At 48.1% G+C, this 126965-nt stretch overlaps 1 protein-coding gene across 1 annotated transcript; it reads right to left on the bottom strand.

Moving 5' to 3' along the window:
- Positions 1-5523: 5523 nt before the first annotated feature.
- ARK2C (arkadia (RNF111) C-terminal like ring finger ubiquitin ligase 2C) lies at positions 5524-112775 on the bottom strand. Its single transcript, XM_063077543.1, has 8 exons — positions 112715-112775; positions 27117-27432; positions 25250-25360; positions 12836-12965; positions 10806-10910; positions 10432-10527; positions 6148-6254; positions 5524-5641 (listed from the first exon to the last, which is right to left on the bottom strand). Exons 1-8 carry the CDS (start codon positions 112773-112775, stop codon positions 5524-5526), a joined length of 1044 nt encoding a protein of 347 aa, XP_062933613.1.
- Positions 112776-126965: the final 14190 nt, after the last annotated feature.

Genomic DNA, 126965 nt, shown 5'->3' with positions numbered 1-126965 from the left:
GGGCGGTGGCAAATCTAGGCCTCCACTTCCTCCTCCACATCAGCACCATCCCCATGGGGTGTCATGTGGAGGGGAGATATCCCCACTGGGCAAAGGCAGTGATGTCAAGAGGCAAGAGGGAAGCGTGAGATGGAAAGGAGGGGAAGAAGGAGAGGAGGGAGACATGCCAGGGTCCCAGCCTACTCAAAGGCTCCTCTTGGGGGTGGGAACCTCCTCTCTGCCCTTTTGGCTCAAAGGCATCTGGGCTCATGCTGTGCCAGCCTTTGATGCCGCTGCTCCTCTGAGCTCTCCCCTATGACTCCTCTCGGGCAATGAGAATGGAGGCCCCCCACTCCAGCCTCCATAGCAGCCCCTCCTGCCCACAGCCCCCATGCAGCAAAGGCAGAGGGTGAAGGAGGAGATGCTGGGGAGGAGAGACAGTGACTCTAAAACCTATGGCCCATTCTGTTGTCAGTGGGTGGTGTGTCAGCAACAAAGACTCCAGGAGATGATGGGATGGGGTACCAATCCCAAACACCATAGTTTGGAGCTTCTATTCTGCCTCCCCCATCCCCATATCTAAAAAGACATGGATTTCAGTTCATTCTGCAAATGACCACCCAAACCTAGTGAAAGGGCAGGTCTCATATCCAGGGACGTGTCGCCCTCACTTACCCTCCTGCCGCTTGCAGGATGCTGCATACAGTAGGACAAAAACCCTCAGGATGTCTACTCTGAGCAAATCCGCTGAATAAATTCTCTCTATTCTTCTCTTTCTTTCCTCTCCTTTCCTTTCTCCTTCCCTGTCTTCTCTCCTGAGAAGATGAGACAGGCACAGCATGGTGGTTGCCCACTGGATCTGTGCCATATTTTATCCAAATCAGAGGGACCCTAGAGATCTTCCAGCTTACCTCCCTCACCCCAGCCCAGGAAATTGAGACTCAAGGAGGCCAAGTGACTTGCTCGAGGTCACAAGAGAGTCTGCAGTAGAGCTGGTCTGAAAACCCAAGCCTCCTGATCCCCCAGTCCAGGACTCATTCTAATAAATCAGGCTTTTTGACTTTCAGATGCTCCTGCGGATAATATCCAAAGGGCTGCAATTCTGAAACCATAGAGAGTTGGAGCCCAGATGGAGACAGTGATTTCTAGGGTCTGGAGACCTTCCTCAGAGGGTGGAGATCCAATGGGCTGAGGTTGTGGGAAGGGTGAGGGAAGAAGGGAAAGCAGGTCAATGATGGGGGGAGGGGGTGAGGTTGGGGGAGGTGCCAAGGGCAGCAAGTGAAAGGATTACCCCAGTCTGCTGACGAGTGCAAATTATATTTATATATGTGCTAAATACAGTCACTATATTGGAGTTTTTCACTAGGTCACAGCATACAGAATCAAAGGTTTGCATTTCGTATGGAATGTATCCAAAGAGGCCAGCACCACAGTAGGACAGCTTGCAATCACACACCCTGATAGTTTGGACGAAATAAAGTTCGCGGAATTTTATTTAATTTTTTTTTTTGTATTCGTATTTGTCATCGTACCAATGCATGCAAAGCATTCCACTCCCAGAAACAACGCCAAAATGAGGTAATAGGAGTAATAAAAAAAATTAGTATCCTTTCTAAATAAATAAATTATAATTAAAAATGCAAAACAACTATAAAAATAATTAAATAAGAACCCACAATATCTACAAGTTAGTCATAAATTATGATTGTTAAATATAAGGCATTTAAACTCACAAAACCCTGTAAACTAGCAACGTGCCATGTTTTTTGTTTTTTGTGTTTTTTTTTTTTCATTTTTGTTTTTCTATCAGCTGAAATCGCTCTAGCATTTGCTCTATGCGCGCAGGAGATGAAACACGAGGGGACCTGACAGACGTTGCTACAGCCCCACACGGGGAGTGTTTGTCCCGCTGGCAGGCGGGGAGCTTGGGGGATTTCTTCAGGAAAAAAAAAAAAAAGTCAGGTGCTTTTTCTTCACCATTGAAAAAACTGTGCTTGTTCATTAGGCGTAAAGAGTTAAGAATACTTGCACGGAGGCTGGGAACATCTGCAGAAGAGGAGTTTGAGTCCTGCCACCGGTGGTGGGCAAGGGAGCCCGGGTGCTGCAGGAGGTCCCGGCCAGGTGGAGGCGCCTGCGGCCCCTGCCCGCTCTCTGCCTGTGCCCAGCTGGGCTCATGGCAGTGGGCTGATTGATTGGTGTCCTCAGTGGGCTTGTGGTGGCATGGCTGCGGCTGCAGCGAGGAGGCCCAACTTGAATCCTGGGGCCGCTCTCACCCCAGAAGGCACTCATGCGTCTCAGTCAAGAAGGGGTCTGAGTCCCTTGAGTTGAGCAGAAGGAGGACTACCAGTGGTTTCCCCTCCTGGAGATCGTGGATGTGAGATGCTGAGGCCTGACCCTGCCACTTCTCTGTTCTTCCCAGGTTCCAGACCAGTGGGGGACCTTGGAGGAGCACAAGTACAGACCCTGCTTCTCCCTTCCCACCCAAAGGGCTGCCTGGCTGAGGAAATGGGTGCTGGGAGGGTTCTGAGTGCCCACAGCCTCCTATCCCCACCTACAGGGTACAAGGGCCTCAGAGACGGGGAAGGATGGGGGAGCTTCAGGATCTATCCCCAAAGTAAGCAGCTTACCTCTCCCCTCTGGGAGGTCCCTACCACAGTCCCTAATGTCAGCCTGGAGCCGAGAACTGAGAGGGAGGAGAGGACCCAGTTCCACTCTCTCACTCAGCACGAGTGCGCTCAGCCTCTGAAACACAGGGTCGTGCCCACAGAAAGTCCTTTTCAACGGCTTGGTCAGCCAACTTGAAAGAAGATATGTAGATATTAGGGAGGATCACAAAGTGTGCATGCTGTTAGGAAATTTAGCAAGCATCCAATCCAACCTCCTTGTGTCACAGCTGAGGAAACTGAGGCTCAGAGAGTCGAAGCAGGGTTTCTAGCACTGCCCACTTTGTCAGTGAAGAGCCAAGACTGGAACCCGGGTCACCAGCTCTAGTTCCATCCTGGCCTCCCCGCTGACCCCATTCCACCTGCTGGCCTTTCAAACCAGCCTCAGAAGAAAGAACGAAAGACTGAGACTAAGAGAGGAGAGACCTTCCTAGACCACTGCAGCTACCTCCAGATCAAAGCCATCTTCCAATGAATTCTTGGTCTTGACCCAGCCATTGGGGAGGATGGAGAATTCCCAATTTAGTGTGGTTATTAGTAACCGGCTTTCCCTGAAATCTTGACTCAACTGTACTTTCCCCCCTGGTGGGATCTCCAGCCTTTAGCTCTGGAGACATTGTTCACACACTGAGATCACTAAATTAGACAATGTAATGCTCGTTACTGCTAACCCAGAATCTTAGCTTATTCACTATTTTTGCACTATTGGATGTGTCTTGTCCCCTCAGCTAGACTGTAGGCTCCTCAAGGCAGGGACACTTTCTTTCTTACTGTCTTTCCCAGCACCTGCACCAGTAGGCGCTCAATAAAGATTTTATAGAACACCGAGATATTGGCACTGGGAGAGACCTTAGTCTGAACAAGGTTCTTGAGTAACCTCCTGCCAGGAGCCACTTTCCCCACTCTTGGCCTGCAGGAGACAGCACCAGTTGTGCGAGAAGGCTCTACCTCAAGCCAAAATCTGCCTCCCTATCATTTTTACCCATTGGTCCTGTCTTTACCCTTGGTAGCAGCGATACAGACTCAAATTGCCTTAACCGTGTGGAATTGCTTCACATATGTGATACATATACTGTCCCCTTAGTCTTACTGATATGAGGGCACTGAGACTGGGTTGGGGATTGAGGTGAAGGGAGGCTTTGAGAACATTGCAAATTAGGGATGAGGAGGAGGGCAAAGGGCACAGGAAGATCGCAGAATTCCAGCCGACCTGGAATTTGCCATGTATGGATAAAGAAAGTTGAGTTTGGGTTGGAATTTGGTGGACTTTCTCATCTCCATTCTTCTGTCCTCCCATCTCCTTTTGCGATTCAGAAAAATTGTGGGATGGTACAGAAAGACACACTGTACGGTGTCACTCAGAACTTCCAGGTCTGTCTCTCCCAGCACCCGGATCCCCAAACTCCAGAAGGTTCCCAGGAGAGAGCATAGGACGCACCGGACAGAGTATTAATCCCCACAACACCTCGGTGAGGTAGAGGGAGAGGACATGAGCATGCACTGTTGTTTCCCCCCACTCAGAGGAGAAGGAAACTGAGGCACAGAGAAAGAAAGGAACTTGCCTAAGGTTATCAAAGAGTCAAAGAAGAAGCGAGAGGCTAGGGACATGGGGCCTCCCAAACCCAGCCAATGTGGTCTCAGAGCCAGGGCCATTTCTGAGGGACAGTATCAGGACTTGAGACATCCCAGAGGAAGCTCCAGGGTCTCCTCAAGGTCCACTTGACCTCAGACCTGAGTGCTGGCTGAGAGCACTTCGGCCAAAACCCAGTGTCCGTCCCCTATGCTATCCAGTCTGCATCATCTGGTTAAGTTTTTTGCATAGGGAGGCAGTGGCTACCTCACCTCTTTGTGACAGGTCAAGAGTTCAGCCTAAAGAAAGGAGTTGGGGAGCACATGGCCTCCTGGCTCTGGGAGCACAGAGCTGTAGCTGAAAGCCAACCCTCCTTGGGTCAGGGTGGAACCAGGGGGGACAGCTGGAGCCAAGCAAATGAGCCCTGGGACTGGGGAGCCCTCCCTCAAGATGAGCTCCCCGCCTTTGCCGGCTCAAACTTTACCTTCCTCACCTCCCCTGAAACCCTTGGAGCCTGGAGAAGACCCCACTTCTCCTTTTCCAAATGCCCCCTCCACGCTCCGTGCACTGTAAACATGAGAAAAACAGAAGCCAAGGAAAAAACAAAAACAAAAACGAAACGAGCACCCCCTCCCACCTCCCAACCTGGGTGAAAAACATCATCTTTTTTCACCGTAGACAGGATTTGGCTTTTTTTTTTTTTTTTTCACTTTGATTCCTTTTTTCTTTTCTCTCATAAAGACGGGAAGATTGGGGCTGTCGTTGGTTGGTTCAGTCAGGCACCAAAACAAGAAACTCAATGAGGAATATTTGGTGCGGATTCAGTAATAGCGACATGTCCACCACAAGATGACTAGAGCACCACACACGACATTTTTCTTAAGCTAACATGCTCTGGCTGCCATCCACAGAAATAGCTAGAGACCCCTACATGGTTGCTACGTGGTCGAGAGGTATATACACAGTCCTTCAAAGGACAGGATTGAGGGGCCGGTCTATCAGCTAGTACCTTCAGGGTCATACCTAGGTTCTCAGCAGCCTGGGCCCCCCCTTCCCACCCTGCTCTGGGCATGGCCAGCTCCCTCCCTCCAGCGCAGCAAGGCAGACGAGGGCAGTCACCATTCTGCATGGGTGGGTCTTCCCCCCCTCCTTTCCCTCAGACACTGATACCACCAACTCCTCTCTCCACAGAATGTGCTTGCAGGCTTCTCCTCTACGTCAGATGGCTCAGAAGGCAAAGTTTGGCTGCAAGGGCTATGGCCGTGGGGGACCTGGTGAAGGAAATGGGGTGTCCGCTGGCTAATTCCTCCCTCAGCTGTCGGCTCCCAGCTGTGTCTCAATGTCCACTCGGCAGATGGGGCATTTCTTGCTCATGGCGAGCCACTGGTCCACACACAGTTGGTGAAAGAGATGCATACAGGGCAGGCGTCTGCAGGAGAGGAGTGAGGGTCAGGGGACTGGCAGGGAGAAGGACTGGGGCTGTGTCAGGAGCTGAGGAATGCTGAGGGGACCAGGGGACATACACACAGGACCCCTGGGGAAGTGCCAAAGAGGGTTTTAGGAGCCCTGCCACAGAATCAGGCTGTGGCTGAGTTGGGAAACCATGACAGGAAAGAGAGCCTCAAGGCCCACCTCCTCCATGAGGCCCTTTCAGATTAGATGGAAACAAAGCCATGACTCTGTCTTAGGCCTATGCAGGCCAAATATCACACTGTTCTCTAACATTTGCATCCACTCGTCTATACCCATGGGTACCATACATCTAGAACACTTCACACCTCACCTTCCCTGTGCAACCATGAAGCACACTATAGCACTCCTGGCACACTCACATGCACAAGCAAGCAAGCACCTCCACCCCCGGAAGACAGCGCAATGATGGGTCACCAATTCCTGTGAGAGAAGGGAGAGGGAATCAAAGAGGTGCCCCCCTACCTCACATCTTCTCCATCCTCGAGCATAGACAGACAAATTGTGCATTTCTCATCTGTGTCTGACTCCTCCCCCTCGTCCTTCTTGCCCTTGCCGTCCTGGGGTCTTCGCTAGGAGAAGCAAAGAGAGGAGCATTCGTCACCTGGAGCAGACTCACCTGGTGGCCACTGGCTTTGATCCACCATCTCGTCCCTCCCTCGCAGCCTCTCCCTCCCCTGGAGTCAGTCTCTCTGTAAGTTCTTAAGTAATACCCACACCTCCTTCCCAGCCATCCCCCGTCACTACGCGGTGAAAGCCAAGTGAGGAAGAGGCTGAACGGACTTTATTTTTGCTGTCCCACACACTTTCTAGGGGCAAAGAGTTTGGAAAGGAATTGGGTCCCTAATGAATCAGTCCTCTGCAAAGCTATGACGTGTGCATAAACAGCTTCCTCTTTCTGTTCCTTCCTGCTGTCCACTCCTCCTTACACCATTTCCAGCCTAGATCCCTGCCTCCACTTTTAGGTCCAGTATGCTTCATTCATTCATTCGTTTATTCACGCTTTCACTCAACAAATATCCATTCATTATTCACTCATTACTAGATGAAGGGAAAATTCCTCAACCTGGCCCTAACTCCTATAATTTGTACCACACTGTTAAGAGCTATTGTATACATGTGGTCTTCAAAAAGATCATGGAAAGATACATATTATCTTTTAATTCCATTTTCCACTAACTTATCAAAGTACTCTCGTATTGTTGGATTTTGCTTCCTATCCAGAAAGTTCCTTTAAGATAGGCACTAGCTCCAACACGAGATTAGACATCATACAGGATATCTATTTATACTTGTTGATTTTAATATTCCCATTTTTAATTCTGTGCTAGTTGTTTGCAAATAGTTAATGTAGAAAGTTTTAAGTTCATAGATGGCGTGGACAACGGCTTACCCTTCTTTACGTACCACCCTGCACTTGGCCAAGTAAAGGTATATCATTGCTGCTTAATAAATATTCTGGGGAAGAAGGAATCTAATAATCAGTGAATGAATTAGCCTTCCTTTTGTGTTCTCATCTCCCTGCTCTGCAGGGAAACAGTCTGACAATAACCATGGGAAGAAAACTACCCATTATGTCCCTTCTCCAGGGATAAGCAGACTTAAAGGTCATTTTGCAAAGACAAAAATCTGGAGTCACAAGATGAAGACCACCCAGAAAATGACCTTGAGGCCAAGCCTAGACACCAGGTCTCCCTACTCTGGTCCTAAGCTCTGGAGTTCCTTAGTGTCATTTAGTCTAGGAAATACTGTAACCTCACTGGAACATACAAGAAAACCTATTCCTTCCGCTTTCAGGCTTGCTATGCCCTATAAACCTCACAACAAACCATGCTAGGCTTCTGCAGTAAGCTTCCCCTTAGCCAGAACCCAGAAAATCAGAATGACATCCATAGTCCCATATAATTGTCATGAATTTGGGGTATGAACAGAGTCATGGTGATCTATCTGCTGGTTTAGGAGTCCAGCTGTGTTTACTGGAGGAGTGGCCTCCCTTTACTTGGCCCTGCTAGAAAAAGGATGTCCAGTAAAAGATACAATCAAGATTCAACTACTCTTGCCTATTTTCTATTGTTTTTGCCTATCATTATTCAAATTTTCCTTTTTATAGTTAATAATTTTAGTTTAATATTACCTTGTTTTACTGTCTAATCTATATTCCTTTAAATTAGTTTCTCTTTTCAAACCTTATCTTATTTCCTATTTTGTATTTTTAACCTTTTAGATTTCCCAGTTTTTGTTTTCTCTTCATTATTGACATAACTTATTTTAACTAACTTTTTTCAGTATTTATTTATATTAATATTTATTTTATCCCTTTGCCCTTACCTTCTTATTTCATTAACATTCCTTTTTAACTTTGATGTTATTGATTTTAATTTTATATGTTGCTTTCATATCTTCTCCTACTTCTTATTTTTTCATATTTTTCTACTTTTGACTCTATATTTTCTATATTTTGTGGGGGTTGGGGGGCAGCTGACCTGTTAGCTCACTTGGAAAAGCATAGTGCTGATAACACCAAGGTCAAGGGTTCGGATCCCTGTACCAGCCAGCTGCCCAAAAAAAAATTAATTAAATAAAATGTATTTTTTGTTTTGTATTATTTTACTTTAAGTTTAAATTTCTTAAGGTTTTTTTTTTTTTTTCATATTTTATTTGGGCCCTAACCATTGTCATTTCTCATTTTTAATTCTTATTCTTTTTTATATTTTTATTCCCTTAATTCTCCCTTTCTTCTCCTAACTTTTTACCTGAGCCCTTTTTCTCACTGATTAGTCCATTTTCCCTTTTCATTCTTAGTGTTGATTCTTTTCCCTGTTTCCCTGTGGCTATTGAAATGATGGCAGGTGAGGTGTGTAGTCTTGGCAGGAGCGAACACTCTACTCCTTTCCTTCCATCTTCTTCTCCAATAGCTTAAAGCTCACTTTCCAGAGAATGATTATTTTCCCCTTGCCAATGACACCCTTAATTACTGAACTGGTAATTTCCTCTAGTGGTACACTATCTGGTGTCTAACAAGTGGTAGCTACTCAATAAAATGTGGTTGAAATCATTTATGAATAAATTCAATGCCTCTGTGAGGAACTGCATATACCAAGATGCTTGGTCTTTGACATTGACTCTACTGGCACAGGGGCAAGCCCAGAAAGGAGCATGACTCATGTCAAGGTAACAGCAGCTGAACATTCCTGAGCACTCAGTAGGTACCAGGCACTGCATGAAGCTGTTGATGTGCATCAACCCACTGAACCTTGTAGCACCCATTATGGTAACTACTAATATGATCATTCCTATTTCACATTAAAAAGGGCAGGGGAGGGCCCAGAAAAGCCAAACAGATTGGCCAAAGTCATGCAGCTACAGGTGGTAGAGCTAAAATTCAGAACTGGAATTCAAAACTGCTCTGTCTGACTCCAACACTTAAGTGCTCTCAATCATGTGCCCTAGGTCTCTGGCTTGACCACAATGAGCATGGTTCTGCTCTAAGTTTCTCAACATTTGACAAGCTTTTAACTCCCCCCAGAATGGGGAGATCTTTAAAAAATCATTTATTTATTTATTTTTGTAATAGATTTTATTTTGTAGAGCAGTTCTAGTTTACATAAAAATTAAGAAAATAGTACAGTATGTTCCCATATACCCTCCCCCTCCCCCTAACACACACAGCTTCCCCTATTATTAACATCTTGCATTAGTGTGGTACCCTTGTTACAACTGATGAACCAATATTTACAGGCTATTACTAACTGAGGTCTATTAGATTATATTAGCGTCACTCATTGTGCTGTACCTTTCTGTTTTGACAAATGTGTAATGTCATGTGTCCACCATTACAGTATCATACCAAATAATTTCACTGCCCTAAAACTCCCCTGTGTTCCATCTGTTCATTCTTTGTCCCTCCCCATGGTAACCACTGATCTTTTTATGGTTTTTATAATTTTGCCTTTTCCAGAATGTCACATAGTGAGAAGCATATAGTATGCAGCCTTTTCAGGCTGACTTCTTTCACTTAGTAACGTGCATTTAAGGTTCCTCCATGTCTTTTCATGGCTTAATAGCTTATTTTTTAAATTGCATTATAATATTCCATCATATGGATATATCACAGTTTGTTTATTCATTCACTTATTGAAAGACATCTTAGTTGCTTCCACACTTTTTTACTTATTTTAGTTAAAAAATGTTTCAAAAACTCAGATCCCTGAGCTATACTCCTACCCCAGATTCCTGGGCAATAATCCTGGAGATTCTACCTCTATAGGCTTAAGGTAGAACCTGTGGCTCTGTGGCTTTAAAAGCTCCCCAGTTGATCTTGATGCTCAGTGAGGTTTGGAAACCCCTGTTCAGATGCCTTAGGTGTCCATTTGTTCACATGTATGATTGGACTTGGTTTATTTTCTTAGACAAATCTTAGCCTTCCATGTAGAAGCCCCCTTTCCCCACCTCATTCAGATACAAATATTTATATGCCTGTACACCTACATGTGTACACATACACCCACTCACAAGTTCACATGCATACACACATGCCCAGCCCTTCTCCTCTACTGATGAGAGGTCCCCCCTTCTCCCCTCCTGATGACATCTGGCACAGGCAAGTGAGAAAACCCTAAGAAAGTATTACAGCTTCCATCTAACTAGAGTAAAGCCTTCTGAATTTTGGACAGTGCCCTTCTGTGGGCAATTAGACAAACCTTCCCTCCCATTCCCTGCTTCTGCAGAATGGCCTGCTGGCAGATTCACCTTCTTGTACTTGTGGGGGAAGGTGAACCTCTCAATGGTATTCTGTACAGCTCCCCGAGTCACATTTCCCAACCTGTCCTCAAGCTGCAGCAGCTCCTGCAAAGAGAAAAATATAAATGTGTGTACTCAACATGTACAAACGCACACATACACACGTTATACAGATGAAGCATTCACATAACCAACAGGAAGAACTTGTCTGATGTTGAAAGGCTGTGCTATCTCTACTCACTCTCTCTTTTTCTCTCCCTTACTCTCGACCCTGGGTCTTTCTGCCACCCATGCCCTATCCACCAGCAGTGGGCAGGGAGAAGGGATGTTGAATGATAATGGTTTCTCTACCAACCCAGTTGGTGCCAGACAGAGTGACATACCTCATAGCTCTCCCGCACAGCAGAAGTGTGTCTGCTGGGATTTAGTCCCTGGAGAGCAAGGAAGTGAAGCTGAGGGTAAGGGTAGTTTCGGATTTCATGGACGACCTGTTGGGGAGAAAATGCCTTGGATAGAGCAAGGACTAAGGCTTCTTGAAGAGCCCAGCGTGCAACTCCTCCTCCCAAAGCCACCAGTTAGCACCCCTCTGCGATGTGTGCGCAGGAGTGCTGTCTTTCCCACCCTTGGGTCCCTCTCTCTTCATCAAAACCCAAGCTTGTGCCTGTACCAGCCCCAGAAGGAATAACAAAATCAATAAAGTGACAACTAACCCTGATTGGTCATTTACTTCAAGGTAAGCACTTATCTAAGCACTTCACATGACTGACTAATTATCTCACCTATCTAAAGGTGCAACTACTATCCCCATGTTACTGATGGGGTAAGTGAGGCACAGATAGGTTAAGTAATTAATTGGCCTAAGTTATGCAACCAAGTGACAGAACCAGGATTTCAAATCCAGGCAGTTGGCTGGCAGAGTCAATTCCCTTCACCTCTACTCTGCCCTGCCTCAGAGAGCTACATGATGGTTAAGGACTTGGGCCAGGACCAGAGTAAAGGCACAAAATTTAAAAGACTCAGGGTATTAAAAGATTCAGTAATCGAGATAAATAACACTGTAATGTAATCTTTTTTAAAAAATCAAAATGAATGCAAAAGAAGTCCATGCTAAGCAAAATATCAATATCTTAAAGACAGACAGACTCTGACCCTGAACTTGTATGGCCCAGACTCACTCACCTGACCCTAACCCTGCCTATGAGTCAGAAGGGCCAGGTTTCCATCAGGGCTCTTCAACTTACTGTGCATCCCAGGGCCAGTTGCTTAACCTCTCTATGCCTCAGTTTGCCAATCTGTAAAATAGGGACAATATCATTTTGTGTGGGGTTACTGACAGGTTTAAATGAGATAATTTATGTAAAGTGCTTAGAACAGTGCCTGATATGCGGTAAGTACTCCATAGATGTTCACTTCTTTTCTTCTTAGGAGATGATGCTTCATACCATGAAACCTCAGAGCTGACAAGGACTTCAGACATTACTTGTCCAAGCCCCTTATTATACAAATAAGGAGACTGAGAAGCTAAGAGGTTGAATGACAGAGATAAGGATTGAAGGGTGGAATTATGTTTTAGAGCAGCAACATGAAGCTGACTGGAAATAAGAATTTCAATCAGTTTTTTGCTGCTTTCATGGAATATGTTCATTTTAATTTTGTGCAGCTTGCAATGCAAAAAAAAAAAAAAAAAAAAAAAAAAAAAAAATCAAAGGCCCCCAAACCCAATCCAATCCTTCTGCAATGTTCAGCACTCTGCAGTCTGCAAAAGGCCTGCCCCCTACAGAAGGCAGAACTGAATCTGCAGGCCAGGCCCAAGGGCTCCCTCTGTGATCTTTTTGACCCTCACTCCAGCCCTGTGAGATGGGCAAGACAGGCATCTTCATTCCCTTTTCACAGAGAAGTAGAAACAAACCCAGGGAGGTGCTGACCACAAGAAATTAACTAAATGAAGTCATATGAGATATGGAATCTAATCTGCCTTATCTTAGCCCTGAGCCTTTTCCCCACAGACCACAGACTGTCACACTGTCCCTTTTCACTCCTCCAGTGCCCACTCCCACTCCCTCCAGCAGTACTAGCCTCTATTCCAGCAGGTTCCTTTGCTTTCCCCTCAAGCCAGAGTGGAAACAGGAGCTGGGAGGGGAGGAGAGCCATCAGTGTACCTGAGAGCCAGAACACAGGGGACCTAGGGCACAGGGGAGCCAAGACACAGGGAAACTAGGGCATGGGGTACACAGGGGAGTCAAGACACAGGAGAGCCAGGACACAGCAGAGCCGGAAGACGGGAGCAGGGAAGCAGGCGAGCTAGGACAGAGTCAGGGGAGCTGGGACAAAGGGGCATCACAGGCCTCAGCCCACCACTGGCACTCCATGGGCAGCAAGGGAGTGAACGTGCTGGCTGAGCCCTTTCACTTACCATCTGTGTGGAGGAGGAGCTTCTGGGAAAGTGGTGCATTCGAGGAGTCGCTAGGTAATGCTGATAGTGCTGAGGGATGGGCCGCACCTGGAACTGAGTGGGACTCAAGCCGGCATCCACACTGAGATCCCTGCAGGGACACAGCCTCAGTGAGCCACAGGGTGGTGTGATTCAGCCATCAAGCTACAGAAGGAACCTCACACATCAAGCTCATGGAGTAGAGTCAGAGTCACACACTACCAGCTCAGTGAGGGGCTTCACATGACCCAGCACTTCCCCTCTCTTTAGAGGGAAAGAAGGCTCTGCAAAGTCTGAAGGAGCTAGAGCTTCCCAAGCCCCATAAACATCTTGAAACTAGGGGACCAACGCACCCTCCCAAGACAAAGCCCATCCCTAAGAGAAACGTTGAAAGAAGAATCCAAACAGAGCAGGTCAGGATACAGAGCAAAGGAAAGACAAGGTCAAGACAAACATGTAGGAGGGAGCAGAGGCCATAGTTTTACCACTTTGAGAAAACAAGGGAAGGGGGCAGGGGATAGAGAGTAACTGGGTATAGAGAGTAACTGGGTAAGGGACACAAAGAATAATCGCAATTTGTAATGATGAACATGCTAATAGTATTGATGTGATCATCACATACTGTAACAAAACTGATAGCCAACTCTGTACCCCAGAAATATGTATAATCAATTATGTTTCAATTCTAAAAATCAATCCATTAATTAAAAAAGAAAACAACAAAAGAAGGATCTCTACATTAGCTCTGTAGACTAGAAAAGCTATCCTGGCCCCCCACCTCCCACTCCTAACAGTACAGGAAAACTCATTTCACATTAAACTTAATTAATTAATTAATTAATTACACTGAAGAGAAACCAATGGATAATTTAGGAAATGGCTAATTTCAGATCTGAGGAGAAAATGTGCAAGGTGAGATCAAAACATCTGGACGTAACTGAAAGCAAGATAGCTACCCAAACACTACGAAGGTCATGGCAAAAGAGCTCAGGAATCATCCTGAAGAGGCTCCCACTGGCCACAGCTAAGATAATTTGCATATCAGTAACCATAACTGCAATAGAGATGTACACACAACAAACAGGTTTAAATCCATGAGTGAAATGACGCCAAAAAAAAAAAAAAAGTTGATCATCTTTGCAGGATGCTAAGTAACCAAGTCTTCATTTTGAAAGCTAGTAAGTGAAAGGATAAAACCAAGCATTTATTCTGCCTTTCCTTTATTAACTGTTCTTCAGGGTAACCAACTATCTGATCAGGGGAATCTTCTCCTTATCTAAGTTTTCCAGTTAATAGATGAATAAGGAATGATTGAATTATTTGTAACAATTTTGTATCCCCTAAAGAAATAAAGGATCTAGGCAAAGATCATCAATTATGCTAACAACGCAAAAGGAGAGACAATCAGACTTTACGTTCTCTCTGGCTGAAGGACATAATACCATCTATGAAGTATTTTTGCCAAGAAATCAGAATTGAATGTGAATCTGTTCAAGCCTTGAGCTAAGTGCCAATGTGTAAGGAATACAGGAAACTGAGGAATATCTTAAATGCTACCACGAGAGTGTAACTAGAATAATCCAGATAAGGGGAAACTACAGGAAGAACAGCCTGGTTTCATTAATAAATACATTTTTTAAAAAAGAAAAGAAAAAAGACGTGTAGGGGCACTAAAGGAATTTCTGCCTCCAGCTATGTTGGGATAATGGGAATTAAATTTACCCTCGCACTGTAAACCACTAGAAAACTGGACAGAATACATTTAGTATCTGTTTTCAGACACTGGAAATAAGCCTTGTAGAGTTGTGATCCATGAAAGGGAAACAAATGAGGTAAGCTTTATAATTCCCTGGTGTTTTGCATGAAGGTGCATTACAGATCATGAGCAGGGAGGGGAACCCTAGGCAGAGCACCGTGGTCTTGATGACCTGAGGATTCAGAGATCTTATTTCAGGGAGGCTGAGGTCTCTGAAAGTTGTGGTGCAGTATTTTGAAGAGGAGGGAGCTGCATAGAATTAGAGCTCCAGAAACCTGCAGGAGTCTTTACTGAATACTAAGATAGGCATGCATGGGGTGAAATTCCACCATGTTGTGCAAAGAGAGCAACTGAGGAATAGTGAGTGGTTCCCAGAAGTTAGACAGGGTTTAGGAAGCATTTGTGTTCCAACAAGCTAGTGTGAAGGGTCCTTGTTGATCACTCAGGGCATTCAGTAGAGACCCCAGGAGAGCCTTTTAAAGCTCGTTTATAAGCTTTATTAGGGCAGGTCTAGACTAATCTCAGCTCTAGAGATGCTATAGACCTGCTGTGATAAGACACAAAAACAAGTCTTAAAATGATCAAATTGAACTGCAAGTGCTGCTCCAACACTCTTTAAATGAATAAAATAAACCTAGTTACTCAATAATGTATAATTTATGATATCCCTCATTCAATAAAACAATTACTGGACATACCAAGAAGGAGGATAATATGTCCCATAATCAGGAGAAAATCAGACAATATAAACACCCTAAGACTCAGAGATGACAGAGATGATGGAATTAGCAGACACGGATGCTCAATGGCTATTATAGTCATGTCTGAGTGTGTAAAAGAAAACATGAATATAGGGAGGAGAAAAATGGAGACTATTTATTAAACGACCTAAATGGAACTTCTCGAGATGAAAAATGCAAACATCTGAAATGGAAAATTCACTGTGTTGGATTAACACCAGACTAGATACTACAGAAGAAAAGATTAGTGACTTGGAGACATACCAATAAAAATAATCTAAAATGAAGCATACAGATGAGACTAAAAAATTAACAGTCTCAATGACGATATCAAGTGGTTAGCCATATGGGTAAGCAAAGACCCAAAAAGAGAGGATGGTGGGTAGAGGACAGAAAAATATTTTAGAGGGCCGGCCCCATGGCTCACTTGGGAGAGTGCAGCGCTGGTAGCGCCGAGGCCGCAGGTTCGGATCCTATATAGGGATGGCTGGTGCACTCGCTGGCTGAGCATGGTGCAGACCACACCTTGCCAAGGGTTACGCTCCCCTTACCAGTCAAAAAAAAAGAAAGAAAGAAAGAAAAAAAAGAAAAATATTTTAGGGAAAAAATGGCTGAAAAAAATTCCAAATTTGATAAAACCTATAAACCCATAGATCCAAAAAGCTCAATAAACTTCAGGCAAGATAACACAGAAAAATCACCCCAAGGCACATAATAACCAAATTCCTGGAAAAAAATAGTAAAGATAAAATCTTAAAAGTAGCCAAAGAAAAAAAGACACATTAGATAAGGAAGAACATAGATAATAATTATCATAGACTACCCATTAGAAACAAAGCAAGCCAGAAGACACCAGAATGACATCTTTAAACCGCTGAAGGAAAAAACTGTCAACTTAGAAGTCCATACTCAACAAAAAATCTTTCAAAATGAAGGTGAAATAAAGACTTTTTCAAACAAACAAAAGTTGAGAGAATGTGCTTCCAGCAGACCAGTGCTACAAGAAATGTTAAAGGAAGTTTTCTAGACAAAAGAAAAATTACACCAGATAGAAACTTACATCTAGACAAAGGAATAAAGTACACCAGAAATGATAATCATGAGGGAAATATAAAAGATTTTTTCCCATTTTAAAAATGTCTTTAAAGTTTAATTGATTGTTTAAAGTAAAATTGGCAAACTTTTTCTGTAAAGGATCAGATAGTAAATATTTTAGTCTTCAAAGGCCATTTAGTCTCTGTCACAGCTATTCTGATGTCCTTTGTAGTGCAAAAGCAGCCATAAGCAATACATAAACAAAAGGGGTGCCAGTGTTTCAATAAAACTTTATTTATAAGAATGAGGAGCTGACCAGATGTGACCCACAGGCCATCGTTTGAAACTATGGTTTAGAGAAAAAATGATGGCAATGTACTGTGGTGATTATTTTTTAAGTAGAGATAAAACCTGCAAAAGGAATACAGAATGGGAAAAGAATAAAGGAAGTGTACTGTTGCAAGAACTTTACATTACAGACAAAGTGGTATAATTCTGTTTTAGGGTAGAGTGTGATAAACAAAATATGTATATTGTAAATCAAGTGCATTCACAAAAGAAAAGAAAAGAAAATGGTATGACTATTAAGCCAATATTTAATCCTAAAAAATACTCAAATGATTCAAAAGAAGACATAAAATAGACAAAAAGTAATTTTTAAAAGATGGGATAAATAGAAAACAAAAAGCAAGATGGTTGATTCAGTCCCAACCAAATAGATAATTCCATTAAATTTAAATGGTCTGAAAACTCCAATTAACAGCCAGAGATTGTCAACTGGAAAACCATGCTGTCTATAAAAAAACCCATTTTAAATAAAAAGACATAGATAAGTAAAAGAAGGAAAGAGATACACCATGGAAGCACTAATTCAAAGAAAGCTGGAATGGCTGTGTTAATATCAGGCTAAGTAGACTTTGAACCAAGGGTTGTGATCAAGGATAAAGAAGGACATTTAGTAATGAGAAAGGGGCCTATTCATCTTGATGACATAACAATTCTTATATGTGTCCTAATATATGTAGGAAATATATATTCTAATATATATAAATCAAAACAAGTGAAGCAAAAGCTGACAGAACAGAAAGAATAGACAAATTCACAATTGTAGTTGTAGACTTCAAACATCCTCCCTTATAATTCATAGAACAAGCAGACAAAAAATTCAATAACGATATAGAAGAACTGAAAATGCTTTAAACCAACTTGATCTAATTGACATTGATAGAACACTCCACTCAATAAAAGCAGAATATATATTCTTTTAAATATATATAGAACATTTACTAAGATAGAATATATGCAGAACCATACAACAAATCTCGATAAATTTAAAAGGATTAGAATTATACAGAGTATGTTTTCTAATCACACTGATATTAAGTTAGAAGTCAATAACAAAAAGATTTCTGGGATATCCCAAGTATTCAAAAATTAAATAATATACTTCTAAATAACCCACGGTCAAAAGTAAATCATAATGGAAATTAGAAGATTCTCAGTTTTTAAAGAAAAATTCATAGTTTTATATGTTTATATTAGAAAAGAAGAAAGATCCAAATTCATGATCTAAAGTTCCACTTTAAGAAGCTAGAAAGAAAAAAAGAAAAAAAAAGAAACCAAAGTAAGTAGAAGGGAGAAAATAATTTTTAAAAACATCAGAAATTATTGGAATAGAAAAATAAATAATAGAATGAAAGGGTGTTTTCTAAAGATCAATAAAATTGATAAAACTCTAGTTAGACTGACCAAGAACAAAAGAGAAAAGAAACAAATTTCCAGTATTAGGAATGTAAGAGGGAACATCACTACAGATTATACAAATGTTAAAGAGAGAATAAGGAAATATTATAAGCATCTTTATGATAAGGAAATATTATGAGCATCTTTATGCCAATAAATTCAATGAAATAGGAAAATTTCTTGAAATACATAAATTACCAAAATTAACTCATGAAAATATACCAAAGCTGCATAGTATTATAAGAGCATTTATAAGAGAAATTAAATGTGTAATGTAAAACTTTCACACCGATAGGCAATTAAAGCAAAAATACACAAATGGGACTACATGTAATTAAAAAGTCTCTGTACATCAAGGGACACTATCAACAAAGTGAAGAGACAACCTACAGAATGGGAGAAAGTGTTTACAAACTACACATCAGACAAGGGGCTAATATCCAGAATATATAAGGAACTCAAACAACTCAACAGCAAAAAACCAAATAACCCAATGAAAAAAATGGGCAAAGAACCTGAACAGACATTTCTCAAAGAAGACATACAAATGGCCAGCAAGCACATGAAAAAATGCTCAAAACCACTAATAATCAGGGTAATGAAAAATTAAGACCACAGTGAGATATCATCTCATCCCAGTTAGAACAGCCATTATCAACAAGAGAGAAAATAACAAATGCTGGCGAGAATGCAGAGAAAAGGGAACCTTCCTACATTGTTGGTGGGAATGTAAATTGGTACAACCATAGTGGGAAACAGTGTGGAGATTCCTCAGAGAACTAAAAACAGACCTATCTTATGACCCAGCTATCCCACTACTGAGTATATACCAACTAAAAATAGGTCTGCCTTATGATCCAGCTATCCCACTATTGGGTATAGACCCAAAGGAAATGAAATCAATATATCAAAAAGACACCTGCACTCCCACGTTCACTACAGCACTATTCACAATAACCAAGAGAGGGAATCATCCTAAATGCCCATCAGTTGATGAATGGATGAAAAAACTGTGGTGTATATGTACTCAATGGAATACTATTCAGCTTTAAGAAGAAATGATGTCCTATTATTTGCAGCAACATGAATGGAACTGGAAACCATCACGTTAAGTGAAGTAAGTCAGGCACAGAAAGACAAATACTGCATGATCTCGCTCATATATAGAATCTTTAAAAAAAGAAAAACAGTGGTTCTCATTAAAGTAGAGAGTAGAATAATGGTTAACAGAGGAGGGGAGGAGAGGAAGGTGGGAAGGAGGAAAAGGGGTGGACTGATGGGTACAAAACTATGCTATCTTCCCTAAGTGAATCGTTGTGCAGTATGTGCATGTATTGAAAGAACACACTGTACCCCACAAATATGTACATGTAAATGTTAAAATAAAAAATAAAACATTCACTCCAAGAAACCTCCAGGCTCAGATGGTTTCACTAGTGGATTCTATAAAATATTAAGAGAAAAATAATGTTAATCTTACGCAAACTTTTTCAGAAAATAGATGAGAAGGCACTTCCCAACTCATTTAATGAGGCAAGCATTGCACTGATTAAAAAAACAAACAAACAAAAAAGACATTTAAAGAGAAAAAAACCTCCCAAACAACAGACCAATATTATTCATGAACAAAGACACAAAAGTTCCTTATCAACATTTTTGCAATTTGAATCCAGCGACACACAGATTAAATAAGACTTAAGTGATTTATCAATCAGTCACAATGTATAAACCTTATTTGGAACTTGATTGGTACAAACTGTAACAATCAGAGAAATTTGAACACTGACTGGATATTTGATTATATTTAAAAATTATTGTTAATTTTCTTTAGGTTTAATAGTGGTATCGCAGTAAAGATTTTGGAAAGTAAGGTATCTTGAGATATATGTGAAATATGAGGGTATTTTAAATAGTTCTTGAAAAGATTTGTATTATCTTTCAATTCTATTTTCCCACAAACTTTTTGAAGTACCTTCATATTTACAGATGAAATGATATGATGTCTGGATTTGTTTCCAAATTGTAGCAAGGATGGGAGAGTGAGGAAGGGTAAAGATGAAGCAAAAGCGGCTGTGAGGTCAGCTCTCTGCCCCATGAATATGTGCAAATTAAAAAAAAAAAAGAAAGTAGCCACGAGTGGATGTCAAAGCTGGATGATGGATATACGAGGGTTCATTATACTATTCTCTTATTTTTTGTTATTTGACATTGTCTGCAATAAAAACGGGTTTTGTTTGTTTGTTATTTTTGTTTTTTCTAAGTTTCTTTATTGTGGAAAGGTAATATCCACTATCTCCAAGCTACATATCTGTGGGCATTCAACTTCAGAAATACAGAAGAACCAAAAATCGTACATGGAAACTTCTCACACATATAACAGAAAGTTTTGTGGCTGGCACTCACTTTTTGCAGTGTGCTGTGTAGGTCTGCATGTGAAGTGGGCCCTGGTGAGTAAGATATGGCTTCCCCTTAAGAAAGTGCAGCCAAGCCGTAAAAGCATCCCTGAGAGGAAGCTCAGGGCCTCAGAAGGTACCACCTCAGGTCCTACAGAGGCCAGAGGGCAGGTGGCATTGGGACTTGCAGACTTCCCTTCCTCATCTTGCCTGGGCAGGCCCTGACCACTAACTTCCTATGCTCCCACCTGCCTGCTGCTGCCGAGCCTGGTTCCCATGCAGCCTGGGTTTGGCTACACCTCGCCCTGGACAGTGTCTTCTGAGATAATTCTGAGGGTGAAAACCCAATAAAGTCATCAGCCTTCAAGGGGGTGGGTCTGAACCTTATTCCCTGCATCACGCTCATGAGGGTGTGATCACTAGAGAACCAAGAGGAGCTCTCTGATGGCTCCTGGCATCCAGCCCCACCCTCTTCTCTCCACAGCCCAGGTCCAGCTGTGTGGGCAGGACTGCCCATCACTCTCATTGGCACTGCACATACCACTGCCAGAGTCAGGAGGCCTGGGTCCTTGTCCCAGGTCCACCCCTCTGTGAGACCCTCTCTAGTTCATTCACCTCTTTGAGCCTAAGTTCTAAAATGAGATAGCAGTAGCTGCTCATGATGATACTGGGAAAGTCAAACAAGAAAATGGAAGAGAAAGCCATTTGCAGAGCACTGTACACATGCAAGGGGCCATCGTCAGCCCTAATCCCCAGAGTAACTCATAACAGGCCAGTCACTTGGGAAGGGAGCTGCACTCTTGGAGCCAGTTGGAAGCAAACTTGGAAATCCACTAGCCCAGCCCCTCACTTTTACAGATCCATCTGAGGCCTGGAGAAGACCAGCGTCTTATCCATGGCCCTTGGCTGGCCAGTTAGGGCCCCCAGGGTTTTAGACCCTTGCTTGGGCTCATCCCATTGCACTGCCTCCGGGATAGGAGTTCCATGGGGCACCCTTACATGGCTGCTGTGGATTGATTGAATTGTGTCCCCCAAGGTTCATTTATTGGAAGCTTAATCCCTACTATAAATGCTGAGGGTGAGAAATACTGTTAAAGTCATTGAAAGGTGGTGCTTTGAAGAGTTGATTAGATTGTAGGACCATGCTGTAGTGAATGGATTAAAAATGGTGGTCAGGGGTGCGATTCAGAGAGTTTTAAAAGAAATGAGAGGAGAGTCTGTCTCTGCTTTCTCTGCTCCACTATTTTTCCAATGTGATACTTTGCTATCATTCTTGCCACCACCAAGGCTCTCAGCAGATGTGTTCTCTGGATTTTGGACTTCCTAGCCTCAGAAACTGTAAGCAATAAATTTCGTTTTCTTTATAAATCACCCAGTTTCAAGTATTTTGTTATAAACAACAGAAATGGACTAATAGAATGGCAGAAGCTCCGATTTTTTGCATTTACTCAGCAGTCTTAGGGAACCCAGCAAATTCAAAGCAGCAAAGAGGTGTTCAGGGAATTCTACCAAAAGCGAAGTCCCAACAAAGTTGGAACAGAGTCCCCCCCAACTCCCAGAGCACTAACTACAGAAGCAAAAGGCACCTTGACCCTCAGACAGGTGGGATGGTCTGCCCTGGGTGGGCTCTGGGACTCCCCCCTTATCGTCTCATCAGAAAGTTTCCTCCTAACATTCCTAGGGCTACAAATTGGAGTTGAGGGGAGAAGGGGAAGGGGAGGGAGGTTGGGGGATGATTGGAGGGGACAAAGGGTACAAAAGTAATTTCTGGTAATAGATATGCCCTCAGTATGAATCTGGCCCTCACATCATGGACAGGAGGGGGGACAATCAGCTTTGTATCTCATGAATATTTGTAATAAATATAAATAAATAAATACATAAATAAATAAAAAAGAAAGTTCCCTTCTGGATCCAGCTCACTCAACAGGGGATGTAGTCCATGGACCCTAAAGAAATCTGGATTTGAACTTGCCCTGAGGAGAAAGCCCCTAGAGACACAGTGTCTCCTGTTTCTGTTGTCGCAAGCCTGTCACAACCTGCTAAGTTTTGAAAGGAGTCACAGAAATATCTCACAGACCTAAAGCCATGGAGTTAACCCAGAACTGTGTTTTGGAGATTTCCTGCCGACATTGTTTCAATGTGTAATTTTTGTTCGTTGTATCTGCACATCACACTGAACTTTCTCATTGTGAATATTTTTGAACATGGTATGGTCTGGTTGCTGTGCAGACCCTTTAGTTCCTCCCAGGGAGTTAGCTCCAAAAGTGCCAGCACCATCTGTGGGCAAGTCCAGACTCTGGGGGCTCCAGAGGCTCTGCTGTGGCAGGACTACCTGCAGAGGGAAGGACTGCAGGAGTATCTCATCCTCCACCCACGCTCTGCCCACAGGGTCCAGGTGCCTAAAGACCTCTACCTGGTGAGGTAGTGAGATGCTGTCCACACTGGGGGTCACAGTTGACATGAGAAGCTGGTACTGAGTCACAGAAGGAGCATGAAAAGGACATTGCCCATGAGAGGTATGGGGGCTATGGCTCAAGGTCAGGGTCAGCTAACCAGGCATGGGCCAAATAGGGGAGTGTTTGGGATTTATGCCCAGGGCCCGCTGCTGCTACACACTCTCAGACCAGGATGCCCAGCTGAGAGAAGCTGTTTGGGTAGGGTTAAGATATCCTAAGTAAGGGGGGAAAGCCAGGGAAGTCTCAGGCCTGGGGCTGGACAACGGCCTGCCTCCCAATTCCTGGAATGACTACGGTGGAAGTCAATGGTTTCTGATGGTTCTCTAAAGGGAGAGACAGACAAGCTTCCCTCTGCCCCCTGGGCTCCTTGCAGAGGGTGAGAGTAGCCCCTCCTATAATGCATTTCCTGTAATCCAATTACCAGGCTGCCCATCTCCTGGCAGAAGAGGCCTCTCTGGAAAAGAAGGTTGGGATGCAGTTAGCACAGTCACAATTACAAAAACCCCTTGTCACCACTAGGCTGGCCCTCGCTGGAGCAGAGCTAATTACAAGGGAGGAGAAACTGTCATCTCCTCCGCTGGAAACATCTTCCTGCTTGGGAAGTGGGGGCAGGACAGGCAGGAAAAGCCCAGGGGTGGGCCCAGCATCCCCTGCTGGGGAATCGACCGGCTCCCAGGGCTTCATTCTTCATGTTTCTTGGGGCAAGCAGGAGCCAGGAGGACTCTGAGAGGCTGAAATGAGTGAAAAGGACCAGGGGTTTGGCTAAATAAGGAAAGCTGGGGACTGGGCTAACACCTGCACTGTTCCTCCCGACATCTCTCCAGGACAGTTCCCACCTGTCACCTGTCCAGTCCCACTTGCCTCATCGTGTGTGTTTAAATCACTCCACCGTGCGCCAGGGCCCTCGATGCTCCATGTGTGTTGAATTGAATTGAATTGACTAGACTGCTGAGGGACAGAATTTCATCCAAACTACAATTAAATCTTCCTAATTTGAATCTGCTAATTAGAAAAAGGCTGGGCTGAAGCTGACAGCAGTGCAATCTACCTTTTAAGGAATTGTTGAATTTCAGGGGAGAGTGTTCCTGAGAATGAGCAGAGAGCTGGAGACGATAAGACATGTTACAACCACTGTTTCCTGCACCTAGAAGTACCGTTAGCCTTCAATTAACTGAAACTGTCCTTTTGAATCATTCCCACGTGTTCATGGAAAGGGCTCCCAAAGAGATCCTTGACAGGCCAGTTTGCCTGACCAAATGGCTGAAAAATGACAAAATGGCACATCAGATTTTTTAAACAGCCCATCCTTTTCCACTGAGGAATTTTTTTTCAACATTCTTTAAAAAAACGTTTTTGACCTAAAAGTTGCAGAAATAGCATAAAAAATTTCTGGATACCCTTCATCTCATAAGATTGCCCATTTTACTGTTTTACTGCATTTCTATCTCCTTTTCTGTCTCTTCCTCTCTCTCCCCACCATGTGTATATACACGCATACATATATATATACACACACACACCCCTCTGTGGAGATAAATAGTTTTTTCCCCCTGAACTCTTTAAAAATAAGTTGCAAGCATGATGCCCTTAACTTCTAAACACTCAGTGAACTGTACATCTTTTTAAAGTATTTGATGGTTAAGATCAACCCCTTTCTGAGCTAGAACCAGAGAGTTGGGTAGGACCCAGCATCCAGAACCAAGCAACCCTGCATCCAGGCCAACAAACACACAAAAACAAAACCCCCACCTCTCTCCCAGCCTCTCTCCCCAGACCTTACCTCCAACCCGGCTGGCTCTTCAGGTGTGATGTGAGCCTGGACTTACACCACCCAATCCTGCACTGCCTTACTGCATGCCCTGGCAGTTCTCTGTGTATTGCTCAAGACCCAGCTCCTCCAGAAAGCCTTCCCTGACCACCCCAGCTCCTCCGAATTCTCCTTTCTGCCCTCCCCCCAGGGACCGCCAGTTCATAGCCCTCATTGAGCTTAGGAAATGTTTTGTATCCCTGGCTCCCTCCTCCGCTGCAGGACCAGACACACTGAGCCCCAGGCTGGGCACCTGATAGTACCCAGTTACATCTGAGCTAACTGCTGGAACCAGGCACAGGTGGGGGCCATCTGGCTCTGAGGGTGGCTGGGAGCAGGGGGAAAGGCTGGGGACGGAGGACCAGGCCTCCTGCACCCTTCAAAGTGAAGGAAAACAGGAACGCCATGGATCTGGCAAGTCCTCAGTCCTTCCCTATCTCCCCCAGGGATGCTGAAGACTCACCAGTCAGTGCCCTCAGCCAAATATCTGGGCTGAGGCGTCTGCAGTTGGTGGCCGAAGTCGAAGCTGGGGTGGAGGCGGTGGGGGTGGACAGACACACGCTCCTGACTCCGCCTACACCAGAAAGAAAGGAGGGCCCATGATGTCAGGGGTTGCCAGGCCAGCGTAGCTCCCAGAAGATTTGAGTGACCCTAACTGGCCTGAAGATGTCTCGCTCCTGCAACCCCCCCCCCCCCACACACACACACAGAGCCCACGGCCTACAGAGCAGTGGGCTTCACCCCTCTTCTGGAACTTCAAGGAAGCTTCCCAGATGAGCAGCAGTCAGTAACTCAGACATTCCGGTATCTCTGGTCTGCCCACTGTACTGAGGTTTCTCCCTAGGTGTGTCTGCTTGCAGGTCACGTGGCCCCACCCAAACTCTCTCACCTCTTCTACTCCTTGCCTACCACTCTCTCTCTGCCCTTGGTGGGCGTCTTCAAGATACACAGACCTGTCTCCTGCTGATCTTCCACTTCTGTGCACCCCTCTGCTCCTGCCATGCTCATCTCTCCTCTACCCTTCTCCACACTCTCTTCCCAGCTTCCATGGCCCAGGGCAAAGCCCATCTCCTCCAGGAAGACCTCCCTGAACATCCCAGATCAAGATGACCTCTCCTCCCTCTGACCTCCAACAACACTCACTCTCTGTCCCAGGCACCCCTACCCCTACAGTCATGGATGCTTAGGCCCTAAGAGATGATCTAGTCCAGCCGTTCTCATAGAGTGTTCCTTGGGAATCCCTGAAACCCGTTCAGGTGGTTTGAGAGGCCAAAACTATTTTCCTGATAATACTATGATGTTATTTGCCTTTCATTCTCGTTCTCTCACAAAGGAACAGTGGGGTTTTCCAGAAACTACATGACATGCGATTCTGCATGTAAAAGCGGACATGAGAACACAGCTGGCTTCTGTTAGGCCATGCACTAAAGAGATTTGCAAATATGTAAAAAAAAAGTCACTCTTCTTACTAAATTTACATATAGTTATTTTTCACAAAATATATTATTGATGTTACTATATGAGTGTGTTATCACTTTTAAATACATTAATAAATATTTTAAAATTTGTTTTGGTTTCTAATATGTTAAACATCAATAGTCATAACCTACATAAACGGAAGGTCTTTGTAGACCTCATTAATTTTTAAGAGTGTAAAACTGGTCCTGAGACCAGAAAGTTTGAGAACCACTGATACAGTCCAACTCCTTCTCTTGACAGTTGCTCAGAGAGGTGTGGTGACTTACCCAGGGTCCCCAACCACTTCAGACCCATGTGATTAGCACTGACTAATTTCATTCTCTACTTGTTTCATGGGTCTTTAGCTGGACTCTCCAACTAGACCGTGGGCACTTTGAGGGCAGGGCTGGAACCAGCCATTTCCTTCAGTTTTCTTTAGAGTTCTCGGGTGTTAGAATCACTTGATCATGAAGCTGGAGGGGAGATGAGGGGTCCCCTAGTCAAATATCCTCCCACACCGTGCAAGTCCACTGTGAGCCTCATGGACCACCAGTTACCCAGCCCCTGTCCCCGCACCTGAGTGATGTGACAGGAACACACACTGGCTTCTGAGGGAGCCTGCGTCGGCTCAGGGTAGCGCGCACTGCCTGAAATGAACGCCTCTAACTGAGGCAAGAGCTACCTCCGGCAGCCACCCTCTTGGTGACTTCTGGCCAAGCCGGGCCGGGGGTGAAGCCGGATGTCCCAGCCCTCGGCCCTGCGCCGGCCCCGCCCCCTCGAAGGCCCCGCCCCCGCCCCGCCCCGGCCATAATCCTGTTCCCTCCTCCCACCTCCCCCCTTGACCCCGCCCCCCGGCCCCCGCCGGCACCCACCTGGGGTGCGAGACCAGCCTGCGGTGCTGGGCTTCCAGGAGCTGCTGCTGCAGGAGGTATTGCTGGTGCAGGGCCTGAGGTAGGAAGGAGGGACCTGTGACGTCCTGGAACTGCAGGGTGGGCAGCGGGGTCAGCGACTGGTGCAGGGCGCCGCTGTGCTGGTGGGCCGGGGCCATGTGGGCGCTGAGGCCCGGCTGCGACTGCACGGGGTGTGCCAGCGGGAAGTCGGGGGCGAGCTGCTGCGGCTGTGGGGGGCCCAGGTGGAAGTGGCGGCAGGAGGTAGCGTGAGGATGCTGAGACCTTTGAAAGGGGGCACCTGGTGGGGGCAAAGACAGAGAAGTCTCCATGAGGACCAGCACAGCCATCCCCACAATGACCCTGGTCCCTACCCAGGGGGCAGCCTGGAGCTGGTGAAACTCAACACCTCATTAGAACACAGCAGTTTCATCACCTTTATATACATACGGTTATCTTTAATGCTGCCAAGTAAAGCGTCTGGACGTGTATGTGTTGTGGGGAGGGGAGTGTTTTCTTTAATGAACAGATAAGCATCCTTTATATAATTAACATGCTTATTAAAGGAGTTTTAAGGTCCCTAAAGCTGTTTAGCTTTCTTGATTTAGAGTCCCCCTGTGAAATCTTATTGACCCTACCTTTTTAAATAGATGCCACATGTAGAAAATTTAGTCCAGTCCAGCCAAGTTCTGAATTTCATTGACACTTTGGCTAGCCAGGACCCAACCCACAGAAAGTCCTAATTTCCAGAGACAAAGCAGCCAAAAGTCGTTTTGCATGCACTTTTAAGAAAAAAAATTACGCAAATATTTTTTATTTTAAATAATAATTAAATAATTTATTAGAACATTATAATTTATTTAAAAGCAAACATATCCGGGTAAGAGCTCAGGCTACATTTAATTTAGGCTCCAGTACGTTTCTAAATAAAATTGAGCTTGATGACAAGAAAGCCTTACTAATTCTCCATCAGCAAAAATCCAGCTCTAGGCACTGGAGAGAATCCTTTAATGAGGGAAAGAAGTAGACCCAGCACTTCAGAAAGATTTGCAGAGAATTTCCTGCTAAACATGACAGATTCAACCCATGTCCACTCCTTCCCCAACCTGATTAAAATGAGAGCAAAAGAATAAAGAAGATAACAGACAAGGACAGAGAGAACAGGAGAGGTGACATCAGCAGGCAACAGGCATCAACAGATTTTTGGAAGATGGAAAGCAGATGGAAAAATTAGCAGAGCTGAGAAATCAGAAATCAAGTGCCTACCAAAGGGTGGTCAACAAGAAGTAGACAAATCTTACCACCCAGTGCTGGAAGGGTCAGGAATTGCAGGCAGTGGCTACTTTGGAAGACAGGAGAGAGGGTAGAGCTGAGAACAGGGAGGCTGATTACAAGTCGGTATAAGGAGCACTTACTCCCAGGGCTCCTCCCCTTTCCCCGTGTAGAGCAGAGACTACCACTCCCAGAGAGGCTCCAATGTAGGGGATGAGGGGGTGACCCTACGCAGAGGAGAGCAGGACAGCACTGTGCTAAAGCAGGAGGATTAAATGAAAGTTTAGGGAACTTTGGAACCCTCTGCCCCTTGAATGCCACTTGGTTCCAAAGCAGTGTCACCCAGGCATGTACCCCTTCCCTGCACCCTCCATAGACCCAGGCTAGAAATTGGGGGTGCCTCTCTAAGGAAAATCATTGGTCCCAGAAAGAGTTCTAAGGTACTTTGTTCAGTTAAGAGCACCCCCAATAAAATGGTTGGGTCCCCAACTGGCCACTCAATAATGAGGCCCATTAGTGGGAAAGTCCATTCTCATGCACAGGTGCACAGACCTTCTGGACAGCTTTTAGTGACCTACTCTTCAAGATGAACAGACAGCCCAAGGGTGACCAGTCTCTTGAGGAAGATGACAAAGTGAAAAGAGAGAGAATGTGCCAAATTTTTAAAAAAGAAAAATGAACTCTGAGAAACAGAGGTAATGGAAGGACAAAAAAAAAAAACCCTTCAGAACACTCTAATTAATATCCCTAGAGAAATAAGGTGTTCGATCCATGAAACAACAGGAAGCTCTTTAAAAAGGAACAATGAGAAAACAAGAGAGAGAGCTCTTGGAAATTAAAAATATATCAGGTGAAATCTGAAATTTAATAGCAGGGTTGGAAGATAAAGCTGGGGACATTTCCCGGGAAGTAGAATGAGAAGAGAAGGAACTGAGAAATAGTAGAAAAAAGATGCAAACGTGGAAGGATTCAGTCAGAAGATTCCTCATTTTACTAGCAAGAGAGAAAGAATGGAGGAAACAATGGAGAGGTAATTATGAAAAAAATTACAAAAATATTTCCCAAAACTGAAGGTCTGCGTTTCTAGATAGAAAAGGCCCTCTGAGTGCCCAGTAAAATTGGTGGGGGAAAGAACCCCAGGCCGAGGCATCTCACGGTGAAATGTGCAAACACCGAGGACAAAGAGGTGATCTAACATCTTCCAGAGAGAAAGCAGACAGGTCCCATGCGAAGGGTCAGAAATCAGAAGAGCGTGACAGTTTTCAACAGCAACACTGGAAGCTTGAAAACAGTGGAGCGACTGCCTTCAAGACACTGAGGGGAAAAAAGATTTTCAATGGAGAATTCTAACGAGATCGGGCGCGTTCGGGGTGGTATGGCGGTAGACTCGATCCAGAATTCTATGCCCAGCCAAACCATTAACCAAGTGTCAGAATAGAATATAGCCATTTTAAAACAGGCAGGGTCTCCAGAAAAATTAACCTTCTCCATAGTCTTTCTCAAAGACGAACTAATGCAAACCAAGAAAGAGGAAAAAGAAAACAGGAGCTTCACTCCTAGGAGGTGAGGGGATTTGCAAGCACACGGCTGTGCGGGGCTCCAGCAGCCATTCCACGGGGGAACAGGACAGTGGAGGCTCCGACGGGTATTGGGGGGAGGTGGCAACAATAGGGTTATCTATAAATTTGGTCACATGGAAATAGTATTGGATGGAATTTTACAATTTGGTAGAGAATTTGGTAAGAATTTATCAAAAAAAAAAAAAAAAAGAGGCAGTTATTACCACCAGGAAAAGAAAAGGAAAGTATAATTATTTACTACTTGGCTCAGTGGTAAACAATATTTATCTATTAATGATAAAACAAATAATTAATAAACTCTATTAAAACAAAAAAGGACATTTCTTCCATAATGTGAAGAACATAGACAATATTAGAAATTAGAAAATGAACAAATAGCAGTCTAGTGGTTTATTTAGAATTTTACATAGTAATTTATGTGTTTTAGGAAGTGCCTGAAGGAAAGTTGAAAGTGTTAGGTTAAGGGAGTTTGACCCTGGTGGGGAGGGCAAGGGTCACACAATAACTGTCGTACTAAATGTGTCTTGTATCCGTCTATTCAGCTTTGTAAATGAGGTGCATGTCATTGATAGATTTTCTTAAATCTTTTTAAAATAAATATTTGCAAAAAGAAATGGACATAAAATGAATTTCTGACCTGGATGTGCCAGGAAAGAATTATCTAGAACCTTGATTCTCACAAGTATCCCAAATAAGCAGTGCTTCTCTGCCTTATGATTTCTGGCTTTGATGAGTCTAGCCCAGGGGCTGTGGCAATGAGCAAGCCCCGGGTCCCCCCAGTCCCCGCCCTCACTCTACCGTCTGTCACCACACAATGAAAAGAGGAGAGGACCAAAATGACAGAGGGAAAGAGGGCGAGAAGAGGAAAGAAAAGCTGTGGGAAGATAAAGAAAAGTAGAAGACACACATGACTACAGAGGAAGGGATGGAGTGATAAAAGGATATTGCAGAGACTCTAAACCAGCACTGTCTGATAGAAAAATAATATGAGCCACGTAGGTCATTTTAAATTTTCTAGTAGTCACCTTTAAAAAAGTAAAAAAGAGATAGGTGAAATTAATTTTAAAAATATATGTTATATAATTCAACATATCCAAAATGTTATTTCAACATGTACTCAATATAAAGTTATTTTGCATTCTTTTTTTTTCCATATTAAGTCCTCAAAATCCTGTGTATATTATGTACTTACAACACATCTCGATTAGGACTAGCCATGTTCCAAGTCCCCAATAGCCCCTTGTGGCTTCCATATTGGACTGTGCAGCCCTAAAGGAAGAAAGCTAACTTCATACACAGAGCAAAGCCAAGTTTTAGCCAAGTTTCCTAACTGGCCTGACTTCAAGTGGGGAGCACCCCACTGCTTACCAGTGAAATCCAAACCCCCTAGCCTGATACTGAAGTTCAATCCCGCTTATTTCCCACTGACTCCACCAGCCCTCCCTGCAGCCATCCACTCTGGTCTACTCAAAATCCCAGGCAGTCCACGCACACTCCCCCTGAGGGGCCTTTGCTTCCATCCTGCCGGCTGCCTTCTCCATCTTCACAGGTCCACGTCACCTCTCAGCGCCTCCAAAACTGCCTCCCCTGCCCACCAGCCCCCAGGGACGCCTGCCTCTTCAGAGTTCTGTGGAACACCCAGTCTCTCCCACTCACTGGCACCTGGTCGTGGCCACCTTGAGCTGTCTTCACACTGCCGCCCCCACCACACTGAGCTTCGTGTCTTTACTGCTTCTGAACCCCCACGCACCTCACTTGGAGCTGGTGTTCAGTAAACACCTGAGGGTCTGACTGACGGAGGAAGTGAGGGAGAAACAGTAGCTCAAAGGGGCTGAGGGCTGAGGCTGGTCGAAGGCAGACTGGTTTGAAATTGAGTGGGACAGAGAGTGGCAAGTAGGGCATGGTGAGTGCCGGGTTTTGATGCTGCTGCATGGCAGGGATGGGTCAGGAGGGGCTGGCCAGCGTCCTTCCCCTCGGGCCCTGGTGGAGTCTTTCCTGCTCCCTCCCTCCTGCAAGCCCCTCCTGCCATAAGGATGCCCACTCTGCACAACCCAGCCTAGAGTGGCTTCCACTCTCCAGCAACCTGTGCCCTCCAGCTGATGCACTGGAAGTGAGGGCAGATGCCTTTTCCCCAGGATGGCAGCAAGACAAAGGTGGACAAAAGTACCTATCTCTCCCATAATATGTAAGACGGCTGACTTCAACCTGCAAAGGTCCTTTGACTTTTGCTCTAGGACTTTGTGCTCCTCCCAGGTCATCTCCATCCCCAGAGGGGTTCTCAGTCTCATCACCTTGCCTGGAAGGGAATGAAGGCAGGAGACACTGTCCTGGACACACTGGGCCTCCTCAGCCCCATGCCAGGTAGGGTCTGTAAAAATGCCAGGCAACAGCTGCTCTGTGTGGTCTCTAAGACCAAAGGAATGAAGCTCTCAGGGTCAATTATCAGGGCCCATGACAAGCCAGTGATCAGTGATGTCTGAACAACATTGACAACCTGAAATGCCCCCGACCCTGTTAGTAGAACACCTGCAATTTTTACTATTAGAATTACTCTTCTAGGTTAAAAAATAATCTCCAGATGTCCCTGATTATACTGTACGTTTATCATATTTCCCCAGGACTAAAATGCCGTGCATTGAAATCTTCATCATGAGCTAAACAACATTTTCAGGGAGTGGGCAGAGAGAAGTGTCTCCCAGAAACAGACAAACAAACAAAGCACCGTATTAAATAACCACATCAATTGCATGAAACAGGGACTGGACCCTGAGCAAGGTGGGCACAGGCTGAGGGTGGGAGGCCCAGGTCTAGGCCTGCACAGCTGGGAAAAGGGAAGCCCATGGGTGTGGGTCTCACCTGATGCCCACCTGACATGCACAGGACACACAACAGTTTCTCCAAAATGCCTGGGGACTGGTGGATGCTTTGTGCCTCATGGGCAAGGAGCCTATTATGCTGGCATCTGGAGAGTGGGTGGATTGGAGGACAGAAGAAGCCACACAGCCCCAGCGGAGAGGGAAAGGAATGGGAGAAGCAAAGAATGCAGGGCCGGGGGCTGTGGGGAACGTGCGTGGAGATAACAGTGATGAGGTCCCGAGACTCTAAAAGGCCCCTTGACTTCCAGGACACTCATCTGGTAAGTGACAGAGTGGAGATTTGAACCAAGGTGTTTCTTGGAAGAGAAGTGCTGCCAGGAGGGAGGGGGCAGCACACAGGGAGCTTGACAGAGCGAGAGGTGGCAGCGAGGGAGCACTGTGGTCTCAATGTGTGTCCCCAACTCCACATGCTTACCCTGAGGTGATGGTATACGGAGGTGGGGCCCTGGAAAGTGATTAGGTTGTGGGAGCAGAGTCCTCATGAATGGGGTTTGTTTCCTTAAAAGAGCAGCCCCTGAGAGCTGCCTTGGCCCCTCTGCCTTGTGAGGACATACAGAAGACGCCATCTATGAGGAATGACCCTCACCAGACACAGAATGTGGCAATGCCTCGATCTTAGACTTCCCAGCCTCCAGAACTGTGAGCAATAAGTTTCTGTTGTTTATAAGCCACCCGGTCTATGGGAATTTGTTATAACAGCCTCAATGGACTAAAATAGCAGGCCTCCCAAGGAGGAGGGTGGGTGGTACAGGAACTGGGCCAGGACAGCCAGGGGACACACGGCAGTCTGGGATCTCTGGCCTGTGGATGAGGGCAGTGGAGTTAGGGCTGGGCCTGGGCAGGAGGAGAGAGGAGCCAGGCCAAGCAGACAGATGACAGAGACTGTGGAACCAAACCCTCCCAGGCTTCCCTGGAGTCCCCGCTCAAGTTCCCTCCTCCCCAGGCCGGTTCTCAGGGTGTCAGCTTTCCCTCACTGGCCTGGGTCACTCTCCCTCAGCACTGGGGCAGAACAGAGAGGGGGCTGGAGGCAGAGTCGGAAGGGAGCAGAAGGCCAAAGAGACTCCCTCCCCAAAGGCACGAGGGTGGCATAGGGAGTACGAGGACAGAGGACAGCCAGCAGCAGGGATGGGGAAGGATTGGCCTCAGCAGCTGGAGCTCAGGTTTTCTCCTCTTTGAAAAGCCCAGACAAGGAGCCGAGAAAACCAGTCTTTTGAAAAGAAGATTTCTGCCCACAAGAGGCCAGTGAGGAAGGCCTCGCTACCTGGAAGTTTTCAAAGCCAGCCAGAGTTCTGTGGTGTGAGGGCTCCTCCCAACAGGTCTAACAGTCAGACCTGGGCCACCCAGTGGACTTCTCTGGGCCTTAGTTTCCTAGGCTTGTGACCCACAGTGATGACGCTGGTCCCACACCTGCTACACACCCCTGCCGGCAGGGCCTGCAGGTATCTTCTGACTAGGCCTCCCATCTTACTCACAGGGTAACCACGTAGAAAGTAAGGGAAGATGTCCGTGAACTGGATATTGTGACCACGCCCAGGGTCCCACAGCTGAAAGACCAGTCCCCATCTCCTGCCCTGCCCCTGCTGAGATGAGCCTGTGAGTGCTGTGATGTGCTGTCCTGCATTTGAAGGGGGCCAGAAGTGGTGACAGGCAGGCAGACCGGAGCTGACCTTTGAAATCCATCTTCCAAATGGCTGCACGCTAATATTCCTAAAGCCTGATTCTGAGCATGCCATCCCCCACACAATCCCCTCCTAGCCCCCCACCTCTCTCTCTCTCTCTCTCTCTCTCTCTCTCTCGCTCGCTCTCTTGCTGCCCTATGTGACGACCTTCCTTCTCCTCTCTCCCAGTCTCCAGAGTCCTTGACTACCATTCTCCGCACCCTGGCATTGCCACCCTGCCTCACCAGACTGTCATATCCTGTCCAAACTTGACCACCCCGGGCAGATGTTAACTTCCTTGGAGGCCTCCAAGTCCTGGCTGGCCAGATGAAATCCACTCTCCATTCGACTTATAGCATTTGCCTGTTATACTTGGCATTTTATTTGTATACAAATTTTTCTCTCCAGTAATAAACTATGAAGCGAGTGTTTTCAGGGCAAATACCATGAAGTAATTGGCCTTTGTTCTCAGAAGGGGCTTAAGAATATTCCAAGAGGGGAGGGGAAATGAGAGAATGAAGGAGAGATGAAAAGAGAGAAAGAGAGAGGAAGGTGGGAAGAAGAGGGGGAAGGAAGGAAAGAAGGGAGAAAGACCTTCAAAAGTTGAGTATTAAATTATTATCTAGTAAGGAGATATGGTTCTTTGGGGAATCAATCAAATAGTCAAGCTAAATGACACTCAGAGATCGTGTAGCCCTCATTCTACTGATGAGAGCCTCGAGGCCAGGAAATCTGGGGTGGCTTGTCCAAAGGCTTTCAGGTAATTATGGCTGATTTGGAACCAGAGTCCAGGACTCCTGAGTCCCAGTGCAGTGATCTCCCACCCTGCCATGTCACAGAGTCCCGTTCTCCAGCACACGGATCCTCATACACCCATCCTTGTTTGTACTTGGTAATCCCAGAGAGGAACCCTCTGGCCTAGGTGGGCTGCTGAATGGGAATTGATGTGCCATGGCCCTGGTGGTCCCACCTCCCCTCCCCATCCCCTCTCTCCTTCCCGAGCTCTCTTAGGAGTAAGCCTGTTCCTGCCTAAGGAAGTCACCATGCGAAGGCAGGGCTCCAGCTGCTGGCATCTATGGGGAACGATTTTGAGCCTCTTCTGCAGGAGATGCTGAGGAAAGGCCGTTATGAGTGAGAGGCTTAGGTGCAGCCCAGTCTGCCTTGTCCAAAAGTCCCAGGTCTCCTCCCTGTCCTAAGAAAATGCCCAGGACAAACCCCAGCTTTATAGAGCAGGCCACAGTGTTTCCAACCTGGAGGTGCTTCTGTAGCGAGACAAATCCTGTAGGATTCTGGAAATCCCCACATGAAAGGCTTTAGGCCTGGAGTTTCACAGGTTTTAACTCATGGAAAAGGACGGAGGGAACTTCCATGGTACTGGCTTCTGCAGAGCCAGTTATGGACACCTCGTATCAAGATGACCATTGATGAACTGGCTTCTGATGACAGAGAGCCATTGTGAGCGGCTCATGACATCTGATCTGAGGGACAGTTGGAGAGTCTGGGTGTGAGCAGGGAGGAGGAAACTCTGGGTCAGGGAACAAATGCAGTCAAAGGGATCAGACTGTTTCTGGTCAGCAGATTCAAGTCAACATAAGGAAGACATTTCCTCATGTTATAGCCCTTATACCATTTTATATTCCCTATGTTCTGTTATGTTATTGTTTTGTCCCCCAATGTTCTTCATCACTGCAGATGTCCACACAGAGGCCAAACAACTGTCCAGCAGAGGAGCGTGGACACTAGCAGGGGAGATGGCCTGCAGCACCTCCAGGGCCCTCCTAGGGCCACCAGAGGTGGTACAAATTCCCTGCAATATCCATCCCCATTCTCTCCTTTTTGCACATGATCATTAGTTAAAGTTGCCAATCAGACAGACTGTCATACGCAGTGGGGGACAGAGGGAGGTGCGTGGCAGCAGGGAGAGTGCTAGCCTGGAGTCCTGAGGGAGCAGCCTGGAGGCCTGAGCCAGGACGAGGCAGGTGTCCAAAGACAGATTTCACGTTCTACTCAAAACACCCCCGAGGAGCCTTCTCTTCCCTCTGCACTGATCCAGCTCAGAATTCCATTTCCTGCATCTCCTGAGTCTCCCAGTGGCCCACACTGACTTCCCCAGCCTGGGAGACATTCAAATTCCACGTGACTAGGTAATGCATCCTTTGTGATTCATTCAGATGCAGGATGCTCGGGGAGGTGACAGGAAAGATGGGAGAGGCGCACATTATGGGGAAGCTTGACTGGCAGGACTGGAGTCTAGGGTGCAATTCATGAGCTAACTACGTGCCTACAAACCAGATAAATCAGAGATGAAGAACAGAATTGGGCCATCTGCCCAGAACCCAGCTTCATAGACCGTTCTTCCTGGTTTCCTCATCTGCTCCAGGTAAATCAGTTTAACCTCTTTTGCTCCAGTCTGACCAACCCCAAGAGGCCTATTCCCTTGTTCACCCCTTGGGTTGCCAGAGGTCTGCTTTCCTCCCTCTCTTATTCTGGTTTCCCACCCAATGGAGGATGCTGGGACCTAGAGAGAAAGTGATATGCCCAAAGGGATCTTTTAGCCAAGCACAGCTTTGTGATGCTACCCCAGGGCCAGTGTTTGATCTCTAGTGAAAAGCTCAGCTTCTTCCAAGGAACCGAATTCCAGCTCTCACAACACTGATGGGAGGGTCCTCTGCACTCTGCATCCTAAGGAAGCTACTTGCCTATGGGTCTGAGACAATTAAACAGCAAACTGACAGCGATCAGCAAAGAGCCAGTTTTTAGCTCCGGTTGACCTCCTGGACCAGGAGTAAGGAAAGGAAGCCCAGCAGGGGGAATTGGTTACAGACAGGATGCAATTATAGAAGAAAACCCCTGTGGGTAATGGGACAGTCTTCCAGGCATCATCCATTCCAGAAGATACCTTTTCTCCATCTACAGCCAACAAGGCCTATGAAAACATTCCCACTCTAGTTATGACAGGGCATTTTGTGGATAACACCTATAGTCAGAAGACTGCAGGCTCCGTGAGGGCGGGACCTGGGTCTCTCTCATTCACCTCTACCCCTAGTGCCTGGTGCGCATCCTAATACATAGTAAGAACTCACTGAATGAATGAATGAATGAATGAATGAATGAATGAATGAATGATAACAAACTATTGAACATGTAGGAAGCAGCATTCTGCTAAAAACCTTAGTAGTGTGCAAGCAGCTGCCTCCCAGCATCGCAGCACTGCACGAATTTACGTGGTGTCAGCAAAACAGATGTAACTGAAGCAGCTAAAGTAGAAAGACTAGCCTGGGAGAATTGCATAGAGTCTGAGAAGCCTCTGGCATGAGTATAGGGGCCCAGTTGCAAGTCCCACATGAATGGGGGAGGCCCAACCCGTGAGGTGGTCACTGTGAATCACAACCAACTAATCCAGAAGAAGGGATTTCGGCCCCAGAACAGAAGCCCTTCTCCTGCCATTCCTGGATAAGGAAGAGGGGTCTGCACTGTGGCTGGCATCAGTTAGCTTTGTAAACCATGTGTAGTTCCTCTTAGGTCAGGAGTTCAGAGATTCTCCTAATATTGCATTCTGGATACAGACTCAAGTAAAGAAAAACAAAAGCAAAACCCCAAACCCCAACAAATTTCAGGCAGTGCTAGGGCAGCTGCCTGGGTCCATTTTGCATAAACATGGCCTTGTGTCCAAAGCAGGTGAGCTGCTTCGGGACCCTTCCTATGGAGGTTTGCAGAATGCACATTAGACTTACGTGGGCCTGGCCCGAGGAATGCTGCAGCCAGGACTGGAAGTAACTTCATTCCTCCACCCCACCCCACACCAGGAGAATTCTGTTTCTTCTGAGGACACTTTCTCCTGTGCCCTCTGCTTTGCTGCATGCCTGCTCCCAGTGCCATCACTCTGAAGTGCAGTGACGGAGGAGAGTTTAGCAGAAGAGTTTAGACTGTAGCTTTTCTCCGGAGCAGTTAACATTTTAAGGACATCATGTTATGAAGTTCCAATGGTGGAGTTTCAGACAGCAGCCGGTGAGTCGAGGCAGTGTGGGAGCTCCCTGGCCTCCCCATACCCCTGAAATCAAATCGCATCAGTGGGTGGGTGTCTGCTGGCTTTCAGAAGGAGCCGGAGTCACTAAATTAGATTCCCAACTATTACTGCTCATGGGGCACCCCTGTCTAGCACCCCAGGGTGTGGTGGTGGTGGTGGTGGTGGTGGTGGTGGTGTGTGTGTGTGTGTGTGTGTGTGTGTGTGTGTGTGTGTGTGTGAGAGAGAGAGAGAGAGAGAGAAAGACAGGGAAAAGGGAGTGAGGGAGGATGTTGGTGGAAATATAAGAGAGAGGACAAAGGATGGCAGGAGAGAGATAAGGTTGTAAGAGGGAACAGGAAGGGAATAACAAAAGAGAGAGAAGTGGGGGCAGGGAAGGAGAGAATGCCTGGGAAAGAAAGAGCTATAGGTTTCTCAGAGCTGGCAGGTCCCAGATGCTTAACAAGCCTCAGAGGTCTATCTCAAGTCACCTCAAGTGACTCCATCAGCCCTTTGGGTGCCCCTGGCTTGGCATCTGACTGCCCTCGCCTCCGTCCACCCCATCTGCCTTCCCCAGGCAGGCCTGGTCCAGCTGTGCCCTGAACATTTGGCTCATTGCTTAGTATCCTGCGTAGTTATTTCAGGCCAGTGTCCCTTCAACCAGGTCACCCAGCTGGACCAAGAGGCCCTGCAGGCCAAAACTGTGCTCCCATGGAGAAGAGCCCAGGCCAGCTCTCAGGGGAGCAGCTGGGGCACGGCACTCCCTACCTCTGGGCTTCAGCTTTCTGATCTGCAAAGTGAGCACAGAACATCTCACCTGCCCACTTGACAGGGGAAATACTATGAAGTACCCCCTGGGAAAGTGCCTTGCAAAGTAAAAACACTTCTCACCCTCCACTGGGCCGGGCCCAGGACTGGCTGCAGAGAATGGGCTCAGCAATTTTCTTGAATTGGAGACACTCCTGAATTCTGAGAACGCCTACTCCTCCCAAGTCCCCACTCTTCCCGTCAAGCCCAGCTTGGTTTGTAGTGAAACACCGGGCAGGGGAGAGTAGCCAGAGCACCCAGCAACAGGCCACCCAAGGGCAGCCTGCCAACAGAAGCACCCTGGCTGGCATCCTACATCCCTGATGAACCCAGGGACACCAGAAAGATTCATGATCTAATAATAGCATTCCCACTGGAGCCAAAAATTCTCCAGAGGGGAGTCATTGCTTTGGATTAAACATTGCTCTCTCTTCTTCTTTTAAAGTGCAAATGCCCAAAGCAGGGCAACACGTTGTCTTTAATGTTCAGTGTGGATGGACTTACAAGGATTTCTGTCTGTCCAGAAAGAATGGAAAATCATGGAGATGTTAAATGCCATGACTGGGAGAGAAAGACTAACCTGAGTGCTGCCCCTGTAGTCCAGGGAATGAACATAGCCAGACAACAGCTCTTTTCCTGGTCTGAGACTATCTTGCCACATAATTGCATTTGATTTAGAACTTGACTTATTCCTTCATCAAATAGTCACTGCATGCCTGCTAAGTGCCAGGCACTGTTCTAGGGTGCTAGGAATGCAGCTGTGAATGAAAGTCAAAACTCCTTGCCCTCGTGGAACTGTAGTCTAGTTCTACCCTGTCCAATGTAGTCACCACATGTGAAATGTGCCTAGTCCAAATTGATATATGCTATCAGTGTAAAATATACACCAGACTTCAGAGACTTCATATAAACAAAACACTGTAAAAAATTAATAACTTTTGGAATTAATTAAATGTTGAAATGATAATATTTGATTGGTTAAATAATATACATTATTAAAATAAATTTTGAATGTTTCTTCTTACTTTTTTAATGTGGCTTCTAGAAAAAATTAAATTACATATGTGTCTTACATCTTTTATCAGATAGCACTGGTCCAGACAAGTAGATATAAAAGAAAATATGTCATTTATTAATGATGATGATAACAGAACTATGGAGAAAACTGAAGCAGAGAAGAATGAGTGGGGGTCAATGTTTTCATTTTAAATAGATAGCCAGGAGAGCCATCACTGAGAAGGTAAGTTGTGTGTAAAGAGTTGAAGGAGGTGAAGGACTGAGCAGGCAGACATCCAAGCCATCCCTATACCACCTTTTTTCTGACAACGTCAGAAGAGCTTTAACTGCCTCCTCTCTCTCTGCCCACAGCTCCCTCAAGAGTTTGCAGTTGAACCTTGATTTCCTAGAGCTTTCACCAGCAACAGCGACAGAGAATTGAAAAAACCCACAGATCTGTGTTTCCTTGAGAACATGAAGCACTGATTTTTAGCATCAATTTTGACCTCCCACACCCAGCCTTTCCCCAGATGTGCTGGCAAATAGACAAATCAATTGTTTTGAGGTTTTTCTTCCTCTCCACCCTCATGACATGTTAATTAGCAGTGAAAATGCCAGCAGCAAAATCAAGAAGGCTGAGGACAAACCCCAGCCCTGAGTAGCCAGCTGGTGCAGCACTGGGCGTCCTGACTCTTCCATCCATAGCTGGTTTCCGTCTCTAGGGCTACAGGCACTGTTTTCTGCCTCCTGCTTATCTTTCCTCCCTCCTGGGGTGCTCCAATTTCCTTATGATCTGTGCTTCCATCCCTCTGTGATGGCCACAGTAATGTCAGTGTACCACTTCACCTCTTACAAAACTTTTCCCAAATTCAGCCCCACACCTATCCAGTGCAGTGAATTATGGAGATTATCCCCATTTTAGAGATGAAGAAACTGATGTTCAGAGGGTTAGGAAAACTTGCTCAATGTCTCTTGGCCCAGGTTGGGGATTTGGAGCCTGTTTTTCTGATTCCAAGTCTGTCTTTCTTTCACTGTCAGCAACATCAAAACATGTTCTCAGTCAAGGGCCAAGTACACTGAGGAGGCGGGTCCCTTAAACAAATTACTGGTAGGATTACCATCTTAGGTCTCTCATGGGCATTTACCTTTCAACAGGCGTCAAACTCTGGCCAAGGTCATCTAGGCCCAGAGAGGGGACACTCTGAAGAGACACAGGGACTTTCCCAGGCCCTGAAGCTGCTGCTGCCCAAAGGCTGATTTGGCTTCTGCTTCCTCCCCTGCCCCCATCACCAGGGCTTTGGCTCCAGATGTCATCTGAAGCTAGTGGGGTGTTCATGAGCCGAGAACAATAGCCCAGCAGGACTTGCAGCTCAGATCAGGCCCTGTTGCCACACACAGTCTCCTGCAGTCCCAGGTGGAAGTCCATGCTCCCCATTTGCAATGCTGTGATGGTACAAAATTAAGATGTTTAGTGGGGGCAAAATGGCCCTCAACAAATCAAATATGGCCTCTCCATGGCTCTTCCCAGCTACCACTGCACCCTGCCCTCTGCCCAGGGCAAGGGAAGCCCTGAAGATGAGGATTCCACATGCCGTGGAATCTGAGTGTGTGAATGTACCCTGATGGAGTCTGTATGTGTATATATGTGCATGTGAGTATGTGCATGTGTGTGTGTGCAATGTGAGCATGAATGTGTGTGTGGTGCTCATATGCATTGTGTGTGCATGTGTGTGTAGTGTGTGTGAGAGTGTATGTGAGTGCATTTGTGTGGGGGTGTATCTGCGCACATGTGCGCTTATGTGAGTGTGTATGTGTGTGTGTGTGTGCGAGTGTATGTGAGTGCATTTGTGTGGGGGTGTATCTGTGCACATGTGCGCTTATGTGAGTGTGTGTGTGTGTGTGCGCGCACACACATAGAGGGCATCTCTGGTCTGAGCGTCTACAGCCTGCCCTATGACCTGCTAAGATTAGTTAGGCCTGACTGTTGATGGTGCCTACACAGAGCCCTGGTTTGCCAGGCCAATGATTTTTTTATTAAATACCTGCCATACACCAACACAATATAGAAGGAGTGAAGTATTTTCCCTCAAGGAAGCAGTGGGATACATCTGCCTGGGGAGTCAGGCAAGTTGCATTCAAATCCAGTCTTAACCACTCACTCATTGTGCAACCTTAGGCAAGTAGCCTAGCCTCTCTGAGCCTCAATTGCTTGACCTGCAACATGAGCATAAGGATATTGTCATCTCTACCTGCAGGTCTGCCATGGATTCAGATGAGAGATGCTGGGGTAAAGTGCTTTGAAAATGGTAAAGCTACTTACACAAATGAGGCCTGGTATTAAGGATGTTACAAAACATTTATAAGAGAGGAACAGAGACTGCTGCATTAGCTTGAATTAAATTGTGTGGTTTTACATTGTGTAATGTTAAATACACTAATTACCCTGAATCGAGCATCACATATTGCACACAGGTACTGATATTCAATGCTGTACCCCACAGATATGTACAATCAGTTATGTTTCAATTTTAAAAAATTAATTTTTAATTGTGTGGTTTAAATTACAGTGTATGTGCAGTAAAAGTAAACATGCAGATGATTTCTGGAAGGACCCGTGAGATCTGACAAGAGTGGTCCCCATGAGGCGAGAACCTGGGTGGCTGGGGGAGGGGAGAGAAGGGAACATGGTTTTCTCTGTGTGTATCTCCTTTTGTACTACATGAACTTTGTACTACATGCATATATTATGTGATTTTAAAATTACACTGTAAGTACAGCAAAATGGAAAAGGGGGTGTTCCTCTGCCCTCTTTCATCCTCCCACTCCTTTACCCCAGGTTCCCCCCTACTGTCTCCCACTCCTGTCCTTGAATTTCAGCTCTCCCTCTCTCCCCGGTTAAGAGATACATAAACTGAGACTCAAAGAAAGTAGATAACCTGCCATCACATATCCCACGTCACAGGGCCAAGAATGCAAAGTGGATGTGGATTCCACACTATAGGACTCTGCAGGACTCCAAAGCCTGAGTGTCCTCCTTCCCCATGCAGAACTGACTATGAAGCTAAAGGAAGGCCCTTGCAGAGGTGTAGGTTCAGGCACCATGGGACAGGCTAGAGCAGATAGGTTTTGGGGTGGAGTGCATCTTCCCAGGGCCCCTGGGATGTCACCACATATCCACTTTTGGCAAGGGCTAGGCTTGAGCCATGCTACTTTATAAAACTTGAGACTCAGTACTCTTGGAAATGGTCAGGGCAGCCTGCCTTATTCTAATTCCACTTGAGAGGGGAGAGGTCCTGGCAGCGTTCCCAGCTTGCAATGGTTTAACCAAACAATTTTGAAAACTGAGTTCAAGATCTGTCACCCAAAGCAACATACTTGAACAAAGTGTCACAGAGACTAGTTCCCCTGGGCTAAAGCAGGAAGACTCCTGGATCACCTCCAGCTTCTTAGAGGGCAGGGGGTGGGGGGTGTTGAGGGTCTTGGTCAGGGAGAGAGGGAGGATCTACCCTTTGGGTCTCTGTGTCCTCATTTGTAATGAGCTATCGTGTCACCTGGCCCACAGGTGTGCCATCTGAAGCATGGATGGTGGCTGTTAACAGCATCTCCACTTGCATGACAGCCCCTGCCTGAGGTGGTCTTGTCCTTCCTCAAGAGTGGGGAGAGGTGGGGAGGACCACCCAGCACTCCCCTTCCTGTGCGCCCAGCACCCTGTGGAGCGGGAGCACTCACAGCCAGCTACCTGCCCGGGAGGGAGTGGGGAGAAGGTACGACATGTGAGAAGGAACAGACAAACCAGGCAGCCTGGTTCACAGCGTGACAGAACATCAGCATCCCTGGGCCCCCTCCACCACCCTGGCAGCACTTAGTATGAGGCTCGGCTCCCAGCGGGACATTTGACAAGAGGGTGGCTGCCCTCTGCTCTGTCTTCAGAGCCTGACAGGCAGCTGTGAGCTGCTACCAAGTGTCAAAAACAGTGGTAGACAGGCAGGGACATGTTTGCCCCCAGGCTCAGTGGTGAGCCTCCGGGGCTGCCAAGCAACCAAGAGCCCCAGGCTGGGGGCCTGTTTCCAGCCAGCTGGGCAGCAGGCCCAAACCAAGATATGCCCCCCGACCACATGGCCCCTGTAGTCTACCTTTCCCCAAACCAGAACATGTGCTCATGGCAAGATTCACGGGCAGTTGTCCAATTCAAGATCTGATTTGGAAGGATGGGAGAGGGAGAACTGCCATCTTGGGGGGAGGGGTCAGCGCTTTGATTCCTGGGGCTCTGAGATGAGCTGTTCTTTCCCGCTGAGCTCAAGACCCACACTTGGGGAAGAGAGGGCATTTAAAAATAGCACTGACTGACTTGAATACCTCTGCTCCCTGCCTGCTGCAAGTCAGATCCAATTACTCTGCTGACAAGAAGCTTTTAGTCCAGGGAGCCTGGCATCAGCGATGCCACTCCAGGGAGCTGGGCTCTATGGTGACCCAGCCCCTCCTTCTCCTACTGGGCATCCAAGGGTCCAAGGGAAAGGAACAGAGCGGATGCAAAGATCACATACACACACGTGGCCAAGCCCCAGGCCATAGTTCTGCACATCCGGCTACTTGGCAGCATCTGGTCTCCTTGGTATTTCCCCCATCCCCACCAACAGGCTTTTGTTCACTTGGGTGAGCAGTTCCAAACATCTGACCCATGCCTGAGATTTCACTGTAGAGCCTCACCCCTTTGGAATGTAAAGACTTTTTCAAGGTCCCCCACTAAGATCCAAGTGCCTCCCCCTGGGATGGGTTCCTGGTCACAGCTGGGGACACAAAACTAGCATGCACATAGAATGTCAACTCCATGATGCAGGACCTCTACTGTCTGACTCACCAATGGCACGTAGTAGGAACTTACCAATGTGTGTGGAAATGAAGGGGACTTGGCAAGAAAGTGCAAATGGGTTCATGCAACCCCCTTCTCAACTGTGAAGGTGGAAAATAATCAACTGACCAGAAGCATGTGTCCTATTAATGATGGTCACATGGCATCAGCTCCTCAACGAAGGCCAAGTACAGAGGCCCCTAGGAAACTTCTCTTTCCTTTCTCCAGCCAATGCCACTGTAGTTTCCTTCCAGCAAACTTGCCCAGCCCAAAGCCACTTGCCAGTGACCCTATTAAACCGGCAAATGCCTGGAGCTGAAGCTCCTCCTGCAAGGCCTCACCCTGCCCTCTCCATGGGGCTGTCCTCTCCTTTCTATGCTGACTCTCCCCCTTCATTAAGCTCTCAAAATGCCAATGCTCAGGGAATGCAAACTAAGAGAGCTGTAATTAGGAGACTGCCTGAATCCATCAGGCATGTTTTACCTGCCTTGTCAATGACACATCACTTTCTACTCTGGGAGCTTTGTCTTAGTAACTTCCCCAGGGTGGAGGCAGTGTCTTGGCCGTCTGCCGCCCACGCATGACCAGCATCTTGTACACACCAGTGCCCAGGAGATGTTGGGTTAATGAATAAGGGTGTGTGTTGGGGGTGAGAGGCTGTAAACTTTACAAAGGCACGTGTGAAGAGTCCAGGGATGACTTGCTCACCATTTGCACAAGGCTGAGTGGTTGAGGAAATGATGCCTAAAGCGAGTCTAGCTATGTCAATGACAGAGCAGGGGGCACAGCAGCACTGGCATTCACTGGGCATGTTCGCACTTCCTTTGTGAAGATTTCCATTTGTTTGCTGGTCAGGGAGGCCCTCTCCCTCAGCTAAGCCCATGCACAACTATTGGTGATAGATTTGAGTGTTTCTGGGTATGGGCCAAGATCTAGGCCCTGCCAGTACCTTCCTGGGGTGGAACCACCAGCACGTATCAGGAGCCTTGCTTAAGCTTGCTGCTGGTGAACCCTCAGCTGAAGGCTGGAAGCAGAACCCCAGGTGGTGAGTTTGCCCCTCAGTCTTGCTGCCTGAGAAGTTCTGCCCCTCACTGTAACACACACTGTCTCCCGCACACCAACTGTGTGAAGCCAGGTGTGAGGATGCAGAAGCTGGAATGATGACAGTTGCAGGCACAGCACTGGTAAGACAATGAGCACCTAGAACTCTCTCTCTCAAATGAGGGGTGACAGGAGGGCAGAACAGCAAGGGTTAGAGGAAGCAGCAGAGCTGAGGTGCAAGGACAGGAGCAAGGAGCTATGCCTGGCCAAGCATCTGGGGTCTTAGGGGTCAGGAGCAGGGCCCTGAGGTCGTGGGACCTTAGAGGTGGAAGGTGTATTGGAGCAATCACCAAGACAGCCCACCCACCACTCCTCACCACATAAAGACAGCAGGGCCCACAACTTGCAGTAGGATTATAATTTGGAGCAGTCTTGAAGAGTGATTTGTCAATGGCCATGGGAATCATAAAGGCACACCCTTGTCAACTGGCAACTCCACTGGGCATCCTCACAATAGATGCCTATAACTCCATACAGGCACATGTACAAATGTGCATGGTAGCTAGTAAGTGCAAAAGACTGGAAACAAGCAAATGTCCATCAATAGGGGAAACGTGCATTCAGGGAATACTTTGCAGCTGTGAGAAAAAAAATGACCATGGTCACCAGGACACCTGAAGTGAAGAAAGCAAGGAGTCTGAGGGTCCCATCTACTCCAAGTCCTCCATTTCACAAAAGGGGAGCCTAAGACTCTGAGTGAGGGATCAGTGGCAGAAAGCCACACTTCTGCTACTCAGAGGCAAGTTCAATACCAGGACCGAGGCTGCCAGACTCTCAGTCCAGAAGTCCCTCCTTCCACAATTTCCACCTTGGTCAGAGATGGCCAGAAGCCCACAGCCTTTTAGCATCCCCATCCCAGGGCTTGATACCCAGAGTCAGGCAATTCTTCCTTGGCCAAGTCCAGACCCTTAGTGTCACTGCTGTCCTCCATTTCCTCCTGCTCTGTCCTTGGCTAGACTAAGGAAGAGTGTGTCACCACCTTTAGCCCGCAGATGTGCCAAACCTCAAATGATCCTTGGCCTCTCTTCCTTCCCTCTTTCCCAGAAGATAATATCAATAAAACAGGTCATGTTTATTCCAGATCACAGTGGCTGCACCCTAGGACAGTGGCCTGTCCTGGTCAAGGTATCTCGTATTGCTCTTCCCCTTTCCCCTAAGTGGAAAGTGACTTGCAGACTATCTTCTTTCATGGCATCAACATTCTTTTTGTTGATCTTAAAGGCTTGTAGTTATAACAATGGCTGACATTTATACTACACCCATTATATGCCAGATAGGTGCTTCACGTATATTAACTCATTTAATCTTAGAACTCCATGGTGTGGCTACTGTTATTATCTCCACTTAACCAATGAGGAGAACAAGTCAGAGAGGTCAAGTAACTTTCTCAAGGACAAACTTTACGTGGAAAATGGCCCTATGGGCAGCAAGACAATGAATAGGGAACAGAGACTTGAAACAAGACCACAACTTGCAGAAAGGCTGATGCAGTGACTCACAGAACAGATAAGCACTACGCAAACTGTTCATGGCACACTATCCAAGCTCAGACTCTTTGACACTAGCTCATTCACACCCATTTGTTCCAAGATAAGACCACAGACAAAGTGATCTGACAGCAATTCCCTATGGGCTGTCGTGTTCTAAAGATTTGACTTCTGACTGTTCCAGCAAGGCCCTGGTCTACAAACTCTGACCAAGACTACGCTCTAATTACCCCAGCCCCCAAGCTCTGGAAGTGTTCCTTCTCCAATGCTGTCTTAGAGATGCGCCCACAGTTCCCTGGGATGAGGGATGTGTGCTCATTCTTGCTGCTGTTTGTCTACAGGTGTGTTCCCAATGGCTTTTGGCTGGAGGCCTTTAATGGGATGGACCTGGATTTTGAGGCTAGGAATCTGGTGCTAGCTGTTGAGTGTTTGGCCTCGGTGGACTTTCTACTGCCTCCAGACTGTCATCAGGTGCATGTATGAAGCTGACACCTTTCAGGTCAGCCTGAGGACATTTCTGGCTCTGGGTAGAAGGAAGACAAGGCCAAGAGATGCATGGCAAGGCTGCTCCTTGGCAGAGGCCCCCACCTTCTCAGTAGCCCCTTCACTGTTCTTTAAAGCAGACCAGAGATACCTCATGCTCACCTTCCCCTGAGTCAGTAGCCTCAGTCACAGCACCTTTACCAGCTGCCTCCATGGTTCTCTGCTTCCTCCAGGACAGATTCTCAGCTGAGCAGTCACTCCGGACTCTAGCCCACTACCCCTGCCTAACTGAGCTACCTCCACGCTTCCAGACATGCTGGGGCTTTTCCACCTCCCAATATCTTCTCAGGCTTTTTCTCCAATTGAAAATACCCTCCCACCCCTGTACATCTTGCCCAACCTGACTCAGACTTCAAAGCTGACCACTGTGCCACCTCCCCTAGGAAGGCTTCTCTGACCACCCCAATGGATCATTGATGCCTGGAATTCTTGAAGATGCCATAAATCTCTATGCTTCTGAATAAGCCAGGCTCCCAAGACATTTGTGATAGTATAATACCTGTGATGTCACCCAACTTTTCAAATGGATGGATCTTGTCACCCCAACTGGAATGTAAGCTCCTTATAGGTAAGAGTTACCTGATATGCCTCAGGCATGGAGCCCAGTGCAGCTCCCAGCAAGGGCTTCCCTGCTCTTCATTTTAAAAATCCAACTATGAATAACAGCCATGACTTATTTGCTCCCGTGCAAGCCACTGCTGGATCCTCAGGTCTGGAAATGTCTTCTTCATTAGAAGTAATTAGTCTACAACTTCAGAAAAAAAAGGCCCTCAGCTGCCTATGATCTAGAAAGAAGAACATCAACAGGTTAACTTGGTCCTGTTGGGTAATGGAATTAGGAATGATATTTTCCAAATTTCTCATTTTATGATTTTATAATGGGGGAAGAAATAATGCCATATAATAATAATGAAGACGGTATGTCCCAGAGAGAGAAAGCACTTATGAGCAAACAAGCCAGAGCCAATCCCCATGCCAGCCATGGGCAGCATCATTCTGTGGGATCAGAGACTGGTTAGGAGGAGGAAATGTGGTACCTCCAAAAGACTGGGGGGTGCTGGAGCTGGGCACTCTGGCCAGAGCTAGTCTCCCACTCTGTGGGGTGCAGACTGTACGGGCCCCGGAGGAAGGAAGGAGCCTGGGCCACTGATCCCAGTACTCAAATCTTAAATGCAGGAGAATTCAAGGCAAATCAAAGGAAGCCCAACTCTGTGCAGCAGGATGCAATTTATAGTATTCATTTCCCCCCAAGAGATGGTAGAGGCAGGGGCGAAAGTCGAGTTCAAGAAGGTTTCAGATAACTCTTAAACAAGAGCTTCATAAGTATTCATTTTTAAAGGTAAACTAGGCTGTTCAGGGACATGATGAGGGTGATGTCAGGGGAGACTGCCACCCTATCCTTTGTCTACCCTAGCCTCGTGTGTCCTGTCAGGGTTGGGATTCTGGGCTGGGGGGCCAGAGCCTGGATCTGCCTGATGCCTGCCTTTGCTATCCACTTCCAGCCACCAGCCAGGCCCAGGGAGGGCAGCTCCCTGAGGGGCAGGATGGGGAGTAGAGGGGCCTCACAGCCCAGCCCATGGCTGTACTGCTGTGTATGGGCTCGCATCTGATCCCTCTGTGCTCAGGCTGTCTGCTGGGGCCTACTGAGAGCCCCTGCCCTGGATAGTCAGCCAGCACTCGAGTCCCCATCCTGCCACCTCCTGGCAGGGGACCCTGGGCAAGTCAGAGTCTCTGAGCCTCAGGTTTCTCATCTGTACAACAGGCCAGATGAGAGGTGCTCTAGGAGCTCTTCTGGTTCCCACAGCTGATCCAGTCCAAGGACAACCCAGCCTTGTGTTTCCTGGAGGCCTGGTATTAAGAAGACCAGAAGGCTTCAAGTCCTTCAAGGGCTCCAGACACACCCACAGGGTCAATGCAGTGAGGGGCGGGGAGCTATCCCAAGCAGGGCCACCTGGTTGTGGCTCTGTGTGGTTGCCGTGTCTGCCTCTGCACTTTCATTCTCCTGCTAGTGGCCCCTCTCTGCAGAGGCCGAGAAGGGCTGACTTCATGGAGCAAGAGCTGTTTAGCGGTGGGTATGTGTTACAGGTACGGACGCACGTGAGTGAAGGTGTGTGTGGGGGGTGTGAGTGAGCGAGTCTCTGAATGTGCACAAGTGCATGAGTGAGTGTATGTATGTGAGGGTAGCACGGGAGTGGGTACAGGTGTACACAAGGTCGGTGTGTGACTGTGTGTGTGTAGGAGGGGAGCGTTACATGGTTGTGTAAAGGCGTACACACGTGTATAGGTGTGTACGTATGTGTGTGAGGGGAGGGTGTGCTGTGCGTGTGAATGAGTGTGTAAGGGTGTACATGTGTGCACACACCCAGGGAGATTCTCACTCTGGTGGGAGAAAGGGAACATCAGTCCCACAGGCAGGTTTGTCACAGGGATGACTTACATGCCAGTATCTCTAGAAAACGGCTCCCCTCACAGCAATGACCCCAAAAGCTCTCTTGCCTTCCCTGGGGGCCCTTAGAAACTCTTAGCAGGGTGTCTTGCGTACACATCAGACTCAACTCATCCAAATAAAATTGATTTCCCCCTCCCACCTGCTTCTTCCTCTGTCTTATCCCTTGGGGTGTGTAGAACTGTCATGGACCCCGTGGCCCAGGTCGGCGTCCTGGGACCTTCCTAGCATTTTCTTTCTTGCTCTCTCTCTCCTTCACCCTTTCTGTCCAACCATTACCCACTTCTGTTTTTTCCACCACCTCCTACAACCACTCTCATCCTTCATTCTATCTCTCTGCCTTGGCTGTGTCTATGGCCCTCAATTTCCCCACCCTCTCTCTACCTGGCCTATGCTGCCCAGCACACTCCAGCCAGGTTAACTTCCAAGTGCCAGCCCTGTCACCTTACAGAGCTTCCCTGGCTCCCAGCAGCTGCATGAACAATGAACCACCTCTCTGGACACAGGCATCTCCCACAGACCCTGCTATTTCTGGGGAGCCCTCAGAGCTGAAGAATTGCTGATCCCTGAGCTAAAAATTCTGCTGCGGGATACTCAACAAGTCATTTGACATTCCTGTGTCCAGAGAGCAACATCTCCAATCTACCATGCTATACACAACAGATGTATTCAAAAATAATCAATTGTCATTTTATGAATCAAATCCTGCATAAAATTAATTGTGTGATGAGCCTCTCCAAAAACACGGGGGAGGTGCCACCATATCATACATACTTGCTTAAGGTTATGCTCAGCTCTGTTGTACAATGAAAAAAACAGAGCCTTTGGAGCCAAACAGAACTGAATATGAGTTCTGCATGATCTTGAGCACCTCACTTAACTTCTCTGAACTTCCTCAGCCTCAGTTTCTCTAACTCTAAAATGGGACTAATAATCTCTACTTCACTGAGTTCTATGAGAGTGAAATCATCTACGAATACTGAATGCATTGCATATCTGACACTAAATAAATGCTTAATACCTGTTAATGTCTGTCACCCTTCCTTCTGTCCTTAACCTACATCTATCAAAATTACTTTGTAAAAATTCATTAGGTTAAGTTAAAATGAGTAAGAGAGCCATTCAGCACATTAACTGCACCCACATCTTCCAACATTAAACCGCATTGCAGCAACGGGAAAGAACTTGCAGACGTGACCTAGAGCTACTGAGCAATTTTTGAGGAATCAAGAATCACAGCCGAGTAGTTTCAGAAAGTAAGTTGTGTTTAAATTTTCCTACAAGGAAAAAGGATGAAATCCAAAAACACTCCATAGGCATATAGAACGCCTTGACAAACTTGTAATGGATTTTAAGCAGTTTGCTATCACTTAAAAAGGGAAGGGGAAGAGGGAGGGGACCAGTAATCACCAGTAGAGCTCCCTGAAGAATGAGCCTTGGTGATGGGGTCACCTCGGTTGGTAGAAGAAAACAGAGTGTAATGGATCTGATTTTCACCAGGTACCTGGCACATTGCATAAGGAAGCATTCAATAAACACTCACTGAGATGAATGAATTGGAAAATTGCAGAAGACTGTTATGAAATGTTTGTGGATAGCAATGAGAAATGTAATCTGAGTAATAGATACTACACTTAGGTGAGTTGGACAAATGAGTGTTGGTTGATGTCAACATAGAGGGAGGGATGGCGGGAGGGAGGGTTCTCTCCAGAAGCATACCATGGTCTTCTGTGCTTAGCCTTAGTCTGGTCCACATTTCCAGCAGTTACGCAACTAAAGATCTACAAGTTTGGCATATCAGGTCTGAATGTATTCAAGTCTGGGAGGGATGAACATTTTGCTATGTGGCAGACCCTGGCTTCCCAACGGCCTGGGAACATGGACCAACCAACAAGATGAAATCTCACAGGCGTAGATGGAGAAGCTAAGGCTTAGTACAAAAACTCTGCTGATGGGCTGCCTATGGGCAGGAGGGGAAGGCCCACCTGAGAGCAGCCCAAGTGAAAGTGAGTCGTGGGTTTTGAGAGCAACAAGCTAAACAGGATCCATGGGACATGGTTCCAATAGGCTAACACAATCGAAACATCATTGATTAAACTCATGGCATTGAGGCCAGAGGAGGTGCTGGCACCCTGAAACACCAGGAAAGTTCAGAACACTAGAGGCACTGAGACCTATCCCCAAACACCAGAAGGGCTATCCCTCAGCAGAGGGAATACATGAATCCTATACAGTTCGAGAGGGTGAGTTTAGGATTGCCAGAGTTAGCAAATAAAAACACAGGATGCCCAGTTAAACTGGAATTTTACATCAACAATGAACAATGTTTTTAGTATAAATATGTCCCAGGCAATATTTGGGACATACTTGTACCAAAATAATCATTTATTGTTTATTTAAAATTAAAATTTAACTGGGCATCTTGTATTTTATCTGGCAACCCTTTTGGACTGAATTTAGAGAGAAGTAGGTTTTAACTGAACATAAGATTGTAACAGCCCCTAGCATATAGTATGTGCTCAATAAGTAACTGATCTGATAAAAGAATTAATAAATGGGCAAGAAGAGAGTTAACCAACAGGGAATAGATGCATATGTATATACATATGTCAAAACTCATTGAATTGTACGCTTTAAATATGTGCAGTTTATCAAGCATTAACTATGCATCAACAAATCTATAAAACAAAACAAAACAGAAATGGGAGGAATAGATTGCCTCAAAACAGTGTGTGAGACTTCTCCAGAGACAGTTTGGTGCAAGGACTGTGAGAGGAGGAGAGGTTTTTCTGAGGTTGCATCAGATTTGTAATTTCAATTTCTTTTCTGCATAAATAAATCTTACTGAAAGTGCTACTGTATAGAAGCTAATGGTTCCCCCCACAGCATAAAGCCCCCTGAACTTTGGCAGGAGATATGGGCTGTCAGCTAGACTCTCAGCCCCTGGATGTGCCTTCCTGTCCTGTTTGGGGACCACCAAAGGGGACAACTCCAAGACCTCCTCAACTCTAAGGTCCCATGACTCAAGGGAGCTCCATGGAGAAGCTTAAGCCTCAAGGGCTGGCTTGAGGGTTTGTATTCACTTAACGAGCATCCCGCAGCAGCAGACTGAAATTTGTTCAAGCGGGTTTAGTGGGGAGATCACAGGGTGGAGTGAGATCCAGCTCCATTCATGTTCTTTTGCTCTGTCCTCTGACCTGGGTGTGGTTCAAGCACAGCCAGGCCCCGAGTAGCAGGGCGACCAGGGCAAGTCCCTTTACCTCTCCAGAGGAGGAGGAAGCACATGCTAAGGTCCTTTTGGTGCCTCGTGCTCTTACATTCATTGTAGAACTTAAATACAAGGAACCTTCCTTCTCAACTGAATGACACTGAGAAATCTGAAAAATTCCACAATAAGAAAAAAAATGTCCTTGAGTGACAGTGGTGGTGAGAGAACTGGGGAGCCGGGTGGTGAAATGCACATGACCCCCTCTAAATTGGCTGGAATGTGATCTACTGATTCTTGAATTTGGTGTGGGCTACAGAACCCCTGTGGGCCTGGGTGGAGCAGGCTTTGCTGTTGCCTCTGAGCAGGACCAAGCAGAGCCCTGGGGACGCAAGGCACAGAATTTCTGTGCTTTCACCTCCTCCTGGGTTCCAAGTGTGTGTCCATGGCTCTGTGGACTCTCTGCCTGGCATGTATTTCCCTTGCTCCCTTGTGGGAGGGTCTGGCCTCCCCAGCATTTCCAGAGGCAATCTTCGCCTCTCCCATCTTCAGCGTCCCTGTCTCCCATCCCCCGCCCCTTCCACCTGCCCAGTGAAAACCTGGTAAACTGGGAGGGGGTGAGTCATAAAGGCCTCCAAGAGACCTAACCCTGAGTCGTTTACCAGGATATTTCATTCTAAAGGAAGACCAAAGAGGAAATTCAAATGGTGGAGTAGCAGGATGTAGCCATTAGGAGCACAGTGGCAGAGCTGCTGGAAGGTGACACGATTTAGTCTGTGTTCAGACCCAGGGAGACGACAGCATTCCTGACCTCCTGTCTGACTCCGGCCACCACACTAAGAGGCACACTGACATACCAGGGAGTGCTGGGAACACCTGGAGACCCATGGGAACAGGGAGCATTCTGACCGCCTAGACACGACATTCTATGGGCGGTGTTGCTCCTGTTCCTCATTCTCCTTCTCTGTCCTTAGCACTTAACACAGGTCCCACAGTCTTAAAAACCACCCATTGCAGACTGAGGGTCCTCATCTGATCTCAGCTGGGGAGGAAACAGGGGCCACAGCAGCAGACTCTTAACAGGCCAGGAAGGAGGCATTGGTGCTCTTAGTAAAGCCACATCTACTCACAGGGAACCTGCTGGGTGCCCGGTTCCTCTTCTGGGGACACAGAAAACTGAGGTCCCTTCCTCGATTCAGAAACTGGCCATGCCCAAGTAACAATACAGTACTTAGGGACTGCCCGTGTGGCCAGAGTGTGAGGCACAGAGAAGGGCACAGGAGAGGAGCTGATGAGAGGGACCATCAGCATGAGGGTCGGGAAGTGTCCAGCCAGTTCTTAGAAATAAGGCCTAGAGCTAAAGAAGAAGCCATGACACCCCCAGCCACAAGAAATGAAACCAAGTGAGGGGTAGGAGATAGGGGAGGGTCCGGGCCTCTCCGAGAGTCAAGGGCCCAGCACCCAGGGGCCTGGAGATCAGAACACCCAAGTCTGGTCCCATCTTGCTCCTCGTGAAGCCTGAGCCTCAGTTTCTTCATCTGTTAAATGAAATCAGACCACTCTCCCCAATCACCTTTCAGAGTTCTGTGGCCACATGTGATGGTGAGCACTGAAGTGCCAACAGCAGTGGGGAATGAGGGGTCGTTATCAGGGGATTAGAGAGAAAACCAGAGAAACAGTGACGAGGAAGAAGAGCAAGGGCAGGGCCTGCCAGGGCAGGACAGTGCGCAGGTGCTTAATGAACAGCCGCGAGTGGGAAACCCAAAATCTGTGGGCAAGCCGAGTCGCTCAAGGAAGAGCATCATGGCCTGGGGCAACGTATTCCCCGTCTCTGCCCCAGTTTCCTACCTACAAAGTGAGGTGTCTTCCCCTCAGTGGACTATGGCTCCCAGCTCTAGGGAGGGAAGAAGTCGACACTCGCCTCCAGGACTGGGCATGGCAGCCCTGGACACTGTCATTGCCAGCTGACCCTTCCTTCCATCGCCTCCCCTTCTCCTCCTGTCAAAGCCCACCCGTCCTTGTCCCAGTCCCCCAGGACTCTGTTCTTCACCACTGGTCAGTAACGACAGCCACATGAGCAAATCAGATAAAACAGGCTCTTCCCAGGAAGGCTTCACCCAGCTCAAACACACACATTCCCAGGAGGCCCCCTGCCAAGCCCGGTCTAATGGGAGACATTTGATGAAGAAAAGGAGCAGAGACCCCAACATCCTTGGACTTCAGCAGGTGCACAGCCCCTGCATAAGGGTGGCCCTTTCTGCCTAAGCTGCTGAAAGCAGCCCTGGAGGGAAGTCAAGAGTCCACCTCTCGGTCCAAGTTCCTCCCCTACTGCCTGTGTGACCCTGAGCAAGCCCTTCTCCTTGCAGGCTCCACTGTCCTCATCCAGAAAATGGGCACAGCTACCCCTGCTTGGCCAAGCTCCCAGGGCATCAGTGGATGCTGAGGAATACCCTGTAGTTGAAGGTATTTTGTCCATCATAAAACATTTGCAGATGTACTATGCTTCTTTTTTTTTTTTTTTTTTTTTTCGTGACCGGCGCTCAGCCAGGGAGTGCACCAGTCATTCTTATATAGGATCCAAACCCGCGGCGGGAGCGTCGCCGCGCTGCTAGCGCAGAACGCTACTGAGTGCGCCACGGGCTCAGCCCATCCATCATAAAACATGATGCCGTTTCTCATGACCTCCTGGGGACCTGGGTCCTGTGCTAAACTCATTGGACAGGGATCTCTGGTGGCTGACCCAAGTCTGCCCTTTAACAAGTGCCACCTGGGAATTCTTAGGCACAGTGAAGTTTCAGAACCACCGCCCTACATGTGTATCATAGGCAGTGACTAGGTATCGGTGACATGGCTTATTTGAGATGGGGACCAGAGGAGGAAGGATAGAAGTTAGGGGGCAAAGGACAGTAACTATCCATCCATGCAGGAGCACTGAGCCAGAAGACAGAGAAATCACGATATTTGGGATATTTTGGCTCTCTTGCTGCTGGTGTCAGATCCCTGGATGTCAGCAGCTTTAAGGCCACTGGTCTCCATCAGAGCCTCTGGAGGCTGGACTGTGTGCTCTCAGCTCAGTAGCGGGTGACCCATGCCAGACCTACAGCAATTTAAGACCCACCAACCCTTCGGTGTCAGCCCAGGTCCAAACCCCTTCTTCAAACTTTCCCTGACCCCCCCCCCCTCTGTGTTCCTCTAGCCCTAGAGTCCCAGCCACACCATCTGATACTTCATGGATCACTGACCAGCATGGCTAGCTAGTGGTCTCAACTGTGTCAGATTTGTGTCCCGACCAGCAGACACCTTTGGGCAAAGAGCTGGGTTTCTTCTGCTGGACCACCCATAGCTTCTGACAAAGGCTCAGGGCACCCAGTTCACACCAGACATTTGATACCTGGTCTCATGGTATTTGCTCTTTCTTCCTACCTGCTTCCTTCTTCCCACCTGCCGCCTCGCCATGGCCACCCACACAGCTTCACCTCACCATGGACACACACATGCATGCACACACACACACGTTCCCACCTCACCGTGACCACACCACACACACGTACCACACCACACACACACACACACACACACACACACACACACACACACACACACACACACCCGTCCCAAGTGACTGGCATAGTGACCTCTGTTCTGTCACCTACTGAGAAACCACACATACTGGTCTGATATTTCCTGATCTGGAAGGAATCTCACTTCACCTCCCACATCCAGTCCCCACTCCTGACCCTAGAAAAGGCTGAAGGTGGAGATGAGAGAGAGGAATGACATCTAATGAAGGCCTTTCTCTCCTCCTCCACGCTGGAGCGCAGGAAGAAGGGACGCCTCCAGCACAGGCCCTGCTGGCCAGCACCGAGCCTGGATTCCAGGCCTGGCCCCAGGGAGGCAAACCTCATTGACTCCTGGCAGAAGGCAGCTTCCTGTTTCTAAGAATCTGGGGCTTTGAAAGGCTTCTCGGCGACCCGGCTGCCCTTACACAGACAGCATTGTGGTGACTCTCAAGCGCAGTCTCAGATTTCCCTTCCATAGCTCTCAGGCTTTCAAAGGCATAGGGAAACCAGCAGGCTGCCCGAGACTCCCGCCGGAGTTGGCTGAACTGAGCCAGTTGGAAAATCAGCAGAAAACCCACCCAACCCACATCATGCCAAGAACTTTGGAAGAGTTTCCAGAGATGTGGGCCCCTGTCATGCTCTTCTTTGGCTGGCTCTGGCTGGCTCAGGCTGTCCCGGTGCAGGTGTGGTTTGCAAGGCCAGCACTACGAAGGCTGTCTGAATCCTTTCTCTGCGGTCCCCTATAAATCAGGCCTACTCTTTGGCTGCTGGTCCTGACAGCCAGGCTGAGAATGGAACAAAGTCTTCCAACTCTCTTGCATTACATAGGGCTGAGCTCAGTGGACAGTAGGTACTTAACAAAGACCACTGAACTCCAGTTACATTGAGTTGAGTTGAAGTGAATGAATTGAATTGATTTCACATTTAGCAACAATTAACTGAACACCTACTGCGTGCCAGGCATATGCAACGTTTTAAGACTTAGGGATGAACAAGGTCCATACCCTCATGAAGGTCCCCATCCTGAGAGGTGACAGGACACCTGCTCTGCATTGGTGCAGCTAGAATTTCTCTGCAGAAGCTTGGACCTGCTCCCATTTCCCTTTCTTCTCTCACTGATGGGCCCTGGGAGTCCAGTGGCTAAGCCAGGCCAGATGACCACTGTGAGAGAATGAATACAAAAAATGGCCTCAATTTCCCCTCTCTGAGGCCACTCCCTTGCAATGTGGTTTTGTGGCTCCCCTCGGTCAAGAGGTAGAGTCTGTTTCCCCACCCTGAAATCAGGGTTGGCTTTGTGATACCCATGGTCAAGTGAATACAGCAGAGGTGACTGGTAGTTCTGAGCCTAGGCCTCAGAGCACCTTGCACATTCCTATCTGTCTCTGTCTGTCAGGTTCCTGCAGTGAGAGAACTCAGCTGAGAGCACAACCCCACATACAGGAGTGAGCTCTGCTGAGCCTAAAGGAGGCCAGAAGAACTCCTGGGCTTTCCTGTGGAACAGTGAGCAATGGTAAATGATCTTAGCTCCTGGGAGGTGGGTGGTTTATTACAGAGCATTATTGTGACAATAGATAATCAATACAAGCCACAAAGCCAGCCCACCTAGTGCAGTAGGAAACAGGTTTACCACTCAACTACTTCTTCCTATCTCCATCTGAGCCTGGAGTATCCAGGCTGAGAACAGAACAAAGTCTTCCGACTCTCTTACGTTACATAGGGCTGAGCTCAGTGGACAGTAGGTACTTAACAAAGACCACTTTGGAGGAGAATTTACAGGTTGGGACCCTTGCATTGGACGTCGCCTATGAGCTCATTTCTCCCAAACCCAAGCTTAGGCATTTTTCCAGCTGAACACCAGCTAAGAGCCCAGCCTCCTTGAGGCTTCAGAAAGTGAATGAGATTTTATACCCTGCAGCAGGAATTATGGTTAAAATCATGGACTTTGGGGTCAGATAGACTCAGATTTGAGTTCCAGCTCTGCCATTTACTAACTGTAGATGAGTAGCTTAAACTCATTCACTCTAGTGAATTAATCTGTAAAGCAGCAATGACAATAAATATGATCCCTCCAAGGGCTGCTATGAGGATCACGGGTGATAATATATGCAAACCAGTAGTTCTCAAGTTGGGGTGATTTAGTCTCCCAGGAAACATCTGGCAATATCTGGAGACATTTTTGGCTGTCACAATTGGGGCAGGGTGATGCTATTGACATTGAGTGGGGAAAAGCGAGGGACGCTGCTGAACTTGCTATGATGCACAGGACAGCACCCCACGATAAAGAATTATCCAGCCCAAAATGTCAGTAGTGCCAAAGGAAAGACACCCACTCTCTGGCCTAGTCCCTGGCACACAGCAAGAAGCAGCAGAGATGGTCAGACAGTCCCCTCCCGGGAGGTTCAGGGAAAAGTGCTAATAGCAAAGTTGGTGCTGAAAATAACTGACTCACCTACCACCTTTTAATCCATTCACCCCATAGCTCTGTAAAATGGAAGTCCAGCTAGTCAGGACTGATTTTAGGTGGAAGCTTGAGTTCCAGCCGGGGGATGGATTGTGTGACACCTTTGAGTATCTAGCAGCCGAGATTCTCTGGTACAAAGGTAACCACCTTCATAAGCTAAGCAAGGCTTTGTGTGGAATTTATAGCATATTTGGAGCAAAGTCCCACACATGGAAAAGTTCACATTAATTGGATGTTCCAGGTTCCCAGAGTTACCCTGCATCCCCCAGCAGGGCATCTGCTTTCAAAGACCTGGCCCATAATGAAATACATTGGAACTTTGTTGATTTGGAAAGCCTTTGGCTCCTGCAGAAACACCTGGGGCCATCACTAGAATCCATGGTTGTCCCTGCACGGTGCTGGGGACATGAAGGGAGTTCTGGATTTCCTGCATGTTTGGATTTGGGGTGATGTGTGGAGGGTGTATTAGAGCCACTTTAGAAGTAACCCCACCAGGGTCGTTAGTTTGTTATGAGTGTACTTCAAACCAGTTGAAACTGCATTGCATTTAATCAATCTGGGCCTCAGCTGAAACTTCCTGCTCTATAGCCACGTGAGCAGAGATGAGCTGAGAGTTAAATGAGAATGAGTGCCAGGCCTGGCCTGGAGGGAGGTGGAGGATGGAGACTCAGGACCCCAGAAGCAGAAGTCTCCAAGGATCACTTGGGCGTCAGGCACAGAACTGTTTGGGAGGGAGGGGAGAGATGTAGCATCTCTTGGAGTGAACCTGGTCACAATTTGATTTCAGGCATGGCTGGCAGGCTAGAAGGAGGGAGCTTTCTCAGTGTTGGGCAGGGATGTGACCACTGAGCCGGTGCAAGGCCGGGACGCAGCTAGGTTCCCAGGCTGGGCTCTAGCTGTTGCCCCAGAATGATTCCGCTCCCATGGTAAGATTGGGACATGCACTTTGTCACTCCAGGTCCATGTTTTCATCCTGTGTAAAGTCTGTCTCTCTGCAAGAGCCGCCTCTCTGTCTTGCCATCCCTAATCACTTGCATCTAACTAAGAAGAAGGTTTTGGAGGAAGGAAATTAGAGACAGTCTCATTTGCAGTGGGGTGTGCACCACCCAAGGCAGCAGAAAGCTAATGGGGAAGGTTGGAGTCCCCACAGCAAGCTCTCCCTGCTTACCATTATGCCAGAAGCCAGCCCCACTGTAGCTCCCCTCCCAGCGCCTCCTGGATCCCCACCAGGCAGTGGGCACCTGGGCTCTTCTATGCCTCACATCAACTAAGATTCAGAAAGGTTAAGTAACCATACAGCTCTTAGTGGCGCAGTCTCCAAACCCAGGTCTGTCAGACTCCAGAGCTCAGCTGAGCAAAAAGAGCCCTCATAACCTGCCAGAGACTTCTCCAGAATGTGAGCCCATAGTCTTTTCTACTTCCTGGACCATCTCCCTGCTGGCCTCTGCAGAGTAGCTGATGGTCCTGAGGAGTGGGAATTAGCTTCCCTGGGCAGAAGTTCTGAGACCCCTGAGGACCCATCAAGGTTTGAGAAGCACCTGGAGTGGGGTGACAATGGGTTTAACAGCTCACACTTCGATGCCTGAAACAGCATAAGGGCCAGCTTCTGTCCTGCCAGGAGAGAAGAGGGCTACTGCCCAGGCAGGACTGGATCTCTGGAAGAAAGAAAAGGGAGCTTCCCAGCTGCATCTCTAAAGCCCTGGGGGAGAAGGGAGAAAAATTCAATCTTCTGGGGTCTGCCTTCTGGAAGGCCCTGTTTAGGCAGCCTTCCTCCTACACAGAGCTCTTGGCTGGGAGGAAGCCTTGTCAGATGGGGCCTGGCCAAATGCCCCCTCTCACCTGGGGACTGCCCTCCACCAGCCCAGAACAGGAGCTGGGAATATTCACACAGCACAGTCCTCCTCAAACCTAACTGGATGTTGTCAGGATGAAACTAGTAGACACAGCCTCTCGGCAAATATTAGAATTCATAGCACAATGCCCTTTCTTGGTGCTGCTTTTAAATGCAGAGCCACGATTTAAGCAGATCTGACCCATGAAAATCAGAATTTGTGAAGCTGCTACAGCAGGACATGACTCCCTGCATTTGCAAGGGCTCATCCTGCCACTGAGTGGCTGTGTGACTGCGGGCGAGTCCCTGGGCCCCTCTGGTCTCTGCACCAATGAAGTGAAGAGGCTGCCTTAGAGGCTCTGACTTCCCTCCCAGCTCCCACATGGTGTTTTGGGTTCCTGAAGGCTGGACCCAGAGGGAAGCAGGATTAGGAGTCACTCCCTAGAGGTCAGGAGTGTGTCATCTCACTGTCGGTTCAATTCCATGAAGGCCTATTGTCCTCCAGGATGTGGGAGCAGTAGCACTGTGTGCCTTTTCCTCGCATACGCCCAATCTGAAGCCATGTACCTGATAGGGACGCATTGAAGCCCTGACTTGAGAGCCCTAGTGCTCAGAAGGGGAAAGAGAAACTGAAGAGGCAGAGGATGGTGTCACGATCAGCCCTGAGGCTAGTCCAGCATCCTCCAGCCTTCACCTCTCTTGGTGGGTTTTCCCCAGTGGACTGACCCATCACCCCATATGGAGCCTCCCTGAAACGACACCTCCTAAGTCTGTGTCCACAGGCCCAGCAGGATAGGGACACTAGCCACAGGCAGCCTTCAAAGACTCTGGGAGTGTCTCTCAAGAGCTAGCAAACAGTAAAATACTCTGAGTCCTTGTCCACTCCCACCAAATATGGTCAGCAAGTAACTGAAAGAGAGCACTGGGTGCCTTAGCCTAGAGGAGCTAATGCGGTGGACACATAGGACCGTTCCAGGCAGCAAGGAGCCCTGAGCTAAATCTCATCAAATGCACCATTGAACATTCAGGAGGGAGGCAGGTGACATGGGCTGGAGCAATCCAAGCATCTTTTGGGGAGAGGTAGATTTAAGGTGAAGGCCAGGCAAGGTGGGGGGTGAGAGGGGAGAGGTATGGGGATGAGTATGGAGGCAGGAATGAATGTGGGGTTCATGAACCCTAATCTCCCACTTCAAGACTAAATGAGGTCATCATGTGAGGAAATGCTCTGTGAACCATACACTGTAAATAACGGATGAAGAAGTGGACCCCCGCTTATGGAGACATGACCAGTGCCCTTTCGTCCTCAGCCCTGGGAGGCAGGACTCTCGTCCACAACCACCCAGCTGCCAAAAGCAGGGCCAGACTCAAGCCCTGTCAGTTGGACTTTCAGACCATTATGAAGTGCAAAGAAATTCCATTTCACTTACTGTTTTCAAGAATTACAAATACTACTCTTTCATAGATGGTGGACGTGCACAAGAAATATCCCCTTTAGTAGAATAATCACTCCCACTTACTGAGTGCTGCCTAAGTGATTTATATTCATTGTTTGATCCAATCCTCATACCCCTATGAAGCACTGACATCCCCATTTTACAGATGAGAGAAATTAAGTACCAAGACCAAGGGCGCTGGCTCAGAAGTGGTTCGACTGGAACCCGAGCCACCACCTTCCCAATTTCCTTTACATCTCCTTATCTTCTGGTCCACACACCAGAAGTGCTGATGAATGGGGGCTGATGGACAAAGGAAAGGAAAAAAAGAAACTGGCCTATTTCCATCAATCACTCAGAGAAGGATTAGTGCTCCATGTTACAGAAAGCTGGAACTTCACAAGCTTTAAATTTGAGTTCCATAAGAAATAGATAGGTTAATACTCGTATCTGTCAAAGTTTCTATAAAACCAGCCCATCACGTGAGGACACTGAAGCAATGACCCATTTCTAATCACCGTCATTTGCTGTCAGGCCAGGGATGGCTGATAGAGCAAAGCTTCCTGCAAGACCCCTACCCTGGCTTAATCTCCCCAATGCTCCATTCTGGCACCAACCCAGCCCCACCCAGACCCAGCCTGCTTGGCTCACCCCCCAGGGAGGAGTTGGGGGAAGTCTGATGGGAACAGGAGCAGCTTGGCAGAGGGCAGGGGAGCCAGAGTGGCTTCTGAAGACCCAGGGGGAGAAATAGGAAACAGAGTGGTCACTGGTTAGAAATGGCAATTTCATTTCTTGGAGAGGGCTGCTCTGGCTTGAATAAAATCTAAGGAGAGCCCAAGATAGCCCCTGGGTGGGCCCAAGTCCCTGCAGCCTGGAAGTCTATGTTTGAGGGGCATGGAGGGGTGGTCTGGGGCAGGTGTAATAATCCACGCCCATGGTTGCTCTTGGCAATTGCAAATGCTGGACCAGGAGTGGGGGACTGTTCCTGTCCCCGTCAGTTGTGGGCTTTTATCTGGGTGGCTGCCTCCCACCCCTACAGGACTTTTCTACAAAATTAAGGGGCTGAACCAGATGACCGTGACATCTTCGTATCCTATAACATAGTATGTGTCTGTCCCATGGGAATTTATCTAGTGCATTTAGAACGTAGAGTCATGTTTTATTTATTGGTATTGTGGGAAAGATTCACATAAATGAATTTTCCCCATAACAGAAACATATCCATTTAACCCCATCACTCAGTATGGGGATTAAACCTTTCCTAAATGCTCACGCCTTCATTTTCCTGGCTCCTTAAATGGTGACTAAATGCAGTGTCTCCTTCCTTCTTTCCTTGGGGTCCTAATTACTTAATGGTGAGTTGTGATACAGGATGATCATGTACCCATTCCTATCGGTTATCAGTTCTGTGGTCCCTAAGCCTGTCCTTCCTCTCCCGATTAATTTGTCCCAATCAATGTGGGCCAAGAGCCAAGATAGAACGCTGATTTCTGCTAGAGCTCTTCGTGAACTAATAGTCAATAAACTGTTAAAGAAATCCAATAAATTGCCGGAGAGTTAAGTACATGAACTTCGCGATGACTATTTCAATATTTTGTGTCTTTATTTTTTTTAACCTCTGCACCCTTAGCCCTGTTTCTGACTGCCCTGAGTGGGGTGTTAAGTTTCACTCGTGCCCACCTCTCACACAAACACACCTCTCAGAGTTCTCTAGGTTCACTCCTGGGCAATGGAACTTTCTTTGATCTATCCTAAAACCACCTTCCAAAAGAGCCTCTTTTTCTTGTTGACTAGGATTGGTGAGCAAGTCCATGCTCACTTCCAAACCCCTTCCCCCAACCTGAGAAGCCTAAACTGCCAGAAGGAAATGAAACCATAAAGATCCATTACTCCCCAGATCCCGACTAAGGGCAGCTTTATTTAACACCGACCCCGTGTGTTTCCCATGGTCTTGGTCATGGCCGAGGTAGACCCTGAAAAAGAGTGAGGGTGTCTTGCCTCTTGATCTCGTGCTAACCTGCAGGTCCCAGCAAGTGTTTCAGGGACGAATTGTTCTGCAAGATTGAGCAGCTTCTGTGCCACTCAAGGGTCCCAGCACCAAATGCATCTGGGAAGCACCTGGAAGTTTAAGCACTTGCAAACATTAGGAAGTTTAAAAAGTTAAATAGGTTTTCCTCCTGCCAACTTTCCCAAGACTTTAATCTACTAGGTGAGGGGTGAATCTTCAAGATAGGTGTGATGTTACGTGCAGAATTTGATTTTTCAAATTTACCTAGCCAGGGAACCCAAGTACCCTTGAAGACATCACCTCATTACCTCCTTCCACTCTCAGCTCTAGTTCTAAATAACCATGTGACCTTGCACAAGTCACTTTCCTTCTCTCAGCTTCATATTCTTCATGTGTCAGATGAGGGAGTTCATCTAGCTCAGGAATGGCAAAGAGGTTGGTAATGGAACTCATGCACCAACTTGAAACTTGGAAATTCCCAGCCTGTGGGGCTATGTGAAGAAGAATCCTAATGCTACCTGTGGGCTTGCGGCAGGGAGCTGCCATGGTTGATGAGGCATATCTGCCCCTATCCCAACAGCCAGGCTGGCAGTCTGTGTGCCCCACATTGGCTGTCCCTGTAACTAGATGACCCCTAAGGTCACATTCTGCTTCAAGAGTCTGCTTTGGGTGCACTCAGATCCCCAACCTGGCCCTGGGATTTCAGAAATCACCCATGATGGAGACTGCAAATCTCTCCTTCCTGGTGGTAGTCTCTGCAACTGAAGCTGGCTAGCATTTCTGGTCTGTCCCCGTTCAGTGGGCCCTTGCACCCCTCAGTTGGCTGGCTTGCTTGACTCTAGACCTCCTCCAGTCTGAGGAAGTTGTCCTTCCTTCCTACACTCCAGACCTATACGCAGGTGGTGCTGAGAAGCACAGGAGTTTCCACTTTTTGCACAGCCTTGAAAGAAATTTAGCACCCAAATTTGGACAAGTTTCTCCCCCACAAGTCCTGGAATGTTACAAGTTCTGTACATACTCCTTATCCCCAGAGATAAGTGCTGTTTTCTTACTGGATTCACTGCCAAAGGCCTCCACTGTCCTGAGGAAAAGCTGAGTTCCCTACTTTAGAGTGGTTCCCGGGCCCTGCATCAGAATCACGGAGGGGGCACTTGGTTTATTGTGGATCCCCGCCTCTCAAGCCCACCTGCTGAATGGGACTCTCTGGAGGTGGGGCCTGGCTATGCTTTTTTTCACATGCCTCCATTGGACACTGAAGTTTGAGAATCACAAGTCATCAAGAGATTTGTCTTCTGAACTGTCCAGACCAAAGTCCTGTGCTAACAAAGCACGTAAGGATCTCACTGCGGTGAGACCACCAGAAATCATGGTTTCCTTGACCTAGCCCACTCTCCCAGGTCACCTCACCACCCATCCTGTCTGCTGCTCCTCAGGCTGTTGTGGGAATGAATTAGATGAGATGCATTTGCAAAGTGCCTGATCCAGCACCAGAATCCAGCAGTGCCCGAAAACATCAGTGTCCTTACTCCCTTCTGCTAGTATGCAGCTATTCCTCAGCCTCCTAAAGCCTGCTCACCATGTCAAAGGTTCTAGATATCAGAAGGTGGAGGGCTCCTAAAATGACCTAAATCCAGTCTGCTGTGGGCAGAAGGAAGTGGTGGGAGGTGAAAACAAAATGTTCCTCTGAGAGCTTCATGTCCAGGCTTCCATTCCACACCCTGACCCTTCCTACCTATAGAGATATCTCCACTGAACTGACAGCTTCTAGGAGCAGTTAAAGGGTCTTTTTTTGTTCGCTATTCTACTACTGCCTGCATGGTTGGCATGAAATAGGCACTTAATAATTAACTGTTGGATGGATGGCTGGATGAATGGATGGACATGGGGTCAAGACATAAGATAACCTAGAAAGCGATCTGGATTCTAGTTCTGGCCCCAGTACTTACTGGCTTAGAAGAAAATTTATATAACCCCTCTAAGGCTCTGCTTCCTATAAAACAATAATAGCTTTACCTGCCCCAACTCCATCAAAGAGGGAGTTCGTGTCTCAAATAGAATGGCTTATGTGTATGGCAGTATTTGGTAAACCATCAGACTGCACAAATGTCATAGGTGATGGTGATGATAATGACAATACTGATGATTAAAGAGGAGCCAGGGTGTCAGAGTCTACAGATCTGTATACGTGGATGGGGATGCCTTTCATTCAGCCTGTCATGCCAATGTAAGCAAGGAGGCAGCCAGAAGAAGGAAGATAAACCCTAGCACAGTGGGTACCCAACAGCATTCCCCTTTCATCCATGAGAACATTCCTTCTGAATTGATGGGCCATGGCATTTACTGCCAAGGCCACACGAAGCTATGGGTGGACCCTAATACCCTCTTTTTGGCAAAACAACTGAGAAACAGGCCCAGATGTCCTGGAAACTACTCCCTCCTGCAGACAAGGGGTCCATGGAGCCAGAGCATCAGGAATGGCAGGTACTACCATGAGGTCACCAAGCCCCATCCCCTCATTTTACAGAGACAGTATTACAGTATTAATAAAAGCAACTCCACCAACCCCAAACACCTCGCCGGGCTCAGCTGAAACACTTATCACTTACAGAGAGGAAAAAAATCACTTTTCCAAGAGGGGAGCAAACACTGATTTATTAATTAATTACCTTATGGGGGTTCTGCCAAAACTGTAGGCATGGAGCAAGAGGTTGGAGGAGGGGCAGAGAAGGTCTGGGAGGAGGGTCTCAGTTCACACTCTAGAAGGTGAGAGCTGGCACGTACACATCAGGGGCTGGGGGCTTGTGTCAAGATTTTCTCTTCGTGCATTTTAAAACAAGGCTTGTTCCTGCTTTCTCCCATCAGCAGAGAGGAGCAGAGTCTGGGGAATTTGGAGGCTCCAGAAGCTGTTCTGTGTCCATGAGAGTCAGCAGAGCCGCCATGGAGAAGCTCCCGGTTTCAGCCTCGATGTCCTTGTGCATCACCTTCCTCTTCAGAGCCCCTCCCTACACACACACACACACACACACACACACACACACACACGCAGTCTTTCTAATGTCCAGAGCCCTCCAGATAAGAATCTGTTGTCAGTCATTTTCACCCAATTGTGAAGATGAGTCTCCACCTTCATTTCCCAGTAGAATTTATAATGTAACTCATTTCTGTGCAATTTGATTTGGGGCCCAGGAAGCAGCCCTGTGATTGCTAAGACAGGATGGCCCCTAACATCACACCACCCAGGCAATCATATTCTCCAACCAGAGACAAAAGCTGGCACAATGTGGTGAGCAGGATCTCTGAGAACATGTGGCAGTGCTGGATGGATCATCTCGCATTGGGACTTCAAAAGGGTTGCCAACCAAAAGGTTGAAGGGAGCCCTGGAGGCCACTCGGGAAATCTCTGAGGGGAAGGGAACAGGGCCACCACGTATAGGTGTGCTGTCTGTGCTGGGCACAAAGGTGTGCAGCAAGGGGTGAGGGGGACTGAACCAGTGGTGTGTGTGCCACGGCTCTGGGCTGCATCTGCCAAGAGAAAGATGGGTATTTTCTAATTCATGCAAAGGTACAGAATGGGCTAGGCATGATCCCAAGTGGGAGGAGGTGGGAGGTAGGGATGAGCCCACTTTCTGCTGGGAGGCTCTGCTGCTTCTGCAGGGCATTTGAGTGAGTGGGTTTACGTATATGGAAGGTGTTGGGTGTGTGCCGTGTGGCAGGAGTGGAGGCGAGGGGGATGCATATCCATGGGGAAATTCAAGGGAAAAGCAAGAGATTTGGGAGAGGATAGAAAATAGGGGCCAGAGGTATTTCAAGAAAGAGAGGGCCCCCAAGCCCCAGCTCTGGGCAGAACCCTGAAGGAGAGAATCCCTGTGATAAAAAGTGAGAAATGAAATCTCTCTGCCTCTCTCTCTCTGCCTCTCTCTCTCTCTCTCTCTCTCTCTCTCACACACACACACACACACACACACACACACCATGCCCCAGCCTGCAGGATGCTGGGAAGACTGGACACCTATAGGGAGCCCCAAATGAGGCCTTGGGCATCCCAGCCCTCTGGAACTCATGCCCATCATAAAGCTCCCAGGCCGTTGTAATAACCAGAGTAGAATTCTAGGTGGAGAGAAGGGTGGACCAAGTAGGTGGGGTAGAGCTGGAAGTGAGGCCAGGGGCTGTGGCTCTATGGTAGAAGCACTGATATATTGACTCTGTCTTGACCATCTCTGTCTTGAGCTCTCACTGGCTGGAATCCCTCAGTGTCACCCCCTGACTGCTTTTGCCTGCTGTTAATAAAAAATATTCAAAACTTTCAAATAAGGCAAAAAGAGGACTGTGCATCCTTTCAGAATCATGCTAGAACATTGTCTGAGTAACTAAGAGTCGTCTAGCCTTCCAGGGCAATACCACTTCATCTGACTTACTACTGAGTGGAGCTCAGACTCTATAGAGTTAGATGTTATCATTAGAAAACTGATATGGCACCAGTGATTTTTGTCCAATGAAGAATATAACACCAAAGTTGTGATTTTATTGTTCTGCTGAACATTAACGAGATTTGTGTCTAATTCCAGCATTCTTTTTTCATTAACATATATATGTATATATAAATTTTTTTTTTCTTCTCATATCCTCTTTTTGAACAGCCGGTATATCCTTCTGCTGTTTCCCTCTTTATCAACTTAAATAAATCACTATATATTTGTAAGAGAATTATGATTTTTACATTTTGAAATTTTGACTTTAATGCTCTCTTGGACTGACCCTCTGTCTTCAGCCCCAGCACCTACTGCCTCTCCCTGCTGGATCGGATCTGATGGCATCTCCCTCCTGGAAAGCCATCATCTGGCCATGTCCCCCTCACCCAACCAGCATTGATCCCGGCTGGCTGAGCCCTCGGCCTGATCCTGGTCTAGCGCAGTGAGAGGAAGGAAGGTTCCAGGTGGGTTCTCGGACCAGGCCATGCTGGCAGGCAGGCTGGGGTGTACACAAGGCTCCAGACCTGGGGGCGGGGAGAGGGAGGCACTCAGGCTCTGCCCGGTTCTGCCACCTTTTCACCAGGAGGGGAGCCTCAGACCAGCACAGAAGCTCTGCGTGCCTCTTTCTTGCCCTGCACACAGAGGAGATCCCACCGGTGCAAACTCATGGGGCTGTAGTGGACCTCAGAGGAGATGGACAATGAATGGAGGATGCTTGGAAAAGCAGGAAACTTAAGATGTGCAAGCATCCAGAGCCCACCGGGATTCGTGGGGCTGGCAGGATTTTGCCTTCAGTAGTAGGTAAAAGAAACAGTGGGAAAAGAAGAAACTGATCCTAGACGATTGTATTAATTTTTAAAACCTTAAATGTATACGAGGGGAGAGATTCTTCTTTGTAAAAGAATTTTTTAAAAAAGAAGAAGATGAAGAAGAATAAATAAGCTCGTCTCTAAAAGCCACAGGTTTGCAGACCCAAACCCAGTGAGGGCCCAGCCCAGGGCTCTGAGCCCTGCAGTAAACCTGGAGCCAGATTGAGCCTGGAGGCCATGAGGTCCTGACAGCACCAGCCCAGCGCGGGCTCCTGTGGCACTAGCTGCTGGCCTGAGCAACCCCTGCCTCAGGGTCTGTCCTTCTCAGGCAGAGGGGAAGACAGCGGTCTAGAAAGGAATGTGCTGCCAGGGACCAAGCTGCCCAGACGCCAGAACTTGCCATGTTTGTAACCCCCATAGTCACTCATTTAAAAACCAAGCCCCCCAAAGCCATCCCCGGCTGTACAAGATGCACAGGCTAATACAGCCTGGAGGAGAGCCGTTCGTTCTGCTCTTCTCCACCTCACACCAAGGCCTAAGGGAAGGGGAGGCTCTGTGCCCAAGCGGAATCCTGGGCCAGAGAGCAACACGCAGCTAGCCAAAAACACCATCTCACTGTGACGCCTGGAATCCCACCATGGGCGTTTTGTTCCTGAGGCTTGAAGGTTGTTTTCCCCCTTCAGGAGGCTTCTCTGGAAACAGGAGGACCCTGAGAGGGGCTACACACTGATGCAGCTGATACCCCGGGAGCATTAGGCTAGGCGCAGCCTGTGACCAGCTGGGACAGACATGGGCTCTGTGATCAGAGACAAAAGGGCCAGGAGAGAGGAAGGTGGGTGTAGAAGCTCACAATTATCTTGTCGCAGGTCACTGTTTCCTGGACCTGTGGCCCAATGGGAGAGCCTGACTCCTCAGACATGGTGGAAGGAAAAGCGAATCTGGATGGAAACCTGGCTTTGGCTGCAGGTGACAGAGGACATGCCCGGTCTCATCTCCAACTCTGGCTGGCAGTAATGGCAATCCCGCCTCACTACAGAACAGCTCTGCTTCCTTTTCCCAAGTTCCACAAGGAGGGCAGACTGATAGTATTGTCCCTGTCTTACAAATGAGGAAACTGAGACCCAGTGGAGTGCCATGTCCAGAGCTTCACCCCACTCCCACAGGCAGCGAGAGGATGGGAGGTGTGTTTTCTACCCAAGAGTCAAAGACATTCTCTACGACAGATTTGTTTCCTAAGGAGTGAGAGACTCAAGCCAGGTTGGGTTTGTTTCTGTGTGAGTCTCCCTCTGTCCTTTCCCCTCCTTCCCCACTATGGGGCTGGCTCTGGGGTTTCCCTGAGACTTGGGGAAGGAGGGGTGGGGACAGTGTGACAGACACTTGCAGAAGGGTGCCCATCCTGACCAGGGAGTGGAGCACATGACTTCCAGCTTCTCTTTGCCCTTAGCTAGTGGGCCACTCTCAAGCATCCAGCCAGGCCACCCAGGCTGGGCTCAGAGCGCCAAAATCTCAGACATGGGGGGTGACTCAGAAGTCACCAGCCCACAGGTCCCACCCATATGAGCTTCTCCAGCACCCCAGCAATGAGCACAGTGTCTCCCTGAGTCAGCAGGTTCAGGAGCTGGGGAAAGACAGGTCCTGGGCCAGAGCTCACACTGTAAAGCTCTGAGAGCAGGGCCTGGCACTCTGCAGGTGCTATGCAAGTGTCACCTTCGTAGCACTGCTGCTGTTCCTGATGTTGTCATCATTACTATCACTTTCTTCCCAATGAAGCCTTAAACAAGCTCCTCTGGGCCTCTTCAGACCAGTGGATGCCTCCCGAACACCCCTCCACAAGCCAATAGAGGAGAAAGAAGGCAGCCTGGGGGACACGATCCTCCAAGGCCCCCCTCTAGGCCCCCAGCCCAGACAGAGTGGCTCTACACAGCTGCATCAAACTGTCCTCAGCAGAGGAGACTGGCCGAGCTGAAAGGCAGTGGAGAGATCTTCCAGCCCCAGTGGTCCCATTTTATAGTGGAGGAAACCGACGCAGAGGCAGGCAGGTGGAGAGGGGGGCAGAGGTTCAAGGCCCCCCACTTGGCCCTTGCCCCGTGAGCAGTTTTTAGAAAGCTGTAGCAAACAGATCGCTGACCCCACAGCACAGCTCATTGCTGGGGAGATTTTGAGACCACTGTCAGGGGGGATCTAGGCAGGGGGTGGCCTTTGACTTCAAAGCCTCATCTCTTCTCTCACATTCCATTTCCACCTGAGAGGAGGTCAGCAAGCAGAGCCAGTAGTAGGAACTTCCCAGGGGACCAAGGACCCCTGGGGCAGGATGGCTACCACACAGCTTCTGCAGGTAGGAGTTTAGTGACAGGTCCTCACAGGGCAGCCTCTGAGCAGCTCCTGAAGGGACCCTGAAACAGAGGTTTTGCATCAAACTCCTCTTCCCCCGTCTGTGTCACGAAGTCACAAGTTGCTTCAGATCTATAAAGCTCATTAGCTCTCAGGGTGGCTGGTGAAGCTGTGGCCACCCCTGGAGTGGCCACACCATCACGGTTAGCAGGGAGGACCCTGCCCAGGGGGGCAGAGAGAATTCTGAAGATGGCTCACAGGAGGAACTTGGCCATGGGGCTGGTGGAAAGAGAAGGGTCAGGAGAAAGAGATAAGGGCGGTGTTGTTGGCCAGACCCGGAGGCCAAATCACTGTGTGACCTTGTGTAAGTCACTTAACCTCTCTGGGCTTATTCCTTCATCTGTAAAGTGGATGCGGGAGGGGGGACGGTGGGTGTGGACATAAGTAGAGGCCTCTGAAATCTGGAGAGATGAGGTATAAGCCCTGAAAAGAAACCAGCACTTTGTAGTGTGAGATTGATATGCTCTTTTAATTTCAAGTTAAGTTGAAGGAGAGGGTTTTGTGTTTGTCAAAGTGGACACCAGTGGGTAGACAAGCTTAAAAACCTCTGGAGGTTTAATAATTGGAGGGTTGGGGGCCTGGGGGCTCCCAGCAGGAACAAGGAGGCCCCCAAGCCTTCCTTTTCCTTCTGCCTCCCCAACATCCATGCATCCTGGGGACCAGATGCTGGGGGCTACCCTTTGGTGCCCCCTCCCCTCCCTCCTCCAGTCCTATTTGGGAGCAGGTGAGCCCCGTACAGGACATCAACATCAGGGTCCCTCTCTTTGTCGTGTGGTTGTGTTCAGCTGCTTGTTCACCTGAGCTGTGCTGGGGAAGGGGAAGGGTGGTAGGTTAGACATCCTGAAGCAAAGACATCTCAGAGCTTCACCGCAAACTCCCTGAAGCCTTTCCAATTTTGGTGGCAATTTATAGAAAGAGGTGCAAAGGCCCAACACTTCTCAGCCAGCCCCTTCCACGGAGCGTTCAGAGGGATGAATGTCCTAGAGGATGTGTCTCAGGCTGAAAAGTCCAGGAGCCTGGCTTCTAGCCCTGGTACTGACCCTAACTGCTATGTGGTCTTCAGCAGCCAGCCAGCCTCTGTTTTCTCACCCGTCGTATGGGCAAAGGGACAAACTATTACGTGGTACTGTGCAGAGGAGAGCTAAGCCAATGGAATTCCCAAGGGAATGCGTGGGGTCCTTATCTCGCTTTTGAACACCATGGCCTTGAGCTTGCTCCCCCAGTGCAATAGGCTGGGGGTCCCTTTGAGCATTAACAGAATCTGCATTAGGATCTGGCAGATCAGTTCGCTCAAATGCAAACCCCAAGGCTCTGTTCCACTGGCCTCATCTCTTAACTACTTCAACTGACCCACTGCCTGATGCCTCTTGAATCCACCCCTCCTGTCCATTCCTGCACTACCACCATTGTGCAGCCCACCATCCTCCACAGCAGTCCTCCTGCCCCAGGACTTTCTCTTGATCATGCCAGGTCCTACGCTCTGTATCCTTTTCTCTAGACATGGTGACCCGGACATCACACCCTAAATAAACCATCCATTTATTGGCTTATGCCACTCCCTCTGCCCAGAATGCTCTCAACCTTTGCTCACCAAACGCCTACTCATCCCACAATGCCCCAGTCAAACAGTAACTTCTTCCCGAAGCTTTAGCCCCCATGCCTCTGCCCTCAAGCAAAACTAATTACACCCTCTGAGCTCTGCTATGTTTGGTCACAGAGCCTTCGCACGTGCTTTCCTGCTACCTGCTCCTACCTCCCCAGCTCCTACCTCCACCTCCACCCCTTCACCTGACAAAATCCTGCTGTCCTTCTAGTCACTCTCTTACGCTGCTCCTTCCCAGAAACCTTCCTCCAGCCACCCCCTGCCCCAGATCTGGGCAAAGCACCCTCCTGGGGGTTCTTGCGACACTCCCTGCATAGCCATTTTGAAGCTATGTTGACCTTGCCTTTTATCTGCCCTGGTCACCTCACTGAAGGACACACACACATAGCACCATGCCTGGCACAGAGCGGGTTCCAATAAATGTGTGTTCAAGGAAGGGAGGGAAAGAGAGAGGGAGGGAGGGATGACATGAATGGTAAGCCTCACATTTCCAGTCTCAGTTTTATAAAACATCCTTTTCATTAAAGGCTATTTACTAAGGATGTAAAATTAAATGAGATACATTTTGTACCTTCTTAAGATCTTTCACATGAATATATTCACAATTTAAAATAATCCATGGTCAGGTCAGGCCACGCACTGACTTGGAGTTAAGACACGGTCACCACAGCTGAACTTCTCTTATGCACACATAATGCTTTGCTGTCTCCTCTCAGTAGCCTGTATGCTCCCCAGGGCCAGAGACTGGGTTTTGCCTCTTTGAATATCACTCAATCCCCGCACATAAAAGATTCCTAACCAGTGCTTGCTGAATCAGCTTCAACTGAACTGAATTGAGGGACCAAAAGAAATTCCTTTGTAAGTCAAAGGAGAATGATTTGCAACATCCCACAAAATCCAATCTAACAGTCCATTGCACAGGTGAGGTCTGAGGTCCCGTCAGGGGTCTCGAAAAGATCTCCCCAGGGGGCTGCATCTTCTGTTTCCTTTATACCTACACTCCTCCTCATCACCAGCCAGGAACAAAGTTCAATACTGGGCAGGCCAGGGCCAAGATGTGGCCTCTACCATGTCCTGATTGAGTTGTCCTGGGCATGCTCCTTAACCACCCTAAACCTCAGTTTTCTTGTCTGTAGATTGGGCATGCTAACACCTCACAGAGATTCTTGACACAAGGAGAAGGTACTCAACTAACGTCAGTTTCCTCCACATTATATACTGATTTTAGAGAGGAATTAAAGTGGATAGAGGGACAGGTGACCACTTTGCTGCAGGCAAAAAAAGCCAGGGGTGTAAGAGCAGGTGCACAGAGGAGCCTGTTGGCCCCTCGGCCACAGGTGAGGGGAACACTCAGAGCAGCCAGCTACTGCTATGACTGACTCAGGGCTGGACCCTGTCCTAAGCACTGTATACTCACCATCATTTAATCCTCAGACCACCCTCGGAGACATTAACATCTTACTTTACAGATGAGAAAACAGAAGCAGAGGAAGATGAAGTAACTCACCCAAAATGACACAGTCTCACCAAAGGCAGGGACTAAGTCTATTTTGCTGTTTCCTCAGCCCTTAGCCCAGGGCCTGGAACTGTGATCAACACAATTGTTTGATGTAAGCAGAGTCAGTGTTGCCATGATGGATTTGAGGGACACCCAAAAAGTACTCTGCCCCACATGCTACTCCATCCCCAAATATTGTCCCCATCTTGCCTGTCATGGGGTCTGAAATTCTACATGTGCTATGGACCTACACATAAAATTTGTGGGATGAATAAACCCACACAGCAACTCATATAACAGTGCCATTAATACAAGGCGCTCAGGAAATGGAGCTCAGGACAAGTGATTCTGGATGAAAGGGAAAGGAACTTTATAGAGTCAATATATAGATGGGGCCAGTGAGAGCAGAGGAGAATGGGGCCAGGGCACCCTGGAAGGAGGCCGGAGGCTGAGGCAGGGAGGGTTGGGAGTGAGGGACCATGTGGAGGGGAGGCAAGAGGCTTCCATCAGGTCCCAGGAGAGATTTGGACAAATGCAGATAAAGCCAGCCTGGGAGGTGTTTGCATGAAGAAACCTCAAGCCCTCCAGGCAAAGCACATTTGTACCTTTCTCTGGACCTCTACTGGTGTTAGTTGGGCCTGGGGTCTGGCTAGGGCCCAGAGACCTGAAGAGGAAATTTAGCAGGGAAATCAAGCAGGCAGTAGGGAGGTACCAAGATTGAGAGAGGCCAGGGCCCTCGGTGCCACCACAGGGACTAAATGGACTTCTCACCCATAGCCACTGTCCATCAAATCACACCCCTGTCTCTGGGACATGTAGGTCTACTGGGGATGGGAGCCCAGGAGGTCCCAGGAAAGTCCCCAGGGATGCCAAGTTTGAGGTGTGGGGTCCCCAGTTGCCCAGTTCAGCCAGAGCACTTCTGCTTTTGTGTGCCCCATTTATTGGGCCTCCATATAAGATGGTTTTGGGGCAAAAAAGCTGGGAGAGGGTTCCATTGCCTTTTTTTTTTTTTTTTTAAGTTTAAAGATGAAAGAATGAGCAAAAAAAGGAGGCAAAAGCTACCTGGCTGGGGAATGAAATTCTGACACACGCCACAACACGGATGAACCTTGAAGACCTTATGCTGAATGAAAGAAGCCAGACACAAGAAGACAAATACCACATGATTCCACTTATATGAGATTCCTAGAGTAGTCAGATTCACAGAGACAGAAAGGAGGACGGTGCTTGCCAGGGGCTGGGGGGAGGGGACAATGGGGAGCTCGTGTTTAATGGGGACAGTTTCAGTTTGGGAAGATGAAAAAGTTCTGAAGTGGGTGGTGGTGATAATAGGACAACAGTGTGAATGTATTTAAGAGCACTGAATTGTGGCACTTAAAAATGGTTAAAATGGTAAATTATACATTACACATATTTTACCACAATAAAGGTTAATTAATTAATTTCATAAAACTGTTTTAATAGAAACTAAGCCTCCTGGCTGGGCCCCAATGCTCTTAGTGACTCGTGCAAGCTGCCTGGCCCCAGTGGTCCTGTTTGTGAGAAGGGCCATAAGGGGACCCTCGGCAGGGAGGGGAGGTGGGGGACGGGGAGGACAAGAATGGCCCAGCGTGGGTGCAGGGAGAAAAGAACACCAGGAGTAATTAGAAACCTGCGGGGCCTGGGCTCACCATGGGAACCGCAGCACGGGCACCACACTGCCGCTTTGTCGGAGCAACTGTCCATCTGCTTCTGGGAGAACAGGCAGCTGCCGAGGGCTCGAGGGCACCAGGCAGGTTCTGAGGCCGAGGAGCCCAACGCTGCCTCCCTCAGCTGCAGGACGCAGCCCAGGCCCAGGCCGCTGGCAGCTCAGCCTCCCGACATGTGTGCTGTACTCCCCCGCTTCCTCGGTGACCCGGGGGAGGGCAGGTCCTGGGAAGAGCCATAAAAGGCCACTGACACAGTGTCGGCCTCTGGTGGAGTGCTGTGCTTGGAGCCCGTGGTGCCCGGAGGGATGGTCAGCCCCCATCCATGGAGTCAGTGGGGGCTCTCAGCCCTCAGTGTCCAGGTGCTGTGCTCTGTCTCATCACCACTTTCAACTGGGTCATCAGTGGCACAAGAGACCACCACAGTGACCTGCTCTGTGGAATGCACCCCACTAGGACATCCTTCCACTCAGAACACGGTGGGGCACCGGGGCTTAGGAGGGCTGGAGGGAGATCACTCCTCCCCAGAACATTCTCGCCCAGTCCCCCACTACCCCCTCTGGGCCAGCCACCTTCCTGGTGATGGTCAGAGGAATGACAGAAATGGAACCTTAGGAAGCACTGGGTAAGCTGTGTGGAGATGTGATTGTCATTTTCTCTAGCCTTGGGCTGAGCATTAGCTGTGCTAGACCAAGAGCCGGGTACCAAGCTCAAGGTCCCAGAGGCCCTTGGAGGAGACAACGCCCTTGCAAGGGCTGAAGGAACAGGGCAGGAAGCTCTTCTGCTCACCTTGGGTATGTAATGAGAAGTAGGAGGAGCCCTCTATCCACTCGTTACCTTTGGAGTTTTTAGTCCACCCTTTGGCACATCCTACACACACACACACACACACGCATACACACGCGCGCACACACGCACACACACGCACACACACGCACGCAGTGGGGCTGGTTATGGTGCCATTAGGAGGCTGTGGGAACAGGAGGGAGACCTGGAGAGCACTATGGAGAGAAAGCCCATTTTCCTGTGCCCCAGGAGGCCTCCTGGACACCAGGCAGCCTTACATAACAGCACTGCAGTGTGCTTAGGATGAAGAAAACACATGGACTTTGGCCTCCAAAATGTACACGGTCTAACAAGTAGGGATCAAACAGCCTGGCCAGAGGCAACAGAAGCTTTTTGTTCCTGTAGCCAGAAAAGGGGAAGTCTCAGATCCCTCCCCCTGCTCGACCTCCCCCAAGTCCTGACAGGAGACCCCCCCCAACTCCTCAGGCCAGCCCCTCCAGAGACCCCACCTGGGCTTGGAATCCAGACACCTGCCTGTTACCATGGAAACATGGACTTCAGTTCTGCCTATGGTATCCCTCTCTTCCAGGCCTGAGCCTCATGAGGTGGCCCCACATAGGGGGTAACAGAGATGACAGTGATGCTCTTTATGTCACAGAGCACTGTTTCCAGGCTCCCAGGCACTATTTCACAGGGCCTTCACATGGGCCTCTGAGAGGAGTGGTGGCAGGTTTACTGCTCCCAGCTGCACGATGGTGACCGGGGCAGGAGGGAGTGGCATGGCTCACCTAAGGACACACAGCGAGTGAATGGCTGGGTCAGCACAGCAACCTCAACCAGGCTCTCTCCAGAAAACTGTGCTGCTGCCCTGATCAGCACCCTCCAAAGGGCCCCGTGCCTGGGAAGCTGGCATTGCTGAGGCACCCACAGTCCACATGCACAGTCCAGCCTTGAGGACCTGCTGGCAACCCCCAGCCACAAGCACAGCTGTTGGGGGCACTTCTGTTTTATCCTAAAGGAACTATGCCTCGCTCCCTGACATGGTCCGCCCAGGACTCTACACTCAGCTCTCAGTCATGACAAGTGGCCAAGTCCAGTCCATTGTGAGTCAGTATTTAATACGCAGCTGTGGGCTGAGTGGGTGTAAGTAACCAGTGAACAAATGTTTGCCAAGCCCACCTCCAAAAGCCCACCTGAACAACGAGGACGCTGCGGTGTCGTGGGAAGGACCTAGACACAGGCAAACTCGTCCACCGCTTTCCCACTGCTTGACTTTAGCCCAGCCATCGGCCTCTTCAATCCTCAGTTTCCTCATCTGTATCCCTGGAAAAGAAACCCTACCTAAAGCTGGGAAACAGCTTTGGAGTGAACACCAGTGCTTCTTGGAGCGGTCCCCAAACCATTATTTCAGCTCTCATTTCCCACAGAAGTTCATCATTAATGCTAATAGCTGCCATCTGCTGAGTACCAGGTGCTGGATGGGCGCTTGCTGCCCATGACATCATCCAACCCTCATAAAGACCGTTTGCTCAAAACTCTCTTTTGGCTGGAAATCTTTCTAAAATATCTAATCTCCTTTAACTTCTCCCTTAACCAGAGAACATCACTGAGTCTTATCTGGGTGACATCTTGGGCCAGCAAGGGCCTGGGTCACCCCTTGGATGGAGTTTCATTGTCAGGTCTCCCTATCTGGCCCAGCCTGGGTTACTCCTCCTCATTGGACCCTAAGAAACATTTACTAAGCAATTCCTACATGGCATGCGCTGTTCTAAACTCTACATGTATTAATTCATCTAAGTTCTCCCAACAGTCCTATAAAGTAGATATGATCTTCATCCCATTTTACACACAAGGACATTGAGGTTCAAAGAGGTTACATGACTTGCCTAAGGTCACATGGCTAGTGAGCAGCACAGCTGGGGTTTGAACTCAGGCATTCTCACTCCGGGCTATAATCCCAATTGCTATGGGTCGAATGTATCCCCCAAAAGGTCATGCATTCGAAACCTGATCTCCATGGTAACAGTGTGAAGAGGGTGGGAAATGCAATCATGGCATTTGAAAGTGGTGCCTTTAAGAGATGATTAGATTATGAGAACTGTGTCCTTGTGAATGGATCAGTCCATTCATGGAGTAATGGGAGTGGTTCTGATGGCTTTAAAAGGAGAGCAAGTGAGTTTAACTCTCTTGCTAAGACTATTTCTCACCATGTGACACCCTGGTCACCATGGGACCCTGTAGAGAGTTCTCACCCAGAAGAAGGCCCTCAACAGTTGTGTTCCCTGAACCAGTCTCCAAACTATACGAAATAAATTTTGTTTCTTTATAAATTTCCCGGTTTCAGGTATTCTGTCATAAGCAACAGAAACAGACTAATACTCCAACCGTTATGCTAGACTGTCAGCACATGCTGCCCTATTTTATCCACAGCCAGGCTTTGGTATACAGTAAGTGCTTCGTGATCCCCTGTGCAACTACAACTCAACTTCATGGAGTCGCCCCAAAAAGAACAAAAATGAGTTGGCTTATGAGAAAGTCCAGCTGGTTTCTTTCAGCTGGCCGATGGAACCAGGGACAAAGCCCAGGGCAAACTTTGACCAAGGTGACCTGGGTACCCCTGGCCCACAGGGAAGCCAGGGGCATTCAAGGGCTTCTTTCTGCTCTTCTATCCCATGACCAGGCCCTGTCCTAGAAGTCTTGGTTTCCCACCCAATGGCCCTGGGGCGCTATGGTGGTGATGTAAGCAGAGAGTGAAAGTGGGTGGGGAGGTAGATGGGCAAAGAGTGAATGATTTAACCAACACATTTTATCCTTTGTTTAAGTCCCCATGCCCCAAACCAATCTCAGCCAACACGGGGCAGGCCCAACCTACATCTCTAGGCATGAACTCACTTAGCGAATTTTTAATAAACTTATCCTGGGGAGAAGTTCTTTGCTCGAGCACAAGAGTTCATGGAGATCCAAGGATGCAGACAAGGTCTAGAGCAGTGGATCCCAACATTAGTGTACATCAAAATTACCCACGTGGATTCTCAAGCCAAACCCCAGAGATTCTATCTCAGTTGCTCTGGGGAGAGGCTCAGGAATCTGCATGTTTAACAGCTCCCCAGGTGAGGGTGCTGCCTAAGGGACCACACATGGACACTCACTGGCCTCAGGTTCTCAACCCTAAGTGGGCATCAAAACCATGTAGAGAGGTGTTAAAAATACAGATGCCTATTCCCACCCCAGACCAGCCCAAGTGAATATCAAGGAGTGTAGCCCAGCCATATGAACTGTTGAAGGCACTGAATAGATTCTGATGCTCAAGAAGGCTTGAGAACCATACCTCCAACCTGATATTCAGGGGAGCTGGGCTCTAGTCTTGACTACAACACAAAGTCACAGACTGCCAGTGGGGAACTAGGACCAGTTTGGTAGAGTATGTTGCAGTAGGTCATACAAACACAATGTGCTCTGTGCCAGAAGCTTTATGCAGTGTGTGTTTTAAGGCCCTTTTCACTGAAGTTGCCTGATTATGAGGACAACAGGCAATGGGTCCAGTAAACCCAACTTTCATTGAGTAACCAATTTTACTCTGCCTCAGAGAATGCCAGTGCAAGGTTTGGGCACAGATGAACAGAACCAGCCACTTTTTTTCTAAGCAGAAGCCCACTTCCTTCCCAGGTCACTGCTATGGACAAACTGTTTCCCTCCACCCACACTGAACATTAATGCAATCCTCCAATTTGAGCTCAGATCCTAGAGTAAACTGAAAAGTCCCAAATTGTTGAATTTTAAAGCAGAAACCTCAGGGGTCATCTGGCCACCCAACATCTGGAGAGACAGGTCTGAGAGCCAAGATGGGAGAAAAAGCAGGATTGAACCAGTTGAATAAGAAGCTACATACCCCATAAGGCCCTTGGAAAACTCCCAAAACTCTGCATCTATAAGAAGAGATCCCACTTCCCACAGCAGATGGGCAGCCTGGCAGGAGCCTTTCATCCCCCCAAACCCAGTGTCTTCCTGTTGTGTTTGCTTTATAAGGTCCACAGTGTTGTTTTGCTTGGTGATTTATTTCTTTTTTCTTGGAAATTAAGTATATGATGAATTTCCTCTTGGTGTGAATCCCAGAAGCCCAATGGGAGGACTGGGCTCTAAGCCAGTGTTAGAAAATCCATTCCTTGCAGAGGGACACAGAAGGCCTTTTGCTAGACTTAGGTTTTCACTCCAAGATTGTTTTGGTGTTTCTCTAGCACCTAGCACAGTGCCTCACTTATGTTAGACAGTCCATACCTGTGTGTTCAGTAAATAAATGAACGAGTGAATGAATACATGACTAGGAAGGGTCCTACAGGAAGCTGCCTAGAGAGGACATGGCAGGAGAAGCAGGGAAAGCTGAGAAAGCAAGAAAGTTGAGAGAACCAGAGACTCATAGAGCATTAGAAGGAAGGGAAGTCTCAGAGATCCTCAACCCACCCTCCTTCTTTTGTCACAGAGAAAGAAACAGACCCTGAAGACCAGAGGGCCCAGCTCTTCTGAATCCTGGGTCAGGCCCTTTTGCCCCCTGAAGTTCCAGGGAACCTGGCCAACCAGTCAGCCACATGCTAGGGCCTCAAGCCTCCAGCCCAGAGAGGCGGAGCTCGAGGGAATCTATTGCACCTGGCTCTGCTAGTACTTCCATGTGCTCAGTGGCCATGTGGGCCTCAGAAAAGTCCACCACCAGTCTGGGAGTGCAGATTGTCCAAGGGATCCTAGTGGCAGAGCTGGCCCAAGCAAACTTGTGAAATCACCGAAGGAGATGCACAATGCCTCCAGCCTTTCCTGTGGCCAGCTCTGAAGAACACAACATCCAATTGTCAACCAGTCCTAACATCTAGGCATCAAGCATCAGATGGAGGAGGTTTCCTACAATTAGGGGCAGGGGGTGGCCTGAAACCACATGCTTGTGTGTCAGGCAGCAGTATGAAGGGTCCCCTGGGAAGCCCCACAAAATGAGCCCCTCTCCAGTTACTGGAGAGTGCATGCTCTATGTCTCTGGAGCTTTTTCTTTGAAGTTATTAGGCCACACCAAAACGCATTTTGTCTTACGTTGTTCACTTTTGTGCGTTTTTGACCCAAGCAAACTTCTGCTTGGGGAGGAAGTGCACAAGTGGGGGTGGGGAGTGCAAGAAAGTCTCAGAAGACCTTACAGCCGAGCCTGGGCCCTCTCAGGCCCTCTGAGAGGGGAGTCTGGAGGTCACACTCCCAGTGGTAGTCCCACTATTTCATGTGACCTTCTCAATTCTGCTCAGAAAGTCCAAGGAGACCCAAGCCAAGGAGGCATGTTCCCTGCCTTCAAGGAGCTTGCCATCAGGATGGGGAGACAAGGCCAGCTCACTACACAATGAGACTCTGAGCTCCTCACCAGCTCACACATCCCCCACAGGCAGGGCTGCGATTTGACCTCCGGCTTTCCCCACATCCCCTCCCCTGGGCCAGCACAAGGGAGGGGTAAGACTCAAAGGGGCAAGACCCAGAGACCACAGGGCATATCCTGATGCAAGGAGGCCTCAACTGGAGGAGCAGCGGAGGCCTCAGAGGTGGGCCAGGCACCACTACCAGCAAACAATGGCAGATCTGGCTGGGGGCACTGTGGTGGGTTCCTTTCAATATTTTTAACACCTAGAATACAGCCATCTGTTCTGCAGGGTGGAAGATGTGGCTTTTGCTTCCTCTACAGCAAAGGAGGTAGAAGAATTAAGAGTGCTCATCTGTAGGGCCACGTTCAAAGCCCAGAGAAGGAAAGGGGTTCCTGGTTAACGGCACAGCAAAGTCACGTTTATTCAGACTCCGCTGATTTAGACTGTGTTGTAATTCCCATCCATTCATCCGCAAACATTTATAGAGCATGTACTACATGCTCTATATGAGGATACAGCAGTAAATCAATCAGCAAAACCCTGCCCTCGTGAGCTTCCATTCTGGTAGAAGGAGAGGCCAGCCTCAGTTTGACTCTACACTCTTTCTACAGGTGTGGAAAGAATGCTGTGGACTCCACAAAAGCCCTAGGGTCTGGCTTTCCCTTTGCCACTGTCTTGTGATTTTTTTCCCTTTCGGACTCAATTTCCAGTTCTGCAAAATGGAAGGGCTGTGTGAACACATCTCTAAGGTTCCTCTTAGCTCTAGTGTGCTGAGTTTCTATAATTTTAAAGAAAAGGACCAGAAGGGACTATTAAAAAGAAAAACTTGTCAAGTACTTTAAATATGTCTACATAAGTACACTTGAACTTGGTGTGGTTATCACAGGTCACAGATTTGTTCACTGAAGCGAACTTCATTGGCCAAGACTGAGATACCCTATGCCTGTGGATCATAAAGTTCTGAGGCTTGCATGAGTCCAAGCCAGTGAGGCTTGTCTGTGCCGCCATCCTTTTGGGTGACTTCCATGCTGCTCTTCAGGGGTTTCAAGAACAGAAAGGCTTCGAGTCAAAAGGAGGATCTCTGGGATGGAATTCCAGGCTCTGCTATTAAGTGGGCCAGACCCGTTGGGGCCTGCCAGACCTCTCCGCACACACTCGGCCCCACAGTGCACTCCTGCAAGGCGAGCATCTTGTGAAAAGTCTGTCATTCCCTATAGGAGTGCCCTGAAGGATTCAGCTAGCTGGGTCTAAGGCAGTAAACTCAGGCATAAGAAATTCCAGGTAGAAAGTAGGTTTCTCAAAATACTTTGAAGGGAATCCATCCTGCTGGGCTCACCTCTCAGCCTGGTGGAGAAAAGACTGGCCTTGGAGGGGAAACGTACTACCTCTGACCCACTTGTCACCTTGGAACTGCCGCTGAGCTCTCAGGGCTCCCTATTACAACCCCATATGAGTGGGGATAGGAGTGGAAGGGGTGTCTTTAGCAGGCCAACTACAGCTGAATTTGAGCTCCATTTTGCTTGCAATATGTAAATACCTTGAAAACCCTTCGGGGACATAAATGAGCTATTATCTTCAATGCTGTCCTATTTCTTAATTTCTTTAAGTGGGGAAACAGGGCATGAAGTAGATAATAGGATCATGTAAATTTGAGCTAAAAGGGATCTTTGAGAGCATATCACCCAACCACCTCATTTGCTAGTGCAGGAGACTAAGGTCCAGGGAAGGTCAGATCCGTTCACCCAGGAGCACACAGCCAGCAGAAGCGGGGTGAGCAATGGTCCTGAGCATGTCCTGGGGAGCCCCTGGGGAGGGGACGAGCCTTGGCACCTAGGCTAGCACCCTACACCCTGAGTGGGACAGGCTCTTTCCCAGACAGGCAACTTGCTTCACTCTCCTTCCATAATCATCTATATTTAATGACAATACTGAGCATAACATTAACAAGGATCAAGAGGTCTAAATAGAAGGAACTTGACAATCTTTGAAAGGGTCCAGAAGAAACTGTGGAGGGCACCTGAGTGGCCGGGCAAGGACTCCTTGCTTTGTACTGTGTGTAGTCTCCTTTCAGGTAGGTCATGTGCCTATAATACCGAGTCAAATATCAATATACACACACATTTATATATTGCATACAAACCCATACCGATACAAAGGTCTTTTGAAAAGTTTATGGGAAAATAGAATTAAAAGATAATACAAATCTTTCCACAAGCTTTTTGAAGTACACTTGTCTAATGATGTATATCATTATAAATATAAATATATATATAATTTTTTGCTTCTATTTTTAGAAGAGCAAGTCTACAGGGATTGAGTTGAAATTGCAATTTGGAGAGCAAGGTTGAGAGTCCATCCTTGTCTTTCGTTTTCCCATCTGGAGCTGGGGTGAACCCCAGCTTCGGGCACCCAAGGGCTCTAATGATCTAATCCAACTAGAGTCATTATGGTGTAGAGTGGTATTAAACCCTTCACACTGGTCATCAGGAAAATGTGCTCACACCCAGCTTCACCACCAGCTAACGGTGTGATCTTCGGCAGGTTGCTCTTCTCTCTCCAGCCCACGTCCCATCAGCTGCTCACTGAGAGGTTGGCTGGAGTCTTCAACTCTTTCTATTGCAGAGACCTCCCTTCAAATGCAGTGTTTCACTTTGAAAGCTAATGGAAAGTCTCCTGCTGTGGGGCTGAAGGCCTGCCCCTGGGCCACTACTCCACAGCTCTGCAGTCCCCAGGGGTTCCCAAGAGCAGCTTGCACACACCAAGCCTGGACAGCACTTAGCTCCCTCCTAGTCTTAGCGCCCTGGGACCAGCCTGACTCCTCCAGGGTGGTTCTGTGACTCTGCCTGGTGCTACCCCAGGTAGAATTCCACACCCACACCTCATGTGCCCAGGTGTATCAGAGGGAATGTGGGCCTGTGGGAGGCAGGTGGTGAAGGCAGTCCTGGGCCAGGGCAGGGTTTCCCACAGCACCCCATCTCCTGGACCCCTAATTCAGGGGTCTTCTGCCTGGTGCTTCCTGGTGCTTCGGTCCAGAAAGAGAGGAGAGGAGGGAAAAAGAGGAGGAACAGGCTGGAAAGCAGAGGTTGCCATGGAAATGTCTTTGAGAAAAGGACACATGGAACCTGGGTCTCAAGGGTTTGTTTGTAAATGAGGTGTTTGGAATTCCAACCTCATTGTCCTCAGGAACCCTGGGTTCCCAGGTCAACCCAGGGAAGCATAAGACTGCTTTTCCTGCTGAGCCTGACCTCTCATCTAGTCCACTGGCTCTGTGTTCCTCCATGGTCAGCCACAAACACATTACCCCTGTCCTCCCATCCTTGCAGCAGGAGTGGAGACACCTCCTCAACACCATCAGCACCCTCGGCGGAGAATGAAGGTTCCACAGAGGAGAGGCAGAGAGCCCTTGAGTGAACCACACTGGCAGGAGAGGCCCGCTCTCTTTGGAGGAGTGAACTGGGAGGCCCCCAGTAAAGCCAGCACACGGACTTGTGGTACATCTCATGGTCTTCTGGACCTAGCGAACCCCTCAACAGTTGAAATACTAAACATGATGACTACAGAAGAGACCTTGAGTTGTCCCATAATATCCTTCTTCTCCTCGCTCCATAGTAATAGAACCCCTCTTTCTTAGCTGGCACATGTAGGGCTGGAACAAAGGCACGTTTTCAGCTTCCTTTACAGCTAAGTGTGACCATGTGACTAAAATCTGTCCATTCACATGTAAGTGGAAATGGTACATGCAATTTCTAGGAAGAGCCTTAATTTCAGAAGGTGTCCTCATCCCTTCCTCCCTTGTATTTGCTGGAATGCAGGCACAAGGACTGGAGCTTTAGCAGCCATCTTGGGCCATAAGTGACTTTGGAAATGGAAGTGACAAATGGCAAAGTAATAAGTGGAAGGAGCCTAGGTCCCTGCCTCTAGGGGCACCACATCAGCTCTGGATTGCTACCTACAGACTTCTTCCTAAGCAGGTGACAGAAATAAACTGTAGATTTTAAACAAAATCGAATACTAGCTAATACAATGGCCTTTCAGATGGAGTCCATCGAGCCACTCTGGCCTCAGTCCTCACGTCCCCTCTGCTCTCTATGCTCCAACCACACCAGACAGACTGCTGCCTTTTTCTTGACAGGCCATGAGCTCGAGTCTTTAAGATGCTACTCCCCCTGCTGAGAACTCTGCTCCCACTCTTTGCCTGGCTAGCTCCTCCTCATTGGCCAGGTCCCCTCTAATATGCCATCTCCTCAGGAGGGCTTTGCCTGACCTCCAAATCAGCGGGAATCCCACCTATGCCATCCTGGGGCTGCCTGCACTCCCCTTTGCAGCATTCACCATTTTGTAAAATTCTTACAGAAGGTCCGTCTTCCCAGCAGACAGGCCGTAACCCCGTGGGCTGGAGCAGCCTGCCTTGCCCCTAAATCCCTGGGCCTGGCAGAGCCCTGAAATTGTTCAGCAGGACTGAGATGGTCGGACTGAATGAATCGCATGGTTCTAGCTTCTCGACAGTTGTTCGTACTTTCTCTCACGTAAGCCCTATGAAGTGAGTGATGCCACTACCTCCACTTACAGAGGACAACTGAGGCCTGGAAGGGGAAGTGACTTGCCCAAGCTTCCTGTTACCTCAGTGCAGGACTCCAGCCCAGTTCTCCTGACCGCATGGTTTGGACAAAGCAGTGGGGGACCTGGGGCTCTGCAGAGACAAGATTCTGCTGTGTGACTAATGGAACCTTCTCATCTCGCTGTGTTTTTTCTTCAAGTCAAAAGCATAAGTCTTGTGAGCCTGCTCTGAGCAGGCCCTTCTCTGGCATCAGGAATACAGTAATAAACAAGGTTATGTCATCCCACCCATGGGTTTCTCCCTGAGCATGTGAGAAGGGAAGGAACCAGAAGAGAAGGGAGTCAGTGACAAGAAGGAGAGGAAGAGACAGTCCTGGGTGTTTAGAGCATGTCATCAAAGGCCAGAAGCTCTGGGCTTTGGGGAAGCATGTTAACTCATCCCATGAGTCCAGATGATAGTCAGTCTATCTTCCTCTGCAGTCAGCGGGAGGTGGGAAAAGTTGTGGAGGAAGGATGAGACTACCCACAGAGCCCCACTGCCCCCTCCAGGGCAGGAACAAATGGGTTACCTTTAGGACGCGCTGCAGGCTTCGTAATGGCTGTGGCCCATTCCACCGGATTCACAGTTCTAGAAGGCAGCTCTGAGAAGCTCTGTGGAGCTCCTGTGGCCTCATGTGCTTTGTGTGCTCCGTGTGCTCCAACCTCTACCGTCTTTCATCCTTCACTTGCTCACTCCCCACCCTCCTCTTGGGCACCTGGTTCCTCCTAAACCGTGGGGGCCTCGCCTTCCTGGAGCCTGCTGCTTGCCCACCCCAGCTTGCAGGGACCCACGCCCTGAGTCCTTGCAGCCCTCACAGGCTGTCCTGCTCCCTGGGCCTGCTTGATTCTTCCTTGTCGTAAGTTAAGTTGTGTCCCCCAAAAAGATATGTTGAAGTCCTGACCCTTAGTACCTGTGAATATGACCTTATTTGGAAATAGGGTCTTTGCAGATATAATCAAGTTAAGACAAGGTCATATTGGATTAGGGTGGGTCCTAATGCAATGACTGGTGGTATTATAAGGCCATGTGGAGACACTGAGACACACAGAGGAAACATCCTGTGATGACAGAGGCAGAGGCTGGAGTGATGCATCTACAAGCCAAGGAACCCCAAGGGCTGCCGGCAAACACCAGAAGAGAGAAGAGGCGAGGAGGGATCCTCCCTGGTGCCCCCAGAGAGAGCACAGCCCTGCTGACACCTTGATTTCACACTCCTGGCCTCCAGAACCGTGGAAGGATATATTTCTGTTGTCTTAAGCCACCCAGTTTGTGGTATTTTATAACAGCAGCCCCAGAAAACCAACAGTTCTCATGATGAATGATGTGCTGTCTCCTTAACTAGGTGGTGACTCCCAAGCATCGGGAGGAGGCTTGCTCCCCTCTGTACCCTAAGCATCGAAACCAGTGTCCCTCAGTGAGAAGTGAGTGGAGAGGGACTAGTGGCTTAACCAAGGGTCCTGAGTCCCCCAGTGTTTCCTTCATAATCACCTGGGATTCTGGAAAGGGGGTTAGGAAATCCCCATCCCATCCACTGCCACCTCCTCCAAAATTAGGTCATCCCTGCTGTCGTCTCTCCTGATACCTGTTCTTCTCATTCCTGATCCTCATCACATTTCACAGTCATATATTTATTCGTGGGTCATTTATTCACTCTCAGTCACCTCCACTAGATTCTAAGCTCCAGGAGGTTAGACATGGGCTCTGTTCACTGCATCATACTTGGTGTCTAGTGCAGGCTTGGCACTTAATGTTACGAGTACTGACAATTATATCCTCCAGGGAGGGACCTCCCACGTGCGAAGGTGAGGTGGGAGCAGGAGAGAAATCTACATACTGTTTATATTTTTCCTATGTGTATTTCTCTCTTTAATGACAAAACAACTAGTTCATATTTAAAATTCACAGATGCATAAAAATGCAGATTGCCACCTCAGAAAGGTATATCTGGTGTGGGACCTGGGAATGAGGTTCTTACAGGCTCCCCATGGAACTCTAATGACAGGTATGAGAGCTGGTCACCGCTGCAGCTCTGGGCTCAGAAGGCTGCCTTTCCTGCTAGGGCTCTATCGGGCTCCAGAGGAAGCCTCTTTAATCTCTGGAGTCTCAGATTTCCCTGAGTGTGAAACTTCTGTCACCTGCACCATGACTGGACATGACAAGGTCTAGAACTGAGGCAGGGAGTCGGGGAAAAGAGGCACCATGGTGAGAGGAGCACACAGCAGTGCCGGGAGGAGGGTCTGGCAGGCGGAGCCCTCTCAACCCGCACCTGCCGTGCCCTGGGCTAACTCAGGGGAGTCTGTGATGGAATCTGACTTCTCCCTTCAGTGCGTTGAATGAGTACTCTGAGTGTCCTGATCGGGAGACAGGACATCCATACCACGCCCCATACACGACAAGGGAGGCGAGATTCAATCCCTGGCATCTGCTGGCCTCCTTCTCTCATCACCCTTAAGTTCAGGGCTCTGGTAAATATCACATTAACGACAGGCTTTTTCTGAGCATCAGACTTAAAATAAGGACCCCCCAACACACACACTCAGCTTCACCATCCCGCTTACCCTGCACTGTTTGCCCGATAGCCTGAGTCACCTCTGACATGCTGCCTGGTGACCTGCTTACTTCTCTTCTGTCTGCCTTCCCATGAGAACATAAGCTCCATAAAGTCAGGTTGGCCATTCCCTGCTGCATCCCCAGCACACAGAACCCGTCTGGGACAGGGTTGACTGGCCCCTCAACAACACCTGCAGAATGAGTGAGTGAATGGACGGTGAGTGGACAATCAGGCAGTTTCTCCTTCAGCTGCAGCATAGTTCCTGGCACAGAGTAGTAACCTCGTACAGATTTAAGTCATAAAAGGAGGAGAGAATCTGGAGGAACGGTGGAGATTTGGACCAGGGGCCTGCATTGCGCCAAGCTCGTCCTGGCCTAGGGCCAAAAGCCACGGGAACCTGCCAAAAACCAGACTGGTGCCCTGGCCCAGCAGCCCATCATGTGGCCATGCCTACACACACCACAGAAGCCCTCTGCATCATCATCCTCTTTGTCGTCATCATTGTCACCATCATCCATGGCTGTCCTATACCCAATGTGGCAGGACCATACTGAATATTTAGGTGTGGAGGTCCTGCAGGCACAGTGGGCCATGTAAGACTTTGGATCACATGTGCAAAGCTGGGTTTAGGGCAGGTCTTGAGGGGGCAGCTATGCTCATCACAGGTGGAGAGTGCAGGAGGAGCTAGGGACCCAGAGCCCTGCCAGGAGGCCAAGCAGGCACTGAACGCAGGGGGCAGCAATGGCCCTGGGAAGGGACATGTCAGGGTCCTTGAAGACCATGGCTGCTGGAGGGACAAGAGAAGGAGGGGTCAGCATTCCTGAAGGTCACCTAAGTGTCTGGAAGATTCATGGTCATCAGACAGGCATAGGGAAGGGGCTTGGACAGCTGGTTTGTGGAGATGGAAGGTTAAGGAAGTTAGTGTTTCCTAAAATGTGAACACTGGGGCACTTCCGTCCTTTCCAAATCTTTTTAGACAGCAAGTATCTCCTGTGATCCTTACCAGGGCCTGGAGAGGTAAGCAGAAAGAGGATCCTCATCCCATTTGGCCAGTGAGGAGACTGAGGCCCTGACAGAGGAGAACCAGGCTGGTCATCATCAGAGGGACCCCAGGACCCCAGTCTCCCAATTCGCTGACTCCTGGTCCTCTAGCATATTCATCCTTTTGAGTCCTTGGGTGTGAGTGCTTATGTTAAAAATGTTAAAAACAAGATGAAGACAAATGTCTATGAGAAAGAAACCTAGATCTTATAAATCACAAACTTGACACTGATGTTTGTCTTTGAAGATTCTATAGATTTATTTGTGGCCCCCAAAGCTTTGTGTATGGAGCGCATAAAAAAAGAATGCCAAATGCTGTTAACCCCAAGAGGCCATCAACTTCACTTTATGAACACTAAAAGATTTTTTAAGAGGCAATCAAACGAAGACACACTGCCATTTATAAGGCACATCCCAATCTCTAAGACGTGAAATGTGCAGGTGTGTGCATTAGAACTGCACGGACGCTGTGGCTGATGGAGTGGTACGTTCTTTGAAAACCCTGAAGAGGATCAGGTAGAGTCTGGAGATATCCTAACAACTCTCAAGTCTCTTGTAAAGGTTTCTGTAGTTGGTCTCAAAGATAGAGAGAACTCCACCTTGTCAATAGCACTTGGATCTCGGTACCTGCAGACCCTGATCACACGTGCTTCTATCCTGGGCTTCATGTATGTGGCCCCTCATCTTTACAACCTAGATGTTAGAATGGTCCTTGATGACCTACAAACCTACATGGCTTAATTTCCACCCTAACTGTGGGAGGTGTGTCCGATTTTGCCCACTTTGGCCCTCAGCACACACCAGTGAGCCGTGGAGCTGGCATCTGAGCCTGGGCTCTCAACCCCTGACCCCACAAGACTCCTGCTCCATCACAGCTGCCCCCTCAAGAGGTGGTCCCTGCTCCTCTGCTGGTACCTCTGCTAATGTGCACGCTCCTCTCTGGGCCTTCCCCAGACTCTGACTGCAGCATCACCAAGTAATAATTCATAATTTCAGACAGAAGAAAGAGGAGAGAAGTGGGGAGCATGGTGAATTTGTAGCTTCTGCCCTTCTGGTTCATGAGTGAGAGTGGAGACTGAGAATGTGGGGACCTGGGTCTTCACCCCAGCCTAATGATCTTGGCCAAATCTCTTCCTCTCCCTGTAAAATGAAAGGGTGGGTGAAGAGGTCTCTTCCAGGCTTCCAATAAAAACAGTGAGAGCTGAGTCTTGGTGGGTGGAGAGACAGAATTAGCTGGGGCCCAGCCAGGCCACCCCACCAGGGTAGGGGCCCCTGCTACACCATCCTCCAGCCTCAGGTCTCTGGGCTCTCACCACGGATGCCTGTATCTGGTTACTTCTCCTGGAGAGCACATCTCACTTCCCTCAGCAGAGGGAGGACCTGAGACGGGAGCATGGGGTGGTAGGCACAAGGCTGCCCTGATCTTGGTCCTCTCCCTCCAGTGGCTGTGTCTTCTGGGTGCCATCACTCATGCTTTCTGATTCTCAGAGTCCTCCCCCATGCTTCCTCTGCAGAGGGACGGAGTGGGATTAATGGATTTTCAAGTAATGTCCCTTAGCAGTGGCAATGGGGAAGGGGACAGGGAGCAAACTAGCAATCATTGAATGCCTGAGACTTGCTGGGCACCAATGCTGAAAGCTATATGTGTCCATTTCATTCTCACACTCTCCCAGGAGGTTACAGACTCTCACTCTTACCCAGAGCCTGACTCAGATCCAGACTTTGCACCAGGTGTTTCCTGTGGACTCTCACAGAATCTCCTCAACAGCCCAAGGGGAAGGTTGCGGTCACATCCCATTTCTCAGATGAGAAAACTGAGGCACCAAGAGGCTAAATACTCTGCCCAAGAATGTGCAGATTTTACTGAGGGTCTACTGCACACCATGCCAGGGGCTGGGTACTTCAAGTCATCATTTCACACTTAGCTCTAATGTTCTACTATAGCCTTATGGACGAGATGGAAAATGCAAGCCAGTTGCAAGGACGAGGAGAACTTGTAATCAAATGGGTGAGGACGTCCAGTCAATACAGGTCAGTGGGTTGACTCTAACATGGAGGGTGGTTACTCACCTCCTGCCTCAAGGTTCTTTCTTCTCCTATTTGGATGAGGCCATGGAGGGCATGCTAGTCCCATCCATTGTGCCACTAAGAGGAGTGGACACAGGATGATCTTTAGCCAGGATCAATGTAAGGCCCAACATGTGGGTCCAAAGAAACAATTGAGGAAGAGACAACTAGTTGCCCCCCAATATCTGTTCTCTCCTTCCATGGTAATAGAACCTCTGAATTTAGCTGGGCACAGGACCTTCCAGAATAGACTACACTTCTCAGCCTCCTTTGCAGCTAAGTATAGTCATGTGACCTAGTTCTGGCCAATGAGGTGCAAGTATGGTTGACTCGTGCAACATCATGTCATGCTCTTCCCCCACTTCCCCATCATCCTCCATCCTGCTGCTTAGAAAATGGACATGGAGCAAACTGTCCTGGGCCAGGCCCAAAGGGCCATATCCCGGGGAGGGTGGAACAATGAGGAACGAGGCACCTGAGTCCCTGCCACCAAGCACCTGCCCGCCAGCCTGCCCAGAACCACCAACTCTAGCTGTTGATGTCCCTTTATGCCACCTTTATTTTGAGTCTGTTTCTAGAGCCAAACTTACATCCTACCCAATAAACCTACTCCACTAGGCTAGGACATAAGAGTCTCTGTAGCAGTGCTATCAGACTTGAGAGTACTGGTCCACGAAGATTAAGCTCAACAACAGTGTGATGTGTGCCCAAAGCATTGGTGACAAACTCAGGCCATGTTAGTGGAAGTGTGTGAGTAGATTCTAGGTGATGGAAGGGAGTCTGATGGAGTCCACACTGGCTTCCTTCCCATTTTATAGGCTTTGGTCAGCTCGAGTTCATCAAGACGAGCCTCCTGGATGGGACCCAAGCCCCCTGAGGAGAAGGAGCCTGGAGGGTTACCTAGTCAGCCCAGAGGGTTCTCAAGTGTCTCCAGCAGAGCCCTGCCAAAGCTGCTGAGGGCCAGTTGTAGGGAAGGGAAGACCAAGGCCTGGGAGTTGAGGACAGAGAGCTGCCATCCTGGGCGACAGGCCAACAATGCAGGAAAATGGGCAAGGGGCAAGGTCGCCACCTATGGGCCACTGACCTCCCTCAGGGCAGAACAGGGGGTTACACGTGTGAGTCAAACAGGCCCTCCTCCTCCCACAGACATCTCCCCCACTGAGCTGCAATGACAGTGTCTGCCCGGCCACCAGGGGAAAGATTCCATTGCGTTCTGAAGGCTACTCACTCCAGAGGCCCCCAGGAAAAGACTGCCAGGTGCATGGAGCAGGAGGACCCTTCAACACCTTGCATTCTTGGGACCCTTCCCCAGCTCACATGGGTAGTTTTACTGTCTGCTGAGGGATGCAATGTCTGTGTGCAGTGAATTCATGGTGGGGCCCTGCCCCCAGGTTGGGATCACTGCCTCAGGTCATGGGAGAGGCATGAGCTTGGGGTCTGAGCTGGATTTAAACCCCACCCTCAGTTCCCAGGCCGAGTAGCTGAGAACCGCTTCTTGCAATATGTCTGTCATCTTATCTTTCAGGTGGGTTTAATAAAGACTAACCGGGCCAAACCCGTGGCACACTCAGGAGTGCGGCGCTGGGAGTGCAGCGACGCTCCCGCCGCGGGTTCGGATCCTATATATTAATGGCCGGTGCACTCACTGGCTGAGTGCCGGTCACGAAAAAGACAAAAAAAAAAAAAAAAAAAAAGACTAACCCCAGATCAGCATCAGAGGACCAAGATATGGTGTCTGTAAAGCTCACAGCATGCCGAGCATGAACCAATGCTTCTCTCCTGCTTGGCGGGAGGTGCTGGCAGCCAGCTGGCGGTGAGAATGGCGGAAAGCCCCACAGGTGGAAAGAGACAGCCTTTGCAAACTTTCCCATTCTACTCAAGGACCTAACCTCCTTAGCTTTTTTGCTCCAGGTCTATTCTTTGCCAGCCCTTCCTCCTGTACCTTTCTGCTCAGATATTCAGGGAAGGCAGGCCTTAATCCCTGTCCCCAACCCTCCACAGGACAAGCCTCATGGAGGCAGGGGTGCACTGGGCAGGGGTCCCCTAAGAAAACTCCAGACTCAGAGTAAGACTCAAGCCCCACCTCCAGAGGTGGTGACTTTATAGGGCTGGTGGCGATCTGTATTTTAACAAACTTCCAGATGATTCTTACTTGGTGTGGAGTCTAGAATTGAAGGTTCCTGGCCAAATGATCTCCCAGGGCGCCTCTCCCAGCATAGATAGTGGTGCATCTCTGCCTACCTCCCTGGCTCTGAAGATCAGCACCCCCTTCCAGGACACCCCTCTCCCACACAGGAGCTCTGGGGTCTGCATGATTTATGGCTGCCACTCCCACACACTCTCCAAGGGCAGAGGGACCCAGTGCACTGTTCACAAATTAAATCCAGCCCTCTTCTCCTCCCAAGTAATGCGACCATCTGATGATAGAAGAGTTTATGAGCAGCTATCGTCAAATTAATCTCAATGTCAGACAAATAATAGCAGCTGTAAATAAGACTGAGTGTGCCTGGTTCGCCAGCTTGTTAGGACACTTTATAAAATGAGGCAGCAACATTAATATCATACATTCTCTTTCATTCCCCCAGCCACCTAGTGACAGAAACTGAGCTCTAGCAGAGCAGTCTGCCAGCTAGTGGTGACCTCACCCAGATGTTATGGCCACTGCCCAGAGCAGCAAGAGGAAACAGCAGCAGAGAGGAGCTGCTGGCCCTTTACAGGCTCTGCCACTTACTCTTCCACTGCTGCCCAAACTGTCCCCATAACTGCTGCTGGGGTTCTTAGGGTTGGGGGAACATGCTCACTCCTCTTGATGCCCCTCATGCAGCCTCTGCACCTCAGTGCCCCCCTCTCTCACTCCCTCTTGACATGGGTTCACAATCCCATCAATCCCAACTCAAGACCTGCCTCCTCCAGGAAGCCCTCCCAGGCCACATGGCATCCAAAATGGGCTTTGTGATATTTGTCTTATCCACCATAGCAGAGACCACACCAAATCAGCTGTGCCTCCTTCATTAGCCCTCTCACGGGCCACTGCCCCTCCTGAGCCTCACCAAGGGCCCATGGAGACAGCAGAGCCCTGAGGACGTGACAAGTCAGTGCTGCAGCTCAGACTGTGCAGCTGGCCTGGACATGTGGGCACACTCACACCTCATGGTGTTATCTTGCTGAAGGCCTCCGTCTCCTTACTGGAATATTTGTTGTGTGAATTCAGTAACGGTCAGGTAGGAGCTCCACAGGAGCATAGGTGACACATCAGAGAAAAGAAGGGGAAGGGAATATCATCTGGAGACGTTTAAGCTTGTATTTCTGTGGGATAAAGTGTGTAAGCATCATGGTGTGTACATGTGTGTGCACGTGCATGCAAGTAACAAGCGGTGTCTGTGTGCTTATTCATATTTGTGAATGAATTCATATGCGCACTGCATGTTCTAATCTAGTACAGATACTTATGTGTAAGTGAGTGTATGCTGCCGGCATTATGTGGACTGTGTATGAATGTGTGTGTATTACACGGGGGTTGGGGGGTGTAGGGAGTGAGCATCTGGGTGCACTATGATGTGAGTATCCAGTGCTGTGTGGATTGTGATTGTGTGCAGTGTGTCAGATGCAGGTGCAGGTTACGGGGTAGGGGGTGCCCAGCTGGGCAGGGGAAAGTCCACCTGGAATCTGGACAATGTCATAAATGTCAGATAGAAGGTGGGAGGGAAGTCCTGAGCTGAGTGGAGCTTTGGTACAAGGCCAGTCCCCCCAGTGGCCAAGAGCTCCTCCCATGGCAACCTGGGCTCCTGGTGGAGGCAGCATCCCCTAGCTGGCAGCAAGAGGGCCACTGAAAAGGAGCGGCTGGTTCTCCATGGACTTCTCAATCTTAGAGTCTTCTCTTGAGGGTCTGAATATTTGTGTCCCTCCCCAAATTCATATGTTGAATCTTAACCCCGAAGGTGATGGTATATGGAGGTGAGGCCTTTGGGAGGTGATTAGGTCACGGGGGCACAGCCCAAACAGACGGGATCTGTGTCCTTATAAAAGAGGCTCCAGAGAGCTCTCTCTCCCCTTCTGCTGTGTGAGGTTACAGCAAAAAGATAGCCATCTAGGGAGTGGGCCTTCCCCAGACATCAAATCTGCTGGTGTCTTGATCTTGAACTTCCCAGCCTCCAGAACAGTGAGAAATAAATTTCTGGTTTTTATAAGTCACTCAGCCTATGGCATTTTGTTATAGCAGAACAAACAGACCAAGAGAGTAGGTAATGATGGCACTCCTGGGAGGGAGGCTGGGGTGGGGGGCACTTTGAGATAGGCAGTCACCCATCGGTGAGCCACCTTCTGTTTCCTTTTTCTGTCTCCCTTCCCTCTCAGTATAAGGGAGTTGCTTTTGACTAGTCAAGCTAGATGACCCACTTAACAGGCTAACACTTCCCAAACTGTTCCATGCACCAAGTTCAAGTGATGTCCCTCTTATCACACACACACACACACACACACACACACACACACACACACACACACACACACACACACGAGTTCTGTGGTCAGATAGTTTTGAGAAATGCTACTGAAGCAAAACTAAAAGGCTCTCTTTATTGCAGGGCTTATCAGAGCCTTTAATGCATTGGGACTCTCCAAGACAGGGGTGTAGTGTATAGCATTTCCAAATTGTTACAGCAATTGTTGTAACTCTTTCACAGAAACAACTTTTAATAGCTCAAGGGGCTCTGGCATTTGGTTGAACAGTATGGGAAATTCTGCCCCAAGCCCCTACTTCAAGGGCCCAATCCACCCCCATGTCCTCTGGGGGGTCTCCCAGGCATCACATCTCAGCTCTTCCTCTCCTCTGAACTTCTCCCATCCTCTCAACAGTAGCCCCTGATAACCCTTTTACGATGAAGGTTACTGGCCCATCATTGCTTCATGGGAGTCTATTGGGATTTCTGCTTCATTTTCTAAGTCTTCAAGGGCAGCACCCAAGTCTCAATGTTCAGGATATACTGGAGGCTCTAAGTAGATTGTGCGCACTTTATTCTTGATAAAAGCCAATCAACCATCAGCAATGCTGACCAGTAGACAATGTTGCTATGTTGACATTAGGGATGGCAAAGTCCCAGGTCCCTCACAGTACTTTAGCCTTCTGGCTCATTGGTCCCCTGGCCCCTCTGCAGTACTGTTCCTCAGCCTGCCCTCTGCCCTGATGTCCCTTTGCCTGTAACACCCTTCCCCACCTTTTCTCCTGGTCAAACCCACTTATCTTCTAAGAGTCACTCAGGTACCACTCTTACAGGCATCACCTTCCCCAGGAAGTCTCCCCCCCAGGCTAAGAGAGCACCCTGCACGTACCTTAGGGCTGTACCTTCAGACCGTTCAAGCATCTATTTCCCACGAGGCTCAGTTTCCTTGGGCAGCTAAAGTGCTTAGGAGAATGGCTGGCACAGAGTAAGTGCTCCATGAGCATCTGCTACTGCTCCTACCATTGTTATTAATATCCATGTGCCCCCAGTGCCTGGCACGGTGCCTGTCCAGTGCAGGCACTCATGCACATCTGGTAGATGAGCTGAACAAGTCCACTACAACCCTTTTGGGGGATTACTGATTGTTCCCATTTTACAGGTAAAAACACTGAGGCTGAGAAGTTTTTCCCCTACACTTTGTTTCCCTTAGCAAATTCAAGGTGCCTCCTAGGAGCAGGCAGGGAGATTCCGCATGTGACAATTCCCTAGCAGAGAGTCACATATAACAAGAGCAGCCCGTACTCTGTGCCAGGTGTCACAGTCGGGGCCCTACATCCACAGTCTCATTTAATCCTCATTCAATCTGGCAGGTAAAAATGAGTACCCCAGTGTGCAGAGAGTGGAAGCAATGCCCCCAGAAGGTTGCCCACTTCAGAGGGAGGCCACGAAGCCCCCAGCTCCCTCAGGCAGCCTTGCCACTCCACATGGCTCTCTTTTGAGGGACAGCGTGGCCACCCGTTGGAGCACTCAGGCAGTTCAGCTGGGCAGAGGGGCAGGAGAGGAGGCAGAGAATTACAGTGGAAACAGCCAGGGCCAGGGGAGATGGCAGGGAGGAAGAGGACTGGAATGGGTGCGATGACAATGAAATGAGAGGACCCAATGCTCCAGAAAATAAAAAGAAAATTGAGACAAGGGTGACAGCCACAGGACTCTTGACATTCACCTCTTGGATGAGGTCTGGGCCTTTGTGGGATAGGGGGAAGGGGGAAAGGTGGACCTGATAGCTTCCCTAGGCAGTGGAGCTACAAATCTCGCTCCTCAAGAAAGAGCTCCAGTTCTGCCTCCTCCGGGAGATGTTCCTGATTTCTCCAGGCCTAGGTGACCTCTCCCTGTCCTATATGCCAAGATGCCTCCAGCTAGGCCACTCTTTCTGGCCAGCACGACCATTGACTTGGCCCTTGGTATAGCCTCATCTGTGCATTCACTACCCATTTCAGGAATGTGCCGGGGTCCCCCCAGCTAGGCTGTAAGCCAGATGCTGCTGTCTGTGCCTTGGTTCCCTACAGCCTTATGAAATTAAGCTGAAACATGCCCGGCCTTTTCCTGTCTGCCCAGGGTCCCCTTTGCACTCCCTTAAGACCCTTAGACTGTTCCAGGCTGAACAAGCAAAGATGTGTGTTTGCAGAGGGGAAGAGGGGGTAGGTGGGCAGGAGTTGGGAAATGACCATCTTCAGCTAAGTACTTCCAGGATTTTGTGTGCCTCGTACTTCACATACATCATAACTCTCTGCCCTCCTCACCTCCATGTGACACCGGTATTAACATCAATTATCTCCATTTTTTCTGAGGAAGAGACTGAGGCTCAGAGAGGTCCAAAGTCATCCAGCTAACAGGTGGTAAAGCCAAAGACAGCTTGATGGAAAAACCGTGCATTTTTTGCTACCATTGCTTTCCCCTACCCCCCACACTTCCTCCAGGAGACCCAGCAAACCTGGCCCTTGCCCTGCCTGAGAGCAGGTCCCAAAGTCAAAGGAGCATTTAGTTTCTGTTTGGGGTGATAAAAAAGTTTTGGAAAAAGAAAGTGGTGATGGTTACACAACATTGTGAATACACTTAATGCCACTGAATTGTACACTTTAAAATGGTTAAAACGGCAGATTTTATGCTATATATATTTTACCACAATGAAAAAAGAGTCCTTAGCTGGGCAGCACCCTCAGGAAGTCCTCAGTCACACCCTGTTCACGGGGTCACCTCCACCTCCTGACCTCCCCACGCAGGGTCTGGCTCCCAGTCCTAACTCTCCAGACCAGGAGTGTGTGAGCATCTGCCACCACGTTGAAACGCCATCCCTTCTCCCTCTGCCTGGTTAACCCTGCACTGTCTTCAAGTCATGCTTCCCCATGAAGTATCTCACGACCACCCAGCTGGAGTGCCAGAGCCTGTGCCACTTCTGCGTGGCCTTGAGAGAAGCCCCAAGAAGCCCGCAGGCCTCAGAGCCAAGAGCACTGGGTTCTTTCCTGACAGGGGCTCCCGAGAGCCACCTCTGCAAGTCCAGCCATGGACAGCCTGGGTCTCCAGCTCTGGGAAGGCGAGGCCTTGGGGCAACCCCAAAGTGTTCCTCTCATGCTCCCCCAGATATGCCCAAATGTCGGACAATAGTAAGTTCTATACTCCCACTCAAAAGTTCATGTAAAATTTGTGACTGGAGGCTGTGTTCCTTTTTCAGTTTAGTATAAAAATCACCTTTTCCCCAAATATAGAAATAGCACTCCCACCTCACCTGCGCAGGTAGGACCACGCCGAGAATTGCTGGCTGTTGCTCCTTACCCCAGATCACCTCTCTGCCCCTCGTCCCCTCCTACAGTCCCATTCCTGGGTTCCTCAGGTTCCTTCCCTCCTGACACCTCTTGCTGCCCTTCCCCTCTGGCTCCATGGCAAGTGGCAGCCCTGTATGGCGGGCACCTCTGCCCTCAGGACAGTATCACTCGGCCAAAGGAAGTCAGGCAGCAGCTGCCTCCCAAGCCCCACTGTCCTCCTCACCCAGCCCCAACTGGGCCCCTCTTCAGGCCTGACTTGTCCCTATGCCCCGAGGGACACGAGCCCAGCACAGGTGAGACCCAGGCCATGGCCTACCCACCCTGGAGTCCAACACGAGGGCTCTGGTGAATGCTGTGCCATCTGCCTCTGTCATCTCCCTCCCTCAGCACTTCTGGGCTGTGGGGTGACCAGCAAGGCAGAGAGCCTCTAAGAAGGGGCCTAGCTCTCCGCTCTCACTCCCTCACCTTCCCCAGAATCAGGTTTTTCAGCTCTGGTCAGCAGGACCACGCCTCATGGGAGGAGGGGGTTCCATTCCCACACCCCCTCCAGAAAACGAGCCCTGCCATCGAGGTTGAGGTCCCTGGGGGTAGGGCCATGCTTTGGCTTAAGGAAGGCCAGTGTCTCCAGCACTAAAGGTGGGAATGGGCACATTAATCCATTGGCTCCCACAGGACTTGGGAGCAGCAGCAGTTGTTCTAGAAGGTGGGTGGTCCTGGGGGGCAGGCAGTCCAGAGGAGGCCCTGAGCTCTCGGGGAGGAGGTGGCATGGGGACTCTGGCAGCTGGAGGAGGAGAGCTGGAGCTAAGCAAGCTGGCTGGCTGGGGGAGGGCATGTAAAGTGCCTCCGCCCCCTCCCTCCCACTCAGCCCCAGAGTGGGAGCAGCAGCTGTTCCAAAGCTTCCTGCCCTTCCTCAGACAGGTGCTGGCTGAATTCTCACTTCCTCCCAGCCCCAGAGCTCCTCCACCCCCTCTCCACCCGCAGGCTGGTGCTGACTCAGCAGCCTCTGCTTCCTCGCCCAGGCTTGGCGAGGCCAGCGCTGAGATTGGGGGACATGGCAACCATGGGGTGGCCGTCACCACCCCTAGCTAGCTGGGAGAACTTCCTGGAGGGGCATGTTTAAAGGAAAGGATGCACGAGATAACAACGATGTCCCAGGGAACTTCCTGTGCAGTGGCTGCACAGGAGCCGCAGCACCAGAAGCACGACCAACTCTAAGCTTGGGGTCAGGAGCCCTGGATGGGCCGCTAGCCAGGTGGGACCTATTACTGCTCCCTTCCCACAAGAGTGGAGTTACTGGCCCCTGGAAGGCCACATGCCTGTTCAGTGCTAAATGGCAGGTGGCTGCCTCCCTGATGAAAAGGCAAAAAGGCAGTAGAAATGGAAGTTATTCTCATCAGGAAGAAATCACAGTTTTTTAGAGCAGGAAGGGACAATTAGACCAATTATCTCTGCTGGCAGATAGGAAGTGAAGTTGCAGAGCAGTCAGCCCTGGCCAAGAGATCACACGGTAGTTATTGATAGAGCAGGACTCGAAGCCAGGACTACTCCCACTGCACTGTGTGGCCCATCAGCGAACCACCACTGTGCATAATGCTGGTAATTATTGCTGCCTGTTGCCTTGGGCTGGCTTCTTGGTTTGTTTCATGTGCATTACTTCACGTGACAAGTCCTGTAAAGTACAAACAGTGGACCTATCCGTTTGACTGCTGGGGAAACTGAGAACTGATGGAAGGAATCGGACTTGCTCAAGATCAGAGTGGAAATTTATGGCAGAACAAGGACCAGAAGCCAAGTCTCGGAACAGTTTATCCAAATCTTAGATTCCTTCCCCCAGCCATCTCTTATCTGCTCCCCTCCTCCAACTATTTAGCCTGTTGATGGAAGGGGCTGAGGGTGGGTAGAGAGGCTTGGGAGCTGTCAGACCTGCTAACCACCTCCTCCCCCCATGGCTAAACACCAGCTTGAGGGAGGTGGTGTGTAGACCAGATAGAGTGGGCCTGTAACCCATGGCCACTCAGTGCATCAGAAGCCATCAAACCTGATGGGAGGGTCACCACTCAAGTGGAACATTTATGCAGCCATTGAAAGTGTGGAAATGCTTGTGATATAATGTTAAATAAAAAATGGAGAATGCAGAATTGTGTACTGTGTTCAACAGCTCTACCAAAAAACAAACACAAAGTGGGAGCTGGGGAAAAAAAAAGAGAGAGAAAGAAAAAAGATATAACAATCACAATAACTCCTTGAATATTCAGAAGGAGAGAATAGAACTGAGGCCAGCTGAGGTGAGAAAGAAGGGTTATGGAGAAACTGGTAAAGGGCCATAAAAAATATTTACATTGTGTAATGATAAAATAAAAAAAATTAAAACAAACAAAAACAAAACTGTGGAAGGTATTTTTCTAACATGATCACAGAGGGGACTCCTAAGAGACTTCTTTTCCTTTTTTTATTTTCTAAACTTTCCAAGATGTGATTCTATTACCTCCATGATATAGCATAGATGTAATCTGTGAAGGCATCACGATGACCTAAGAAAGGAGGGAAACCATACCCACAACTTGGGAGTCAAAGCCTCAGGAAGGGGACACCTATTATTTCTGTGGAAATCCAAGCACAGATGCCAGTCCCCTCAAGTCCCCTGCGTGAGCCAGCCAGGCCCCCTCTGAGCAGGCATGTGATGGTTAAAGGACTCAGCATGAGGGTTCTGACACCTGCTTCTTTTCTTCTCGGGGGTTCTCTGTCAACCAGGACATCCTCCCTGTCTCTCAGAGTCCCCTTCTGGCATGTGTGGGGCTCAGTGTCGAGGACTTAGGCCCCTTGTAGCTTGGCAGCTAGAAAGGAGCCTCTCCTAGTGTGGACACGGACCCTAGCATTCTGAATTGGTCCCTCAAGATATGGTCTTATCAAGGTTCCTGACAGCATGCAGGCCTTGGAGGACAGCACAGAGCATGTGACCAGGCACCCAGTCCCCGAGGCTCCACTTCTGGCTCAGCCATTTACTAGCTAGCGGGGAGGGTAGCAAAGGCTTTCACCACTCTTGGCCTCAGTTTCCTCATCAGTTTCCCAAATCACCTCCTACAGGCTGTGCCAAGGATGAAATAAGATAATGCAAAGAGCTTCAAATTGGGGGAGATCTTCCTCTGCAGACAGAACCGGCCTTACGATCAGAGCCCATGCCCTACGTTCTGCCCCCTGCCCTGAAATCCCCCTACTCTGCTATCCTGGGGGGCTCCCTCCAGCTCCTCCTTCTCCTGGGGGGAGAGATGACCTTTCTGCAAACCTGTGGAGGCAATAATCCTGGCACTCGGCTGCCTTGGGTGTCCCTTCTCAGGAAGGGTAAGATTTGCTAAAACTTGCACAAGCTGATATACGGGGACATAGAGTGAGCATGCAGCTCCCGAGTTAAGATTACAAAGAAGGTTTCTCAGAAGGTAACCTGTGCAACTAAAAGTACATGTGAATAACCCAACAAGGGGATTTCTGCTATGAGGACAGAGTTTTTTGAGGGGGTGTCATGTAAATATAAGGAGTTTTTATTACTAAAAGTCATTTCCTACTCCAACCAGGAACCTGTATTTAAAAGTGCTAGAAGTCTCAGCCCCCACACATTACCATGTTGCCCTTCCCTCGGCCATGCTGGCATTGCTACTTCTGTATGTTTATCTATACATTGAACTCATTTCTTTCCAGAATGCACTGTGCCTCCCCCCTCATGTAAGGCCTCTCATGTGAGCCTTCTTCCCATTGCCCAGGCCCTGGGTTTGGGCCGCCATCACCCCTGGAAGTGTGCCACAACCTCCTCCCTGGCCTCGGTCCCCTAGTCTCACCCCCCTGTGATCAGCTGCCAGAATAAGTTTAAACACCACATCCCCAGAGAGATCCCAATGGCCAAAGGAGCAAGTCCGAACTCTTCCAGAGGCCCTCAGAACCTGGCTTCTAAATCCCTTCCAGCCTTTCTCCCACGTTCTCCAGACCTCATGCTGTGGAACTCCTGGAGCTGTGTGCTAGAGAGAGCCATTCAAAGGCAGGACAATGATCCCGTGTCCCCTGTATCTGTGTAAGGCAACAGGCCTGCACACATGTCCTTAAACACAAACACACCCACACACATACACCCTTCCTTCCTCATATGCACTTTCTGTTCTTGCCAAACCAGCAGAGCCACTGGCCTTGGCCAAAATCTTATTCAGCCCCCACCCAGAATGCTCTCTCTCCTCTCCCTCCCTCCTGTATACCACTCTCTGAAGCACATCACAACCGCACCTCCTCAGCAAGCTCCTCTCTGACTTTAATGCTCAGGCCAGGAAACTCCTGCAGTTGTAAAGAAAAGTGGTAGCCATCCAGCATGTCCTAGGCATCTGCTGTGTGCCAAGTACCTTCAAATAGTGTAGGCAAACCCTATCAAGTAGGTTTTATGACAGTCATCATTGGTCATCATGCAGGTGATACTCAGAGTGGTGACCTAAGTTCACCCTTCTAGGTCGAGACTGAGCTAGGATCCAACCCTGGACTGCTCCAAGCTCTTTCTACTGCAGCAAGTCGATGTTGGGCACTTTGGCACCAAACATCTTTGACAGCATCTCGTTTCCTGAGGATTCGCCTCTCAGCCTGAGCATAAGGCACCCAGGTCTCACTTCTTCTATATTCCCCTTAGCACAGGGCCTGGCCCCAAGTAGGCATTCACTGAACACTCATTAACTAAATAAACACATCAGTGCCTGAGTGGATGAATGAATGAATGAACACACGAGGGACAGGCATTGCGAGTGGTTCAGCTGTGAGGTTATAATGTTTGCTTTTCTTTCTTAAATCATCCCGAAAATCTGAGTCTCTCAGGTAAGCCCTCCCCTCAATTTTCTTAGAAATGTATTGGTTCATCTGTGGCTAAACCATATCAGAAACTAATAAGTACTAATTCACATTCATACAATGTTAAGCCATGAATCTTTTAAAAGCTATTTAGATCCATAGAGAAACTAAGGCACAAATGTCTTGCACATTTTTGCAACAATGGTAAGGTAGGATTGATTGAGAGAAACGAAGTCATGCCCTGAATCAGAGTCAAAGGTCTGTTGTGTCCTGCCCTTTGCTCTAGGAAAGAGCTCCATACTATACTCAGATCCAACACAGAGCTTTTGCTTCCTTAGCCTAGAAACCATGAAGCTTCCCAATGTGACACTGCAGGATGCTTATTGAAAGATGGAAAGGTCATGGCGAAAGGGTGGGGCAGGAGATGAGAAAAATGCAAAAGGAAGAGAGCTAGCCCAGTCTGTCATCTGCATATTAGGGTATCAACACTCTTGGTGGCTATTCGCCCAACCTTGAATGATTAATAGTATTTGCTAGTTTATAGGAAATTATTATTTAAGAAAACTCATTAATTAAGTGGGCCTTATCTGATGCTAGTTTCAAGAGAGAAGTTCTCTTGCTCAGAAAGAACAGTAAACAAGAGCCGTGTTCCATCTTATCACAAAATCTGTGGTATAGGATCTACTTAGATGGCTTTTCTGAAAGCCTGGAGTCAAAAGTTACTAAAACAGCAATGTGTCAGATCGTTGTGAGAGTAAATATAAAATACAATGGCCTTTTAATTCTTGAATCGTCCAGTCAGGGGGAAAGTCTTCTTAATATGTAAGTGTTTAGTTCTGACAATCCGGGTCAAATATAGTATGCACTTGTTAAATTGCTAAAACATGATTTTCCATTAACACAATAGCTTTCTATACTATTACTAGGTTTCTAAACCATCCTTGAAATGGCTTGTTAAACAATTCTGGCATACTTAACACTAATAATATAGAAAAATAAAACGGAGTTGGTTAATGTGATCTAATGAGCCACAGCTCTCTAGGACAAAAATGAGGGAGATCACCTGATTTAGAATAGTTTTACTATTGTTGAGATTGGGTTAGGGGGTGGTTTATTTTGCTTTCTCAAGCTAGGAACAAAATTAAAAGTCTCATGTAAACAAAAAATTTTTTTAAAAAAAGAAAATACAGAGTCCTCGAAGGACTAGGCTTGTAGATCTGCATGACCCCTCTAGCACAAACTACAGCATGAGCCTCCGCTGGGAACATCCATGTGTGTCCATGTGTCACAGTAAATCAGCTCAGCTTTCCCACCCGGCCTGGGAAGAGCACGAGAACAAAGGGCCAGAGCAGAGAGGGCAGTCATGGGGGAAGAGGAGAGTCGCACGAAGCCACAAAGAAGGCGAGGAAGCACTGTGGTCAGGCAGGGGGTGTCTGCCAGAGAAGGCACATAGGCAACAGTAAGCCCAGAAGACAGCCCAGATACGCAAGGTCAAGTATGTCTCCCAAAGAGGAGTGGCTCCAAAATGATGGTCCTTTGAAGGAATCATAAATTTCTTTAATCAACTGATTTCCTTGGTGTCTAAAATGCCTCATTTAGCAAGGCTTGTTCTGGGCTGAAATTGAGTAGGTGTAATTGACAATTGCTTGAATTTGGGTTCCACTCTGGGAAAAAAAATACCTCCCCACTGGCTTCTCCAATCCAATTATGGAAAAAAGACACATTTTAAGGGTTCTTCTTCCAATTCAATTTGGGGATAGGTCTTGACTTCCTTCCTGATCTCCCCCACCCCAAAACACATATACACATATACACACCCTTCAACAATGGCAGAGATCTGGCTCTCTTTCTCCTAAGAGAGGCCCTAGGACCACAGATGAAGCAGCTGTCAGGCATCTAGGCTATAATCAGCTTTAACTGGCTCACAGCCTGCAGAGGGCACAGACCCTCTTATTCCTACAGTAACAACAGGTCAGGCTGCTGGCCCTGGGATGAGGGTGGGAGTGATCTGAGTCGGTTTCTGTTTAAAACATCTTCCTTACCCAGGATCTTAATGCAAAACTGACATTGAAGGTCCCAAGAATCTAAATATGCACAAAGAGGGTACTTTAAAATCCCATTCATGGCTTCAACTACATGTAACATGTCACCCCCGGAATGATTTATAAGAACAGTAAATCAATGAGACAGTAAACGGAAAAGTTAAAACACAACTCAAAATGGGTTTTTCAAGCAAGTCTGAAATGCTACAAGATTGCTAATTAAGAACAGTATCCCTTTTCTCAACCTAAGTGTTATATCCCCTTTTTGTCACAAGCATTATAAATCAAGTGCCCATGTAACCTGGAAACTAAGATGAAATATGGAGGCTACTGAGTACACAGGTGACCAAAGATAGGGGTTCTCACTATACAGCTGAGTGGTTTCAGTGTGACAGGACAAATGACCCCTCCTATTGCCCCAGATGTCTATTGTAAAAAGATATGGACTAGATGAGATTAAAGTCACCATATCTGTACCACAAAAAAAAAAAAAAAAGTAAAAAGAAAAGGCATTCACTCAAATCTTACAATGGGAGGTGGGGGTGGTGGGTGGGTGAGGGTAGGGATAGAAAAGCAAGGGGGAAAATCTAAACAGCAGGATACGACAATAAATGGGAAAACAGCAAGAGAAAAAGCACACTAGGTTAATATAGGAAAACTAGTTCTTTATTGAGAGATTGTATATTAGTATTAGTGGATTCTGTGTGTAACAATGTTGTCATGCACACGATACAAAAAAAAAGGCTGGGCCCACCATGCTTCAGAAGGGCGACAAAACAAAAGCAGCGTACAATGAGCAGATGGCCCGGGCTACACGACCACAGGACGTTTCAGCAGGGTCACATCTCTAACCGAGCGCTGTACATTGTCAACTGGGGGATGTAAAAAAATACAGACCATGCTTTAGTTTTAGTACAAGAAAAGGTGAAAAAGATACACAACCAAAAGGATATTTGATACAGAAAAAATTACCCACAAAATAAGAACAGGAAGTAATTCAGCACAGCAGAACACGCTACCCCTGTTTAATGGAAAACCATTTTGCTGGAATTCTTTTTTTTCTTTTCTTTTCCTTTTCTTTTTTCTCTTTCTTTTCAGATTGCCAAATAGCAGTCTGGGGAAGCTACTTGGACTTTATTTTGGAAAGGCCCTTGAAGTAGGGGCCTTATTCTTTCATTATTGCTGCTGTTTTGTTTCAGTTTTCAAGCAGGTCTGGCTGGCGAGGCAGCAGAAGGGAGCAGGCTGTTAAAGGGGCAGCTCTGAGGGCCAGGGCGGATGTCCAAAGATGCTCTTGACATTGTACAATTAGACAATTAAGACACTATGGCCATAGCTCCCCCTTAAGCCAGGGACCTTAGTGCACCAAATTTTCAGAGGCTATGGAATAGCAGCAACTGTCATTTTATCAAAGATTTTCTTTATATATATATTTAATGTTTTGCCTCCTACTAAATGTAATCCTCAGTTATACCTGGGTGCTGCTACGAAGCCAACTGATGGCCACCCATATAACTGGAAAATGGGGTGCTGCAGCCTCTAAGCCAAGGCAAAAGGAATCCACTTAACAGGGATTTACAGAGCAATGTACTTGGCTAAACAAGATGAAGATACAAAAATGGTTATTTCTCTACATCTAATCTGAAATGGCCTACATCCTACACTACTACAATGGAAACTAAAAAGAACAGATTTAAGCTGGCAGACTATCTAATAGTTTTACAAGAAGATTGTGGTTTAGGACCTTGTTGAGTTAAGCATTAGTATCCTCTATCGGAAGGTCATGAATTCTTATCACATTGTGCTAAATTTTACCCACAGCCCAACTCACCCCTCAGCCCTTCAATTTCCTGTGGGCGTATTTGCCATGAAAGTAAACTTTGACTGACAGGCAGAATTTGTTTTGTTGGATTGGTGGGTAAGGGGAGAGTATTAAAAATAAAATTTAAAGGCAGCTGAGCAATTTGAATTTCAAAACATGGAATCAGCATCCTGCAATGGTATTTAGAGATTGGTGGTATTAATGAGAATGATAATGATTTAATCAGGATAATTATACTTTCAGGCTCAACATCCTTCTTAATCATTTTTTAATTTCTGCCTAGTGTAATGTTCCACACCCGTTTTAAGAGGAAATGCCAAGTAATAAGAGATAATTGTGTATTGGGGAGGGGGTGGCATTTCAGGGAGATCTCACCCAGTCCCCCTTTTCTTCTTCCTCACACACCCACTCCCCCCCACCCCCATGGCTAAGCTGGCCTGAGATAGGGGATACTGCCGCTTAAATAGCAATGCCTTCCTCTGATGGAGACAGGAAATGGTTAAGAGGGGTGTCACAATACAGCTAAATGCGGAGGCAGAAGGGTCACAGCGCACACAGCAGCGAGTTGACCATTCACTGAGCTACACAATGAAGAAAAAAAAAGATTTGATAAATGCAGAATGTCATCACTCTATCATCACACAAAAAAAACTGCGGTTTAAACAGGCCTAAGGGGCTAACCTTGCCTTTTAGGTTTGGGGGGAGGCGCGGGGCAGGGGACGGGTGGGCTGGAAGAAAAGGGGATGGGCTTTCCTTTTCTTGCCCAGTCGGGCCCCTGGGGCACGCCAAAGCGCTGGCCCGGCGACCCCAGCCCCAACCCTGACTGTAGAGGAGCCCTGGTCGGAAGAGGGAAGACATCATTCTGTGTGTGAGGGAGGGGGACGGGGGGGAGGGGACCTTAGCCAGCAGGGATTTAAGCAGACGTGGAGTGGGAGAGGATAGAAGAAACATTTCCAAGATGAGAAATGTGAGTCCAGAGGCAGAATACAAAAAGGAAAAAAAAAAAAAATGAATCTAAATGCATCTCGGATTTGCTTTGGGAGGTGGGAATTTTTGATTAAAAGAAAATGGCAGAAATGTAGGGTGGGGGGAGAAGAGGGGAGAATCAAGCTATTGTTTTAGCAGAATGTAAGGGAAGGGGGATGTAGGGTAACGGGACCGTGCAAACACACCCCATATATCACAGTTAAAAACAAAGCCCGCGCCGGCCTGCTGCTTGGTCAACCGCTGCCTGGGGCAAAGGCCTGGCGTGGGGGCAGCTTCCCACCTCATCCTCACACACAGCGCAGCACCCAAGGGCCAGGCACCCCACTCCGGCCGGACCCAGGGGTGCCCAGCAGCGCACATCTGACTCTCCAAGGCGCGCGCACACACTCACATACATGTACACACACTCACATACACACACACACCCCCAAGCACCTTGAACCCATAAATGCAACTGTCATCCAAAGACAATTGCGGGGGGTTGGGGTGAACAGGGCCATAGCACAAGGGCGATACACAAAAAGGGTTAAAGGAAAGAAAAGGATGAGACGGGAAATCGTGCAAGTGCCCACGAGGGGGTGGGGGCTGGGGCATGGGACAAGGCAGATACTCAAATCCCAGCTAACCAGTCATCGGCATTAATGACCAAAAAATGAAGAAATACAAAACACAGAGAAGACAAAACACACACATATCTAAAAAAATAAATAAATAAAAAAATAAAGCAGATCACAGAAAGCCAAGCATATTCTCTCTCTCTCTCTCTCTCTCTCTCACACACACACACACACACACACACACACACACGCACACGCACACGCACACACGCACACACAGCATCATGTATCTCTCTCTCCGATCACACAGGGCTAGGTATTAGGGGAATGGACTGTGATTTGGGGGAATCACGTCCGCCGCAAGAATAAAAAATGGGGCTAGGGAGGGAGGGACCCAAATTCGCCAAACCCTAACTTCACTACAAAAGCTCCCACGAGGGGGGCCACCCCCACACTCGGGGGTGCCCCCAGAAGGGGGTGGGGAGAAGTCACCGCTCGTCCTGCGTCCTCGCGGGTGTGCCCTGAGCCCCCGGCCGCCCGCGGCTCCCGCCCCCGCCCCGGTGCCTGCGGCGATCCACGCTCCGAAGCAGACCCCGAAAGGAAAAAGCGATACCTCTGTTTCGCACAGAGCCAAACACTGGAAGCACGAGATAGCCGACGTGGACCAGGACCATCCTGGCTCCTCGCGCGGCGGCGGCGGCGGCGGCGGCGGCTGCGCGCGGGCCCTTTGTGGCGCGGCTCCGGGGCGCGGGCGCGGGCGGCGACGGGGCTGCGGGAGCCGCCGGGGCGGGAGGCGGAGCGCGGGGCGCGGGCGGTGGTGGGGCGGCGGCTGGCGGGGAGACAGATGGCCCATGGAAAGGCTCCCTTCCCGGCCCCTCTCGACATTCAAAGGCGCTGGGGCCGCAGCTGCCGCCACACAAAGGCGCGCGCAGCCAATGGGAGCGGAGCGCAGCGCGGCGCGGCCTCGCCGGAACCGCGGGGGACAGCGGGGACCGCGGGCGCGCGGGTGGCGGGGGAAGGGAGGGGTGACGGCTGGGAGGGAGCGGGCGGCCAATCGCTGCGGCCCGCTGCGGGGCGCGGGGGTAGGAGGGGTTAGCCCCACGGGGCGCGTGAAGCCCAGCGCGGGTCCCTGGCCGCCCGCGGGCTGGAGCGCGCGCTCGTGAAAGGCCCCAGCACACAGACACGAGCGGCGTGCACACGGAACGTGCACACATGGAGAGGGACGTGCACCCAGACATGTGGAGGTGCGTTCATTAGTGCAGAGACAGGCACGAGCGCACAAAATGCACACGACCTGGAGGTCCCTGCACACCGCGCACGGGTCACTCGGGGACGTGCGCATGGAGGCTGGCGCACGTGCAGAGCCTGACTGCGGGCACAATTAAAGCTGGAATACAAGCAAGCAGCCGCAAACAGGACCCAGGCACTGTCACAGACATGCACACACCGAACGCCTTGTCAACGCAAGACACGTGCCAAGAACGCATTTCCAAAGACACGCAGAGGGAACACACAATGCAGACACAGGTAAGACATGCACACCCCAGGCTCCCTGCCTGTAGGACTGTGATACTGCTCTTGCAGAGCACAAAGATCACAATAATTATTTGCTGAATTGAAAACCACTCATTCAGGGAGGTACGCGCATAGTCTATACAGAGACACACTGTCCAGAAAACCTAGGGCCACTCCTCCACCATTTGCTGGCTCTGACACAGGTACACCCAGCCATGTGCACAGACACGCCCACTTCCACAGCGGGCAGGCAGATATGTGACATCAGGGCTCCACGACTCCTGCAGATTCACACATGAAGGAAGAGCCACCGTGTCACGTGTGGCCTGTGGCTGGCCATCTGGGTGCAAGCAAGATAGAAGCAAAGAACCTTCACCTCGAAACCCTGTTGTTAGGCGGTCAGCTAAGACCACGTTCATGAACACTCAGCCAACCTACTATGAAAACTCCCAAGACAACCCTTAGACCAGGCTCACAGACTACACCAAGACCAGAGAATGGTTAGGGAGCCCATCCACAAGCAGAAATACAGAGGACAACATGTCCTACATTGAGACATGTCAGCAAAACCCAGTGGCACCTTTATTTAATAAGTCTGATATAAAAACTACATGGTAAAATCACAGTATGTGGAGCTGGACGGAATCTCATCCAACTCAACTTGCCCCCATCTTAGAGATAAGGAAAAGGAGGACGATTCATTTAATACATGTTGTGCTAGAGTCAGAGCACAGGAGGTGATCCAGATCCACCTGAGATCCCAACCCTTGCAGCACAGAGGAGGCTTCAGAAATGGAAACAGGCCATCACCACAGAGCCTGCTAGGTGCAGAGATGGGTGCAGCAAAGGGTGCTGGGGAAGAGGGACACCTAAGAGGGACACCCAGCCCAGTGGGTGGGAGGGGGGGGGGACAGCTGGAGTTGACTACAGGAAAGTGACTTCTAAGACTTCTGAGACTTGAAGAATGAAGATTGGGAGAACACGGCAAAAGGAAAGCCATAGCCCGGCTTTATGAAGACTGTATTTCAGTGGCAGTGGCAGGGCAGGACCCCAGTGCACATCCTTCTCTCTCTCACAAGCACATGATCCCTCAGACCTGAGCCCCTTTCCTCACCCTAAATTCCTCTGGCTGTCCCCAAAAAATCCAGGGATGAAGGCAGCCAGAGGGAAACCTACCAACTGTCCCAAGCCACACCCTGGACCATCGTTTCAACCCACCTCTACCACCTGCTCTTTCCTTCATCGTGATCTGTTAAATAAACATGATGCTGCCACTAATAAAAATCTGAAAAAAATATAAAGACTTTAACAAACACTTAACCACTAGAATTTTTTCCTGTTCTATTTCAAGCTTTGCTAGTATGCATATACATCAGAGTTGTCATCATAATCTACATAGTCTTTATCTTGCTTTTTAAACTTAACATTTTATCAGAAACATTTTTCTGTCTTTTTATGTAGTCCTTGTAATTATCATTTTAAATGTGTACATAGTATTCCAACAGGTGGATGTATTATAAAATTGCTTATCACACCATATTCTAGGGCACTTAATTTGCTCCCAGTTTTCCAACACAGATCATACAATAAACTTCTTCATGCATAGGGCTTTTTGCTTTTGTTAAACTATTAGCTTAGAATAAACTTCTAGGATTAGCATTCCTAAATCGACAAGTATAGAAAACTTATGGCTCTTGCCACATATTGCTTTATAAAAAGATGAAATACACTGTCAGTATATTGTATATTGTATGCCAGCAGTATATTGTATGCCAACTTCCTGCAACCTTACCGGCTTTGAGTGGGCATTTTTTTTTTTTTAATCTTACTTTATACCAGAGCTCACAAAGGCTTATGGCTACTCTATCTGACCTTGACAGGAGAGTGGTTAGGGCACAAACTCTGAAATTAGGTAGCCTGGTTTCACATTCTGGCTCTGACCCTTACTAACTTAGGCAAGTTATTTAACTTCTCTAGGCCTCGATTTCAATATCTGTAAAATGGGCATGATGATAGCAATCTTCATAGGATTCACGTGAGGACCAGATGAGTTAATACTTGTAGAGTACATAGATTGGTGCCTGGCTATTTAGTGCTTAGTTTTCTCCCTTTTACCTGTCCATCTCTCCTTACTCACCACCTCTTTTCCTCCTGTTCCTATTTATGATTGCCTAGTTAATGCATTTAGTGTAAATTATACCACAGCATGGAACATCCATCATACAAAAGCAATCATCAAAAAACAGACCAGCAACATAAACCTAGGAAAATCATAAGTCCACCCAATAATTGCACTTTTATACTCAAACATCAGAGAACCCTAACAGACAGAAGCCCACATTTGTCAATACACCAACATCCATACACAGGCACAGGCCTCCTGCTAAGAAGGAATTTATTGTGCTTTAGGAGGAAGAGTTTCGCTTTTAGTGAAACCTTGTGGCAAGCACCCAAAATTCCTTAGCTTCAACACACACATCTCTTTTTTGTTTTTGTTTTTGTTTTTTTGTGACCGGTAAGGGGATTGCAACCCTTGGCTTGGTGTCGCCCGCACTGCGCTCAGCCAGTGAGTGCACCGGCCATCCCTATATAGGATCTGAACCTGCGGCGGGAGCGCCGCTGCGCTCCCAGTGCTGCACTCTCCTGAGTGAGCCACAGGGCCGGCCCACATCTGTTTAATGGGGATAATAATAACCCTGCCAGACCTACCCTATAGGTTTATTGTGAGGGTCAAATGAGAAGATAGCTATAGAGTCTATAAATAATACAGAGAATTCTAGAAGCATAAATACAGTGGTGTTCCCAGAATGAAATTTCATCATTGTCTTGCCCATCTCTTGTTTTACGGATGAGAAAACTGAGGCTGAGAAATAGGATTGTGAATAGGTCACAACCCTTCATGGCTGAGCTAGAACTAGAATCCATATTTTCTAGCACATAGCCTAGTATTATTTCTCCTTCCCATTTTTTTCCATCATGCTGGGATGACTATACAGAAATAATACAACAGATTTATCAGAATAGAAAGATTTGTAGAAATATTCCATTCATCTGTTTTTTTTTTCTTTGTATGTTCTTTCCACCCCCTGCTGAAATCAATACCTAGTGCATGTTTGCAGGCATAGCATGTAAGACTCAAGAAGTATAAAAAAGGAAAGATAAAGGTTGATCTATAATTCCTGATCCAAAATGGAAAAACATGACCCTATAAGATGGAGATAGCATGTTACCTTGATCCCTGACCCATATTTTGATTCCCCACTCTTTTGGCTCCTCTGTGATCACCTGTAGAAGGGTTTCTATACATCATCATGTTTCTGGAGCCTAGATATATCTGTTTTGAGAACAATTCCTTTGGATCCCAACTAGGTTATGACCACCACTGCCCTTTAATCAACAAATGAAAACAAATCTCCCACATCAGTCATGTAGACATCAAAAATTGCCAAGACTGGTAACAGAATTCCTGCTCTCCTCCATGTTGTGTTGGCATCAAGTAGATGCAGCTTTCATAATCTGTGCAAAACAGCTGTGCTTCAATCGATGAACCCACCATGACTGATGTCATAACAGCCCTGTGCTAAACTTGATGGAGATTCTGGAAGTAGCCTGTTGTGGAAAGAGGCATGGCCTTAGGCACTGACAGTACACTGGGGAGTCAGGGCATAAACACAAGAAAATAAAGAGTGACCAAGAGGGGCTGCCCAGAACCAAGAATGATGGTGAATCAGACAGAAGTCAAGCTGGGATTGAACACTCAAGAGATCCTGCAGATGAATCAGGGAAGATGAGGACCTAAGGGGTGGGTCCATTTTGAACAGGCTGAGAAAATGGGGGAGGTGTTGAGTCAAGCAGGTGAAACATGAACAAAGGCCCAGAAGCAAAAGTAGAAGAAAGAGAAGGAGCTGGAGAGGGAGGAAGGGGGTGGGAAGGGGAGGAGGGAGCAGGACAAGGAAGAGGAGGAGGGAGAGGAGGAAGGTGAGAGGAGGAGAGCAGAGAAAGAGGGAGGTGGAGGAGAAGACACCATTTGGACTGAGTGTGTGTTGAGCTGGGAACCTGGGACACATCATGGATAGGAACCGTGAGGACTGGAGCAATTACTCATGGGTTCAATGCACAGTCGCTGAGCAGAGCCCTGTGTGCCAGCAAGTGCAAGGGACACAAGATGAAAGAAGCCACTTCGGCCCTCAAACAGGTATAGGCCAACAGGAAATGAGGCAGGTACTCAGGGTCCATCATCCCCTTCCCCAGTGTAAGAAGGAAACAATCTGAACACCTGGCTGCCCAGGTTAAATGATGGAGACCCCAGATCCCTAGCAGTGAGGGGGTGTGTGTGTGATTAAGTCCTGGGAAAAGGAAGGTAGAAATATTGTGGGATGGCTTTCTTAGAAGATAAAGCTCATTTGGAGGATTCCAGGATTTGGTAAATAAAAAAAAAGAATCAAGAGTGTATCCTGTCAGGGCCAACCCGTGGCTCACTCGGGAGAGTGTGGTGCTGATAACACCAAGGCCACAGGTTCGGATCCCTATATAGGGATGGCTTGTTAGCTCACATGGGTGAGTGCGGTGCTGACAAGACCGAGTCAAGGGTTAAGATCCCCTTACCGTTCATCTTTTTAAAAAATATTTTAAAAAAGAGTGTATCCTGTCTTTCCTGTACAGACTCCATTATTTTAAGAAAAGGAAATATTTAATGAAGGGAAATTTCTCTTTATAGAAGTATTGCCTAACAAATGAAGAAGAAATGATATGATGAAAATATCATCTTGATGAAATAATAGTTCTAGACAATGACTATCAATGGCTGTTAATATCACCAAAAGAGACATGACGTTTCTCCAGATAGAGGAACACATTACCACCTATGTAGTAATCTTTCCAGAGAATGAAACCTGAACCTGATCACACCTCTAGATCTAATTGTCAATTGATAGGAAGCACAGGAAACAGAGAAACATATTAAAAGATGCCATTGGGATGTAATCAATAAAATCCAGATTGCAGAAACTCTACAGGACAAAGCAGCGATTTTCTTCAACAAATAAGTTAGGTGAAAAAAAGAGATGGAGGGGGAACCTATGGAGACATGAGGGATCTATCGGCCAAACGCAATATTTAGACTTTTGTGAAACGTTATGAGAATGAATAAGCTATAAAAATAATTGAGGAAATGCAAATAGTCACTGGATATTAATGATATGAAGGAATTGTTGGTTTTTTTGGATGGGATCATTTATATTTACAGATGTGCAGATGATGTTAAATGATGTCTAGAAGGATCTTACCTCTCCGAGGGGGAGGGGTAAGTGAGCAGGGTTATAGATGAAACCAGATTATCATTGAGGAATTGTGGAAATTGGATGAAGGATACATGAGGGTTCATTATATTATTCTCTCTACTTTTGTTTATGTTTGAAATTTTTCAAAAATAAAAAAGACAGCACACATCCTTACATTCTGCAGGAACTCAAAAAGATATTTTCTCTGGGTGGGCAAGTTAGAACACAGCGCTCTTCCTCACATGTGACACAGCCCTGGGCCGGGCACTCGGATTGCTTCCACTCTGCTGCGTGAAGTCCTTGGGGACACAGATGGTCCAGCTCACCACCTATGGCTGCAGTGGACAATTGGTACACTTCACAATCTTGATGTGAGAGAAAAATAAACTCCTATCTTGTTTAAACCACTGTGACTTTGGTTTCTGTGTTCACAGCCAAACCTAATCCTGACTGAAGGAGGAAATGATTTGTACTCTAAAAGAGGCACTGAAAATACAGTGGCAGGTTTGGACAAGGAAAGAGCATGTCTCATCAGGTGGATTGGTTAGCTATTGCTACAAAAATATTACATTATAAACAGTCATAAAACTGCAGTGGCACACAACAGTAAGCACTTATTCTCACAGATCTGCAGGCCGGCCAGCTCTGAGGCTCTGTGGCTGCTGTTTCTCATGGCAGGTCTGTGCATTGCTGCAGTGGCTCTGCCACACATGTCTCATCCTCCTTCAGCTAGCCAAGACATGTCCTTCTCTGGAGTGGCAAGTGGACATCTGCAAAACCTCTTAAAGCATGCCAGTGGTGATAGCTTGTGCAAAGACCCAGGGTGAGGTAAGGAAACAGCGAGTGGATTTCTGTGATAAGAATAGAGTGTGTGTGTGTGTGTGTGTGTGTGCGTGTGCATGCTCACGTATGTGTGTGCGTGCACCTGCTGAAGAAATCAAGAATTTATTTGGTAGTTAAATTGCAGTCTTCTGAGCATCATAGTGAATTATCAGCAAAAGTAATCTACTGTATATGCACAAAATGATTGGGGGTGGGGGTGGATTCTAGGGGCTGGAAAATCAATAAAGTGGGGTTGAAAACCAGCCTTAGGAATGGCATATTGATCTTCAGTGCAAGGGTAAAAAGGAGGAACAGAGGACAAACCTTCCATCTTAACCAGAGAAAAGAACATTCTGAAGGCACTCCTCTTCTTAAGACAACACATGATTCCACAGGTGGTTCCTAATCCAGTTGCTCCTAAATCCAAAGTGACACCATACAAGGAAATCTCATGTACTCACCTCTGAAAAGTTAAGCTTTCCTCTTATCCCCTTTGTAATGATCTGATTCTAACTTTTCCTATCTTTTCCACCTATTCTCTGATTTTCTTCTTATTGTACATGAGGCAGTTATATACATTTATAAGTCAACCCAAACATAGGGATCACCATAACAAACATGCCTCAGATTGGTGAAGGCTGCAATGGTGCTGCAGAGAGTTCTAGGAGACCCCATTATCTGTTATCCCTGTCTTTCTTGATATTAACCTCTGACTATTAATGCAACCTATGACCACCTGGAATAAAGACTACATTTCCCAGATTCCTTTGCAGTCAAGTGTGGCTGTGTGATTAAGTTCTGACCAATGGGATGTAAGCAAAAGTTCATATATGACTCCCAGGAAGTGTTCTTTAAGGCAAAGAGGTGAGCCTTTCTTTTCTTTATTGTTTGTACTAACTGAAAGACAGATGGACGGCCTGGAACTGGAGCAGCCATATAGGACCATAAAGTGGAAAGTATATGTTGAAGATGGTGAAGAGGCAAGTTTGAAAGAGCCTGGATACTGGATAATTTCATGAAGCCACTCTACTAGCCGCAGACAGCCTCCCTATGACTTCTTTAAAAGAGGAAAGAATTAAATTTTTGTCACATTGAAGTCATTGTTATTTTGCAACTCTCTCTTTCTTCCACCTACAGTTAGGTGTAAAATCACCATGTGACCACTGATCCCTCCTCATGTAGGCACTAGAAGGAGGTGACATGTTTCAGCTGTGATGCAAGACTGTGTTCAGAGTTATGGAAATGGGTAAGTTGTAAGTTTGTAAGAAGAGACACTACTTTAATGAACAGGGAACAGCAATCATGAAGGAAAAAGGAGGGGGAAAGTGGCCCAAGTGTATTCAATGAATGTTAAGGGAGAATCGAACAAATTTGGTGTGACAGGGTATAATTGATTTAGCCTTTCCTTGCAGTCGAGGGAGACATTGTGAACTTATCTTCATTCCTCAGTTCCCTCATTCTCCCTCAGTGCTTCCTCCTTGGTTGGTGGGGGTGCATGAGAGGTGGAAATCCATGCAGAGGGTACAGGACAGTCCCTGGACGCACCAGTCTTAGGGGGCTTGCTCTCACACTTCAGTGTGCATAGGAATCATATGAAAAACTTGCTTAAAAGTAGATCTCCAGATCCCAGTCACTGAGATTCTGACTCAGGACACCCAGGGCAGGGCCCAGGAACCTGCATTTTAGCAAACATGACCTCCTTGCAGGTGAACTTCATGCAGATGTTTAGAGGCCCCTCTTTGAAAAACTCAGCTGTGAGAGCTGACTGTCAACCCCAAGAGCATGTCTGCCCTGTGTCTGCCCCACTCTCCTCTATGTGCCCAGCACCCAGCACACTGGACACCAGGGGCTGCTCAGTGCCTGTTTATTGGCAATGAGGAGCTGCTGTGCATTCTTGAGCAAACAGTGACCTAAAGAACACTTCCCTGCTCCTGGCTCAGCTTCCCTGGGGCTTGCTGAGGGATGACAAAAGAAATTTCTAATCCAACAGGAACCAAGGGTTTTCTTTTTTCAAAAAAATCAGGTTCTCAGGCCAGCATTTGATCCTGTTGTGGCTCAACCTACTTTCTGACTTTGCAGCCAGTGTCTGATCAGCCCACAGCAAACTCTGTGTTAGTATTAGGTGAGTCATCCTTTTGGAGACAGGGCCTGGGATGTTGAGAGAATAGACAAAGTTTGGGGCCTGAGATCTGCAGCTGGAACATTCACAGAGTGTCACATCAGTGTGGCTCTCTCAGAGTCCTTGTGACTTCCCACTGGGGCCCATCTTCCCTCCCTGCAGTAGGCACAGTGGCTCTGCTAGTCTTCATTTCATGCGTGAGGAAACTGAGGCTCCGAGAGGTTAGGATACTTTACCCAAGTCAAGGATGCAAGATTCACATTTGGTGCACATCCAAGTGCGTCTCCTCACCCTGGTGGCTCTACCACATGACATTTGCTCATTGTTTGCACCCTGTCACTCTCCGTCCTAACCCCCAGAAGCAAGGCTGGCCACCCACCTACTTGGAGGCATCAGCCTCACTTTACAGAGGAACTGGAGGAGCCTAGGATTTCCACCCTATCCCCTCAACCTTTCGCAAAATTAGGCTCAATGCCTTGAAAGGCCACCATCCCTCTTTGGGTTAAGGCATTTTCCTGGTTTGAACTGTGACCTTGGGAAAAGCAGTGTTAAAGTAAATTTGCACACAGGCACAAGCCCTGTTCTGACCTATCAATCTCTAAGAGTTGAGTCTTCTCACGGTTCAGGAAGCAAGTGTTCAGCCCTCCTTAGTGTATTTATTCACCAAGTCAGCTGGATTTACCTCCAGAGCCTTTGTCTCCCTCTCCCTTCTTCTGGGTCCCCTGAAATCTAGTGACATCAGAGACTGAGCTTCTCTGGGTAGTCACAGTGCCTTGGGTCAAACATCTCAAACTCTAAATATAGAGTTTCAGGTATGAGTTGGGCAGAAGGGGTGGATGTCAGTGGCCCTCAGAGTCCCAGGGAAGGCCACTACTGATTTATAAGCTTGATCTTACCAGCTGACTGGGGAAGAGGGAAGGTGGCGGTGGCTCCTATGGGGCAGAGGGAGGTGGGGAGAGGTCAGAGGCCAGCCAGGCCTCCTAGGGATAGTGCCCCACAGGGCAGATGTGACCCAGGCTTCACTCCACAATGTGTTCAGGTTGCATCATTAAGGATGAATTGATGGTTGGTTATCAATAATAACCGCTCCAAAGCAAAGCCAGATGGGCAGTGTTTGCTTTAATGGTGAAGGAAATGAGTGAGCTGCCATCCACCGAGAGAGTGGTTTTGTGGGGCCCTTAAGTCAGAGACTCTCAAAACCAGAAGGTACTGTTTACAAAGTCTAGTCCATACCCTGACTGAGGAAGAGGGTATCCATAGTAGAATCACCCACAAGTGGTCACTTGGCCTTTGCAAGAATACATCAGGGGACAAAGGGCTCCCTGCTTCCCGTGGCTGTCTTTCTGGGTCCCATCTACCCGTCTGTAAATTCAAGGGTTCATCCAGATGCGCTCCAGAGTCCCTGCCTGCTCCAACAGTCTCTGACCCTCAGAGTCCTAAACCCAAAGGACTTTAACTGTGATCACAGCAGTAATGACTGAAGGGAAAGTCTGAAGTGTCATGCCAAGGAGTGGGGCAATGTATTCATCCTAGGTACTTTCAAACAAGCCTGCGAGAGTGAGTCCTAGGTCCCTGCCCAGGCCAGGAGTCAAATGACCATGAGCTCCCTGGAAGTTACCTGAGATGAGAGATCAGGTGACAAGCAGTCATCTTCAGCACAAACCAGCAGTCCCAAAGTACACAGGGCAGTGGAGGTGGGGGTCGAGAGCTCTGTGTATGTGATTGTTTGGCCAGCAGAGCACTTGTTCTCTTTGGTTTTGTTTGAAAGCCTTCTCATTTCACCATGGTAACCCCACTCTCTCCAGTTTTACTCCCCACTGAGGCTCACAGATCTAATTACCTGTCCGCCCCTGAAGGTGTTTGAATTGGCCACTCCTGCCTAGATGCCCTCCCAGATTAACACTGCCTATAGCTCTGACCCCGGCTGACCCTAGGCTTGCCCTCCCCTCACCCCCAGCATGAAGCTAAGCCAGACATGGGTTATTATTTTGCATGTGATCCTAAATCCCTTCATCTGTCCTGCTTCCTGGAGGCCCAGAGTGTGTCTGTATCATTTTTGTTTCTCTACCATGCCTGATAGAAGATGTGACATATCCTCAACCTTGGAAAAACCTGACCTTTGTTTTTTTGTTTTGTTTTATTGGTAATGGTAAAACATACATAATGTAAATTTTACCATTTTAACCATTTTATGTGTACATACACATTAAAACCATTGACGATGTTGTATAACCAGCACCACTATTTCCAAAACTTTTCGTCATTCCGAGTAGAAACTCTGTTCCCATCAGTCACCTTATTCACCCCTCCCCCAACCCCTGATAACCTGTAATCTCTTTCTGTCTCTACGAATTTGCCTATTTTAGGTACCTTATATGAGTGGAATCATAAAATATTTGTTGTCTTGTGTCTGGCTTTTTTCACTTTAGCATAATGTCTTCAAGTTCCATCCATGCTGTAACATGTATCAGAACTTCATTCTTTTTTATGGCTGAATGTTATTTCATTGTAAGTATATAAACATTTTGTTTATCCATTCATCCATCAATGAACATCTGAGTTGTTTCAGCCTTTGGCTATTGTGAATAATGCTGCCAAAAAAAATGCTAGGAACATGGATGTGCAAATAATTGAGTCCTTGTATCCAGTTCTTTTGGATATATATCTAGGAGAGGAATTGCTGGGTCATATGGTAATTCTATGTTTAGCTTTTCGAGAACCCTCCAAACTGTTTTTCTGAGCCTTGCTTTTAAACCCAGATAAAATATCACCTCCACTGTGAAACTTTCAGTCCCCAGCTCCCTCCTGCCTCCTAAATCAAAATCAAACTGGCCCTCTTCTGTACTCCAAGGCACCCTCTTCATATAACAAATGCAGCCCCTGTCACATTGGCCTCTGGTCATCTGTTTACCTGGGGTCTATGCTATGAGTGCCCTGAGGACAGGGACAGGGTCTTCTCCAATCTCACGTCCCCAGACCCTACTGTGGTGCTTGCTCATGGTGGGCTCCATAAATAATGAAATGAATCCCTATTTGTTTGACCAACAGGTGGTCAGTTGCTCACTAACTCACTGCTTAGCTGTCTGGTTGAGACTGGCTGAACAAACACAGCACCTCTCCCTGTTCTGTCTGCCAAATCATATCCTTTTCCTCTTAGCTGGAAAAGGGGTGCTCATGATCTGCCTACCTGTGAAGTGATTAAGTGTGGGGTCAGGCCAACACCAGCCACACAAATCAATATCCTATTAGGCAGGAAGAGAGTCCCTGCCATTGTGATGGGTAGGCACCAACAATGTCCCATGAGTGACACTGTACCTCAGGCAGAGATACAGGCTACAGCCCCCCGGAGCAAGAGCTGCCAACATGTGGGAGGACTTCAACATCAAAGAGGAGTCCCCTGACAAACAAGAGTCAACCTGGGTTCTGAAAAGAAGGGGCCTAGGCCCCCAAAGTGATCAGGTTTCAGGAGGCAAGCCTTTGAATGAAGATCAGAAAGAAAAATGTCAGTGTGTCTTTCCAGTGTGTGGTCTGTCTTCTCTGCCATCCACAGCACTGGCTGTATGGATGCAACTGCATGGCCCACCCAGGTTGCTGGGTGGTTTGGCCTTGGCCATGACTGGCTGGACTCCATCTCCTCTTATCACAGTATCACAGTAGTACCTGATGGCCTCTCTCACTCTGGGCTCCCAGTGATAGGACTGCAGGTCTCTGGGGCTCTGAGAAGCCTGGACAGGTTGAAACTCTGTTCCTTGAGCATGTGTCTCCTCCTAGCTGCAACAATTTTAGAAGCAGCCTCTGGGTGGCTGGTCTAACTGCTGAGGTCACAGAAATGAAGTTGGCAATGCTGAGGCCTCTGGTCACTTGGTAGATGAATTAGAGCACAGTGAGAGAGAAGGCAAAAATGACAGATTGAACACACACACCTATGTCTGCTGCCTTCCAAAATCACTTCCAAAATTAATGAGAAAATTTTTTAAAAGACATAAACCCACAGGACAGGAAGACAGGAGAGGAGATTGCAACAACAAATTTGGGGGCTGGAAAGCAAATGGAAAATTGGTAACTGGAAATGGACAAGTCCAAGGGAGCTGAATCCTATACCAGGGGAGAAAAGCTGAGAAACATCCAATTACACCGTAGAATTCTCAAAGGGCTCTGACCACCATGGTACGTACAGGATTGGGAGTAAGGGGGAGGATGAAATTAGGAGCTTTGAGAGCAACCAGATCCTCCAGGTCCCCTCCCCCACTCCAGTGCTGGGCATCTGCCTCCTTCTCCATCAGAGCAGGGGTCTGGAGATTTTTTTTCTCTGCAGAAGATAAAGCAGAGAGCCTTTGGGCAGGGAAATAATTAGTACCCCCAACCCCCACCAAGTTCTTCTCCCCAACTCAGCCTCCAAAACACTGGCACCAGACTTTTACCCTCCAGACAGGAGATCACAGAGAAGTCCCCAGGCGCTTCGCCATCCGAATTGAGAAGCCTGAAGACATTGACCCAGGGGTTCCCCAACAAAGGGCCCACCAAGATCACTCTACAGTGACGCTCAAAGTTGACACCCACCACTCACCTACTTAGAGTTCCCAATCATCATTTTGGTGCCTTCCTGCCCACCACAACACTTAATTATAAGCAGATAACCAAGGATTATCAGACTTCCTAGAAAAGCCTCTAATAAGGAATATAGAGACCAAACAACCTGGAGGCAGCAGAAACTATGCAGGAAGAAAAAATATTAAAGATTATTAATATCCCCAGAGAAATAAGATGTTGCATACCAAAAACAGAATGATATTTTAAAAAGAACATTTAGAGAACACAAAAAAGAGTTCTTGGAAATCAAAAACATGAGAACAGACATGAGAAACTGTATAGAAGTGTTGGAAGATCAACTTGAGAAAATCTCCCAGAAAGCAGAACAAAGAGACAAAGACATGGAAAACCCAGGAGCTGCAGCATCAGATAATAGAAGAGAGAGAGAACAGAGAAAACGGAAATGATGAAATCGTTCTTGAAATAATTCAAGAATATTTCTGGATCTGGAAGAACATGAGTTACAGAACTGTTGTAAAAATGGGTCCTTCCAGGTCTTCACCTTGACATGCACCAGAGTTCAAGGAGAATTCATAGCA

This window comes from Cynocephalus volans, chromosome 13 (genome assembly GCF_027409185.1).
Source record: "Cynocephalus volans isolate mCynVol1 chromosome 13, mCynVol1.pri, whole genome shotgun sequence".
Lineage (NCBI taxonomy): Eukaryota > Metazoa > Chordata > Mammalia > Dermoptera > Cynocephalidae > Cynocephalus > Cynocephalus volans.
The sequence above is the reverse complement of the archived record's forward strand: the minus strand, read 5'-3'. Positions and strand labels throughout refer to the sequence as shown.

Excerpts from the sequence above, each read along its gene's own strand:
- ARK2C (XM_063077543.1), bottom strand. The coding sequence starts at position 112,775 with ATGGTCCTGGTCCACGTCGGCTATCTCGTGCTTCCAGTGTTTGGCTCT. Across the intron at positions 27,433-112,714 it reads TGGCTCTGTGCGAAACAGAG|GTGCCCCCTTTCAAAGGTCT; the intron begins GTATCGCTTTTT and ends TGCCCCCACCAG. Across the intron at positions 10,528-10,805 it reads CTGTGCGGGAGAGCTATGAG|GAGCTGCTGCAGCTTGAGGA; the intron begins GTATGTCACTCT and ends TTCTCTTTGCAG.